Raw genomic sequence first — 144179 nt, 5'->3', positions numbered from 1 at the left:
TTGATTTATTTTCTGTTCAGCTCGCACTTTCTTTTTGGCCAACCATCACAGCCCAGGTAGTTAATTCGTATCATCTGATCAGAATATCATAATGCAGCCTTGATTAACGTTAACTGGACAGGGACTCTTGCTTTGATTAATGACTACACTATCCTGGTTCACTATTATAAACCAGGAGTCTTATCACCATGCAAGACCTCAGCTAACTAGTGAGGAGACATTAATCACATAGAACCAGAGTCATTCTGCAAAACACAAAGCGATACACCCGTGGATATTTTCCACATTTTGTTACGTTACAGCCTTATTCTAAAATGGATTAAATTGTTTTTCCCCCCCTCATCAATCTACACACAATAACCCGTAACGACAAAGCAAAAACAGGTTGATACATTTTTTTTGCAAATGAAACTGAAATATCACATTTACATAAGTATTCAGACCCTTTACTCTGTATTTTGTTGAAGCACCAGTGATTACAGCTTTGAGTCTTCTTGGGTATGATGCTACAAGCTTGGCGCACCTGTATTTGAGGAGTTTCACCCATTCTTCTCTGCAGATCGATTCGATTGGGTTCAAGTCCGGAATCTGGCTGTGCCACTCAAGGACATTCAGAGACTTGTCCCGAAGCCACTCCTGCGTTGTCTTGGCTGTGTGCTTAGGGTCATTGTCCTGTTGGAAGGTGAACCTTCCATTCAGGCCAAAGAGTTCCATATTGGTGTCATCAGACCAGAGAATCTTGTTTCTCATGGTCTGAGAGTCTTTAGGTGACTTTTGGCAAACTCCAAGCGGGCTGTCATGTGCCTTTTACTGAGGAGTGGCTTCTGTCTGGCCACTCTACCATAAAGGCCTGATTGGTGGAGTGCTACAGAGATGGTTGTCCTTCTGGAAGGTTCTCCCATCTCCATAGAGGAACTCTAGAGCTCTGTTAGAGTGACCATCGGGTTCTTGGAAATGTTTGGTACCCTTCCACAGATCTGTGCCTCGACACAATCCTGTCTCAGAGCTCTATTGACAATTCCTTCGACCTCATGGCTTGGTTTTCGCTCTAACATTCACTGTCAACTGTGGGATCCTATACTGAGAGGTGTGTGTCTTTCCAAATCATGTCCAATCAATTGAATTTACCACAGATGGACTCCAATCAAGTTGTAGAAACATCTCAAGGATGATCAATGGAAACAGGATGCATCTGAGCTAAATAAGGTATTTTGTTTTTGTATTTTTAATAACTGTGCAAAAAATTATAAAAACCTGTTTTCGCTTTGTCATTATGGGGTATTGTGATGTCATTATGGGGTATTGTGATGGCATTATGGGGTATTGTGATGTCATTATGGGGTATCGGGATGTCATTATGGGGTATTGTGATGTCATTATGGGGTATTGTGATGGCATTATGGGGTATTGTGATGTCATTATGGGGTATTGTGATGGCATTATGGGGTATTGTGATGTCATTATGGGGTATTGGGATGTCATTATGGGGTATTGTGATGGCATTATGGGGTATTGTGATGGCATTATGGGGTATTGGGATGTCATTATGGGGTATTGTGATGTCATTATGGGGTATTGGGATGTCATTATGGGGTATTGTGATGTCATTCTGGGGTATCGGGATGTCATTATGGGGTATTGTGATGTCATTATGGGGTATTGGGATGTCATTATGGGGTATTGGGATGTCATTATGGGGTATTGTGATGTCATTATGGGGTATTGGGATGTCATTATGGGTTATTGGGATGTCATTATGGGGTATTGTGATGTCATTATGGGGTATTGTGATGTCATTATGGGGTATTGGGATGTCATTATGGGGTATTGTGATGTCATTATGGGGTATTGTGATGTCATTATGGGGTATTGGGATGTCATTATGGGGTATTGTGATGTCATTCTGGGGTATCGGGATGTCATTATGGGGTATTGTGATGTCATTATGGGGTATCGGGATGTCATTATGGGGTATTGGGATGTCATTATGGGGTATTGGGATGTCATTATGGGTTATTGTGTGTAGATTGATGAAGGTATTCGTACCCATTGATTTATTCCATATTTTGTTGTGTTACAGCCTGAACTCAAATATGTTAAAACCAAAACACGTTTTACCATCTACTCACATTATCCCAAAGTGACAACACGTTTTACCATCTACACACATTATCCCAAAGTGACAACATGTTTTACCATCTATACACATTATCCCAAAGTGACAACATGTTTTACCATCTACACACATTATCCCAAAGTGACAACACATTTTACCATCTACACACATTATCCCAAAGTGACAACATGTTTTACCATCTATACACATTATCCCAAAGTGACAACATGTTTTACCATCTATACACATTATCCCAAAGTGACAACATGTTTTACCATCTACACACATTATCCCAAAGTGACAAAGTGAAAACATGTTTTTAGAAATGTTCGCAAGTATATTGAAAATTAAATACATTTTAATTGTCATTTGCAAATAAAGGCATATTCTATGTAAAACATAATTACAATCCTTAACCTTTGCGTCACTTGTAGCACTATGCCGTTAACAACACATTTGTATTATATGACTTGTATTAGTTTATTAAAGAAATATGATAATTTAAAGCAATTTGTAATATGTTGATTTCAGCTAAATGTTTGTTGTTGTGAACTAAAAATGTTTGTGACAGACTGAATATTGCCTGTAAAACATAGTTCAACCAAAATAAATTGCCACTCACGTTCCCTGGAAAAGCTAACCCATTGAGGTGAGCTGATAACCAACTCCTTAAAAAAGTTAAGGAGAGGAGAAGAAATCATCTGTTTGTGAATAGTTGAGTATTAAGACAGAAATCAAGCAAGATTCATATTTTAGATTTGTAGCTAAAAAAGGTAAAACACTTTTCCGGTGAGTTACCTTAAAAATGTTACAACGGTTTTGTAGATTGGTGTAGATTGGTGTAGATTGGTGTAGATTGGTGTAGATTGGTGTAGATTGGTGTAGATTGGTGTAGATTGGTGTAGATTGGTGTAGGGGGTGCGGCAGAGAAGTCAGGCGCAGGAGAGCAATAACTGATTTACAACGGCGCAGTTTAATAAACAAAACCACAGTAAACAGAACAATAAATCAATGGGTAAACAAAACCCGTTTACACACCAGCATAACGTGCACAGGCACGGGGAACAGAGGGTTAAATACACAACATGTAATGATGGAGTTGAAACCAGGTGCGTGGGAAGACAAGACAAAACAAATGGAAAATGAAAGGTCGATCGGCGATGGATGCACCTGTCAGTCTGTATTTATCTATTTTAATTATGTGTGTCTTAACTTTGACCTGTTTTTTAAATGTTATTTTTGTATTTAACCTTTATTAAACCAGGAAAAGCCCAGTGAAACCCAGAGTCTCTTTTTCAAGGGTGACCTGGCCAAGAAGGCAGCAACAATCAATACATTACAGAATGAAAACATACAATACAACACAATACAATACAACAACATGATCCAGCCTAAAAAAAAAGCTGTGTAAATGTAGACTATTCCATGCCTCTGGTGCACAAGAAGAGAAGGCAGTCTTGCCTAATACTGTGAATGTCCTGGGGACGTCCGTAGCAACCACCTAGCAGACTGGGTATGATAATTGCTGGTGGTGAAGAAGACCAGACTACAGAGGTAAAGAGGGAGTTTACCCAAAAGGGCTTTGTAAATGAACACATACAAATGTATCTTTCTGCGCATATAAAGTGAGGTCCAACCTACCATTTGGTACAATGTGCAATGGTGGGTGAGTGACTTGGCATTTGTAATAAAGCGCAAGGATGCATGATAAACAGAGTCCAGTCTCTGTAAGACAGAGGAGGCTGCATGATAAACAGTCAGAGTCCAGTCTTTGTCAGACAGAGGAGGCTGTATGATAAACAGAGGAGGATGCATGATAAACAGAGTCCAGTCTCTGTAAGACAGAGGAAGTTGCATGATAAACAGAGTCCAGTCTCTGTAAGACAGAGGAGGTTGCATGATAAACAGAGTCCAGTCTCTGTAAGACAGAGGAGGCTGCATGATAAACAGAGTCCAGTCTCTGTAAGACAGAGGAGGCTGCATGATAAACAGAGTCCAGGCTTTGTCAGACAGAGGAGGCTGTATGATAAACAGAGGAGGATGCATGATAAACAGAGTCCAGTCTCTGTAAGACAGAGGAGGTTGCATGATAAACAGAGTCCAGTCTCTGTAAGACAGAGGAGGCTGCATGATAAACAGTCAGAGTCCAGTCTTTGTCAGACAGAGGAGGCTGTATGATAAACAGAGTCCAGTCTCTGTAAGACAGAGGAGGTTGCATGATAAACAGAGTCCAGTCTCTGTAAGACAGAGGAAGTTGCATGATAAACAGAGTCCAGTCTCTGTAAGACAGAGGAGGTTGCATGATAAACAGAGTCCAGTCTATGTAAGACAGAGGAGGTTGCATGATAAACAGAGTCCAGTCTCTGTCAGACAGAGGAGGTTGCATGATAAACAGAGTCCAGTCTCTGTAAGACAGAGGAGCCTGCATGATAAACAGAGTCCAGTCTCTGTCAGACAGAGGAGGTTGCATGATAAACAGAGTCCAATCTCTGTAAGACAGAGGAGGTTGCATGATAAACAGAGTCCAGTCTCTGTAAGACAGAGGAGCCTGCATGATAAACAGAGTCCAGTCTCTGTCAGACAGAGGAGGTTGCATGATAAACAGAGTCCAATCTCTGTAAGACAGAGGAGGTTGCATGATAAACAGAGTCCAGTCTCTGTAAGACAGAGGGGCCTGCATGATAAACAGAGTCCAGTCTCTGTAAGACAGAGGAGGTTGCATGATAAACAGAGTCCAGTCTATGTAAGACAGAGGAGGTTGCATGATAAACAGAGTCCAGTCTATGTAAGACAGAGGAGGTTGCATGATAAACAGAGTCCAGACTCTGTTAGACAGAGGAGGTTGCATGATAAACAGAGTCCAGTCTCTGTTAGACAGAGGAGGTTGCATGATAAACAGAGTCCAGTCTATGTAAGACAGAGGAGGTTGCATGATAAACAGAGTCCAGACTCTGTTAGACAGAGGAGGTTGCATGAGAGTCCAGACTCTGTTAGACAGAGGAGGTTGCATGATAAACAGAGTCCAGACTCTGTAAGACAGAGGAGGTTGCATGATAAACAGAGTCCAGTCTATGTAAGACAGAGGAGCTTGCATGATAAACAGAGTCCAGACTCTGTTAGACAGAGGAGGTTGCATGATAAACAGAGTCCAGACTCTGTTAGACAGAGGAGGTTGCATGATAAACAGAGTCCAGTCTATGTAAGACAGAGGAGGTTGCATGATAAACAGAGTCCAGACTCTGTTAGACAGAGGAGGTTGCATGAGAGTCCAGACTCTGTTAGACAGAGGAGGTTGCATGATAAACAGAGTCCAGTCTCTGTAAGACAGAGGAGGCTGCATGATAAACAGAGTCCAGTCTATGTAAGACAGAGGAGGTTGCATGATAAACAGAGTCCAGTCTATGTAAGACAGAGGAGGTTGCATGATAAACAGAGTCCAGACTCTGTTAGACAGAGGAGGTTGCATGATAAACAGAGTCCAGTCTCTGTTAGACAGAGGAGGTTGCATGATAAACAGAGTCCAGTCTATGTAAGACAGAGGAGGTTGCATGATAAACAGAGTCCAGACTCTGTTAGACAGAGGAGGTTGCATGAGAGTCCAGACTCTGTTAGACAGAGGAGGTTGCATGATAAACAGAGTCCAGACTCTGTTAGACAGAGGAGGTTGCATGATAAACAGAGTCCAGTCTATGTAAGACAGAGGAGGTTGCATGATAAACAGAGTCCAGACTCTGTTAGACAGAGGAGGTTGCATGAAAGTCCAGACTCTGTTAGACAGAGGAGGTTGCATGATAAACAGAGTCCAGACTCTGTAAGACAGAGGAGGTTGCATGATAAACAGAGTCCAGTCTATGTAAGACAGAGGAGGTTGCATGATAAACAGAGTCCAGACTCTGTTAGACAGAGGAGGTTGCATGATAAACAGAGTCCAGACTCTGTTAGACAGAGGAGGTTGCATGATAAACAGAGTCCAGTCTCTGTCAGACAGAGGAGGTTGCATGCACATACAACAAGTCACCATAATCAATTACAGAAAGAAAAGTGGTCTGAACAAGCTTCATTCTAGCCATAAGCAGGAAACAAGCCCTATTACAAAAATAAAAACCCAATTTCAATTTAAGCCTCCTTTCAAGATTATCCATATGAACTTTAAAGGACAACTTGTCATCCAACCGTATACCTAGGTATTTGTAGGATGACACTTTTTCAATGGGTGAGCCGCCAGATGTGACAATGCTAACCTTCTCTGGCTGAGTGTGAGCTCTGGTAAAGGTCATGAATTTTGTTTTTTGTACATTCAAGACCAGTTTGAGACCATAAAGGGAGGCCTGCAGTGATTGAAAAGCAGTCTGGAGCTCTTCAACAGCCTGAACCAGAGAAGGAGCACATGAATATAGAACTGTATCATCTGCATATAGATGTAAGTTTGCTGTTTGCATCCCATTTCCCAAATCATTAATACAAATTGAGAACAACACAGGAGCTAAAATGGAACCCTGGGGCACACCTCCATTAATCTCAAGAAAGCTAGACTTGTGATTGACAGCATATTAAACACATTCTGTTCTGTCAGAAAGATAGTTCCTAAACCAGTTTACTGTCCCTTCACTGAGACCAATGTTTCTGAGTCTAGCTAGCAACAATTCATGGTCAACTGAATCAAAGGCCTTTGATAAATCCACAAACAGAGGAGCACAATGTTGCATTTTTTAAAGTGCATTAATGATGTCATGTGCCACTGCCATAGCTGCAGTTGTGGTGCTGTGCCCCGATCTAAAGCCAGACTGAACACAGCTCAGTATGTTCTCCTTAATTAAGACGTTTTTTAACTGTGAGTTCACTAAAGATTCATAGACTTTGGCTAGGATAGGGAGTTTAGAGATAGGAGGATAGTTATTAGCATCTGAGGGATCTCCACCCTTTAGCAGTGGGAGGACATGAGCTGATTTCCAAATGCTGGGTATGGAATTGGTCAAGAGACTCAAGTTGAAAATGTGAGCCACAGGTTCAGTGATAATACCAGCTGCTATCTTTAAGAGGTAGGGGGTCCGGGTTGTCTGGACCTGTAGACTTTTTTAGTGTCTATTGCCTTTAGTGCTTTATAGACCTCAGTATAAGATACAGGCTCAAAGTTCAAATGGTTGACATGAGGGCCTATATCATAGTTGACTGTAACAGAGCTGACATTAGAGGCCTGGGACCCACTATTATTAAAACTGAACCAGCAGATATGATGTGCTAAAAACCCCTACAATATGGTCTTTATCCTTCACATCAACATAATCCATTATTAAATGGTCAGGAAGGCCAGAGGAGACATTAGAACCTGATTCTGATTCGATTAGCGTCCAGAACTTGGTAGGGTTGTTTAGGTTCTCTGTGACTGCATTTAAAAAAGTCATCTGATTTGGACTTCCTGATCAATCCTGTACATTTGTTTCTTAGCTCTCTGAAGGAGGCCCAGTCAACAGGAGCATTTATATGTCTCGCTTGAGCCCGGGAGACGATTCTTGTTTCCAATATAATCCTGCCAAGTTATCTGAAAACCAGGGAATGTCCCTTCCACTGATTCTAACTGGCAGGTTCACATGTCTGCCAGTGTTGAATGTTCTGGTTAAAGTTTGACGTCAGACTGGATTCGGGGACACCCTGACAACGTATCTGTGACATGGTGTGATTCTGTAGCAGCTGATCTTTTGACTTCCCACAAGCCACTCTGGCTGTTGTTCCCAGAACATTTGGTGCTGTGTGATTATTATTGTGTATAGAAGGCATTTTACTCTGCTTCTGTTCTGGACGTGTCCTCTCCGAATTCTTGTAATGAACCAGATTGATCTTGATTGACTTTATCAACGACCACTCTCCTTTTTTTATTAAACCTGCATATTTCCGTTAGCATCTGTCACATTATTTCTCACTAATGGTCTTAAACTGTTTTACAGACTGCAGTAAACTGGAATAGAGAATACCACGATGATGGCATCACTTTCTGGCACTCACCTGGTCCACCTGTGCCTGCTGGCCTGGTCTTACCTGGGCCTGTCAGAGGTCTCTAACTGCCGCCAGGGGACCACACAGGGGACCATCCAGGGGACCACCCAGGGGACCACACAGGGGACCACCCAGGGGACCATCCAGGGGACCATCCTGGGGACCACACAGGGGACCATCCTGGGGACCACCCCGGGGGACCATCCTGGGGACCATCCTGGGGACCACCCCAGGGAACCATCCTGGGGACCATCCAGGGGACCACCCTGGGGACCATCCTGGGGACCACCCAGGGGACCATCCTTGGGACCACACCAGGGGACCATCCAGGGGACCATCCAGGGGACCATCCATTGGACCATCCAGGGGACCACCCAGGGGACCATCCAGGAGACCACCCCAGGGGACCACCCAGGGGACCACCCAGGGGACCATCCAGGGGACCGCCCAGGGGACCGTCCAGGGGACCACCCCAGGGGACCATCCAGGGGTGCAACAACGCTGCCTTTGTTCCTGGCCACATCCTAGTGGTCCAGGGCTTCGACTAAGTCACGCTGCGGCTCGAAGGGGCCTACGTGATCGACTCCCAGAGCTACTTGACCACCACATCCAACTACTGTACCCTGTGTGAGAACCCACTGCATCAGGTTTCAGAAGCTGCCCCTCTCTGTGTATGAGTGGTTGGTCGACAGTGGTTGGTCGACTGGAGCACTCCAGCTTTGCCTATACCTCTGTCAGCTCCTTGGTGGAGAGCGTCTCCTCTGTGATAAAGAATGACTGGGGGACGGACGGCAGTGGGGCTGGCAGCCTGCAGCCGTAGGGAAGTCTTCAGTGTCCGGACAGAGTCCCTCTTCTCGCTGCAACAGCTGCTTCTACTGCAGTAGGATCATGTGTAATAGTCTGTCACATGAGAGAATAGAGCTGGTTGGATGTGAGAGCAGAGATACGTGTTTGTTATAAGACTTTGTGACAGAAGTTGATTTAACAGTAGGATTTTTTTTAATGTGTTTAAAACATGTTCACAGCATGTATAAAGGATGTTTACAGCATGTATAAAGGATGTTTACAGCATGTTTACAGCCTGTATAAAGGATGTTTACAGCATGTATAAAGGATGTTTACAGCATGTTTACAGCCTGTATAAAGGATGTTTACAGCATGTATAAAGGATGTTTACAGCATGTATAAAGGATGTTTACAGCATGTTTACAGCCTGTATAAAGGATGTTTACAGCATATTTACAGCATGTATAAAGGATGTTTACAGCATGTTTACAGCCTGTATAAAGGATGTTTACAGCATGTTTACAGCCTGTATAAAGGATGTTTACAGCATGTATAAAGGATGTTTACAGCATGTTTACAGCCTGTATAAAGGATGTTTACAGCATATTTACAGCATGTATAAAGGATGTTTACAGCATGTTTACAGCATGTTTACAGCATGTATAAAGGATGTTTACAGCATATTTACAGCCTGTATAAAGGATGTTTACAGCATGTTTACAGCCTGTATAAAGGATGTTTACAGCATATTTACAGCATGTATAAAGGATGTTTACAGCATATTTACAGCATGTATAAAGCATGTTTACAGCCTGTATAAAGGATGTTTACAGCATATTTACAGCATGTATAAAGGATGTTTACAGCATATTTACAGCATGTATAAAGGATGTTTACAGCATGTTTACAGCATGTTTACAGCATGTATAAAGGATGTTTACAGCATGTTTACAGCATGTTTACAGCATGTTTACAGCATGTTTAAAGGATGTTCACAGCATGTTTACATCATGTTTACAGCCTGTATAAAGCATGTTTACAGCATGTTCACAGCATGTATAAAGCATGTTTACAGCATGTTTACAGCATGTTTACAGCATGTTCACAGCATGTATAAAGGATGTTTACAGCATGTTTACAGCATGTATAAAGCATGTTCACAGCATGTATAAAGGATGTTCACAGCATGTTCACAGCATGTTCACAGCATGTTTACAGCATGTTTACATCATGTATAAAGCATGTTCACAGCATGTGTAAAGGATGTTTACATCATGTTTACAGCATGTTCACAGCATGTTTACAGCATGTTTACAGCATGTATAAAGCATGTTCACAGCATGTATAAAGGATGTTTACAGCATGTTCACAGCATGTTCACAGCATGTGTAAAGGATGTTTACAGCATGTTTACAGCATGTTTACAGCATGTTTAAAGGATGTTCACAGCATGTTTACATCATGTTTACAGCCTGTATAAAGCATGTTTACAGCATGTTCACAGCATGTGTAAAGGATGTTCACAGCATGTTTACAGCATGTTTACAGCCTGTATAAAGCATGTTTACAGCATGTTCACAGCATGTATAAAGCATGTTTACAGCATGTTTACAGCATGTTTACAGCCTGTATAACGCATGTTTACAGCATGTTCACAGCATGTATAAAGCATGTTTACAGCATGTTTACAGCATGTATAAAGCATGTTCACAGCATGTTTAAAGTGTGTTTACAGCATGTTTACAGCCTGTATAAAGCATGTTTACAGCATGTTTACAGCCTGTATAAAGCATGTTTACAGCATGTTCACAGCATGTATAAAGCATGTTTACAGCATGTTTACAGCATGTTTAAAGGATGTATACAGCATATTTACAACATGTTTAAAGAATGTTTACAGCATGTTTAAAGCATGTTTACAGCATGTATAAAGCATGTTCACAGCATGTTTAAAGTGTGTTTACAGCATGTTTAAAGTCCTTGATTGTCACGCCTGCTCCCACCCTCTCTCCTTGGCACTAGAGGGCGCCAGGCTGCTCTGCATTACGCACTTCTGCCACCCTCATTACGCAATCCTGCCACCCTCATTACACACTCCTGCCACCCTCATTACGCACTCCTGCTTCCCTAACGCGCATCAGCGATTCATTGCACTCACCTGGACTCAATCACCATGTTATTACCTATTTTCTGGCTGTTCCCCAGCTCTGTTCCCCGCTTCTGCATTCATTTTTGATTGTCGTTTTGTTACCCGGTTCTGAAGCTGTTCCTGTACGGTTCCATGTCTGTGCAAAATTAAATGTTCCCTCTCCGTACCTGCTTCTCATTTCCAGCATCGGTTCTTACATTGATCTCGCTTTTTCAACCCCCAAAAATTCAGCGACACTCTTCAGCAACCATCTACACCCTGACTTCCACCAGGAGGCGCTGTCCCTCCCCAGAGGCTCAACAGAACCACTCTACACATGTACCAGCGTTTCATCACCACAAATTGGCACACACGACAGCCCTCAGGTGGTCACTCCAAGTGAAATACTGTACCATGTTTGACTATGACTGCTTTTATTGTCTCAAAACAATTTGAGTTTCCACAATGTGTTTTTTTTTTATCTGTTTTTTTTGGATTGTAAACTATTGTATTATTGTGGAGAGACAATTTATATATATAAATATATATATATATATATATATAGAGAGAGAGAGAGAGAGAGAGAGAGAGAGAGAGAGAGAGAAATGTACTCTTAACTTCTTTAGGCGACCCTGGGAGGAGGGCTGAAGATTGTGACCTCCGTCCACACCTGCTTGGCCACTCTCAACAAGGTGTCTGTTTGTGAGGTGAGGAACTGTGTGCGTCACAGGAGACTGCTGAGGGGAGGAAGGTTTGTAGCCTTGAGTAGCTGGTGCAGGATCATCCTCAGTAATAGGGGCAGTGTGTCAAGACACTCCTGGGGATTCTTTAATCACATGACCGAGGTGTCAGGGGGAAGCGGTTGGCAGGGTCAGGTTTAGAAATTATTCTGTGGGCTTCTACGACTGGTTGAATAGCCTAGCATCTGGGTCAACCTAGACAATGGCACTTACTCTCTCCTCCCTCTGCACACACTGGTGGCTGACGTCAAGTGTAACCAATGCAGACCCTCTGTTAACTAAGGTGCAAGTCTCATATAGTAGATGAAAGACATGTTTCTCTGTCTGCCTTAATTTACCCACTTTCAATGTTTCCTCTTTCAACTCACTCTGGTACTAAATGTGATCATAAAATGTTGTTCACTTTTACACCGAGTGTACAAAACATTAAGAAGACCTTCCTAATATTGAGTTGCCCCCATTTTGCCCTCAGAACAGCCTCATTTCGTCAGGGGCACGGACTCTACGAGGTGTTGAAAGCGTTCCACAGGGATGCTGGCCCATGTTGACTCCAATGCTTCCACAAGTTGTGTCAAGTTGGCTGGATGTACTTTTGGTGGTGGACCATTCTTATAAACACATGGGAAATGGTTGAGCATGAAAAACCCAGCAGCGTTGCAGTTCTTGACTCAAACCGATGCGCCTGGCACCTACTATCACACCCCGTTCAAAGGCACTTAAATATTTTGTCTTGCCCATTCACCCTCTGAATGACACACACACACAATACATGTCTCAATGGTGTCAAGGCTTAAAAATCCTTCTTTAACCCGTCTCCTCCTCTTCATCTACACTACTTGAAGTGGATTCAACTAATTATATCATGAATGAACCATAGCTTCCGCCTGGATTCACCTGGTCAGTCTATGTCATGAAAAGAGATGTTCATAATGTGTTGTACACTCAGTGTACTTTACAACCCTCTTTGAAATAAATACAAAAGCTAAAACAATCAGAAGAAGAAGAATTTATTATGTAGTAAGTAGGTCGTATTCCCCATCACATGAGAACTACACACTGCAACATCTGATACAACTAAAGGATAACTAAGGACTACATTTCCCTCTAGTGGTTAAAATGCTACATTACAGAAGTGCTTTCATTCATATTCATGAATAATTTTCATGAATAATTTTTCATGACTGTTCTCCTACATTGTTATCAGTGTTGTAAAGTAGTTTAAGTAAAAATAATTGTAAAGTACTACTCAAGTATGATAATTTAATACTTTTTACACCACTGATTGTTACATACATAAAATACGATGATCTAAAAGACTAAAGAAGAAAAATTGTAAAATGTTTCAAAGGTCAAATTGTATATATTGTTATCCTACTGTAATCTGTCACTATGACTCTCTCGTGGACAGAGTACGTAACAATTCACACAACATTATAGTTCTGGATGAACTGCGATTCTTCACTGATTTCCCCTCTAGTTTGGGGAGGGGTAATATTGGTCACATTTATCACCAGTCAGGTGTTTGTCACAAGTTAATGTGTAAGAGAATGTGAAACTCCCATTACTGAGTCCACAGCTATGCACGTGGCTCCCCTGCTCCAGGTTTACAGAACACCCACCCTGGAGGTCATCGTCACGTTCCCCTGGGGACTTATCCCACACCTGGAGCTCTAGAGAGGACTGGGTGTTTACATAGTTAAAGTTGAAATGTGTATGCCAAAGTGGATCATAGGTGGTGATCCAGCGGGTCAGCCTGTGCTGACCTGAACACCACAGTTTGACGTAAACCTCTGGTTCGGCCATCCCATCACCCCTTAGACTAAACCCACGGTCCACAAAGACTGTTAGTTTGCCTCTCCCTGCCAACAGGGGGCAGCAATCAGCAGAAAGGTCAGGTGAATGCCTGCATGCTTGATTCTCTGTCTTTATTCTCTTAATCCCGCTGTCGATCACATACTGACTAATAGCTGTTTGTAGATCAGCGCTCGTCTGTTTGTCATCAACCAGTTGATATAGAGGCTGCAGGGAGAAGGATACCATTTCCGGAAACTCATTTAGGCTTTTCATCCATTTTAAGAAACTATCTATATTAGCTTTTCTCATAGAAGCAACTCCATTTAAGGTTCTCCCACCGTTCACTTCCGTGTGGTGGCTTAAGAAGCCCATGCTGTACCCTGTTGCACTGTCAGAGTTGGTAGCGACCTTCGAACATTGTCCACCCAAAAGGTTTAGCCCTAAGTCAACGGGCAGTCCTACAGGTATGTCCAAGTCCAACCCCATACTCAGACATGTCTCCACGTCGGACACAAAGACCTTGTTTAGGGCTGCTAGACAGGTGCGAATGCTAGTCACCCTCTTCATCATCCCTCCGAGGTTTCCATCACTGATGTAGTGGGTTCCGTAGGTATCAATGATGTCCTTGTACGCCTCACTGTTGGATGTGTAGTGGTGTGGCAGAGAAGCTATGCGTCGCTGGAAATCCAGGCTAAGTGGGGGTTTGCTGGGTACACTGAAACTAAAAGAGGGTTAGAGTGGGGGTTTGCTGGGTACACTGAAACTAAAAGAGGGTTAGAGTGGGGGTTTACTGGGCACACTGAAACTAAAAGAGGGTTAGAGTGGGGGTTTACTGGGCACACTGAAACTAAAAGAGGGTTAGAGTGGGGGTTTACTGGGCACACTGAAACTAAAAGAGGGTTAGAGTGGGGGTTTACTGGGCACACTGAAACTAAAAGAGGGTTAGAGTGGGGGTTTGCTGGGTACACTGAAACTAAAAGAGGGTTAGAGTGGGGGTTTACTGGGCACACTGAAACTAAAAGAGGGTTAGAGTGGGGGTTTACTGGGCACACTGAAACTAAAAGAGGGTTAGAGTGGCTGTTAACTGGGCACACTGAAACTAAAAGAGGGTTAGAGTGGGGGTTTACTGGGCACACTGAAACTAAAAGAGGGTTAGAGTGGGGGTTTACTGGGCACACTGAAACTAAAAGAGGGTTAGAGTGGGGGTTTACTGGGCACACTGAAACTAAAAGAGGGTTAGAGTGGCTGTTAACTGGGCACACTGAAACTAAAAGAGGGTTAGAGTGGGGGTTTACTGGGCACACTGAAACTAAAAGAGGGTTAGAGTGGGGGTTTACTGGGCACACTGAAACTAAAAGAGGGTTAGAGTGGGGGTTTACTGGGCACACTGAAACTAAAAGAGGGTTAGAGTGGGGGTTTACTGGGCACACTGAAACTAAAAGAGGGTTAGAGTGGGGGTTTGCTGGGTACACTGAAACTAAAAGAGGGTTAGAGTGGGGGTTTACTGGGCACACTGAAACTAAAAGAGGGTTAGAGTGGCTGTTAACTGGGCACACTGAAACTAAAAGAGGGTTAGAGTGGGGGTTTACTGGGCACACTGAAACTAAAAGAGGGTTAGAGTGGGGGTTTACTGGGCACACTGAAACTAAAAGAGGGTTAGAGTAGGGGTTTACTGGGCACACTGAAACTAAAAGAGGGTTAGAGTGGGGGTTTACTGGGCACACTGAAACTAAAAGAGGGTTAGAGTGGGGGTTTACTGGGCACACTGAAACTAAAAGAGGGTTAGAGTGGGGGTTTACTGGGCACACTGAAACTAAAAGAGGGTTAGAGTGGGGGTTTACTGGGCACACTGAAACTAAAAGAGGGTTAGAGTGGGGGTTTACTGGGCACACTGAAACTAAAAGAGGGTTAGAGTGGGGGTTTACTGGGCACACTGAAACTAAAAGAGGGTTAGAGTGGCTGTTAACTGGGCACACTGAAACTAAAAGAGGGTTAGAGTGGCTGTTAACTGGGCACACTGAAACTAAAAGAGGGTTAGAGTGGCTGTTAACTGGGCAGCTATAAGAAATGTACAAATCTCCTATATATCAGGGGGCACAATTCAGGCCCTACAGTTTCACAGTCCTGCTGGTTTTCATTTCGCCCTGGTATGTAATTGATCAATTAATATTACTGATTGGCTGGAGAGCAAGTCTGGTCCCTCCCTGGAAATGATGTCTCTGCTTAATAAAAGGTCATGCTGAAAATCTGCATGACTGTGACCCTCAGAGCTGTGAACGCCTGCTTAGAATTTGCAAAGTGAATTCTAAAAAAGGACAACTTTCAAAAGTATATTGAACTTGTTGATGGGATAAATTAATCCAAGGAGGAACTATATATACATTATTGCTCTCTAGGAAAAAGCAAACTAGATGGTTACATTTTTTTTTTTTAAGTGTTTCAAAAGCCATTTTATGGCTAAAGTTTGCTGAAAGCGCTGAGAGAGCGCTGCACAATTGCTTCAAGCACTTAGAATTTAAATACACATGACCTCACAAACATCATGATACATGGCCTGACCTGTAGACGGAGCAGGTAAATTGTTGAAATGAGAAGGAAGACCTGTCTGCGTTTGAGTGTGCGGATGCAAAGCCGTACACCTTGGACTTGCTGCCTGCTAACTGCAGGTCTACATTCTCCAGCTTTAGCCCCGCCTTCCAGTCATTCGCTATAAAGAAGGCTATATCATCCACAAGAGAGCTGACAGAGTAGTAGTAGGAACTCAGAGTCTTCCTCTTGCAGTCACTTTCGGCGCGCCAGTCCTTCATGTGCAAGGGGAGTTTCTGAAGCTCACCTCCCATAAGTGGGTTCACACATACCATGCAGGAGTTAGCCAAGTAACTGTTGACATCAAACACAGAGGCCCGTTTTTGTCTCAGTGTTACGACATCATAGCCCATCCCAGCCAGTTTGTAGCCAGGCACAAAGGAACAATTGGCGCATTCTTCTGGGGTCCCTAGACGACAGGTGAACACTCCCTCCAAGCTCGACAGAGCCAGGAAACCCATGAACACCGGGTGAAACACCGGAGAGCGGACGAGTGATGCTGTCATCGTTGTCACTCCTGATTGGTCAGTCTAGAAGAGAGGATTTAAATAACGAAGGTTGTCACTCTCCTTTTTTAATTTTTTTTATTCTACAAGTGAGAAAAAGGTTCCGCTGAGGAAGGGGATCATTTTGATTCCACTGTCTTCTACTATACTTCCCACAACACAACGACTATTACTTCAGTCTTTTAAACCAAAACACTTTGTTTAAAAAAATAAAGTAGTTCATTTTAGACAGTGTATTGTTCATAAAATACTCAAACGTTTAGATCCATTATTAATATGATTTGATAAATGTTCCTTCTCTCCCCGGTTGGCTGTCAATACTTACAACGTAAAATCCACAGCAGATCTCTCTGTCCTCTCATGTCCACATGAAATGATCTCTGTACCCACCAGCTCTCAGAGTAAACAAAGACTGGCTCCTCATCATGTTACAAACTGCATGGTGGGAAACGGGGTTTATGCATTGATTCTACACATCTGGCAAACCAGCAGGAAAAATACAATTAATAATGATTAACCGTAGTGTAGAGTAATGATGTGCATGACAGACATCTTAAAGCAAAAACTGCTACGTTTTCACCAACAAAACTGTCAGCAGTCACATACAGAGCTGAATACTTTTTGTTGTTGTTGTGTGTAAATCTCCTGTTGAAAATGTATTTTATTTTATTTTACCTTTATTTAACTAGGCAAGTCAGTTAAGAACAAATTCTTATTTTCAATGACGGCCTTGGAACAGTGGGTTAACAGCCTGTTCAGGGGCAGAACGACAGCTCAGGGGTTTGAACTTGCAACCTTCCGGTTACTAGTCCAATGCTCTAACCCTGCCGCCCCATGCTTTCTGTACTTGGCCCAATCTCTATCCACTTGTATCCAGTTTGAATTATTCCCACAGTGGTAAGATCTCATCAAATCTCTTCTTATTGATTCAACAGAGGATGCGATATTATCTGTTTTCATATTGTTTGTAATCTAACTAGGGTCAATGATACACATCTGGGGCTTCTAAATAAATATCCAGACGCCTGCTGTAAACAGTGGAATGTTTGTTCAAAATAAATATCCAGACGCCTGCTGTAAACAGTGGAATGTTTGTTCAAAATAAATATCCAGACGCCTGCTGTAAACAGTGGAATGTTTGTTCAAAATAAATATCCAGACGCCTGCTGTAAACAGTGGAATGTTTGTTCAAAATAAATATCCAGACGCCTGCTGTAAACAGTGGAATGTTTGTTCAAAATAAATATCCAGACGCCTGCTGTAAACAGTGGAATGTTTGTTCAAAATAAATATCCAGACGCCTGCTGTAAACAGTGGAATGTTTGTTCAAAATAAATATCCAGACGCCTGCTGTAAACAGTGGAATGTTTGTTCAAAATAAATATCCAGACGCCTGCTGTAAACAGTGGAATGTTTGTTCAAAATAAATATCCAGACGCCTGCTGTAAACAGTGGAATGTTTGTTCAAAATAAATATCCAGACGCCTGCTGTAAACAGTGGAATGTTTGTTCAAAATAAATATCCAGACGCCTGCTGTAAACAGTGGAATGTTTGTTCAAAATAAATATCCAGACGCCTGCTGTAAACAGTGGAATGTTTGTTCAAAATAAATATCCAGACGCCTGCTGTAAACAGTGGAATGTTTGTTCAAAATAAATATCCAGACGCCTGCTGTAAACAGTGGAATGTTTGTTCAAAATAAATATCCAGACGCCTGCTGTAAACAGTGGAATGTTTGTTCAAAATAAATATCCAGACGCCTGCTGTAAACAGTGGAATGTTTGTTCAAAATAGATATCCAGACGCCTTCTGTAAACAGTGGAATGTTTGTTCAAAATAAATATCCAGACGCCTGCTGTAAACAGTGGAATGTTTGTTCAAAATAAATATCCAGACGCCTGCTGTAAACAGTGGAATGTTTGTTCAAAATAAATATCCAGACGCCTGCTGTAAACAGTGGAATGTTTGTTCAAAATAAATATCCAGACGCCTGCTGTAAACAGTGGAATGTTTGTTCAAAATAAATATCCAGACGCCTTCTGTAAACAGTGGAATGTTTGTTCAAAATAAATATATAATCACAAAAGTGGGACATAGACATTGATGTCTAATTTGCGAAATATATATTTTTTGCATTGATTCCCAAAGAGGTGGTTATAACTTACAGAGACTTTACTGATCATTTTCTGGACCATCCTCATGTACATTGTGTTTTTCATGGGCATGGCAAACGTGGTTTTTCAAGATAACATGTTTTTCATGGGCATGGCAAACGTGGTTTTTTCAAGATAACATGTTTTTCATGGGCATAGCAAACGTGGTTTTTCAAGATGGGCATGGCAAATCAAACTCTCTGAGGGCATTGGCCTGCAGGGCATCTCCATGTCAAAAGCAACCCTGAGTAGGTCAGTTGGAGAATTCATCCTACCTTATTCGCATATTACCCAGAGTGCCTTTCGAGTGAATTGTAGTTAACACTTGTGACTGTATTTGTTAGTGGCAGAGATATCATTGTTGTAGTCAATGATTTTCAGTACTGTAGCCTTCACCAAGTGAGTGTTGAAGTGAACACGTTATCTTTCAAATTAAACTCTTTATGAAAATACATTACATGTATCATAAGGCCATTATTTGAGGGGCTAGTTACACCCTAACGCAGTGGTCTGAAACTCCTGGTTTACAGGTCACATCAAACCTGCAAGTCACATTATGCTGGCTTGCAAGGTGATGTGTTGTTTCTATCGGAATCCAGCACAAAGTGAGGATTTTCAACAATTTGAACTTCTAATTCACCTGCAACCAGTATTCAGAATGACTGCCAGGGAAGATTGTTTACTGACCACAGGAGGCTACTGAGGGGAGGATGGCTCATAATAAATGGCTGGAATGGAGTGAATGGAATGTTATTGAAAACATGGAAACGTGTTCGATGCCATTCCATGTATGCCGCTCCAGCCATTACCATGAGCCCTTCCTCCCCAATTAAGGTGCCACCAGCCGCCTGTGTTATTGAGACTAGATAGTTGGTTTAGACTGGAACAGCCATCTCAGTAACAGGTGCAATATGTCCATCTACTAACAAAGGTATGCTATTTATTGTGTAGCATGATTAATCAACCAATCAAAGTAAATGCAAAAACACAGGTATTGAAACAAACAATTCTGAAAATCAACCTGCTGGTTAAGTAGGACAATGAAAATGCTGTTTTGAACAAACAGGAATATTTTACTGAACAAACTTGTCGAAATTCAACTGACTTTGAGCAGAGTTTGTTGAGTAAACACACATTAGCTCAGCGTCTGTCCTTTTGACGTCCACTCAACTCAGAATAACGCTGATTAAGCAATGTGTGGTGTGTGTGTGTGTGTGTGTGTGTGTGTGTGTGTGTGTGTGTGTGTGTGTGTGTGTGTGTGTGTGTGTGTGTGTGTGTGTGTGTGCCTCTGGCAAACAAGTTGGAAACTACAGACATGATGAGATATTCATCTTATATTATATCTGACACGAAGACGTTACAGGACAGGAGAAAGATGTATAGATTTTAACAAAAGGCAGGGAAATCCTGAACAGATCAATAGTTATTTTATATATAATGTAAGATTATAAAATAGTTAAAACAAAAAGTTAAAAGGCATGGACTAGATACTAGAGGTTAAAATTGACAATTGTGTCAAGTTCATTCATAAAAACATTAAACAGAATGCAGACTCCTGTACGTTGTAAAGAATCTAATGGAAGCATCAAGAAGGAAATGACTGAAAATATACTTTTGGAAATATGACTCATGACTGAGATTAGGTTCCTCCTCAAAGAATAAAATAACACTGGTTGTCAGTTCACCGTAATCCGCCTCTCGATTGGTTCCCCTCTAGTTTGGGATGGGGACATAGTGATCACACTTAGGAGCAGTCAGGTGTTTGTCACAAGTTAATGTGAGGGAGAAAGAGAAAGTACCATGGTTCAGTCCACAGTGATGATAATGGTTCCCATGCTGTGTGTTTATATATCACCGACCTGGGGGGTTGTGTTTATATAGGGGCTTATACCACACCTGGAGTGTTAGACGATGATGATAATGGTTCCCATGCTGTATGTATATCACTGACCTGGGGGGGTTGTGTTTATATAGGGGCTTATACCACACCTGGAGCGTTAGACGGTGATGATAATGGTTCCCATGATGTATGTTTATATATCACCGACCTGGGGGGTTGTGTTTATATAGGGGCTTATACCACACCTGGAGCGTTAGGTGGTGATGGGTATTTACATTGAGTAAACAATAAACAAGTCAATAACACAGTCAATTTTTTATTTTTATTTTTATATTTTTTTAAAGAGTCTATATACATTGTGTGCAAAAGGCATGAGGAGGTAGGCGAATAATTACAATTTAGCAGATTAACACTGGAGTGATAAATGATCAGATGGTCATGTGCAGGTAAAGAGCAGAAAAGTAAATAAATATAAACAGTATGGGGATGAGGTAGGTAAATTGGGTGGGCTATTTACAGATAGACTATGTACATCTGCAGCGATCGGTTAGCTGCTCAGATAGCAGATGTTTGAAGTTGGTGAGGGAGATAAAAGTCTCCAACTTCAACGATTTTTGCAATTCGTTCCAGTCACAGGCAGCAGAGAACTGGAAGGAAAGGCGGCCGAATGAGGTGTTGGCTTTAGGGAAGATCAGTGAGATACACCTGCTGGAGCGCGTGCTACGGGTGGGTGTTGCCATTGTGACCAGTGAACTGAGATAAGGCGGAGCTTTATATAGGGGCTTATACCACACCTGGAGCGCTGGAGTGGACTGGGTGTTTACATTGCCAAAGTCAAAATGTCAATGTCAAAATGGATCACAGGTGTTTTTAACAATGTGGGTTTCCCTGTACTGACCTGCACTCATCACCCCTCAGACCATACCCATGGTGCACTCATCACCCCTCAGACCATACCCATGGTGCACTCATCACCCTCAGATAATACCCATGGTGCACTCATCACCCTCAGACCATACCCATGGTCCACTCATCACCCCTCAGACCATCCCCATGGTCCACTCATCACCCATCAGACCATACCCATGGTGCACTCATCACCCTCAGACCATACCCATGGTGCACTCATCACCCATCAGACCATACCCATGGTGCACTCGTCACCCCTTATACTGAACCCACGGTCCACAAAGACAGTCAGTCTGCCTCTCCCTACCAACAGGGGGCAGCAATCAGGAGACAGGTTGGGAGAACTCACCCCACAAGGTGTCTGTTCTGTCTTGTTTTTCTCAATCCCATTGTCTGTCACATTCTGACCAATACCTGCTTGTAGATTATCCCTCACCTTGGTGTCATGAACCAAGTCACGCAGAGGGAGACCAGTGAAGGACAGAATGTCTGGGATCCTTTCTAGACTATTCAGACATTTTTTTGAAGCCTGGTTTGGTCAAATCAAATTAAAGTAAATCACTTGAATCAAACACATGTTTAGCAGATGTTATTGTGGGGGTAGCAAAACATTTTTTTTGTTCCTCGCTCCAACAGTGCAATAAAAATCTAACAATACACAATAATACACACAAATCTAAAAGTAAAAGAATGGCATTTTGAAATATATAAATATATGGACGAGCACGGAAAACTATAGTTTGTTATTAACAAGAAATGTGTGGAGTGGTTGAAAAACGAGTTTCAATGACTCCAACCTAAGTGTATGTAAACTTCCCAACTTCAACTGTATATTTTATGTCCCCCTCCCCCACTTCTAAAACCAAAGTGACGCCCCTGGCTGTAGATGTCCTAAAGTATGCCCAAGGTGTTGCGCTGGGCTGACCGCACCACCATCTGAAGAGCCCTGCGGTTACGGACGGCGACGCTGCCGTACCAGGCGGTGATACAGCCTTATGCTCTCAGTGGTGCATCTGTAAAAGTTAGTGTGGGTCTTAGGGGCCAAGCCGAATTTATTCCGCCTCCTGTGGTTAAAGAGGTGCTGTTGTGCACTCTTCACCATGCTGTCTGTGTGTTGGTGGATTTTCACCTTCTCCCGTTGATGTGGATAGGGGCGTGCTCCCTCTGATGTCTCCTGAAGTCGATGATCAGCTCCTTTGTTTTGTTGATGTTGATGGAGAGGTTATTGCCTGGCACTACTCCGCCAGGGCCCTCACCTCCTCCCTGTAGGCCGTCTCGTCGTTGTTGCTAATCAGGCCTACCACTGTTGTGTCGACTGCAAACTTCATGATTGAGTTGGAGGCGTGCGAGACCACACATTCACGGTTGAACAGGGAGTACAGGAGGGGGCTGAGCATGCACCCTTGTGAGGCCCCAGTGTTGAGGATCATTGTAGTGGAGGTGCCTACCTTCACCAGCTGGGGGCAGTCCGTCAGGAAGTCCAGGGTTCAGACCCAGGGCCCCGAGCTTAATGAAGAGCTTGGAGGGTACTATGGTGTTGAAAGCTGAACTGTAGTCAATGAACAGAGATCTTACATAGGTATTCCTCTTGTCCAGATGGGATAGGGCAGTGTGCAGTGTGATGGCTGATTGCGTCATCCATGGATCTATTGGCATAGTATGCAAATTGCAGTGGGTCAGTCATCCCCACCTGTCACCTCAGTGCTGTGACTCAGGAAACCCTTGTCATAACCTGTAATGCTGTCTTCATTATTAAAGACCTTTGAACCCTGCCCACTCAACACATTTAACAACCCCATGCCATCAGACAACCCCATACTAAGACATGTCTGCACCTGGGACACAGACACCTGGTTCAGGGTGGCCAAGCAGGTGCGGATTCCAGTCACCCTCTTCATCCTCCCCCCAAGGTCCACCAGGTGAATGTAGTGGGTTCCATAAGTGTCAATGAACTGCTGGTACGGGTCACTGATGTTGAACTGCTGGTACGGGTCACTGATGTTGAACTGCTGGTACGGGTCACTGATGTTGAACTGCTGGTACGGGTCACTGATGTTGGACGTGTACTCCTTTGGGAGAGAAGCTATGTCCCGCTGGGCCTCTACTGGAGGCCCTGAATCTAGGAGATGGAAAGAGCAAGTTTACTGTGAGGGTAGGTGGTGTTGACAGGGTACTGTGAGGGTAGGTGGTGTTGACAGGGTACTGTGAGGGTGGGTGGTGTTGACATGGTACTGTGAGGGTGGGTGTTGTTGACAGGGTACTGTGAGGGTGGGTGGTGTTGACATGGTACTGTGAGGGTAGGTGGTGTTGACATGGTACTGTGAGGGTGGGTGGTGTTGACATGGTATTGTGAGGGTGGGTGTTGTTGACAGGGTACTGTGAGGGTGGGTGTTGTTGACATGGTACTGTGAGGGTGGGTGTTGTTGACAGGGTACTGTGAGGGTGGGTGTTGTTGACATGGTACTGTGAGGGTGGGTGTTGTTGATAGGGTACTGTGAAGGTGGGTGGTGTTGGCAGTGTTTGTTGTTATTGTTTGCAATGAAGAAATGTCTCAATGTAATACCAAATTAGTCAGCATAGAATATCTCTGTTCTCTCTGCTATCCATACACAGAGATCTCTGTTCCCTCCTCAATGTAGTCACCATAGAATATCTCTGTTCTCTCTGCTATCCATACACAGAGATCTCTGTTCCCTCCTCAAAGTAGTCACCATATAATATCTCTGTTCTCTCTTCTATCCATACACAGAGATCTCTGTGTCCTCCTCAAAGTAGTCACCATATAATATCTCTGTTCTCTCTTCTATCCATACACAGAGATCTCTGTTCCCTCCTCAAAGTAGTCACCATATAATATCTCTGTTCTCTCTTCTATCCATACACAGAGATCTCTATGTCCTCCTCCCCTCTTTTTATATGAAAGGAACAAAAGCACTAAACTTAGTGTTATCCTCCTTCTCAAGATAGCAAATGTTTGACTTATAATTTGATCTCAATACAATGTGCAGATGAGAATGACAGCGTTGTTTTTATTCCTTTCAGATTATTAATAGGAGAGTGTGTAAAAGACCGACGCCGGATAGGAGAAGCAGGTACGGGGAGTCAAACATTTAATAGGGAACAGACATAGAACACGACAGGAACAGTGTCAGCACACGGGTGAACAAGGACATATGACAAACATCAGTCCCGAAGCAGGGAACAGAGCTTAGGGAACAGACAGATACAGGGAAGGCAATAACACAAGTAATAGAGTTCAGCTGAGTCCAATGAGCGCAGATGCGCGTGACGGGGAAAGGCAGGTGTGCGTACTGATGGTGGCTTGATTGCGTAATCCTGGAGAGCCCTCGAGAGCCAGTGGCAGGAAGAGCTGGAACAGGCGTGACAATACCCCCCCACCCCCACCCCCTCTAGGGGCGCCCCCCGGCGTCCACCTGGGCGAGCCGGCCGTGACATGGGCGCTGGGCGCTGGGCATGCAGGCTGGGAGAGGGGGAGGAAGAGCGGGAGGAAGAGCGGGAGGAAGAGCGGAAGCACACGAGACATAGTGTGTCAGTGTTTACAGAATGCCAGAGTGAGAAGGGATTATCAAATCGTAGAGCATGTTTTTTTTTGTCATTACGGAGTATTGTGATGTCATTACGGAGTATTGTGATGTCATTATGGGGTATTGTGATGTCATTATGGGGTATTGTTATGTCATTATGGGGTATTGTTATGTCATTATGGGGTATTGTGATGTCATTATGGGGTATTGTGTGTAGATTGATGAGCGGGGGGGACGGGACGATTTAATCAATTTTAGAATAAGGCTGTAACGTTTCAAAATGTGGAAAAAGTCCACCAGAGCTGTTTCCAGAGAATTGAATGTTCATTTGTCAACCATAAGCCAAGAATTTGTCAGTATGTCCAACCGGCCTCACAACCACAGACCACAGGTAACCACGCCAGCCCAGGACCTCCACATCCGGCTTCTTCACCTGAGGGATCATTTGAGACCAGCCACCCGGATAGCTGATGAAACTGTGGGTTTGCACAAATGAAGAATTTCTGCATAAATAGTCAGAAACCGTCTCAGGGAATCTCATCTGCGTGCTCGTCATCCTCACAAGGGTTTTAACCTGACTGCTGTTCCTCGTCGTAACCAACTGCGGAACCAACTTCAGTGGGCAAATGCTCACCTTTGATGGCCACTGGCAAGCTGGAGAAGTGTGCTCATCACAGCTGAATCCCGGTTTAACTGTACCGGGCAGATGGTAGACGGCGTGTATGATGTCGTGTGTGTGAGCGGTTTGCTGATGTCAACGTTGTGAACAGAGTGCCCCATGGTGACGGTGTGGTTATGGTATGGGGCAGGCATACGCTACGGACAACTAACACAACTGCATTTTATCAACGGCAATTTGAATGCACAGAGATACCGTGATGAGATCCTGAGGCACATTATCGTGCCAGTCATGTAACGGCTTTCTTCTGTGGACGAAGGAGAGGACCAAAGCGCAGCGTGGTTAGAGTTCAACATGTTTAATAAAGACGATAACCGTCAACACTACAAAATAACAAAACAACAAATGTGAAAAACCCAAAACAGTCCTATCTGGTGCATAGACACAAAGACAGAAGACAATCACCCACAAAATACCCAAAGAACATGGCTGCCTAAATATGGTTACCAATCAGAGACAACGATTAAGCACCTGCCTCCAATTGAGAACCAATCTAGGCAACCATAGACTTACCTAGCCCCATAAACATACAAAACCTCTAGACAAGACAAAACACATACATCACCCATGTCACACCCTGACCTAACCAAAATAACAAGTAAAACAAAGAACACTAAGGTCAGGGTGTGACAATTGATCCGTTGCCAACACCTCATGTTTCAGCATGATAATGCACAGTCCCATGTCGCACGGATCTGTACACAATTCCTGGAAGCTGAAAAAGTCCCAGTTCTTCCATGAACTTCATACTCACCAGACATGTCACCCATTGAGCATGTTTGGGATGCTCTGGATCAACATGTACAACAGTGTGTTCCAGTTCCCGCCAATATCCAGCAACTTCACACAGCCATTGAAGAGGATTGGGACAACATTCCACAGGCCACAATCAGCAGCCTAATCAACACTATGTGAAGATGATGTGTCGCGCTGAATGAGGCAAATAGTAGTCACACCAAATAATGACTGATTTTCTGATCCAGGTCCCTACTTGTTTTTTTAAACGTATCTGTGACCAACAGAAACATATCTGTATTCCCAGTCATGTGAAATCCATAGATTAGGGCCTAATGAATGTATTCCCAGTCATGTGAAATCCATAGATTAGGGCCTAATGAATGTATTCCCAGCCATGTGAAATCCATAGATTAGGGCCTAATGAATCTATTCCCAGTCATGTGAAATCCATAGATTAGGGCCTAATGAATACTTAAATTGACTGATTTCCTATGATCTGTAACTCAGTAAACTCACATGTTGCATTTATATTTTTGTTCAGTGTATGTTACAGAGTCATTTAACATTGTTGGAGAATTTTGGTTGTACTCAACTCATTACACAGTGAACTGTGGGTAACATTACACTGTGGGTAACATTACATTGTGGGTAACATTACACTGTGGGTAACATTACCCTGTGGGTAACATTACCCTGTGGGTAACATTACCCTGTGGGTAACATTACACTGTGGGTAACATTACCCTGTGGGTAACATTACCCTGTGGGTAACATTACCCTGTGGGTAACATTACATTGTGGGTAACATTACACTGTGGGTAACATTACACTGTGGGTAACATTACCCTGTGGGTAACATTACACTGTGGGTAACATTACCCTGTGGGTAACATTACGCTGTGGGTAACATTACATTGTGGGTAACATTACCCTGTGGGTAACATTACCATGTGGGTAACATTACACTGTGGGTAACATTACACTGTGGGTAACATTACACTGTGGGTAACATTACCCTGTGGGTAACATTACCCTGTGGGTAACATTACACTGTGGGTAACATTACACTGTGGGTAACATTACACTGTGGGTAACATTACACTGTGGGTAACATTACCCTGTGGGTAACATTACACTGTGGGTAACATTACACTGTGGGTAACATTACCCTGTGGGTAACATTACACTGTGGGTAACATTACACTGTGGGTAACATTACACTGTGGGTAACATTACCCTGTGGGTAACATTACACTGTGGGTAACATTACACTGTGGGTAACATTACCCTGTGGGTAACATTACCCTGTGGGTAACATTACACTGTGGGTAACATTACACTGTGGGTAACATTACCCTGTGGGTAACATTACCCTGTGGGTAACATTACCCTGTGGGTAACATTACACTGTGGGTAACATTACCCTGTGGGTAACATTACCCTGTGGGTAACATTACCCTGTGGGTAACATTACCCTGTGGGTAACATTACATGGGGGTAACATTACCCTGTGGGTAACATTACCCTGTGGGTAACATTACCCTGTGGGTAACATTACACTGTGGGTAACATTACCCTGTGGGTAACATTACACTGTGGGTAACATTACACTGTGGGTAACATTACACTGTGGGTAACATTACCCTGTGGGTAACATTACCCTGTGGGTAACATTACATTGTGGGTACATTACCCTGTGGGTAACATTACCCTGTGGGTAACATTACCCTGTGGGTAACATTACCCTGTGGGTAACATTACCCTGTGGGTAACATTACATTGTGGGTACATTACCCTGTGGGTAACATTACCCTGTGGGTAACATTACCCTGTGGGTAACATTACATTGTGGGTAACATTACCCTGTGGGTAACATTACCCTGTGGGTAACATTACCCTGTGGGTAACATTACACTGTGGGTAACATTACCCTGTGGGTAACATTACCCTGTGGGTAACATTACACTGTGGGTAACATTACCCTGTGGGTAACATTACCCTGTGGGTAACATTACCCTGTGGGTAACATTACACTGTGGGTAACATTACCCTGTGGGTAACATTACCCTGTGGGTAACATTACACTGTGGGTAACATTACACTGTGGGTAACATTACACTGTGGGTAACATTACCCTGTGGGTAACATTACATTGTGGGTACATTACCCTGTGGGTAACATTACCCTGTGGGTAACATTACCCTGTGGGTAACATTACCCTGTGGGTAACATTACATTGTGGGTACATTACCCTGTGGGTAACATTACCCTGTGGGTAACATTACCCTGTGGGTAACATTACCCTGTGGGTAACATTACCCTGTGGGTAACATTACACTGTGGGTAACATTACACTGTGGGTAACATTACCCTGTGGGTAACATTACCCTGTGGGTAACATTACATTGTGGGTACATTACCCTGTGGGTAACATTACCCTGTGGGTAACATTACCCTGTGGGTAACATTACCCTGTGGGTAACATTACATTGTGGGTACATTACCCTGTGGGTAACATTACCCTGTGGGTAACATTACCCTGTGGGTAACATTACCCTGTGGGTAACATTACATTGTGGGTAACATTACCCTGTGGGTAACATTACCCTGTGGGTAACATTACCCTGTGGGTAACATTACATTGTGGGTACATTACCCTGTGGGTAACATTACCCTGTGGGTAACATTACCCTGTGGGTAACATTACATTGTGGGTACATTACCCTGTGGGTAACATTACCCTGTGGGTAACATTACCCTGTGGGTAACATTACCCTGTGGGTAACATTACCCTGTGGGTAACATTACACTGTGGGTAACATTACCCTGTGGGTAACATTACACTGTGGGTAACATTACCCTGTGGGTAACATTACACTGTGGGTAACATTACCCTGTGGGTAACATTACCCTGTGGGTAACATTACCCTGTGGGTAACATTACCCTGTGGGTAACATTACATTGTGGGTACATTACCCTGTGGGTAACATTACCCTGTGGGTAACATTACCCTGTGGGTAACATTACATTGTGGGTACATTACCCTGTGGGTAACATTACCCTGTGGGTAACATTACCCTGTGGGTAACATTACCCTGTGGGTAACATTACATTGTGGGTACATTACCCTGTGGGTAACATTACCCTGTGGGTAACATTACCCTGTGGGTAACATTACCCTGTGGGTAACATTACACTGTGGGTAACATTACCCTGTGGGTAACATTACCCTGTGGGTAACATTACCCTGTGGGTAACATTACACTGTGGGTAACATTACACTGTGGGTAACATTACACTGTGGGTAACATTACCCTGTGGGTAACATTACACTGTGGGTAACATTACACTGTGGGTAACATTACACTGTGGGTAACATTACCCTGTGGGTAACATTACCCTGTGGGTAACATTAACCTGTGGGTAACATTACACTGTGGGTAACATTACCCTGTGGGTAACATTACCCTGTGGGTAACATTACACTGTGGGTAACATTACACTCGTTGTGGTTACAATGTATAATTACAAAAGTATATTCAGTCATTTTCATGAATCGTAGGATGTTCTTCAAGGTGAAGAGATTTTTGTTTTTAAATGGTTCAGTAATATTATATAACTTCCTAATTCCACTGCAATATGTCACAACTGATTTCCCCTCTAGTTTGGGGAGGGGTAATATTGGTCACATTTATCACCAGTCAGGTGTTTGTCACAAGTTAACGTGTAAGAGAATGTGAAACTCCCATTACTGAGTCCACAGCTATGCCCGTGGCTCCCCTGCTCCAGGTTTACAGAACACCCACCCTGGAGGTCATCGTCACGTTCCCCTGGGTCCTTATCCCACACATCCCATCACCCCTCAGACTAAATCCATGGTCCACATACTGTTAGTTGTTAGTTGCCTCTTCCTGCCTGCAAGGGGCAGCAATCAGCAGAGAGGTTGGGTGAACTCACCACACAGGTTGGGTGAACTCACTACACAGGTTGGGTGAACTCACGACACAGGTTGGGTGAACTCACGACACAGGTTGGGTGAACTCACGACACAGGTTGGGTGAACTCACGACACAGAGTGTCTGTTCTATTTTGTTTTTCTCAATCCCGCTGTCTATCACATATTGACTAAATAAATAGAAGTCTGCATGGTGAGAGGATAGAAGCTGGTATCAGTAATAGAAGTCTGCATACTAGTTTACATATTACGAGTTACACCCCCTAGCTAGGATAGTGGCTGGTTTCTAACATAAAATTCCATGTAGGTGTCTAGTCCTAAGTTATTAAAGGGGAATATCAGAACAATCTTTTGGTATTTCAGTGATGTGGCTGGAGACATGTTGCTTCTTGAAAGTCCAGAAGTCTTGACAGCTTGACTGCTGACATGCAAAACATTTCGAGACTGTGTTATTAACAGTGTCCAACCTGGCTACTGCAACTAGTTCACAGTAAATCAAATTGTCTTAAAGGCACATACACCAATTATGCAAAATCAGGGTAAAGTGATAGACCATTTTATTTGTCAAGTTCTCTGCACACAAGCTATAATAAATATGTGAAGGTGAGGAAGATGATAAACGTTATGAAAAGCCTCACCCTAATCTAAAATAGACATTGTTCGTTATAAAAACACAAGTCAACAAGTATGAAATAATTTGATATATGTACAAAAAATGCATATTTACAAGATAGTAAAGTGTTAAACCCAAAACACACACTGTTTATATCACAGGGTTGTGTTGATGTAAAATCTCATTAACTCAATGTGAAATCTGAATCCTAATCAAAACGTCTGCCCCCTAGTGTCATTCAGTAGTTCCCTCAATGCAGTTTTGAAAAGTTAAAGGTTTAAAAGTCAATGTACAGGTGGCATGTTAAATAAAATGTGAGACACGATGATGTGTGTTTAACGAAAGCATTTAGAGAAGCATGTCAAAACTCCCTTTGATTCTGATCAATCCCATGACCAATATCATAATTTCTGCCACTTTGTGTGTCAAAATTACTTGTAGGTTGTTTTACTTTGATGTGACTGGATCTATGATAAGCAGATCCATACCAGACTGTCAGGGGGTCTATGATAAGCAGATCAATACCAGAATACTGTCAGGGGGTCTATGATAAGCAGATCAATACCAGACTTTCATGGGGTCTATGATAAGCAGATCAATACCAGACTGTCAGGGGGTCTATGATAAGCAGATCAATACCAGACTGTCAGAGGGTCTATGATAAGCAGATCAATACCAGCAGATTGCCAGGGGGTCTATGATAAGCAGATCAATACCAGACTGTCAGGGGGTCATGATAAGCAGATCAATACCAGCAGACTGTCAGGGGGTCTATGATAAGCAGATCAATACCAGACTGTCAGGGGGTCTATGATAAGCAGATCAATACCAGACTGTCAGGGGGTCTATGATAAGCAGATCAATACCAGACTGTCAGAGGGTCTATGATAAGCAGATCAATACCAGCAGATTGCCAGGGGGTCTATGATAAGCAGATCAATACCAGACTGTCAGGGGGTCATGATAAGCAGATCAATACCAGACTTTCATGGGGTCTATGATAAGCAGATCAATACCAGACTGTCAGGGGGTCTATGATAAGCAGATCAATACCATCAGACTGCCAGGGGGTCATGATAAGCAGATCAATACCAGCAGACTGTCAGGGGATCTATGATAAGCAGATCAATACCAGACTGTCAGGGGGTCTATGATAAGTGTCACCTTTAGGTCAGATTCATAGGGCCCCAGAGAGAGGGAGACAGGTGTCACCTTTAGGTCAGACTCATAGGGCCCCAGAGAGAGGGAGACAGGTGTCACCTTTAGGTCAGACTCATAGGGCCCCAGAGAGACGGAGACAGGTGTGACCTTTAGGTCAGACTCATAGGGCCCCAGAGAGAGGGAGACAGGTGTCACCTTTAGGTCAGATTCATAGGGCCCCAGAGAGAGGGAGACAGTTGTCACCTTTAGGTCAGACTCATAGGGCCCCAGAGAGACGGAGACAGGTGTGACCTTTAGGTCAGACTCATAGGGCCCCAGAGAGAGGGAGACAGGTGTCACCTTTAGGTCAGACTCATAGGGCCCCAGAGAGAGGGAGACAGGTGTCACCTTTAGGTCAGACTCATAGGGCCCCAGAGAGACGGAGACAGGTGTCACCTTTAGGTCAGACTCATAGGGCCCCAGAGAGAGGGAGACAGGTGTCACCTTTAGGTCAGACTCATAGGGCCCCAGAGAGACGGAGACAGGTGTCACCTATAGGTCAGACTCATAGGGCCCCAGAGAGACGGAGACAGGTGTCACCTTTAGGTCAGACTCATAGGGCCCCAGAGAGAGGGAGACAGGTGTCACAATTAGGTCAGACTCATAGGGCCCCAGAGAGAGGGAGACAGGTGTCACCTTTAGGTCAGACTCATAGGGCCCCAGAGAGACGGAGACAGGTGTCACCTTTAGGTCAGACTCATAGGGCCCCAGAGAGACGGAGACAGGTGTCACCTTTAGGTCAGACTCATAGGGCCCCAGAGAGAGGGAGACAGGTGTCACCTTTAGGTCAGACTCATAGGGCCCCAGAGAGAGGGAGACAGGTGTCACCTTTAGGTCAGACTCATAGGGCCCCAGAGAGACGGAGACAGGTGTGACCTTTAGGTCAGACTCATAGGGCCCCAGAGAGACGGAGACAGGTGTCACCTTTAGGTCAGACTCATAGGGCCCCAGAGAGAGGGAGACAGGTGTCACCTTTAGGTCAGACTCATAGGGCCCCAGAGAGAGGGAGACAGGTGTCACCTTTAGGTCAGACTCATAGGGCCCCAGAGAGACGGAGACAGGTGTGACCTTTAGGTCAGACTCATAGGGCCCCAGAGAGAGGGAGACAGGTGTCACCTTTAGGTCAGACTCATAGGGCCCCAGAGAGAGGGAAACAGGTGTCACCTTTAGGTCAGACTCATAGGACCCCAGAGAGACGGAGACAGTTGTCACCTTTAGGTCAGACTCATAGGGCCCCAGAGAGACGGAGACAGGTGTCACCTTTAGGTCAGACTCATAGGGCCCCAGAGAGAGGGAGACAGGTGTCACCTTTAGGTCAGACTCATAGGGCCCCAGAGAGAGGGAGACAGGTGTCACCTTTAGGTCAGACTCATAGGGCCCCAGAGAGACGGAGACAGGTGTGACCTTTAGGTCAGACTCATAGGGCCCCAGAGAGAGGGAGACAGGTGTCACCTTTAGGTCAGACTCATAGGACCCCAGAGAGACGGAGACAGGTGTCACCTTTAGGTCAGACTCATAGGGCCCCAGAGAGAGGGAGACAGGTGTCACCTTTAGGTCAGACTCATAGGGCCCCAGAGAGAGGGAGACAGGTGTCACCTTTAGGTCAGACTCATAGGGCCCCAGAGAGAGGGAGACAGGTGTCACCTTTAGGTCAGACTCATAGGGCCCCAGAGAGACGGAGACAGGTGTCACCTTTAGGTCAGACTCATAGGGCCCCAGAGAGAGGGAGACAGGTGTCACCTTTAGGTCAGACTCATAGGGCCCCAGAGAGAGGGAGACAGGTGTCACCTTTAGGTCAGACTCATAGGGCCCCAGAGAGAGGGAGACAGGTGTCACCTTTAGGTCAGACTCATAGGGCCCCAGAGAGACGGAGACAGGTGTGACCTTTAGGTCAGACTCATAGGGCCCCAGAGAGAGGGAGACAGGTGTCACCTTTAGGTCAGACTCATAGGACCCCAGAGAGACGGAGACAGGTGTCACCTTTAGGTCAGACTCATAGGGCCCCAGAGAGAGGGAGACAGGTGTCACCTTTAGGTCAGACTCATAGGGCCCCAGAGAGAGGGAGACAGGTGTCACCTTTAGGTCAGACTCATAGGGCCCCAGAGAGAGGGAGACAGGTGTCACCTTTAGGTCAGACTCATAGGGCCCCAGAGAGACGGAGACAGGTGTCACCTTTAGGTCAGACTCATAGGGCCCCAGAGAGAGGGAGACAGGTGTCACCTTTAGGTCAGACTCATAGGGCCCCAGAGAGAGGGAGACAGGTGTCACCTTTAGGTCAGACTCATAGGGCCCCAGAGAGACGGAGACAGGTGTGACCTTTAGGTCAGACTCATAGGGCCCCAGAGAGAGGGAGACAGGTGTCACCTTTAGGTCAGACTCATAGGGCCCCAGAGAGAGGGAGACAGGTGTCACCTTTAGGTCAGACTCATAGGGCCCCAGAGAGACGGAGACAGGTGTCACCTTTAGGTCAGACTCATAGGGCCCTAGAGAGACGGAGACAGGTGTCACCTTTAGGTCAGACTCATAGGGCCCTAGAGAGAGGGAGACAGGTGTCACCTTTAGGTCAGACTCATAGGGCCCCAGAGAGACGGAGACAGGTGTCACCTTTAGGTCAGACTCATAGGGCCCCAGAGAGAGGGAGACAGGTGTCACCTTTAGGTCAGACTCATAGGACCCCAGAGAGACGGAGACAGGTGTCACCTTTAGGTCAGACTCATAGGGCCCCAGAGAGAGGGAGACAGGTGTCACCTTTAGGTCAGACTCATAGGGCCCCAGAGAGAGGGAGACAGGTGTCACCTTTAGGTCAGACTCATAGGGCCCCAGAGAGAGGGAGACAGGTGTCACCTTTAGGTCAGACTCATAGGGCCCCAGAGAGACGGAGACAGGTGTCACCTTTAGGTCAGACTCATAGGGCCCCAGAGAGAGGGAGACAGGTGTCACCTTTAGGTCAGACTCATAGGGCCCCAGAGAGAGGGAGACAGGTGTCACCTTTAGGTCAGACTCATAGGGCCCCAGAGAGACGGAGACAGGTGTGACCTTTAGGTCAGACTCATAGGGCCCCAGAGAGAGGGAGACAGGTGTCACCTTTAGGTCAGACTCATAGGGCCCCAGAGAGAGGGAGACAGGTGTCACCTTTAGGTCAGACTCATAGGGCCCCAGAGAGACGGAGACAGGTGTCACCTTTAGGTCAGACTCATAGGGCCCCAGAGAGACGGAGACAGGTGTCACCTTTAGGTCAGACTCATAGGGCCCCAGAGAGAGGGAGACAGGTGTCACCTTTAGGTCAGACTCATAGGGCCCCAGAGAGACGGAGACAGGTGTCACCTTTAGGTCAGACTCATAGGGCCCCAGAGAGAGGGAGACAGGTGTCACCTTTAGGTCAGACTCATAGGGCCCCAGAGAGACGGAGACAGGTGTCACCTTTAGGTCAGACTCATAGGGCCCCAGAGAGAGGGAGACAGGTGTCACCTTTAGGTCAGACTCATAGGGCCCCAGAGAGACGGAGACAGGTGTCACCTTTAGGTCAGACTCATAGGGCCCCAGAGAGAGGGAGACAGGTGTCACCTTTAGGTCAGACTCATAGGGCCCCAGAGAGAGGGAGACAGGTGTCACCTTTAGGTCAGACTCATAGGGCCCCAGAGAGAGGGAGACAGGTGTCACCTTTAGGTCAGACTCATAGGGCCCCAGAGAGACGGAGACAGGTGTCACCTTTAGGTCAGACTCATAGGGCCCCAGAGAGAGGGAGACAGGTGTCACCTTTAGGTCAGGCTCATAGGGCCCCAGAGAGACGGAGACAGGTGTCACCTTTAGGTCAGACTCATAGGGCCCCAGAGAGAGGGAGACAGGTGTCACCTTTAGGTCAGACTCATAGGGCCCCAGAGAGACGGAGACAGGTGTCACCTTTAGGTCATCCACCCTGGACTTGTATGGACGCTCCTTGGTGGCTCCTTGCGTCTCAGTCGTGTCCTCCCCATGAAGTTCTGGTGGTGGCATGTCCCTGTTCTTTAGTGCCTCCACCTCAGACAAGCCCCGTTCATTCCACCACTGCAGGAAACCCTCACTGTCCGGGATGTTCTGAGCAGATTTCATCATCACCTCCTTCACTTTCCTCTCTGACAGTATCAACTCCATACTCTCTAAATTCCCTCTCATCTTCGTCAAGGTCTTCTCTTCTTTCTCCTGCAACTCATTCTTTATCTGATCTTCCCTCTTCTTCAGAAACTTGTGCATCTCTTCAAACTGGCTGCTGATTTGAGTCCTCAGCTGACAGGACTTAGTCTTGGTTTTTGTCATCTCTTTTTCCTGTTGTTTGGCCAGGTGCTCCACGGAGCTGTTGTCACTAGTGAGGAACTGAAGGGCCTCATCTAGTTCCCTCCTCCTAGCTGAGGCTGCCTCTTTGATAGGTTTAAACTTATGCCCGTCATGCTTCTCTCCGTCCCGGCATATGACGCAAACCAACTGTTGGTCTGTCTCACAGAATAGTTTCAGTTTCTCGTCATGGTCTGGACACAACCACTCTGTCCCCTTAGAAAAAAATAAGTGGAATGAATTATTATTATTATTTTCTCCATAACATCCCAGATAAAGCATACAAAACACAGGTAGTTAATGAAATGTGCAAAAATGCTGACTTGTAATATATTTTCCGTAAAGGTGGCTGGTTCAAATCCTCGGGCCGACTAGGTGAAAAGTATGTCCATGTGCCCTTAAGCAAGGCATTTAACCCTAATTGCTCCTGTAAGTTTCTATGGATAAAAGCATCTACTAAAATGTGAAATGTAAAAAACTCACCCTTGTCTTCTCGTCGCGTACTGGTTCCTCTTTAGCTTTGTCGGCCAAGCTCTTCAGAATGTGATTGGTTGAGAGATTTCCCTCAGCTGTTGAGATTCTAGCCCGGCAATGAGGACACAGATTCTGTGTTCTCCGAAAGTTTGTAAAACATTGTCGACAAAATGAGTGACCACAGGAGAGGCTGACTGGATCAGTGAAGAGAGGGAGACACACAGAACAGGTTAGTTCCTCTACGTACGCTGTAGACGCCATCTCTCACACCTTATCCTTACCTAATCCTGTGTAAAAATGAGGAAACAGCTTTTAGTTTCACATCTATTCATCGTGGTTGTGAAACACTTTAACCACACCCTCTCTACGTGTACATTCAGCTCTACAGACACAGAGACTGACTAATCTACAAATCACCTTGCATCATAAATAACTACTCAATATTATTTGTAGATCAGTCAGTCGGTCACAATTTACCCATGGTACATCACGGCTTTGATGCACAGCCAGAAATTCTTCAGGTACCTGAAAGTAGCAACGAAGTAAAGAAGTCCAACATCACACCCTACTGGTTAATCAGTGAAGAGATATGAGATTCTCTTCAGACCTAGGTGGCACATGAGGAGATTGGCTGAGTCAGGTAGGTGACCTGAGCCAACTCCTTGTGCTTACTGTGGGGAGCATGTTACTGGTCAGGCACCATGTTATGCGGTAGAGCGCACGGTGTCTCCTGTGCGCTATTTTAGCCTGGTGCACTCTATGCTCCTCGCATTTGTCGGGCTAGAATGGGCATCCAGCCAGGACGTATTTTATTTGTAATTGTTTTATTTCACATTTATTTAACCAGGTAGGCTAGTTGAGAACAAGTTCTCATTTACAACTGCGACCTGGCCAAGATAAAGCATAGCAGTGTGAACAGACAACACAGAGTTCCACATGGAGTAAGCAATTAACAAGTCAATAACACAGTAGAAAAAAAAGTCTATATACATTGTGTGCAAAAGGCATGAGGAGGTAGGTGAATAATTACAATTTTGCAGATTAATTAACACTGGAGTGATAAATGATCAGATGGTCATGTACAAGTAGCGATACTGGTGTGTAAAAGAGCAGAAAAGTAAATAAATATAAACCGTATGGGGATGAGGTAGGTAAAATTGGGTGGGCTATTTACGATAGGTTAGCTGCTCAGATAGCAGATGTTTGAAGTTGGTGAGGTAGATAAAAGTCTCCAACTTCAGCGATTTTTGCAATTCGTTCCAGTCACAGGCAGCAGAGGTGTTGGCTTTAGGGATGATCAGTGAGATACACCTGCTGGAGCGCGTGCTACGGGTGGGTGTTGCCATCGTGACCAGTGAACTGAGATAAGGTGGAGCTTTACCTAGCATGGACTTGTAGATGACCTGGACCTGATGACCTGGGTCTGGTGACGAATATGTAGCGAGGGCCAGCCGACTAGAGCATACAGGTAGGTCACAGTGGTGGGTGGTATAAGGTGCTTTAGTAACAAAACGGATGGCACTGTGATAATTGAGCCAGCTCTATGTTCTGGATCTCCAATGCGTCTCCACGGTCCAGTGTATCCTGTGCCTCCTCCCCGCACTCGCCCTGAGGTGCGTGTCCCCAGCCCGGTACCACCAGTTCCGGCACCACGCACCAGGCCTACAGTGCGCCTCGGCAGTCCAGAGCGTCCGGCGACGGTACCCAGTCCAGAGCGTCCGGCGACGGGCCACAGTCCAGAGCGTCCGGCGACGGGCCACAGTCAGGGGGCCTCCGGCGACGGGCCACAGTCCGGGGCCTCCGGCGACGGGCCACAGTCCGGGGCCTCCGGCGACGGGCCACAGTCCGGGGCCTCCGGCGACGGGCCACAGTCCGGGGCCTCCGGCGATGGGCCACAGTCCGGGGCCTCCGGCGACGGGCCACAGTCCGGGGCCTCCGGAGAGGGTACACAGTCCGGGGCCTCCGGAGAGGGTACACAGTCCGGGGTCTCCGGAGAGGGTACACAGTCCGGGGTCTCCGGAGAGGGTACACAGTCCTGAACCTCCGACGACGGGCCACAGACCGGGGCCTCCAGCGACGGGCCCCAGTCCAGAACATCCGGCTACGATCCACACAGCGAGGGTCCCCAGGGGATACTGTCACGCCCTGACCTTAGTTATCTTTGTTTTCTTTATTATTTGGTTAGGTCAGGGTGTGACGAGGGTGGTTTGTGTAGTTTTTGTATTGTTTAGGGGGTTTTCTATGTCTAGGTGTTTATATCTCCATGGTTGCCTAGATTGGTTCTCAATCAGAGGCAGCTGTTTATCGTTGTCTCTGATTGGGGACCATATTTCGGTAGCCATATTCCTTGGGTATTTTGTGGGTTATTGTCTGTGTAGTTGCCTGTCAGTACTCGTGTCTCATAGCTTCACGTTCGTTTTGTTTTGTATAGTTTGTTCAGTGTTAATTCTTCATTAAAATAAGTATGTATTCTTATCACACTGCGCCTTGGTCTCCTCGTTATGACGAGCGTGACTGTGATAAGGGAAGAGATCATTTACATGACAGTGATAAAAGTAGAGAAGTGTCACGCCCTGGCCATAGGGGTTTTTATTCTCTATTTTGGTTAGGCCAGGGTGTGACTTGGGTGGGCATTCTAGTTTCTTTATTTCTATGTTTTGTATTTCTTTGTTTTGGCCGGGTGTGGTTCTCAATCAGGGACAGGTGTCTATCGTTGTCTCTGATTGGGAGCCATACTTCGGTTTGCCTTTTCCCACCTGTGTTTTGTGGGACGTTTTTTGTTTAGTTTGTTTACCTTACAGAACTGTTGGTTTGTCTCTTTGTTATTTTTTGTTCAAAGTGTTCTGAGTTAATAAAAAATCATGAACGCATACCACGGTGCGCTTTGGTCCACTCCTCACTCTTCATCAGACGAGCGTTACAATAAGTAACATGACTGACAAGGGAGAGATAATTAACATGACAGTGAGAGAGAGAGACTCTGCACACTAACTGCACACATATTTTAATTGCATCAACAACAGAAACTTTAAATGCACTGCTTGTGAACTCAACTATAGCAGAAAACAAAACTTCTCATCTGACCACAAAAACAGACAAACCTCTGACACGGAACCCAAACCGGCTGCGCGGGTGCGACATCGTGCATAAATGTATTTTGTCCCCCCACACCAAACACGATCACGACACGCAGGTTAAAATATCAAAACAAACTCTGAACCAATGACATTAATTTGGGGACAATTTAGCTAGTTAGCTTACACTTGCTAGCTAATTTGTCCTATTTAGCTAGCTTGCTGTTGCTAGCTAATTTGTCCTGGGATATAAACATTAGGTTGTTATTTTACCTGAAATGCACAAGGTCCTCTACTCTGACAAATCCACACATAAAAACGGTCAACCGAATCGTTTGTAGTCATCTCTCCTTCCAGGCCTTTTCATCTTTTAGCTTATATGGTGATTGGCATCTAAACTTTCAATCAATGTGGGTATAACCAATGAGGAGATGGCACGTGGGTACCTGCTTCTATAAACCAATGAGGAGATGGGAGAGGCAGGACTTGCAGCGCAATCTGTCAGAAATAGGAATTACTTCTATTTTTTAGCCCTTGGCAACGCAGACGCTCGTTGGCGTGCACGAGCAGTGTGGGTGCAATAATTTAATAACATGGATTTCTAAATTTATTTTGCAATGCTCGCGCACGCAACGCGAGCGGTATGAGACTGGGATGCACTTGCTCTGCCTCTGACACGCACCCTACAGCCACTAAGGAGAGCCTAACATCCGGGGGAACATCACTTCCTGAAGAAGAAGGTGCTACTGCAAACTGCAATCCTCAGATGGCCTCAACATGACAACCCAAACGTGACATGGATTTAATTACACCCAGACAGGGTTGCAGACTAGCCTACTTCTTAGCCTACAACACAACAGCAGTGAAAGAAAAATGTCAACTTGTAAATATGGAAAACCATAAACATATTGGTAGGCTACAGTAGAAGCTTCTCCAAAATCATTCTCATTCTTCTAGTCTACACGTTCTCCCATTTAACATTGCATCATGTACACTGTTGAAATGAACGACATCTCCATGTAGCCTAGACTCATAATTCCACATAATATTGTTTAAATTTTTTTTTTTAAAGTCACCGTGAAGCCACAACTCACTCATATCGACACCTCTCATACGCGAGATCCTGCATCACGCCAATTGGTCCAGACGCGATAGCGCCATAGGGGGGCGGATATCATTGGGCGACATCAGCCTCTTTGAATGTGCGGATCAAGCAGCGTTTAGCGGCCACACGACGCTGCCGCCATAGACCTAGAATAACTGCGAGGACCAACAAATTACGAACGACGTTCCATGTCATTGTACATTTCCGTAGAAATTTGAATCATGACTTCATCCACTCGAAGGCATCAGGGTCGAGAGACAACGGTTGGGTACCTAAAAGAACATTAGCATGTAAGTATCTTACATTTTGTATCTGACACATCAGTGTTTCCAGTTCCGTACATGGATGCTCTGTATTTATGGTTTATGGATGCTCTCAGGGAGTTCTGTATCCCGATGGCCAGCATCATCAGCATGCTCTCGGTCTATGGCTGTCACTACTGTAGCCTAATGGCAACGTGGATGCCGTGGCGTTACCCGGTCGAGCACATGTTTTACGCCTACACATGAATGAAATATTCACTCTCAGGTCCACACAGCTTACATCTTTATCACGAATGATAAACTCCTTAAATCACTGTTGTTAATCAGTCACATCTGGCTCAAAAGACGGTTGATAAATAGACAAAAGGGTCGTTGTGCTGCATCAACATCTGTCTGTAGTCTATTTAATCCCTTACAAGCCTGCTCCCTTTAATCCATCGGCTGCAATACAAAGGAATTATGTGTATAGTTAGTTATTACAGCAGGGTTCCCCAATTACATTACAACATTTGGACTATGTTTCCTTGAAAGGATGGTCGGGGGACTAGGAACATAGTTAAACCAGAGAATCATTTCGAACCTTGATTACATGCGGATAAAATCACATACTATACGTCTCTCTATGCGTGGGAATACTTGGGAACAGATTTCCTAAATTAAAATCACTTTGAGTTGCTTTCCTGGTGTTTTTATGTCAATAATCCTAATAAAAAAACATTTAAAAAACGGTTTGATCATTATCATTATTATTATTATTATTATTATTATTAATGTTATTGACCGTTATACCATTAGATGGGTCTGGCCAGCTGGGTGTTCAACCAGTCTTTGCTGGGAACACTGACATGTAACACTGTTACTATGTATGAGAGGATTTACTCTCATGATGTCTTGGTTCTCAGCGCATGGATTTGCCCATCGTGAGGGTGTGTTGAGGCGTCACACAGGAATACAATGGAGGAAAACGAAACGGAAATGTATATAGGACAACACTAAACAACCTGATGGCTTAATTTATCTACCTCGTTTTACAAACGAACGTGTAGGTTATTATTAGTCCGTTATAATAGTGCCACTGCCGCGGGGATTATTTGGTCTCACTGTCAGTTTATAGTAGGCTACATATCTGCTATTTGAGCGCGCAATATGTAGGCTATTTATATATATATATATATATGGCTAGACGTTTTTGATACATAGGCTACTGGATTTTCGGTTCTGTTCGCCTCATTTGTCTACGCATTCGCGCAAAGAACTTATTTCCCGCGCGCAACATAGTTTCATGTTATTGCATTAACTCCGGTTAAACACGGTGAAATAGTGACTGACACCTGCGTCTCTTGTGTGGCTTCATTTGATGTAGATCAACATGAAAGTATTACAACAATACATGCATGCAGTCGCTAAACGTTACTGTGTGTGGAGGCACTGTGCACCCGTTCTAAACTATTCCAAAAACATGTGATATAGGCCTAGATAGACTATGAGTCATAATAACCTATAAGTACTCATAAGGAACTGGTTTTCCAATCGTTTTTCCACCATTCATTTTTTCCCATAGGGGATTTTAGAAACACTTAAAATAAGGGCTGTGTTTCATGTAGGTTTACCCTGGTGTGACGTTTTGATAATCATGTAAATCTCTCTCGGGCAAGGTGACTTTTATCAACATATTCCCCCGTATTTACATAGTGGGAAAATGATTGCAACCATTTCCCAGTTTGACCACTAGGTTTTATGGGTGTTATGGCACCTTCACTATGGGGCTCTATAAGGCGGGCTCAATGAATAATAGCCTAAATATCAACCCTCTTAAAATATCAACCTCATACTTACTCGTGGAAGGTGAGTCATACACCATGCACCACAATCTAACTCAACACATATCTGTGATACAAAGTTGTAGCCTAGGTTCTGTAGCCTAGGGTCTGTAGCCTAGGTTCTGTAGCCTAGGGTCTGTAGCCTAGGGTCTGTAGCCTAGGGTCTGTAGCCTAGGGTCTGTATCCTATGGTCTGTAGCCTAGGTTCTGTAGCCTACTACAGGGTCTATATTAGAGGTCAAACGAGTATGATTTTTCAATACCGTTACCGATTATTGGAGGAACAAAAAAGCCGATACCGATTAATCGGCCGATTTTTATTAAATTTTTCTTTGTAATGATGACAATTACAACAATACTGAATTAACAGTTATTTTAACTTAATATAAAACATCAATAAAATCAATTTAGCCTCAAATAAATAATGAAACATGTTCAATTTGGTTTAAATAATGCAAAAACAAAGTGTTGGAGAAGAAAGTAATGTGCCATGTAAAAAAGCTAACGTTTCAGTTCCTTGCTCAGAACATGAGAACATATGAAAGTTGGTAGTCCTTTTAACATGAGACTTCAATATTCCAAGGTAAGAGGTTTTAGGTTGTAGTTAATATAGTATTTATAGGACTATTTCTCTCTATACCATTTCTATTTCATATACCTTTGACTATTGGATGTTCTTATAGGCACTATAGTATTGCCAGTGAAACAGTATAGCTTCCGTCCCCCTCCTTGCCCCTACCTGGGCTCGAACCAGGAACACATCGACAACAGCCACACTCAAAGCATCGTTACCCATCACTCCACTTGCAGAGCAAGGGGAATAACTACTCCAAATCTAAAAGCGAGTGATGTTTGAAACAGTATTAGCGCTCACCCAGCTAACTAGCTAGCCATTTCACATTGGTTACACCAGCCATTAGGCTGATAGGCTTGAAGTCATGAACAGCGCTGTGCTTGCTGCTGCTGCTCAGTCAGACTGCTCTATCAAATCAGACTTGATTATAACATAATAACACACAGAAATACGAGCCTTAGGTCATTAATATGATCGAATCCGGAAACTATCATTTCGAAAACAAAACGTTTATTATTTCAGTGAAATACTGAACCGTTATGTATTGTATCTAACGGGTGGCATCCCTAAGTCTAAATATTCTTGTTACATTGCACAACCTTCAATGTTATGTCATAATTACATAAAATTCTGGCAAATTAGTTCGCAATGAGCCAGGCAGCCCAAACTGTTGCATATACCCTGACTCTGCGTGCAATGAACACAAGAGAAGTGACACAATTTCACCTGGTTAATATTGCCTGCTAAACTGGATCAGTAGTTATAAGATAAGTTTAATGCTAGCTAGCAATTTACCTTGGCTTCTACTACATTCGCGTAACAGGCAGGCTACTCGTGGAGTGCAATGGTTAGAGCGTTGGACTAGTTAACTGTGAGGTTGCAAGTTTGGAACCCCTGAGCTGACAAGGTGAAAATCTGTCGTTCTGCCCCTGAACAAGGCAGTTAATCCACAGTTCCTAGACAGTCATTGAAAATAATAATGTGTTCTTAACTGACTTGCCTGGTTAAATAAAAGGTATTAAAAAAAACAAATTGTTTGTGTAAATAAAAATTTTATTGGAAATCGGCACCCAAAAACACCGATTTCCGATTGTTATGGAAACTTGAAATCGGTCCTAATTAATCGGCCATTCCGATTAATCGGTCGACCTCTAGTCTGTATCCTATGGTCTGTAGCCTATGGTTCCCATCATTTGTATATTTAAGCAATAAGGCACCTTGGGGGTTTGTGGTATATTGGCAATATATCATGGCTAATGGCTGGTCTTAGCCACGACTCAACGCAGAGTGTCTGGACACAGCCCTTAGCCGTGGTATATTACCCATAGCCCTCAGCCGTGGCAGTATACCACAAACCCCCAAGGGGCCTTATTGCTATTCTTTTTTATTTAATTTTTTATTTAACCTTTATTTAACTAGGCAAGTCAGTTATGAACAAATTCTTACTTTCAATGACGGCCTAGGAGCAGTGGGTTAACTGCCTGTTCAGGATATGAACTGGTTACCAATGTAATTACAACAGTAAAAATACATGTTTTGCCATACCCGTGGTACACGGTCTGATATACCAGCTGCCAGCCAATCAGCATTCAGGCCTCGAACCACCCAGTGTATAATAGCCTATATAGCATACTGAAATAAACTAAAATGTCCCTATACCTTGAAAGTATACCTGGGGATATATTGTCACATATTACACTATACCTGCCAGACCTGGTTTGACACACAGCTGTTTTAAGAGTGATTCCTAGCAACACTTGGTCCCTTGTCCCTTATACATAGGCCTAATTGACAGGGGTCTGCCATGTGAGCTTGTCCACTGTTAAGTTCCCATTGACCGTGGTTTAAACCCCCCCATCCCACAGGAGACCACTACTCACTGTAAAAACCACATGAATCATTAATCCTGTTGACCGAATGACTGCATGGGTCATAAGCATAGTGTGTTGAAGCAGTCAAACCAATCACATCCCCAGACCCTCCCCCAGGACCTCCCATGTCACTCATACTAGGTTTGGTTTTCTCCCAGCAGAACTCCGGTTGGCCGAAGTGAGTGTCTGTGCCTGGCATACTAATTTGAGAATTTTGTTATCAATGTTCATAAACTTTCAATTAATTTACTCAGTCTGCAACCCAGCGTTTGTAAGATTCTGGTTTAAATGAAACAGACAGATTTCTCAGCTTTACAGTAGTCAAAATGTTTATTCACGAGGACGTCCTAGTCCGTTGTACAAAAATATACATTTTATACTGGCTCCTTACGCACATACCTTCACACACAAACAGTAGATATCCTACGCACATACATACAAGTTCAAGTCTTAAGCTACGCCCTGCTCAGACAGTCTGTGTTTTTCCACTACACAGATACATTGTTTAATCTGCAACATGTTTCATCATTTTCTGCAAGCCTAACAGTTTCTCCCCTCCACGGGGGGAGACAGAATGTCCTGTAAGGAACACAGTAGGACAGCTTGTCTGTCGATAGCTCCTCTTATCGTTTGTTTCCCACATGCACCCTGCCTACATACTAAAAAGGATCAAAAGGTCCTTGTTCTAATTCTGACTAAAACTACACACATCATCAGATTATAGTTTTAGGATTCTAATACATTTCATACAATAATATGGTTTCAGAGTGGAATTATTTAATAATTATCTTTAGAGATATACATTATTTTATCACATACTCACTTAATAGACATTTGCTTGAAAAACAAACCAAAAAAAGCGTCAAATTTGACTGTTTGTCCCTCTCGAGACGCCGTGGGAAAAAATACACTTCCTCAAAATAGTCTGAATTAATCTTAGATAAATCAAAGAATCTATAATTAATTTAGACATTTTTGCAGAGGAGGGCCTTTGTCCCACAATTGAACACCTAACTAAGATATCTGGTGTAGTATTTCTCAAGTGAAAAAATGTCCACGCAAACTCGTCGTCTGTCATCTAATTAAAGAAGCCCTACTGTTGACCAATCACCGACGAAGGGGCGTAGACTTCGGCTACCAAACATCGACAAGCCTCAAGAAAGAAAAAAAAACACTGCTGAACACCAAAACAAACTAAAATGTCACAAAATGTTGGCATAATGTACTGGGAAGCATACGGTAAGGTTTACTGTGTGGATGGAGAGGTTATCCTCTGTGTGTCAGGGTGTTATGGAGAGGTTATCCTCTGTGTGTCAGGGTGTAATAGAGAGGGTATCCTCTGTGTCAGGGTGTAATGGAGAGGGTATCCTCTGTGTCAGGGTGTTATGGAGAGGGTATCCTCTGTGTGTCAGGGTGTAATGGAGAGGTTATCCTCTGTGTGTCAGGGTGTAATGGAGAGGGTATCCTCTGTGTCAGGGTGTAATGGAGAGGTTATCCTCTGTGTGTCAGGGTGTAATGGAGAGGGTATCCTCTGTGTGTCTGGGTGTAATGGAGAGGGTATCCTCCGTGTGTCAGGGTGTAATGGAGAGGGTATCCTCTGTGTGTCAGGGTGTAATGGAGAGGGTATCCTCTGTGTGTCAGGGTGTAATGGAGAGGGTATCCTCTGTGTGTCAGGGTGTAATGGAGAGGGTATCCTCTGTGTGTCAGGGTGTAATGGAGAGGGTATCCTCTGTGTGTCAGGGTGTAATGGCGAGGGTATCCTCTGTGTGTCAGGGTGTAATGGAGAGGGTATCCTTTGTGTGTCAGGGTGTAATGGCGAGGGTATCCTCTGTGTGTCAGGGTGTAATGGAGAGGTTATCCTCTGTGTGTCAGGGTGTAATGGAGAGGGTATCCTCTGTGTCAGGGTGTAATGGAGAGGTTATCCTCTGTGTGTCAGGGTGTTATGGAGAGGGTATCCTCTGTGTGTCAGGGTGTAATAGAGAGGGTATCCTCTGTGTCAGGGTGTTATGGAGAGGGTATCCTCTGTGTGTCAGGGTGTAATGGAGAGGTTATCCTCTGTGTGTCAGGGTGTAATGGAGAGGGTATCCTCTGTGTGTCAGGGTGTAATGGAGAGGGTATCCTCTGTGTGTCAGGGTGTAATGGAGAGGGTATCCTCTGTGTGTCAGGGTGTTATGGAGAGGGTATCCTCTGTGTGTCAGGGTGTAATGGAGAGGGTATCCTCTGTGTGTCAGGGTGTAATGGAGAGGGTATCCTCTGTGTGTCAGGGTGTTATGGAGAGGGTATCCTCTGTGTGTCAGGGTGTAATGGAGAGGTTATCCTCTGTGTGTCAGGGTGTAATGGAGAGGGTATCCTCTGTGTGTCAGGGTGTTATGGAGAGGGTATCCTCTGTGTGTCAGGTTTTAATGGAGAGGGTATCCTCTGTGTGTCAGGGTGTAATGGAGAGGGTATCCTCTGTGTGTCAGGGTGTAATGGAGAGGGTATCCTCTGTGTGTCATGGTGTTATGGAGAGGGTATCCTCTGTGTGTCAGGTTTTAATGGAGAGGCTATCCTCTGTGTGTCAGGGTGTAATGGAGAGGCTATCCTCTGTGTGTCAGGGTGTAATGGAGAGGGTATCCTCTGTGTCAGGGTGTAATGGAGAGGTTATCCTCTGTGTGTCAGGGTGTAATGGAGAGGGTATCCTCTGTGTGTCAGGGTGTAATGGAGAGGGTATCCTCTGTGTGTCAGGGTGTAATGGAGAGGGTATCCTCTGTGTGTCAGGGTGTAATGGAGAGGGTATCCTCTGTGTGTCAGGGTGTAATGGCGAGGGTATCCTCTGTGTGTCAGGGTGTAATGGAGAGGGTATCCTTTGTGTGTCAGGGTGTAATGGCGAGGGTATCCTCTGTGTGTCAGGGTGTAATGGAGAGGTTATCCTCTGTGTGTCAGGGTGTAATGGAGAGGGTATCCTCTGTGTCAGGGTGTAATGGAGAGGTTATCCTCTGTGTGTCAGGGTGTTATGGAGAGGGTATCCTCTGTGTGTCAGGGTGTAATAGAGAGGGTATCCTCTGTGTCAGGGTGTTATGGAGAGGGTATCCTCTGTGTGTCAGGGTGTAATGGAGAGGTTATCCTCTGTGTGTCAGGGTGTAATGGAGAGGGTATCCTCTGTGTGTCAGGGTGTAATGGAGAGGGTATCCTCTGTGTGTCAGGGTGTAATGGAGAGGGTATCCTCTGTGTGTCAGGGTGTAATGGAGAGGTTATCCTCTGTGTGTCAGGGTGTAATGGAGAGGGTATCCTCTGTGTGTCAGGGTGTAATGGAGAGGGTATCCTCTGTGTGTCAGGGTGTAATGGAGAGGGTATCCTCTGTGTGTCAGGGTGTAATGGAGAGGGTATCCTCTGTGTGTCAGGGTGTAATGGCGAGGGTATCCTCTGTGTGTCAGGGTGTAATGGAGAGGGTATCCTTTGTGTGTCAGGGTGTAATGGAGAGGGTATCCTCTGTGTGTCAGGGTGTAATGGAGAGGGTATCCTCTGTGTGTCAGGGTGTTATGGAGAGGGTATCCTCTGTGTGTCAGGGTGTAATGGAGAGGGTATCCTCTGTGTGTCAGGGTGTAATGGAGAGGGTATCCTCTGTGTGTCAGGGTGTTATGGAGAGGGTATCCTCTGTGTGTCAGGGTGTAATGGAGAGGTTATCCTCTGTGTGTCAGGGTGTAATGGAGAGGGTATCCTCTGTGTGTCAGGGTGTTATGGAGAGGGTATCCTCTGTGTGTCAGGTTTTAATGGAGAGGGTATCCTCTGTGTGTCAGGGTGTAATGGAGAGGGTATCCTCTGTGTGTCAGGGTGTAATGGAGAGGGTATCCTCTGTGTGTCATGGTGTTATGGAGAGGGTATCCTCTGTGTGTCAGGTTTTAATGGAGAGGCTATCCTCTGTGTGTCAGGGTGTAATGGAGAGGCTATCCTCTGTGTGTCAGGGTGTAATGGAGAGGGTATCCTCTGTGTCAGGGTGTAATGGAGAGGTTATCCTCTGTGTGTCAGGATGTAATGGAGAGGGTATCCTCTGTGTGTCAGGGTGTAATGGAGAGGGTATCCTCTGTGTGTCAGGGTGTTATGGAGAGGGCATCCTCTGTGTCAGGGTGTAATGGAGAGGTTATCCTCTGTGTGTCAGGGTGTAATGGAGAGGTTATCCTCTGTGTGTCAGGGTGTAATGGAGAGGGCATCCTCTGTGTGTCAGGGTGTAATGGAGAGGTTATCCTCTGTGTCAGGGTGTAATGGCCAGGTTATCCTCTGTGTGTCAGGGTGTAATGGCCAGGTTATCCTCTGTGTGTCAGGGTGTAATGGAGAGGCTATCCTCTGTGTGTCAGGGTGTAATGGAGAGGGTATCCTCTGTGTGTCAGGGTGTAATGGAGAGGTTATCCTCTGTGTCAGTGTGTAATGGCCAGGTTATCCTCTGTGTGTCAGGGTGTAATGGAGAGGGTATCCTCTGTGTGTCAGGGTGTAATGGGGTGTAATGGAGAGGGTATCCTCTGTGTTTCAGGGTGTTATGGGTCAGGGTGTTATGGAGAGGGTATCCTCTCTGTGTCAGGGTGTAATGGAGAGGGTATCATCTGTGTGTCAGGGTGTAATGGGGTGTAATGGAGAGGGTATCCTCTGTGTTTCAGGGTGTTATGGGTCAGGGTGTTATGGAGAGGGTATCCTCTGTGTCAGGGTGTATTGTCAGGGTGTTATGGAGAGGGGATCCTCTGTGTGTCAGGGGTTATGTCAGGGTGTAATTGGTATTATGGACACACATCCTCTGTGTGTCAGGGTGTTATGTCAGGTGGTTAAGTCAGGGTGTTATGTCAGGGGGTTATGCCAGGGGGTTATGTCAGGGTGTAATGTCAGGGTGTAATGTCAGGGTGTAATGTCAGGGTGTAATGTCAGGGTGTTATGTCAGGGTGTTATGTCAGGGTGTTATGTCAGGGTGTTATGTCAGGGTGTAATGTCAGGGGGTAATGTCAGGGTGTTATGTCAGGGTGTTATGTCAGGGTGTTATGTCAGGGTGTAATGTCAGGGTGTTATGTCAGGGTGTTATGTCAGGGTGTAATGTCAGGGTGTAATGTCAGGGTGTAATGTCTGGGTGTAATGTCTGGGTGTTATGTCAGGGTTTAATGTCAGGGTGTAATGTCAGGGTGTAATGTCAGGGTGTTATGTCAGGGTGTAATGTCAGGGGGTTATGTCAGGGGGTTATGTCAGGGGGTTATGTCAGGGGGTTATGTCAGGGGGTAATGTCAGGGGATTATGTCAGGATGTGGTTGCAATAAATGAGATAGATGTGAATCATATTACGCTATGATCCAAAGATCATCTATTTTAGAGAAATTGTGGGTATCAACAGTCATACAGCGTGATGTTTTATTTAATATGTGTGTGTTTTTGTGTGTGTGCATATGCTACGATTGCATGATTGTGTGTGTGTGTGTGCATATGCTACGATTGCATGATTGTGTGTGTGTGTGTGTGTGTGTGCTTTATCCCTTCTGCGCAAGGTCTCCAGAAGGCCTGGTTGAGGAATTGACAGGACAGGATAATGCCTACGGTCTGCAGGTCCCTGCTATAAGCCCATGCAATAGAAACCGCAGCCATCGACACTCTGTTTCTGGTTAGGGACGTTCAGCCTCCTTCCTCTTCCTGCCACATGCTCCCTATTTGGGCCTGGCAAGCGGATATTGCCCGAGTGAGCAGAATTCTTTCACAATAAGGAGAAGTAGCCACCAAAACTGACCACTTATCAGTCATATGCCGTGTGTTTGTGGATCGCAGGTCAGCTGTTTGTTCACCCGCTGGCAATTGTTAATTACCCATCAGCACCTGCCTGACTACATGTGATAAAGTGAAAACCTCAATTGTGCTGCTTTCGTGTGTCCCGTTAACAGTTTGCAGCAGATAGAAAGTGTACAGACACAGGTGCCAAAGGTCCTAGTTATTCTACTAAAATGTTGCAGTCTGGCTTTATTTTTTTAAAAGGTTGACATTTAAATACCAAAAAAAATAAATAAAACCTGTAACAAAATAGAAACATGTGGACCAATTACAGCACCATTGGAGCTGTAGCCTAAGATGGCGACTCAACTACAATAGAGTGGACCCTACAGCAAAGCACCATTCAACCTTGAAAACATGGTTTAAGTTGACATGCTAATGAAAAGGGGAACCATCGCGTTCTCCCAGAAGCATGGTTTAAGTTGACATGCTACTGAAAAGGGGAACCATCGCGTTCTCCCAGAAGCATGGTTTAAGTTGACATGCTAATGAAAAGGGGAACCATCGCGTTCTCCCAGAAGCACGGTTTAAGTTGACATGCTAATGAAAAGGGGAACCATCGCGTTCTCCCAGAGGCATGGTTTAAGTTGACATGCTAATAAAAAGGGGAACCATTGCGTTCTCCCAGAAGCTTGGCTGGTGTGTAAAACCCGCCAATTCAGACAAACTATAAAGTTTCAACGTTACAACAACCTATAGCTCTGTTTTTTTGTTGTTGTTATTCGTAGTTGTTAAATACTCTTTGATTAGGGTGGTCGCAACATATTATGCACATCTGCAAGCATAGCAGCAAATGACAAGTATTATATATCTATTTGGTCTTAATATGTTAAAAAGCTAATATGTTAAAACGCAAATTTGTTGTTTTTTCCCGATATGGTTTGTGCGCTGATTGAGTTTGACACCCCTGGCCTAGCGTATCTATTTATGTAGCTAGCTAATTATTATAAGGTGAAAACATGGAGCCTAACATTAGCGAGGCTAGCTGCTGGGAGAATGTCATGTCATTGGAGGAGTAGGTGAATGAATGATCAACTTTTTCCCCTCATTTCGTTTTTCAGTTTTGTGGCTTTTGGTGAATGTGCTCAAATTATCTAAAGTCACGCTGTTGCTACTGCATGTAAACACACAGTCCAGTTCAAAGTCAATGACAACAGGCCCGTGTGGCAAATGTCTTTTTTACATATAGGCCTACTGTAACTCTGATTGGCTATGGCGCACCGTTTTGTGTAGACTCCGGTTCTGGACAGGACAGAGTTTTTTCAGTTTTACTTCCTGCAGTATTAATTGTCCCACTCTATATTGCTATAGAATTTTCACAAATGCCTTGCTATATGTCATTCTCAAACATTCTATGCATTTATGAAAACGTTAAAAAACGCTAAGTAAAAAAAATCCACATCCATATTATCGGTGTCCGGGGAACAGTGGGTTAACTGCCTTTTTCAGGGGAACAGTGGGTTAAACTGCCTTGTTCAGGGGAACAGTGGGTTAACTGCCTTGCTCAGGGGAACAGTGGGTTAACTGCCTTGCTCAGGGGAACAGTGGGTTAACTGCCTTGTTCAGGGGAACAGTGGGTTAACTGCCTTGTTCAGGGGAACAGTGGGTTAACTGCCTTGTTCAGGGGAACAGTGGGTTAACTGCCTTGTTCAAGGGAACAGCGGGTTAACTGCCTTGCTCAGGGGAACAGTGGGTTAAACTGCCTTGTTCAGGGGAACAGTGGGTTAAACTGCCTTGTTCAGGGGAACAGTGGGTTAACTGCCTTGTTCAGGGGAACAGTGGGTTAACTGCCTTGTTCAGGGGAACAGTGGGTTAACTGCCTTGCTCAGGGGAACAGTGGGTTAAACTGCCTTGTTCAGGGGAACAGTGGGTTAAACTGCCTTGTTCAGGGGAACAGTGGGTTAACTGCCTTGCTCAGGGGAACAGTGGGTTAAACTGCCTTGTTCAGGGGAACAGTGGGTTAAACTGCCTTGTTCAGGGGAACAGTGGGTTAAACTGCCTTGCTCAGGGGAACAGTGGGTTAACTGCCTTGCTCGGGGGAACAGTGGATTAACTGCCTTGCTCAGGGGAACAGTGGGTTAACTGCCTTGTTCAGGGGAACAGTGGGCTAACTGCCTTGCTCAGGGGAACTGTGGGTTAACTGCCTTGCTCAGGGGAACAGTGGGTTAACTGCCTTGCTCAGGGGAACAGTGGGTTAACTGCCTTGTTCAGGGGAACAGTGGATTAACTGCCTTGCTCGGGGGAACAGTGGGTTAACTGCCTTGCTCGGGGGAACAGTGGGTTAACTGCCTTGCTCGGGGAAACAGTGGGTTAACTGCCTTGCTCGGGGGAACAGTGGGTTAAACTGCCTTGTTCAGGGGAACAGTGGGTTAACTGCCTTGCTCAGGGGAACAGTGGGTTAACTGCCTTGCTCAGGGGAACAGTGGGTTAACTGCCTTGTTCAAGGGAACAGCGGGTTAACTGCCTTGCTCAGGGGAACAGTGGGTTAAACTGCCTTGTTCAGGGGAACAGTGGGTTAAACTGCCTTGTTCAGGGGAACAGTGGGTTAACTGCCTTGTTCAGGGGAACAGTGGGTTAACTGCCTTGTTCAGGGGAACAGTGGGTTAACTGCCTTGCTCAGGGGAACAGTGGGTTAAACTGCCTTGTTCAGGGGAACAGTGGGTTAAACTGCCTTGTTCAGGGGAACAGTGGGTTAACTGCCTTGCTCAGGGGAACAGTGGGTTAAACTGCCTTGTTCAGGGGAACAGTGGGTTAAACTGCCTTGTTCAGGGGAACAGTGGGTTAAACTGCCTTGCTCAGGGGAACAGTGGGTTAATTGCCTTGCTCGGGGGAACAGTGGATTAACTGCCTTGCTCAGGGGAACAGTGGGTTAACTGCCTTGTTCAGGGGAACAGTGGGCTAACTGCCTTGCTCAGGGGAACTGTGGGTTAACTGCCTTGCTCAGGGGAACAGTGGGTTAACTGCCTTGCTCAGGGGAACAGTGGGTTAACTGCCTTGTTCAGGGGAACAGTGGATTAACTGCCTTGCTCAGGGGAACAGTGGGTTAACTGCCTTGCTCGGGGGAACAGTGGGTTAACTGCCTTGCTCAGGGGAACAGTGGGTTAACTGCCTTGTTCAGGGGAACAGTGGATTAACTGCCTTGCTCGGGGGAACAGTGGGTTAACTGCCTTGCTCGGGGGAACAGTGGGTTAACTGCCTTGCTCGGGGAAACAGTGGGTTAACTGCCTTGCTCGGGGGAACAGTCAGTTAACTGCCTTGTTCAGGAGAACAACATAACACTGCTATCATCCTCTTTAAACCACTTCACCACATCTTTCCCAAACATGACCTTTCTGTCCCTCCCTTCTCTTTATTTTCAACTCTCCATTTCACAGCTTTCCTCTTGTTCAATTCAACTCATTTTTTTTTGCCTCTGTGGTTCAACCGCAACTTTCTCTGCCCGTTTCCCCAAAAGCATTTGGCGATTGGTGTGTTTGCTGTTTGGCGTGCCTACAGTTAGGCCCCGAAGCTTAGGCTTACTGACTAATACCAGAGAGCCTCAAATAATGAAAGAAAACCTCAGTGTAGCTCATAGATAGAAATTGCACTAGAACGATACATTGCTAGACTGTTTAAGGCATTGTTTTCTCTTTATTCAATCCACCTGCCAAGAACCCGCCCTTCATACACACAATATTTCATTACCCTAAACACGCCAGCCCCGCGGGCAGTAACCACGAGGACTGTAGTTATGAGTCGACCCGGACATCATAAATGTGTGCGCGTGTGTGAGAGAGAAAGAGAGAGTTATGTGTGTAATATGTACATCAAATCTAAATTAAAATATAAGTACATGACTGGGTGAACTACATGACTGGGTGAATTATATGACTGGGTGAACTACATTACTGGGTGAACTCTACATGACTGGGTGAACTACATGACTGGGTGAATTATATGACTGGGTGAACTACATTACTGGGTGAACTTTACATGACTGGGTGAACTACATGACTGGGTGAACTCTACATTACTGGGTGAATTATATGACTGGATGAACTACATTACTGGGTGAACTACATGACTGGGTGAACTACATGACTGGGTGAACTACATGACTGGGTGAACTACATGACTGGGTGAACTACATGACTGGGTGAACTTTACATGACTGGGTGAACTACATGACTGGGTGAACTCTACATGACTGGGTGAACTACATGACTGGGTGAACTTTACATGACTGGGTGAACTACATGACTGGGTGAACTGGGTGAACTACATGACTGGGTGAACTACATTACTGGGTGAACTCTACATGACTGGGTGAACTACATGACTGGGTGAACTCTACATGACTGGGTGAACTCTACATGACTGGGTGAACTACATTACTGGGTGAACTACATTACTGGGTGAACTCTACATGACTGGGTGAACTACATTACTGGGTGAACTACATGACTGGGTGAATTATATGACTGGGTGAACTACATTACTGGGTGAACTCTACATGACTGGGTGAATTATATGACTGGGTGAACTACATTACTGGGTGAACTCTACATGACTGGGTGAACTCTACATGACTGGGTGAATTATATGACTGGGTGAACTACATTACTGGGTGAACTACATGACAGGGTGAAATTTACATGACTGGGTGAACTACATGACTGGGTGAACTCTACATGACTGGGTGAACTCTACATGACTGGGTGAAATTTACATGACTGGGTGAAATTTACATGACTGGGTGAACTCTACATGACTGGGTGAACTCTACATGACTGGTTGAACTCTACATGACTGGGTGAACTCTACATGACTGGGTGAACTCTACATGACTGGGTGAACTCTACATGACTGGGTGAACTCTACATGACTGGGTGAACTCTACATGACTGGGTGAACTCTACATGACTGGATGAACTCTACATGACTGGGTGAACTCTACATGACTGGGTGAACTCTACATGACTGGGTGAACTCTACATGACTGGGTGAACTCTACATGACTGGGTGAACTCTACATGACTGGGTGAACTCTACATGACTGGATGAACTCTACATGACTGGGTGAACTCTACATGACTGGGTGAACTCTACATGACTGGATGAACTCTACATGACTGGGTGAACTCTACATGACTGGGTGAACTCTACATGACTGGGTGAACTACATGACTGGGTGAACTACATTACTGGGTGAACTACATGACTGGGTGAACTACATGACTGGGTGAATTATATGACTGGGTGAACTCTACATGACTGGGTGAACTCTACATGACTGGGTGAACTCTACATGACTGGGTGAACTCTACATGACTGGGTGAACTCTACATGACTGTGTGAACTACATGACTGGGTGAACTCTACATGACTGGGTGAACTCTACATGACTGGATGAACTCTACATGACTGGGTGAACTCTACATGACTGGGTGAACTCTACATGACTGGATGAACTCTACATGACTGGGTGAACTCTACATGACTGGGTGAACTCTACATGACTGGGTGAACTACATGACTGGGTGAACTACATTACTGGGTGAACTACATGACTGGGTGAACTACATGACTGGGTGAATTATATGACTGGGTGAACTCTACATGACTGGGTGAACTCTACATGACTGGGTGAACTCTACATGACTGGGTGAACTCTACATGACTGGGTGAACTCTACATGACTGGGTGAACTCTACATGACTGTGTGAACTCTACAAGAATAGAGGTAGTGTCTAGTTTGGTTATCAGACAAGAAGTTGTGCATACATTCTTTATTGACATGTCACCTTTTATAACTTTACAGGTACCTGCTACACTTTGTCAAACACTCTACTGTCGACACCACCCCAGTTCCATATCTTCATCTGCATGAAATAAAATGGAAATAACTGACTTTAAATAGCTTGACAACAAAAAAAACGGCAGCTGTCAATGTGCAAAACAGTATGACATATTTTTACATTTGATCAGGGTTCACCTGTCGGTAATGTGGTGACAGCTAGTCTTACTGGGGTCCCGACACACCACGAACAACACATTACAGACGCAATACGTAGATACATTTAGAAACATGAACATGCAGTATGTGTGTCTGTGTATCTATCAGTAACACTTACATGTCAGTAGATGCTCACATGTGGTATGTTAGATACTGTACTAGTTTCTGTGTGTTTGCACGTTCACTTGTTTTGTCTGTGTTTATTCCCTTGAAGGTCGTACCATACAACCATACAACCTCTCTCACTGTGTGATGTATGGTAATGGCAACTGTTTGTGTGTGTGTGTGTGTGTGTGTGTGTGTGTGTGTGTGTGTGTATGAGTGTGTGTGGGAGTGTGCTGTAGTGACCCAGCATCTCTTCTGTCTGTTTTTAATCATTGACATTAACAACCTTCATTTCAAATCAACTTCCTGTCGACCTCGTTCATTTCCTCATGTAGGCTACTGTAGCTATTTTAATGACATCTGCAATAGTACCGTGATATTCACTGAGGCCTATTTTCATGTTGTTGTCTAAAGTACACTGCACTAGAGGTCGACCGATTATGATTTTTCAACACCGATACCGATTAAAAAGCCGATAACGATTAATCTGCCGATTTTTATGTGTATATTTGTAAAATTGACAATTTCTACAATATTGAATAAAAAATGAACACTTTTATTTTAACTTAATATAATACATCAATAAAATCAATTTAGCCTCAAATAAATAATGAAAAATGTTCAGTTTGGTTTAAATAAGGCAAAAACAAAGTGTTGGAGAAGAAAGTAAAAGTGCAATATGTGCCATGTAAGAAAGCTAACGTTTCAGTTCCTTGCTCAGAACATGAGAACATATGAAAGCTGGTGGTTCCTTTTAACATGAGTCTTCAAAATTCCCAGGTAGGAAGTTTTAAGTTGTAGTTATTATAGGACTATTTCTCTCTATACCATTTGTATTTCATATACCTTTGACTATTGGATGTTCTAATAGGTAGTTTAGTATTGCCAGCCTGATCTCGGGAGTTGATAGGCTTGAAGTCATAAACAGCGCAATGCTTGAAGCATTGCGAAGAGCTGCTGGCAAACGCAGTAAAGTGCTGTTTGAATGAATGCTTACGAGCCTGCTGCTGCTGCTTACCACCGCTCAGTCAGACTGCTCTATCAAATCATACACTTAATTATAATATAATAACACACAGAAATACGAGCCTTAGGTCATTAATATGGTCAAATCCAGAAACTATCATTTCAAAAACAAAACGATTATTCGGAACCGTTCCGTATTTTATCTAACGGGTGGCATCCCTAAGTCTAAATATTCTTGTTACATTGCACAACCTTCAATGTTATGTCATAATTACGTAAAATTCTGGCAAATTAGTTCGCAATGAGCCAGGCGGCCCAAACTGTTGCATATACCCTGACTCTGCGTGCAATGAACGCAAGAGAAGTGACACAATTTCCCTAGTTTAATATTGCCTGCTAGCATGAATTTCTTTTAGCTAAATATGCAGGTTTACATTTTTTTACTTCTGTGTATTGATTTTAAGAAAGGCATTGATGTTTATGGTTAGGCACATTCGTGCAACGATTGTGCTTTTTTCGCAAATGCGCTTTTGTTAAATCATCCCCCGTTTGGCGAAGTTGGCCGTCTTTGTTAGGAAGAAATAGTCTTCACACAGTTCGCAACGAGCCAAGCAGCCCAAACTGCTGCATATACACTGACTCTGTTGCACAGAACGCAAGAGAACTGACACAATTTCTACACTGCACAATTCATTCAGAAGAATTTTCTGAAGAAAGGCCTGTCCCACATAACTTGACCAAGTGGGTGTATGTGAGGCCTAGTGGAATATCTTGGCAATGGCCTTCGTTTGAGAACTCACAATGTCCCACTGTCTGCTATTTGACTTTTTTCAAAGCCATTTTCACTGGACCGTTCTTGTCCTTTCACATAACTACAGCAGGAAAATCAAAGTCTGGTTATTGAGTGGCCCATACAAGTGCAACTAAAAGGTTTTTTCATTATGTTAGATTCATTTTACAGTACTTAGCTGAGGTGAGACTTGTTAGTGCGTTAAGATGTGTATTTGTTTGATAGGAACAACAAGATGAACACATTAGGACACGTAACAAGATGAACACATTAGGACACGTAACAAGATGAACACATTAGGACACGTGATAACAAGATGAACACATTAGGACACGTAACAAGATGAACACATTAGGACACGTAACAAGATGAACACATTAGGACACGTGACAACAAGATGAACACATTAGGACACGTGACAACAAGATGAACACATTAGGACACGTGATAACAAGATGAACACATTAGGACACGTGACAACAAGATGAACACATTAGGACACGTGATAACAAGATGAACACATTAGGACACGTGATAACAAGATGAACACATTAGGACACGTAACAAGGTGAACACATTAGGACATGTTACAACAAGGTGAACACATTAGGACACGTGATAACAAGATGAACACATTAGGACACGTAACAAGATGAACACATTAGGACACGTAACAAGATGAACACATTAGGACACGTAACAAGATGAACACATTAGGACACGTAACAAGATGAACACATTAGGACACGTGACAAGATGAACACATTAGGACACGTGATAACAAGATGAACACATTAGGACACGTAACAAGATGAACACATTAGGACACGTAACAAGATGAACACATTAGGACATGTGTTAACAAGATGAACACATTAGGACATGTTACAACAAGATGAACACATTAGGACACGTTACAACAAGATGAACACATTAGGACACGTAACAAGATGAACACATTAGGACATGTTACAACAAGATGAACACATTAGGACACGTAACAAGATGAACACATTAGGACATGTGTTAACAAGATGAACACATTAGGACATGTTACAACAAGATGAACACATTAGGACACGTAACAAGATGAACACATTAGGACATGTTACAACAAGATGAACACATTAGGACATGTTACAACAAGATGAACACATTAGGACATGTTACCACAAGGTGAACACATTAGGACATGTGACAACAAGATGAACACATTAGGACATGTGCTAACAAGGTGAACACATTAGGACACATGACAACAAGGTGAACACATTAGGACACGTCACAATAAGGTGAACACATTAGGACATGTGCCAACAAGATGAACACATTAGGACATGTGCTAACAAGGTGAACACATTAGGACACATGACAACAAGGTGAACACATTAGGACACGTCACAATAAGGTGAACACATTAGGACATGTGACAACAAGATGAACACATTAGGACATGTGCTAACAAGGTGAACACATTAGGACACATGACAACAAGGTGAACACATTAGGACACGTCACAATAAGGTGAACACATTAGGACATGTTACAACAAGGTGAACACATTAGGACATGTTACCACAAGGTGAACACATTAGGACATGTTACAACAAGATGAACACATTAGGACATGTTACAACAAGATGAACACATTAGGACATGTTACAACAAGGTGAACACATTAGGACATGTTACCACAAGGTGAACACATTAGGACATGTTACAACAATATGAACACATTAGGACATGTTACAACAAGGTGAACACATTAGGACATGTTACCACAAGGTGAACACATTAGGACATGTTACAACAAGATGAACACATTAGGACATGTTACAACAAGATGAACACATTAGGACATGTTACAACAAGGTGAACACATTAGGACATGTTACCACAAGGTGAACACATTAGGACATGTTACAACAAGATGAACACATTAGGACATGTTACAACAAGATGAACACATTAGGACATGTTACCACAAGGTGAACACATTAGGACATGTTACAACAAGATGAACACATTAGGACATGTTACCACAAGGTGAACACATTAGGACATGTGCTAACAAGGTGAACACATTAGGACACATGACAACAAGGTGAACACATTAGGACACGTCACAATAAGGTGAACACATTAGGACATGTGACAACAAGATGAACACATTAGGACATGTGCTAACAAGGTGAACACATTAGGACAGGTAAAAACAAGATGAACACATTAGGACATGTTACAACAAGATGAACACATTAGGACATGTTACCACAAGATGAACACATTAGGACATGTTACCACAAGGTGAACACATTAGGACATGTTACAACAAGATGAACACATTAGGACATGTTACAACAAGATGAACACATTAGGACATGTTACCACAAGATGAACACATTAGGACATGTTACAACAAGATGAACACATTAGGACATGTTACCACAAGGTGAACACATTAGGACATGTTACAACAAGATGAACACATTAGGACATGTTACAACAAGATGAACACATTAGGACATGTGCTAACAAGGTGAACACATTAGGACACATGACAACAAGGTGAACACATTAGGACACGTCACAATAAGGTGAACACATTAGGACATGTGACAACAAGATGAACACATTAGGACATGTGCTAACAAGGTGAACACATTAGGACACATGACAACAAGGTGAACACATTAGGACATGTTACAACAAGGTGAACACATTAGGACATGTGATAACAAGATGAACACATTAGGACAGGTAAAAACAAGATGAACACATTAGGACACGTTACAATAAGGTGAACACATTAGGGCATGTGATAACAAGATGAACACATTAGGACAGGTAAAAACAAGATGAACACATTAGGACATGTCACAACAAGGTGAACACATTAGGGCATGTTACAACAAGATGAACACATTAGGACATGTTCCAACAAGATGAACACATTAGGACATGTCACAACAAGGTGAACACATTAGGGCATGTTACCACAAGGTGAACACATTAGGACATGTTACAACAAGATGAACACATTAGGACAGGTAAAAACAAGATGAACACATTAGGACATGTCACAACAAGGTGAACACATTAGGACACGTCACAACAAGATGAACACATTAGGACATGTTACAACAAGATGAACACATTAGGACATGTTACCACAGGGTGAACACATTAGGACAGGCGACAACAAGGTGAATGACATAAAGATAATGGTTCAGATGTCGTCATATGCTTCCCGTTCTTACAGATTTTCCCAGAAGTGTTGTCCGAGAGATGACAAATTCACAGAACCGTTTAGAAAAAGCGAAGTGCCGTTTCAGATGATGGAACAAATGTCTTCTTCTGATATGTAGTTCTTGGAAAGGCCCTCGAGTGACAGGTTCATTGTCTCCGCCTCCCTCCATGATCGTTGAGATGGTTGACCTACATCCTGCTGTCTCTGACGGTACTTCACTGAGCGGTCTTGTTTGTTTTCTCTTACTTTCTTTTCATGCTGTCTGTGGTTGAGGCACGCTCGTCGAGGTCAGCAGGCAAGGGCTCTTAATTAGCATCATCGTCATGGTGACCTCTCCTACCTCCTCACAAAGCTCATATAAGGGCAAGTCTGGCTTGGAGACGTCTGATTGGCTGACTCTCTAGGTCTTCTTCCAGTCGGTTTCACCTGCGATCCGACAGACCAACAGGAGGCAGCGAGCTCTGGCAAGCCTGTCTGTCTGGAGAAGTAGGGCAGGAGAGTTTAATTTGTGTGTGTGTGTGTGTGTGTGTGTGTGTGTATGTGTGTGCGTGCGTGCATCATATTAATAGCCTTTGTCTTCATGGGGACATGGAAAAGAAACGAAAAAAGAAGTGTCCTTGTTTTACTGTCCTTGTGGGGACTTTTTGGATTTTTAAGTCCCTACAATGATAGAAGAACCAACTAATACACACACACACGCACATATGCACACATACACACGCACACACACACACATATACGCACATACACACACACACACACACACGCACATACGCACATACACACACACACACACACACACACACATACGCACACACACACACACACACACACACATACGCACACACACACACACACACATACGCATACACACACACACATACGCACACACACACACACACACACAGTAGAGGAGTCGCACGTGTACACAATGAACTCTATAACAGTCTCTATATCTGAGGAAGGATTAATTGGTGTGTCCCCATTTCTGACTCTCAGACCCCAAAAGACAAATAGCACAGGGGAGCAGACAGGGGAGGTGAGGGTTGACAGAGTGTGCCTGCAGGGTGATGTTTGCCCTGTGAAGCAGAAGCAGAAAGCCAGTATTGGGTTAGTTCCTGCCTTACCGAGTTCCATTAGCACCCATAGAGTGAGATGACCCCTGTGGGGTGTGCTGTTACTGCGCTGAGCTGGAAGGCTGCAAGGCTGGGATGCTGGGACAGGGCGTATCCCACTGACACCTGTTTGTACAGGACGACATCCTACACTGGCTGGCATATATGGGTGTCAATAGGATTCAATGAAATCCGTCTATTAAGGATAGTATAGAATAACTTTAACCCCACTGTGACTATATGTACCTGGAGCCTCCTGACACAGCCCAGCCACACCTGTCTGACTCATCTGCATTTCTGAGGAAGTACCAGGAAGTTCAAAGGTCAACTTTTTTTCAAAAGGATAGAAAGGTGTCATCGAAAAATACTGAACGTTTCAATCCTACGGCTTCTGAAACTACAGATGCTGTTTGGGGAGCATTTTGGTCGCGCTACTTTGAGGATTTCCCCACTAAGGGAATGTATTTTACCTGAATGTGGATGCACCCAACGACTCACCTGAAACCTAATCTCGTCTGCTGTGTGGAGAACATAAAAACACAAAGAGGAAAGGAAAGGAAAAGGAGGAAAATAATCTAGAGAAGAAGGAAAGTACAACTGGAGGTCACTTACTCTGACATGGTGTGTCGTTTTTACTCACATACTACATCTCTGAATACAGTGTCACTTGACTGAATCAACTGTGGTAGATTTACCCGAGCACAAATATGTAGGGCATCTGGTTTTATGGCACACAGTTGTATTGTGTGTATATTTCAGAATGAAGCAGTGAAGTGTTTTAACATCAAGTTACTGGAAGTAGGATTCCAAAGGGCTCTCTGAACACAGTGTCACTAGTGCTACTGTCACTGTTAAGCCACACGGCTTTCGCGTGTTTACAATGTAACGTGTATAACAAGAGGACATTTGTGTAAATTGTAGCTAAGGAGATGCACGACACATTTGGAAATGTGGGGCTGGGGACTATTTCCTAACTCGTGAAAAACTCCATCTGAATTTTTCTGGCCATGTTGATATTTCATTAAATCCAACCTGCAATCAGGGGTAGACGTAACATAGTAATCCTATATATATTGGGCACCCCAATTAGTATCAGATGTTACGTTTTTTATGGTATGTATTAATCTGTGGATGTCCATTATCCATTTTATGTTGATATGTTATGAATTACAATTGTTGTGGCTAACGTTAGCTAGGTTGCTAGGTGGCTAACAGTAACATTAGCTAGGATAGGGGCTAAGGTTTGGGTTGGGGTTAAGGGAAGGGTTAGCTAACATGCTAAGTAGTTGCAAAATAGCCTAAATGCTAAAGTTGTCCGTGAAGAGATTCGAACATGCAATCTTTGGGTTGCTAGACGTTCCCGTTATGCCTTCACCCATCCATCCCGACCCAACCACTCTACTTTAGATTTTGTCTTAAGTAACCTCCTGTCTTATGTAACCATACCAAACGTAACATATCATACCTAATTTGGGTTGTCCGGATTTCCGTTTACTATGTTACGTCCGGTCTATGAGACCGGGCTGTTAAATCTTGCATAACCTGCAGAAACATTATGTAGCAGAGTACTGTAGATGTCTGTTGAACTGATATAGGTATCTGGCTAGTGATAACAGAAGACTGCTGCCCTAACCAGTATAATAAAGGAATGAGTCCGGTATAACCCATGTGTTTTAGTTTGGCCCTGCCTTATACCCCAGGCACCCAGACGCTCTAAGACACACAGAGGACTGATGAATAGGCACAGGTACAGCACAGTGGGTGTGAGAGAGAGAGTCAGTTAAAGATGGGGTACTGAGACATGCAGTGTGACGTATTGTTTAGACAGAGAGAGTGTAGCTGTATGAGATTTGTCACGGCCCGGGTGTTGGAGTGGGACAGACAGACAGCCACTGTGTCCCCAGGGCCCTGGGGTTCTGTCACTGTGTCTCCAGGGCCCTGGGGTTCTGTCACTGTGTCTCCAGGGCCCTGGGGTTCTGTCACTGTGTCTCCAGGGCCCTGGGGTTCTGTCACTGTGTCTCCAGGGCCCTGGGGTTCTGTCACTGTGTCTCCAGGGCCTGGGGTTCTGTCACTGTGTCTCCTGGGCCCTGGGGTTCTGTCACTGTGTCTCCCGGGCCCTGGGGTTCTGTCACTGTGTCTCCAGGGCCCTGGGGTTCTGTCACTGTGTCTCCAGGGCCCTGGGGTTCTGTCACTGTGTCTCCAGGTTCCTGGGGTTCTTCCACTGTGACTCCAGGGCCTGGAGGGCCTCTGCCAACATATGTCCACCTGTATTTCTGGTAGTTGTATACCTGTTGTGCCATGTCTGTCTGTCTGTCTGTCTGTCTGTCTACTGTACGTAACTTATTTTGTTGTGTCTTATTTTGTAGTGTTTACCCATCTGTCCCTCCAGTGTGTGTGACTGTGTGACTGTGTGACTGTGTTGTGTATGACTGTGTTGTGTGTGGTGTGTGACTGTGTGGTGTGTGACTGTGTGGTGTGTGACTGTGTGGTGTGTGACTGTGTGGTGTGTGACTGTGTGGTGTGTGACGGTGTGGTGTGTGATTTGATGTGTGACTGTGTTACTGTGTGGTGTGTGACTGTGTGTGACTGTGTGGTGTGTGACTGTGTGTGACTGTGTGGTGTGTGACTGTAACTGTGTGGTGTGTGACTGTGTAACTGTGTGGTGTGTGTGACTGTGTGACTGTGTGTGTTGTGTGACTGTGTGTTGTGTGACTGTGTGTTGTGTGACTGTGTGGTGTGTGTTGTGTGACTGTGCTGTGTTGTGTGTGTGCGTCAGATTACTCTGTCAAATTCTGAATCGTTATCATGCTCTAGTCAGGATGCTGCTCCTCCTCCTCTATGAGATACATACTGGTACTGCTCCTCTATGAGATACATACTGGTACTGCTCCTCTATGAGATACATACTGGTACTGCTCCTCTATGAGTTACATACTGGTACTGCTCCTCTATGAGTTACATACTGGTACTGCTCCTCTATGAGTTACATACTGGTACTGCTCCTCTATGAGCTACATACTGGTACTGCTCCTCTATGAGATACATACTGGTACTGCTCCTCTATGAGATACATACTGGTACTGCTCCTCTATGAGATACATACTGGTACTGCTCCTCTATGAGATACATACTGGTACTGCTCCTCTATGAGTTACATACTGGTACTGCTCCTCTATGAGTTACATACTGGTACTGCTCCTCTATGAGATACATACTGGTACTGCTCCTCTATGAGTTACATACTGGTACTGCTCCTCTATGAGATACATACTGGTACTGCTCCTCTATGAGATACATACTGGTACTGCTCCTCTATGAGTTACATACTGGTACTGCTCCTCTATGAGATACATACTGGTACTGCTCCTCTATGAGTTACATACTGGTACTGCTCCTCTATGAGTTACATACTGGTACTGCTCCTCTACGAGTTACATACTGGTACTGCTCCTCTATGAGTTACATACTGGTACTGCTCCTCTATGAGATACACACTGGTACTGCTCCTCTGAGATACATACTGCTCCTCTATGAGTTACATACTGGTACTGCTCCTCTATGAGATACATACTGGTACTGCTCCTCTATGAGATACATACTGGTACTGCTCCTCTATGAGATACATACTGGTACTGCTCCTCTATGAGATACATACTGCTCCTCTATGAGATACATACTGGTACTGCTCCTCTATGAGATACATACTGGTACTGCTCCTCTATGAGTTACATACTGGTGCTGCTCCTCTATGAGATACATACTGGTACTGCTCCTCTATGAGATACATACTGCTCCTCTATGAGATACATACTGGTACTGCTCCTCTATGAGTTACATACTGGTACTGCTCCTCTATGAGATACATACTGGTACTGCTCCTCTATGAGTTACATACTGGTACTGCTCCTCTATGAGTTACATACTGGTACTGCTCCTCTATGAGTTACATACTGGTGCTGCTCCTCTATGAGTTACATACTGGTACTGCTCCTCTATGAGATACATACTGGTACTGCTCCTCTATGAGATACATACTGGTACTGCTCCTCTATGAGTTACATACTGGTACTGCTCCTCTATGAGATACATACTGGTACTGCTCCTCTATGAGATACATACTGGTACTGCTCCTCTATGAGATACATACTGGTACTGCTCCTCTATGAGATACATACTGGTACTGCTCCTCTATGAGATACATACTGGTACTGCTCCTCTATGAGATACATACTGCTCCTCTATGAGTTACATACTGGTACTGCTCCTCTATGAGATACATACTGGTACTGCTCCTCTATGAGATACATACTGGTACTGCTCCTCTATGAGATACATACTGGTACTGCTCCTCTATGAGTTACATACTGCTCCTCTATGAGATACATACTGGTGCTGCTCCTCTATGAGATACATACTGGTACTGCTTCTCTATGAGTTACATACTGGTACTGCTCCTCTATGAGATACATACTGGTACTGCTCCTCTATGAGTTACATACTGCTCCTCTATGAGATACATACTAGTACTGCTCCTCTATGAGTTACATACTGGTGCTGCTCCTCTATGAGTTACATACTGGTACTGCTCCTCTATGAGTTACATACTGGTACTGCTCCTCTATGAGTTACATACTGGTACTGCTCCTCTATGAGATACATACTGGTACTGCTCCTCTATGAGTTACATACTGGTACTGCTCCTCTATGAGATACATACTGGTACTGCTCCTCTATGAGATACATACTGCTCCTCTATGAGTTACATACTGGTACTGCTCCTCTGAGATACATACTGGTACTGCTCCTCTATGAGATACATACTGGTGCTGCTCCTCTATGAGTTACATACTGGTGCTGCTCCTCTATGAGTTACATACTGGTACTGCTCCTCTATGAGTTACATACTGGTACTGCTCCTCTATGAGTTACATACTGGTACTGCTCCTCTATGAGTTACATACTGGTGCTGCTCCTCTATGAGATACATACTGGTACTGCTCCTCTATGAGTTACATACTGGTACTGCTCCTCTATGAGTTACATACTGGTACTGCTCCTCTATGAGATACATACTGGTACTGCTCCTCTATGAGTTACATACAATTGTTTACAGACAGATTATTTCACTTATCATTCACTGTATCACAATTCCAGTGGGTCAGAAGTTTACATACACTAAATTGACTGTGCCTTTTAAACATCTTGGAAAATTCCAGAAAATGAAGTCATGGCTTTAGAAGCTTCTGAAAGGCTAATTGACATAATTTGAGTCAATTGGAGGTGTACCTGTGGATGATTTCAAGGCCTACCTTCAAACACAGTGCTCTTTGTTGGCAGAACTGAAAAAGTGTGTGCGAGCAAGGAGGCCTACAAACCTGACTCAGTTACACCAGCTCTGTCAGGAGGAATGGGCCAAAACACACCCAATTTATTGTGGGAAGCTTGTGGAAGGCCACCCAAAACGTTTGACACAAGTTAAACAATTTAAAGGCAATGCTACCAAATACTAGTTGAGTGAATGTAAAACGTGTGAAGAAATAAATAAAAGCTGAAATAAATAATTATCTCTACTATTATTCTGACATTTCACATTCTTAAGATAAAGTGGTCATTCTAACTGACCTAAAACAGGGATTTCTTACTGGGATTATATGTCAGGAAATGTGGAAAAACTGAGTTTAAATGTACTTAGCTAAGGTGTATGTAATCTTCCGACTTCAACTATATGTAAACACAGTGAGGATTGTCAGTCAGAACTTACTGTTTGTGATGAGGTTAGTCAGAATTGACTCTTAAGTGCTCAATCTGGGTGGCAGTGTACACAATGGATGTCATCCTCGTAAACCATCCTTGTACTAGTGTTTCTTGTGCGTACAGTAAGGATGTAACTGTATATAGATAAACAGTGAGAAGAAGAACACTTCCTCTGGGGCCACACAGAGATGAAGGAATCCCGGGGCATGAATAGCGTACTTTGTAGACAACACACAATGGGGAGATCACTATCAAGGCTTGATCTCGTGGAAATAGTAGGTTTGCTGTTCGCTGCCTTAATCTCCCAGGAAGCATTGAGTCAACTGGGGCTGAAAGACAACAGTCTTAGAGGGCTGTACCCTGGTTAGTTTTGATTGGTTGATTTTTCTTTTTTTCCTCCTATGACGTTACCATTGGACCATACTCTTCTCCCAGAATCAAACATAGCACATGCTCTGGCCATTCTTTCACAATACACTGTTTTTTTTTATCATACAGTACTTTCCCAAATTATTGATTTTAAAATATGTTTAGTTTGATATTTTCCTCTCAAAGTCCGTCCAGGGTCAGCGTCAAGTTCCTGTACCATGTTACCAAACTTAAACCTAAAAATGACGATGTCACCGACAGTGCAGGAAAGTCATTTTTAGCCATGTAGCGGTGTAGCTAACTAATGGTCTAGTTAACTAATGGTCTAGTTAACTAATAGTGTAGCTAACTACTGGTGTAGCTAACGAATGGTGTAGTTAATGAATGGTGTAGCTAACTACTAGTGTAGCTAACTAAAGGTGTAGCTAACTACTGTTGTAGCTAACTACTGGTGTACTGGTGTAGGTAACTACTGGTGTAGGTAACTACTGGTGTAGCTAACTACTGGTGTACTGGTGTAGGTAACTACTGGTGTAGCTAACTACTGGTGTAGCTAACTACTGGTGTAGCTAACTTCTGGTGTAGGTAACTACTGGTGTACTTGTGTAGCTAACTACTGGTGTAGGTAACTACTGGTGTAGATAACTACTGGTGTAGCTAACTACTGGTGTAGCTAACTTCTGGTGTAGCTAGCTACTGGTGTACTTGTGTAGCTAACTACTGGTGTAGGTAACTACTGGTGTAGATAACTACTGGTGTAGCTAACTACTGGTGTAGCTAACTTCTGGTGTAGCTAGCTACTGGTGTACTTGTGTAGCTAACTACTGGTGTAGCTAACTTCTGGTGTAGCTAACTTCTGGTGTAGCTAGCTACTGGTGTACTTGTGTAGCTAACTAATGGCGTAGCTAACTGCTGGTGTAGCTAACTACTGGTGTAGCTAACTGCTGGTGTAGCTAACTACTGGTGTAACTAACTAATGGCGTAGCTAACTGCTGGTGTAGCTAACTGCTGGTGTAGCTAACTACTGGTGTAGGTAACTACTGGTGTAGCTAACTGCTGGTGTACTGGTGTAGCTAACTACTGGTGTAGCTAACTTCTGGTGTAGGTAACTACTGGTGTACTTGTGTAGCTAACTACTGGTGTAGGTAACTACTGGTGTAGCTAGCTACTGGTGTAGCTAGCTACTGGTGTACTGGTGTAGGTAAAGACTTGTGTAGCTAACTACTGGTGTAGGTATCTACTGGTGTAGGTAACTACTGGTATACTGGTGTAGCTAACTACTGGTGTAGGTAACTACTGGTGTATTTTACTACTGGTGTAGTCTAACTACTGGGGTAGGTAACTACTGGTGTAGTCTAAATACTGGTGTATTTTTCTGCTGGTGTAGCTAACTATTGGTGTAGTCTAACTACTGGTGTAGGTAACTGCTGGTGTATTTTACTACTGGTGTAGCTAACTACTGGTGTAGTCTAACTACTGGTGTATTTTACTACTGGTGCAGTCTAACTACTGGTGTATTTTACTACTGGTGTAGTCTAACTACTGGTGTAGGTAACTGCTGGTGTATTTTACTACTGGTGTAGCTAACTACTGGTGTATTTTACTACTGGTGCAGTCTAACTACTGGTGTATTTTACTACTGGTGTAGTCTAACTACTGGTGTAGGTAACTGCTGTTGTATTTTACTACTGGTGTAGTCTAACTACTGGTGTAGCTAACTACTGGTGTAGTCTAACTACTGGTGTAGCTAACTACTGGTGTAGTCTAGCTACTGGTGTCGGTAACTGCTGTTGTATTTTACTACTGGTGTAGTCTAACTACTGGTGTATTTTACTACTGGTGTAGTCTAACTACTGGTGTAGTCTAACTAATGGTGTATTTTACTACTGGTGTAGGTAACTACTGGTGTAGTCTAACTACTGGTGTAGTCTAACTACTGGTGTATTTTACTACTGGTGTATTTTACTACTGGTGTAGGTAACTACTGGTGTATTTTACTACTGGTGTAGGTAACTACTGGTGTATTTTACTACTGGTGTAGGTAACTACTGGTGTATTTTACTACTACGGTTCCCCCCTGTATATAACCTCCACACTGTCTCTGTACCGGTACCCCCTGTATATAACCTCCACATTGACTCTGTACCGGTACCCCCTGTATATAGCCTCCACATTGACTCTGTACCAGTACCCCCTGTATATAGCCTCCACATTGACTCTGTACCGGTACCCCCTGTATATAACCTCCACATTGACTCTGTACTGGTACCCCCTGTATATAACCTCCACATTGACTCTGTACCAGTACCCCCTGTATATAACCTCCACATATACTCAGTACAAGTACCCCCTGTATATAGTCTCCACATTGACTCTGTACCGGTGCCCCCTGTATATAACCTCCACATTGACTCTGTACCGGTACCCCCTGTATATAACCTCCACATTGACTCTGTACCAGTACCCCCTGTATATAGCCTCCACATTGACTCTGTACCGTAATACCCTGTATATAGCCTCCACACTGACTCTGTACCGGTACCCCCTGTATATAGCCTGCACATTGACTCTGTACCGGTACCCCCTGTATATAGCCTCCACATTGACTCTGTACCGGTACCCCCTGTATATAGCCTCCACATTGACTCTGTACCGGTACCCCCTGTGTATATAGCCTCCACATTGACTCTGTACCAGTACCCCCTGTATATAGCCTCCACATTGACTCTGTACCGGTACCCCCTGTATATAGCCTCCACATTGACTCTGTACCGGTACACCCTGTATATAGCCTCCACATTGACTCTGTACCGGTACCCCCTGTATATAGCCTCCACATTGACTCTGTACCGGTACACCCTGTATATAGCCTCCACATTGACTCTGTACCGGTACCCCCTGTATATAGCCTCCACATTGACTCTGTACCGGTACACCCTGTATATAGCCTCCACATTGACTCTGTACCGGTACCCCCTGTATATAGCCTCCACATTGACTCGGTACCGGTACCCCCTGTATATAGTCTCCACATTGACTCTGTACCGGTACCCCCTGTATATAGTCTCCACATTGACTCTGTACTGGTACCCCCTGTATATAGCCTCCACATTGACTCTGTACCGGTACCCCCTGTATATAGTCTCCACATTGACTCTGTACCGGTACCCCCTGTATATAACCTCCACATTGACTCTGTACCGGTACCCCCTGTATATAGTCTCCACATTGACTCTGTACCGGTACCCCCTGTATATAGTCTCCACATTGACTCTGTACTGGTACCCCCTGTATATAGCCTCCACATTGACTCGGTACCGGTACCCCCTGTATATAGTCTCATTATTGTTGTTCTTATTGTGTTACTTTTTATTATAACTTTGTATTTTAGTCTCCTTGGTAAATATTTTCTTCTTCTTGAACTGCACTGTTGGTTAAGGGCCTGTAAGTCAGCATTTCAAGGTAAAGTCTACACTGTTGGTTAAGGGCTGGTAAGTCAGCATTTCACTGTAAAGTCTACACTGTTGGTTAATGGCTTGTAAGTCAGCATTTCACTGTAAAGTCTACACTGTTGGTTAATGGCTTGTAAGAAAGCATTTCACTGTAAAGTCTACACTGTTGGTTAATGGCTTGTAAGTCAGCATTTCACAGTAAAGTCTACACTGTTGGTTAAGGGCTTGTAAGAAAGCATTTCACAGTAAAGTCTACACTGTTGGTTAAGGGCTTGTAAGAAAGCATTTCACAGTAAAGTCTACACTGTTGGTTAATGGCTTGTAAGAAAGCATTTCACAGTAAAGTCTACACTGTTGGTTAATGGCTTGTAAGTCAGCATTTCAAGGTAAAGTCTACACTGTTGGTTAAGGGCTTGTAAGAAAGCATTTCACAGTAAAGTCTACACTGTTGGTTAATGGCTTGTAAGAAAGCATTTCACAGTAAAGTGTACACTGTTGGTTAATGGCTTGTAAGTCAGCATTTCAAGGTAAAGTCTACACTGTTGGTTAAGGGCTTGTAAGTCAGCATTTCAAGGTAAAGTCTACACTTGTTGGTTAAGGGCTTGTAAGTCAGCATTTCACAGTAAAGTCTACACTTGTTGGTTAAGGGCTTGTAAGTCAGCATTTCACAGTAAAGTCTACACTGTTGGTTAAGGGCTTGTAAGTCAGCACTTCACAGTAAAGTCTACACTGTTGGTTAAGGGCTGGTAAGTCAGCATTTCAAGGTAAAGTCTACACTTGTTGGTTAAGGGCTTGTAAGTCAGCATTTCAAGGTAAAGTCTACACTTGTTGGTTAAGGGCTTGTAAGAAAGCACTTCACAGTAAAGTCTACACTGTTGGTTAAGGGCTTGTAAGAAAGCACTTCACAGTAAAGTCTACACTTGTTGGTTAAGGGCTTGTAAGAAAGCACTTCACAGTAAAGTCTACACTTGTTGGTTAAGGGCTTGTAAGAAAGCACTTCACAGTAAAGTCTACACTTGTTGTATTCGGTGCATGTGGCAAATAAAGTTTGATTTGATTTGAACAGTACCACACCTTAACAGTGCCATCACTTCATACAGTAGTGCTAGGACATTAGGTGTGGTTTTAAGTTTAGAGTTACCAGAATGCCAAGAGTGTGCAAAGCTGTCATCAAGGCAAATGGTGGCTATTTGAAGAATCTCAAATATAAAATATATTTTGATTTGTTTATCACTTTTTTGGTTACTACATGATTCCATGTGTGTTATTTCATAGTTTTGATGTCTTCACTATTATTCTACAATGTAGAAAATAGTAAAAATAAAGAAAAACCCTTGAATGAGTAGGTGTTCTAAAACGTTTGACCTGTAGTGAACTCTGATGTCATCACGGCTGTGGATATCAGCTTTGTGGTATTATCTATGTGGACTCTGGGCAGAGGCTCCTGATCCTGAAAGCAGCAGCTTTGATTTAACCTGTAAAGTGACACACAGGGAACGCCTGTATGTTTCAGCTGGTTAGGGAGAGGGAAGTCGAGGCACTTATTGGACTGAAAAACTACTGGTGTACATAACCTCTGATAGTGTGTGTTTTAGAGATGTAGAGAGACCATCCTTTGGGATCCCTCATAGTCCAGTATCGTTTCCCTCCAGTTATCATGGTTCAGCGTTGTTGTTTGGGTCTGGCTGGACATGGTTCTGGAGGTGGCTGGCTGGACATGGTTCTGGAGGTGGCTGGCTGGACATTGTTCTGGAGGTGGCTGGCTGGACATGGTTCTGGAGGTGGCTGGCTGGACATTGTTCTGGAGGTGGCTGGCTGGACATTGTTCTGGAGGTGGCTGGCTGGACATGGTTATGGAGGTGGCTGGCTGGACATTGTTCTGGAGGTGGCTGGCTGGACATGGTTCTGGAGGTGGCTGGCTGGACATTGTTCTGGAGGTGGCTGGCTGGACATTGTTCTGGAGGTGGCTGGCTGGACATGGTTCTGGAGGTGGCTGGCTGGACATGGTTCTGGAGATGGCTGGCTGGACATGGTTCTGGAGATGGCTGGCTGGACATGGTTCTGGAGATGGCTGGCTGGACATGGTTCTGGAGGAGTTGATGTCTCATTACGATGGCTTCTATACTGGAGGAGTTGATGCCTCATTACGATGGCTTCTATACTTGAGGAGTTGATGCCTCATTGCGATGGCTTCTATACCGGAGGAGTTGATGCCTCAATACGATGGCTTCTATACCGGAGGAGTTGATGCCTCATTACGATGGCTTCTATACCGGAGGAGTTGATACCTCATAACGATGGCTTCTATTCCGGAGGAGTTGATGCCTCATTACGATGGCTTCTATACCGGAGGAGTTGATGCCTCCTTACGATGGCTTCTATACCGGAGGAGTTGATGCCTCATTACGATGGCTTCTATACCGGAGGAGTTGATGCCTCATAACGATGGCTTCTATATCGGAGGAGTTGATGCCTCATAACGATGGCTTCTATACCGGAGGAGTTGATGCCTCATTACGATGGCTTCTATACCGGAGGAGTTGATGCCTCATTACGATGGCTTCTATACCGGAGGAGTTGATGCCTCATAACGATGGCTTCTATATCGGAGGAGTTGATGCCTCATAACGATGGCTTCTATACCGGAGGAGTTGATGCCTCATTACGATGGCTTCTATACCGGAGGAGTTGATGCCTCATTGCGATGGCTTCTATACCGGAGGAGTTGATGCCTCATTACGATGGCTTCTATACCGGAGGAGTTGATGCCTCATTACGATGGCTTCTATACCGGAGGAGTTGATGCCTCATTACGATGGCCAGCTTCTGAGCAGGCACTCACAGAAGTGCTTGTGGTTGTGGTTCTAGACTTGGCTCTAAAACGGATAATATTGAATATGTTCCCATCTGTCCTGTAGGTGATGTTTATGCCTATGGACAGTCTGCTCTCTGTAAGGTGACCCATTCCAGCCAGAAGAGGGTTGTTGCGATGACCCAGCCTTCCTTTACTTTGGTCCTTATCTCGATTGGCTCTGTGGTTTCACTACCAGAGAGAATGACACACCGGCATGCAGGAAGTGGAGGATGTTAACACATTGTGTAGGGCAGCCACATCAGGAGGATTCTCCACAGGGCCTCATGGTTAACAGAGGTCAAAGGTCATGTATAGCGGTAGCCTATCATGTCTGAAGACACACACACACACACACACTATCCCTAAGCAGGTTACAACGGTGATAAATCACTTCAGAACAGCTGCAGTGCTATTCAGTTCTCTATTCACACACAACATTCACATTACAACATAACTCTTCTGCTCTAGTGAATATCTGTTCAGTTAATGAGGTTGCATTTACACTAGTTACCATTGTTTGCAATTCACCTTTTGACCTCTGATCCCTGAGATGTGTTAGCCGAAAATAGTATATTACTGTATAATACAGTGGTTATTATATATGATATTATGTTATGTTATACTGTATAATACAGTGGGGGGGTTCTGGGTCCAGTAAGGTGGTCAATGGGAGGTAAGCTCTAGCCAGTTACACAGGATTAGCTACTGTAGTGGTGGGCCGTTCCACTTGTGCCGTCATCAGCAGGATCCAACCGTTAGGGTTGGGCGTTGGGCCGTCTATTTTATTTAAGAGGCTTGGAGAGACGGGCTTAGAACCTGGGATACCTCAGTCTTTATCTCTCTCCCTGACTCTGTTTCTATCATCAGCCTGGCTCTCTGGCTCTCTCTTCTCTAGGATATATTTGGGATTACCATGAGGAGGTAGGATGTTAATCGTGCTTAATATTGACTTAGTGTTTGCTGTCATGCTTCATGATTGGTATTGAAGAGGAATTGAGAAAACATTGAAAAAAAAAACAGTATGGTGAATCTAAGGAATTATTTTCCTCAATCTGATTATATTGTGAACTAAATGAAGTAAATGATGTTGAACCGAGGAGAAGATTATTAGGCTAATAGGTTATGTGAAAGAAGAGGGGAGGGGGGTGGGGGGGGGGGGGGAATTCTGCGTAGCTCCCAAAACTAAGCAAGAAAAGAGGAGTTTCTTAAAACGAGTCCCTCAGAATAAAAGATAACAGCACTGTGCTCACTTTAAATATATGTTTAAAACGGTTGTTAGCTTTTCTTTCGTAATACTTGCTCAACCAAACATTTAAGAAAAGGAACCAATAAAATGATATGGGTTTAGCGACCATTGAACAAGACATCACATGTTTGTAGTTCTGGAGAAGGTTGGCAGGCCAAACTGTTTCTGCAGGTGTCCTGCAAGTTCTTTAAGCACTTACATTATATTCAATAGAATGGTTTCAAAAATAAAAAAAAACAGAAAATGGTCTCTACAAACCAAGCAACAAGGAGTGTGTTTGATAAGGTAAGACTGGTGTCCTTCTTAGAAATATTCAAGTGTTATCTGACTAAATGCTTTCACTTCTTTTTGATTGCTGTTTTCGTGTTGGGATAGGTTTGATGAGATGGAGTCTGAACGGTAGAATTTGATTAGCTGGTGAACTCTTCAAGGGAGAATGAAAGCAAAGGCAATGTACTTTGCCAGCGATTGACATAAAGTCTGAAAGCAAGTATTTCAGGGATTGACATAAAGTCTGAAAGGCACTTGCCCATTGGGAAAATCGGGAGTATTAGTTGGTTGCCCGAAGATTATGATCACTTGACCGAAAACATGTAAATGAGCTATTTACACGTAGAAGTGCCTTACTGTGTATTGTCTGCCTTTCACCTACACACAGGGGAGGAATCAGAAACATCAATACTGGAATTATTTTTCATTTGGTTATCAGCAAAACAATTCTCAGAGCAGATTCAACTTGCCCAACTGCCATGTACAGTACATTCAGAAAGTATTCAGACCCCTTTATCCACATGTTGTTACATTACAGCCTTATTTTAAAATGGATTTAATACATGTTTTTCCTCATCAATCTACACACAATAGCCCATAATGACAAAGTGAATACAGGCTTTTAGAAATGTTTGCAAAAAAACAAACAAAAAATATATAACTTATATAACTTACATAAGTAATCAGACCCTTCTCTATGAGACTCGAAATTGAGCTCCGGTGCATCCTGTTTCCATTGATCATCCTTGAGATGTTCCTACAACTTGATTGGAGTCCAACCTGTGGTAAATTCAATTGATTAAACATGATTTGGAAAGGCACACAGCTGTCTGTCTATATAAGGTCCCACAGTTGACAGTGCATGGACTTGTCCGTAGGGCTCCGAGACAGGATTGTGTCGAGGCACAGATCTGGGGAAGGGTACCAAAAACTCCCCAAATACAGGTGTTCCAAGCTTGCTTTTTTAAATCAACTGCCCAATGGGGCAACCTCCCAGCACACTCAACTAGCATGACTACTCAGTTCACTTGCCCCAGGTAACCGGGCAACCCTTCATGTCAATCCCTGCTATGCCTATTGTATAAGGCCCCTGTGTTTCTATTTCAACTGTGGCCAGCTGTCTGTCTGAACCACACACACACACACACACACACACACACACACACAAGCAAAGCCATTTACAGAGTTAGCCAATCACCTCAGTACCCCTGCCTTACCATCCGTTTTCATTTATTTCTTCATTTTGGGGAATATGAAGTGGAGGTAAGGTGGTGTGGGGTGAAGAGGGGTGAGTTGGTGTGGGGTGAAGAGAGGTGAGGTGGTGTGAGGTGAAGAGGGGTGAGGTGGTGTGAGAGATCCAGGGATCAGCTGATCACCATATGAATGACCTTTGGTTCACCTGTTAGCCTGTGTTCTACCTTCTGCTCCACAGCACCATGTGCGGTCACTGGATTCATTTGCATACATATATCAGAGATGTTATTCAAAGTATTTCAACTGTCATTCATGGAGGACGATGCTCTTGAGAGCCAGTAAAGTATATAGGGAACATTCACTGAGTAGATACAGTATGTCTTTATGTAAAATGGTGAGATGACTGCTGTGTTTGTCTGGGGGGGGGGGGGGGGGGGGACCTGTGGGTCTGGACAGTGTAGTTGTGTTAGTGTCTTGGCCTGTCCTTGGACCAGCTCCCCCCCATGCAGAGCTAATCCCTTTAGTGTTTTGTTCTGGTCCTCTGGACCACTCCATCGCCCTGGCATCATCACAGGAGGGTAATAGGCAGTACAGTACCATGAGACCGGGTTAAACCAGACCAGACCAGAGACACATGCTCTCTGTCTGTCAGCAGGCACTAGACCGAAAGGAATTGGCTCAGATTTAAAGTTCACGTGTTTTATTAGAATCATAATTTTTTTAATCTCCACGTTTTCATACTTTCTAAAGAACACCTTGTGATAATGTCTGACAATCTTCTCCTCTCTCCTTTTTTAGGAGGACGTTTCCCAGAGGTCGCAGTAAAGCACATCCTGTCCATTTCCCTGTGTAGTGGTCCCCTCTGGCAGAGGATTGCTTTCTACTTCCAGACACTTTCACTGCTCAGTGGCATATCCATACCTTGGGTGAGATAGAGTACAGACACTAGCCCACAGGAGAAAGTCAACCCTTTCTTACAACGCACTCGCTCTCCCAGGCCTTTTATCCCTCTCAGAGAGCCCCTCCCTGGGGTCATGCCTATCCTACTCACTGCCGACGTCTCCTTCAGCTCCAAGCAGGAGCTGCTGGACCTCCAGGACGGCCCTATGTGCCCCTCCCTAGAGACACCCAGCCCTGTAGACTCTCAGGAGGACAGCCCAGTGGGTTCAGGCCCTGGCAGCGCCACTGGAAATAGCCCCGCTCGCCACATCATCCTCACCCGGGCTGCTACCCCACTGCCTGGACAGCTTTACACGGGCCAAGCACCCGCGGAGACCCCACTGGGCCTCACATTCATCCCCACACACTCAGAAGGCCTGTGTGGCTGGGGGGCTCTGACGCCCCGAGTCATCCAGACCTTCAACACCCCTCGCTGGGTACTGTTCTTCCTGTGTGTGGCCTCCTTCCTCCAGGGCATGATCATCAACGGCTTCATCAACACCGTAGTGACCTCCATAGAGAGACGTTTTGACCTGCGCAGCTACCAGACCGGTCTCATCGCCAGCTCCTACGACATCGCTGCCTGTGTGTGCCTGGCCTTTGTCAGTTACTTTGGTGGGACGGGGCACAAGCCTCGCTGGCTGGGCTGGGGGGTGCTGGTCATGGCGCTAGGATCTCTGGTGTTCGCCCTGCCTCACTTCACCACTTCCCCGTACCAGGTAAGCATGCCCGAGCAGACAGGGGTGTGTACGGGGAACCGTACCAGACGTTGCCATGATAACGAAGGTGGGGGCCTGTCCAGCTACCGCTTTGTCTTCATGCTGGGCCAGTTCCTGCATGGGGTGGGAGCCACGCCCCTCTACACTCTGGGCGTCACCTACCTGGACGAGAACGTCAAGTCCAGCTACGCCCCGGTGTACATCGGTGAGTCACTGAGCACAACACCGTGAGCGTCGTTCTGATCTCTTTATGAGATCTTTTGTATTTCCTGTTCATATTCATTCATCTGGTGCATGTCTTTATCATCCACTAGAGAAAAGTTTCCATTGTTTTTAATAATGATACAATGTTTCAATTAAATGTAAAAACAAAAATACAAGTGTACTGTGTCAAAGGACCTGTAAACTGCAGAGCACAGCTTGATTCTCATATGGTGTAGACTATGGTCTTACTACTCTTCTTCTCTCTGTGCTGCCGGCTGACTGATACCGTGTTGTGGTGGCTGACTGATACCGTGTTGTGGCGGCTGACTGATACCGTGTTGTGGTGGCTGACTGATACCGTGTTGTGGTGGCTGACTGATACCGTGTTGTGGTGGCTGACTGATACCGTGTTGTGGTGGCTGACTGATACCGTGTTGTGGTGGCTGACTGATACCGTGTTGTGGTGGCTGACTGATACCGTGTTGTGGTGGCTGACTGATACCGTGTTGTGGTGGCTGACTGATACCGTGTTGTGGTGGCTGACTGATACCGTATTGTGGTGGCTGACTGATACCGTGTTGTGGTGGCTGACTGATACCGTGTTGTGGTGGCTGACTGATACCGTGTTGTGGTGGCTGACTGATACCGTGTTGTGGTGGCTGACTGATACCGTGTTGTGGTGGCTGACTGATACCGTGTTGTGGTGGCTGACTGATACCGTGTTGTGGCGGCTGACTGATACCGTGTTGTGGCGGCTGACTGATACCGTGTTGTGGTGGCTGACTGATACCGTGTTGTGGTGGCTGACTGATACCGTGTTGTGGTGGCTGACTGATACCGTGTTGTGGTGGCTGACTGATACCGTGTTGTGGTGGCTGACTGATACCGTGTTGTGGTGGCTGACTGATACCGTGTTGTGGCGGCTGACTGATACCGTGTTGTGGTGGCTGACTGATACCGTGTTGTGGTGGCTGACTGATACCGTATTGTGGTGGCTGACTGATACCATGTTGTGGTGGCTGACTGATACCGTATTGTGGTGGCTGACTGATACCGTGTTGTGGTGGCTGACTGATACCGTGTTGTGGTGGCTGACTGATACCGTGTTGTGGTGGCTGACTGATACCGTATTGTGGTGGCTGACTGATACCGTGTTGTGGTGGCTGACTGATACCGTGTTGTGGTGGCTGACTGATACCGTATTGTGGTGGCTGACTGATACCGTGTTGTGGTGGCTGACTGATACCGTATTGTGGTGGCTGACTGATACCGTGTTGTGGTGGCTGACTGATACCGTGTCCTGGCAGTGTTTGTGGTGGCTGACTGATACCGTGTTGTGGTGGCTGACTGATACCGTGTTGTGGTGGCTGACTGATACCGTGTTGTGGCGGCTGACTGATACCGTGTTGTGGCGGCTGACTGATACCGTGTTGTGGTGGCTGACTGATACCGTGTTGTGGTGGCTGACTGATACCGTGTTGTGGCGGCTGACTGATACCGTGTTGTGGTGGCTGACTGATACCGTGTTGTGGTGGCTGACTGATACCATGTTGTGGTGGCTGACTGATACCGTATTGTGGTGGCTGACTGATACCGTGTTGTGGTGGCTGACTGATACCGTGTTGTGGTGGCTGACTGATACCGTGTTGTGGTGGCTGACTGATACCGTATTGTGGTGGCTGACTGATACCGTGTTGTGGTGGCTGACTGATACCGTGTTGTGGTGGCTGACTGATACCGTGTTGTGGTGGCTGACTGATACCGTATTGTGGTGGCTGACTGATACCGTGTTGTGGTGGCTGACTGATACCGTATTGTGGTGGCTGACTGATACCGTGTTGTGGTGGCTGACTGATACCGTGTTGTGGTGGCTGACTGATACCGTGTTGTGGTGGCTGACTGATACCGTGTTGTGGTGGCTGACTGATACCGTGTTGTGGCGGCTGACTGATACCGTGTTGTGGTGGCTGACTGATACCGTGTTGTGGTGGCTGACTGATACCGTGTTGTGGTGGCTGACTGATACCGTGTTGTGGTGGCTGACTGATACCGTGTTGTGGTGGCTGACTGATACCGTGCTGTGGTGGCTGACTGATACCATGTTGTGGCGGCTGACTGATACCATGTTGTGGTGGCTGACTGATACCGTGTTGTGGTGGCTGACTGATACCGTGTTGTGGTGACTGACTGATACCGTGTCCTGGCAGTGTTTGTGGTGGCTGACTGATACCGTGTTGTGGTGGCTGACTGATACCGTGTCCTGGCGGTGTTTGTGGTGGCTGACTGATACCGTGTACTGGCAGTGTTTGTGGCGGCTGACTGATACCGTGTGTGAATTATATCCTTGTGGTTTCATCTGCATTAGGTGTGTGTGGGTGGTCAAAGACCACAGACTGACACAGCAGCCACCAGAATGCTGTGAGACTGTCAGACAAGGGTAGAATGACAGGAAACAGGATGTGCAGATGAGAGCAGAGGCTGATTCATTGGTATGAGGGTCATTAGGCTGACTCACTAAACACACGCTTTAGATCTGAAATCATGCGTGTGGAGAGGATTGTAATCTAATGGATCGGAATGGCAATGTTTAACTCTAGAACAGTGACAGACTGTTTACACCCCTGTTGATTGGTTGTTGAATACAGTTGTTCAAATTGGATTGTGGGTAACATTATGTCATTATGTCTCCAACTGAACTCCAACAGACAAGTCCCAGAAACCCCTGCTACATCTGTTCTCTATTGAATCAGGCAATTTGACCATCCCTTAGACCTTCCCTGTCTTCCAATCAGCAGTTTCCCCACAGACGTCAATAATATGCCTTTGAATTGTGCCTCGCACCCCGCTATTTTCCTTTCAGAGGCAACAGAGGCAATAGAACACAATCACCATTTCAATGACCTCAGTGAGAACTCAGTGAATGGACTCGGTCTGTCTCTCTGTCTGTCTCTGTGAGCTTATTGATCAAAAATAAACAACTCATATACCGTGTTGTGGTGGCTGACTGATACCGTGTTGTGGTGGCTGACTGATACCGTATTGTGGTGGCTGACTGATACCGTGTTGTGGTGGCTGACTGATACCGTGTTGTGGTGGCTGACTGATACCGTGTTGTGGTGGCTGACTGATACCGTGTTGTGGTGGCTGACTGATACCGTGTTGTGGTGGCTGACTGATACCGTGTTGTGGTGGCTGACTGATACCGTGTTGTGGTGGCTGACTGATACCGTGTTGTGGCGGCTGACTGATACCGTGTTGTGGCGGCTGACTGATACCGTGTTGTGGTGGCTGACTGATACCGTGTTGTGGTGGCTGACTGATACCGTGTTGTGGTGGCTGACTGATACCGTGTTGTGGTGGCTGACTGATACCGTGTTGTGGTGGCTGACTGATACCGTGTTGTGGTGGCTGACTGATACCGTGTTGTGGCGGCTGACTGATACCGTGTTGTGGTGGCTGACTGATACCGTGTTGTGGTGGCTGACTGATACCATGTTGTGGTGGCTGACTGATACCGTATTGTGGTGGCTGACTGATACCGTGTTGTGGTGGCTGACTGATACCGTGTTGTGGTGGCTGACTGATACCGTGTTGTGGTGGCTGACTGATACCGTATTGTGGTGGCTGACTGATACCGTGTTGTGGTGGCTGACTGATACCGTGTTGTGGTGGCTGACTGATACCGTGTTGTGGTGGCTGACTGATACCGTATTGTGGTGGCTGACTGATACCGTGTTGTGGTGGCTGACTGATACCGTATTGTGGTGGCTGACTGATACCGTGTTGTGGTGGCTGACTGATACCGTGTCCTGGCAATGATACAATGTTTCAATTAAATGTAAAAACAAAAATACAAGTGTACTGTGTCAAATGACCTGTAAACTGCAGAGCACAGCTTGATTCTCATATGGTGTAGACTATGGTCTTACTACTCTTCTTCTCTCTGTGCTGCCGGCTGACTGATACCGTGTTGTGGTGGCTGACTGATACCGTGTTGTGGTGGCTGACTGATACCGTGTTGTGGTGGCTGACTGATACCGTGTTGTGGTGGCTGACTGATACCGTGTTGTGGCGGCTGACTGATACCGTGTTGTGGCGGCTGACTGATACCGTGTTGTGGTGGCTGACTGATACCGTGTTGTGGTGGCTGACTGATACCGTGTTGTGGCGGCTGACTGATACCGTGTTGTGGTGGCTGACTGATACCGTGTTGTGGTGGCTGACTGATACCGTATTGTGGTGGCTGACTGATACCATGTTGTGGTGGCTGACTGATACCGTATTGTGGTGGCTGACTGATACCGTGTTGTGGTGGCTGACTGATACCGTGTTGTGGTGGCTGACTGATACCGTGTTGTGGTGTCTGACTGATACCGTATTGTGGTGGCTGACTGATACCGTGTTGTGGTGGCTGACTGATACCGTATTGTGGTGGCTGACTGATACCGTGTTGTGGTGGCTGACTGATACCGTGTCCTGGCAGTGTTTGTGGTGGCTGACTGATACCGTGTTGTGGTGGCTGACTGATACCGTGTTGTGGTGGCTGACTGATACCGTGTTGTGGCGGCTGACTGATACCGTGTTGTGGCGGCTGACTGATACCGTGTTGTGGTGGCTGACTGATACCGTGTTGTGGTGGCTGACTGATACCGTGTTGTGGTGGCTGACTGATACCGTGTTGTGGTGGCTGACTGATACCGTGTTGTGGTGGCTGACTGATACCGTGTTGTGGCGGCTGACTGATACCGTGTTGTGGTGGCTGACTGATACCGTGTTGTGGTGGCTGACTGATACCGTATTGTGGTGGCTGACTGATACCATGTTGTGGTGGCTGACTGATACCGTATTGTGGTGGCTGACTGATACCGTGTTGTGGTGGCTGACTGATACCGTGTTGTGGTGGCTGACTGATACCGTATTGTGGTGGCTGACTGATACCGTGTTGTGGTGGCTGACTGATACCGTGTTGTGGTGGCTGACTGATACCGTATTGTGGTGGCTGACTGATACCGTGTTGTGGTGGCTGACTGATACCGTATTGTGGTGGCTGACTGATACCGTATTGTGGTGGCTGACTGATACCGTGTTGTGGTGGCTGACTGATACCGTGTTGTGGTGGCTGACTGATACCGTATTGTGGTGGCTGACTGATACCGTGCTGTGGTGGCTGACTGATACCATGTTGTGGCGGCTGACTGATACCATGTTGTGGTGGCTGACTGATACCGTGTTGTGGTGGCTGACTGATACCGTGTTGTGGTGACTGACTGATACCGTGTCCTGGCAGTGTTTGTGGTGGCTGACTGATACCGTGTTGTGGTGGCTGACTGATACCGTGTCCTGGCGGTGTTTGTGGTGGCTGACTGATACCGTGTACTGGCAGTGTTTGTGGCGGCTGACTGATACCGTGTGTGAATTATATCCTTGTGGTTTCATCTGCATTAGGTGTGTGTGGGTGGTCAAAGACCACAGACTGACACAGCAGCCACCAGAATGCTGTGAGACTGTCAGACAAGGGTAGAATGACAGGAAACAGGATGTGCAGATGAGAGCAGAGGCTGATTCATTGGTATGAGGGTCATTAGGCTGACTCACTAAACACACGCTTTAGATCTGAAATCATGCGTGTGGAGAGGATTGTAATCTAATGGATCGGAATGGCAATGTTTAACTCTAGAACAGTGACAGACTGTTTACACCCCTGTTGATTGGTTGTTGAATACAGTTGTTCAAATTGGATTGTGGGTAACATTATGTCATTATGTCTCCAACTGAACTCCAACAGACAAGTCCCAGAAACCCCTGCTACATCTGTTCTCTATTGAATCAGGCAATTTGACCATCCCTTAGACCTTCCCTGTCTTCCAATCAGCAGTTTCCCCACAGACGTCAATAATATGCCTTTGAATTGTGCCTCGCACCCCGCTATTTTCCTTTCAGAGGCAACAGAGGCAATAGAACACAATCACCATTTCAATGACCTCAGTGAGAACTCAGTGAATGGACTCGGTCTGTCTCTCTGTCTGTCTCTGTGAGCTTATTGATCAAAAATAAACAACTCATATACCGTGTTGTGGTGGCTGACTGATACCGTGTTGTGGTGGCTGACTGATACCGTATTGTGGTGGCTGACTGATACCGTGTTGTGGTGGCTGACTGATACCGTGTTGTGGTGGCTGACTGATACCGTGTTGTGGTGGCTGACTGATACCGTGTTGTGGTGGCTGACTGATACCGTGTTGTGGTGGCTGACTGATACCGTGTTGTGGTGGCTGACTGATACCGTGTTGTGGTGGCTGACTGATACCGTGTTGTGGCGGCTGACTGATACCGTGTTGTGGCGGCTGACTGATACCGTGTTGTGGTGGCTGACTGATACCGTGTTGTGGTGGCTGACTGATACCGTGTTGTGGCGGCTGACTGATACCGTGTTGTGGTGGCTGACTGATACCGTGTTGTGGTGGCTGACTGATACCGTGTTGTGGTGGCTGACTGATACCGTGTTGTGGCGGCTGACTGATACCGTGTTGTGGTGGCTGACTGATACCGTGTTGTGGTGGCTGACTGATACCATGTTGTGGTGGCTGACTGATACCGTATTGTGGTGGCTGACTGATACCGTGTTGTGGTGGCTGACTGATACCGTGTTGTGGTGGCTGACTGATACCGTGTTGTGGTGGCTGACTGATACCGTATTGTGGTGGCTGACTGATACCGTGTTGTGGTGGCTGACTGATACCGTGTTGTGGTGGCTGACTGATACCGTGTTGTGGTGGCTGACTGATACCGTGTTGTGGTGGCTGACTGATACCGTGTTGTGGTGGCTGACTGATACCGTGTTGTGGTGGCTGACTGATACCGTGTTGTGGTGGCTGACTGATACCGTGTCCTGGCAATGATACAATGTTTCAATTAAATGTAAAAACAAAAATACAAGTGTACTGTGTCAAATGACCTGTAAACTGCAGAGCACAGCTTGATTCTCATATGGTGTAGACTATGGTCTTACTACTCTTCTTCTCTCTGTGCTGCCGGCTGACTGATACCGTGTTGTGGTGGCTGACTGATACCGTGTTGTGGTGGCTGACTGATACCGTGTTGTGGTGGCTGACTGATACCGTGTTGTGGTGGCTGACTGATACCGTGTTGTGGCGGCTGACTGATACCGTGTTGTGGCGGCTGACTGATACCGTGTTGTGGTGGCTGACTGATACCGTGTTGTGGTGGCTGACTGATACCGTGTTGTGGCGGCTGACTGATACCGTGTTGTGGTGGCTGACTGATACCGTGTTGTGGTGGCTGACTGATACCGTATTGTGGTGGCTGACTGATACCATGTTGTGGTGGCTGACTGATACCGTATTGTGGTGGCTGACTGATACCGTGTTGTGGTGGCTGACTGATACCGTGTTGTGGTGGCTGACTGATACCGTGTTGTGGTGTCTGACTGATACCGTATTGTGGTGGCTGACTGATACCGTGTTGTGGTGGCTGACTGATACCGTATTGTGGTGGCTGACTGATACCGTGTTGTGGTGGCTGACTGATACCGTGTCCTGGCAGTGTTTGTGGTGGCTGACTGATACCGTGTTGTGGTGGCTGACTGATACCGTGTTGTGGTGGCTGACTGATACCGTGTTGTGGCGGCTGACTGATACCGTGTTGTGGCGGCTGACTGATACCGTGTTGTGGTGGCTGACTGATACCGTGTTGTGGTGGCTGACTGATACCGTGTTGTGGTGGCTGACTGATACCGTGTTGTGGTGGCTGACTGATACCGTGTTGTGGTGGCTGACTGATACCGTGTTGTGGCGGCTGACTGATACCGTGTTGTGGTGGCTGACTGATACCGTGTTGTGGTGGCTGACTGATACCGTATTGTGGTGGCTGACTGATACCATGTTGTGGTGGCTGACTGATACCGTATTGTGGTGGCTGACTGATACCGTGTTGTGGTGGCTGACTGATACCGTGTTGTGGTGGCTGACTGATACCGTGTTGTGGTGGCTGACTGATACCGTATTGTGGTGGCTGACTGATACCGTGTTGTGGTGGCTGACTGATACCGTGTTGTGGTGGCTGACTGATACCGTATTGTGGTGGCTGACTGATACCGTGTTGTGGTGGCTGACTGATACCGTATTGTGGTGGCTGACTGATACCGTATTGTGGTGGCTGACTGATACCGTGTTGTGGTGGCTGACTGATACCGTGTTGTGGTGGCTGACTGATACCGTATTGTGGTGGCTGACTGATACCGTGTTGTGGTGGCTGACTGATACCGTGTTGTGGTGGCTGACTGATACCGTGTTGTGGCGGCTGACTGATACCGTGTTGTGGCGGCTGACTGATACCGTGTTGTGGTGGCTGACTGATACCGTGTTGTGGTGGCTGACTGATACCGTGTTGTGGCGGCTGACTGATACCGTGTTGTGGTGGCTGACTGATACCGTGTTGTGGTGGCTGACTGATACCGTATTGTGGTGGCTGACTGATACCATGTTGTGGTGGCTGACTGATACCGTATTGTGGTGGCTGACTGATACCGTGTTGTGGTGGCTGACTGATACCGTGTTGTGGTGGCTGACTGATACCGTGTTGTGGTGGCTGACTGATACCGTATTGTGGTGGCTGACTGATACCGTGTTGTGGTGGCTGACTGATACCGTATTGTGGTGGCTGACTGATACCGTGTTGTGGTGGCTGACTGATACCGTGTCCTGGCAGTGTTTGTGGTGGCTGACTGATACCGTGTTGTGGTGGCTGACTTATACCGTGTTGTGGTGGCTGACTGATACCGTGTTGTGGCGGCTGACTGATACCGTGTTGTGGCGGCTGACTGATACCGTGTTGTGGTGGCTGACTGATACCGTGTTGTGGTGGCTGACTGATACCGTGTTGTGGTGGCTGACTGATACCGTGTTGTGGTGGCTGACTGATACCGTGTTGTGGCGGCTGACTGATACCGTGTTGTGGTGGCTGACTGATACCGTGTTGTGGTGGCTGACTGATACCGTATTGTGGTGGCTGACTGATACCATGTTGTGGTGGCTGACTGATACCGTATTGTGGTGGCTGACTGATACCGTGTTGTGGTGGCTGACTGATACCGTGTTGTGGTGGCTGACTGATACCGTGTTGTGGTGGCTGACTGATACCGTATTGTGGTGGCTGACTGATACCGTGTTGTGGTGGCTGACTGATACCGTGTTGTGGTGGCTGACTGATACCGTATTGTGGTGGCTGACTGATACCGTGTTGTGGTGGCTGACTGATACCGTATTGTGGTGGCTGACTGATACCGTGTTGTGGTGGCTGACTGATACCGTGTCCTGGCAGTGTTTGTGGTGGCTGACTGATACCGTGTTGTGGTGGCTGACTGATACCGTGTTGTGGTGGCTGACTGATACCGTGTTGTGGTGGCTGACTGATACCGTGTTGTGGTGGCTGACTGATACCGTGTTGTGGTGGCTGACTGATACCGTGCTGTGGTGGCTGACTGATACCATGTTGTGGCGGCTGACTGATACCATGTTGTGGTGGCTGACTGATACCGTGTTGTGGTGGCTGACTGATACCGTGTTGTGGTGACTGACTGATACCGTGTCCTGGCAGTGTTTGTGGTGGCTGACTGATACCGTGTTGTGGTGGCTGACTGATACCGTGTCCTGGCGGTGTTTGTGGTGGCTGACTGATACCGTGTACTGGCAGTGTTTGTGGCGGCTGACTGATACCGTGTGTGAATTATATCCTTGTGGTTTCATCTGCATTAGGTGTGTGTGGGTGGTCAAAGACCACAGACTGACACAGCAGCCACCAGAATGCTGTGAGACTGTCAGACAAGGGTAGAATGACAGGAAACAGGATGTGCAGATGAGAGCAGAGGCTGATTCATTGGTATGAGGGTCATTAGGCTGACTCACTAAACACACGCTTTAGATCTGAAATCATGCGTGTGGAGAGGATTGTAATCTAATGGATCGGAATGGCAATGTTTAACTCTAGAACAGTGACAGACTGTTTACACCCCTGTTGATTGGTTGTTGAATACAGTTGTTCAAATTGGATTGTGGGTAACATTATGTCATTATGTCTCCAACTGAACTCCAACAGACAAGTCCCAGAAACCCCTGCTACATCTGTTCTCTATTGAATCAGGCAATTTGACCATCCCTTAGACCTTCCCTGTCTTCCAATCAGCAGTTTCCCCACAGACGTCAATAATATGCCTTTGAATTGTGCCTCGCACCCCGCTATTTTCCTTTCAGAGGCAACAGAGGCAATAGAACACAATCACCATTTCAATGACCTCAGTGAGAACTCAGTGAATGGACTCGGTCTGTCTCTCTGTCTGTCTCTGTGAGCTTATTGATCAAAAATAAACAACTCATATACCGTGTTGTGGTGGCTGACTGATACCGTGTTGTGGTGGCTGACTGATACCGTATTGTGGTGGCTGACTGATACCGTGTTGTGGTGGCTGACTGATACCGTGTTGTGGTGGCTGACTGATACCGTGTTGTGGTGGCTGACTGATACCGTGTTGTGGTGGCTGACTGATACCGTGTTGTGGTGGCTGACTGATACCGTGTTGTGGTGGCTGACTGATACCGTGTTGTGGTGGCTGACTGATACCGTGTTGTGGCGGCTGACTGATACCGTGTTGTGGCGGCTGACTGATACCGTGTTGTGGTGGCTGACTGATACCGTGTTGTGGTGGCTGACTGATACCGTGTTGTGGTGGCTGACTGATACCGTGTTGTGGTGGCTGACTGATACCGTGTTGTGGTGGCTGACTGATACCGTGTTGTGGTGGCTGACTGATACCGTGTTGTGGCGGCTGACTGATACCGTGTTGTGGTGGCTGACTGATACCGTGTTGTGGTGGCTGACTGATACCGTGTTGTGGTGGCTGACTGATACCGTATTGTGGTGGCTGACTGATACCGTGTTGTGGTGGCTGACTGATACCGTATTGTGGTGGCTGACTGATACCGTGTTGTGGTGGCTGACTGATACCGTGTCCTGGCAGTGTTTGTGGTGGCTGACTGATACCGTGTTGTGGTGGCTGACTGATACCGTGTTGTGGTGGCTGACTGATACCGTGTTGTGGCGGCTGACTGATACCGTGTTGTGGCGGCTGACTGATACCGTGTTGTGGCGGCTGACTGATACCGTGTTGTGGTGGCTGACTGATACCGTGTTGTGGTGGCTGACTGATACCGTGTTGTGGTGGCTGACTGATACCGTGTTGTGGTGGCTGACTGATACCGTGTTGTGGCGGCTGACTGATACCGTGTTGTGGTGGCTGACTGATACCGTGTCCTGGCAGTGTTTGTGGTGGCTGACTGATACCGTGTTGTGGTGGCTGACTGATACCGTGTCCTGGCGGTGTTTGTGGTGGCTGACTGATACCGTGTACTGGCAGTGTTTGTGGCGGCTGACTGATACCGTGTGTGAATTATATCCTTGTGGTTTCATCTGCATTAGGTGTGTGTGGGTGGTCAAAGACCACAGACTGACACAGCAGCCACCAGAATGCTGTGAGACTGTCAGACAAGGGTAGAATGACAGGAAACAGGATGTGCAGATGAGAGCAGAGGCTGATTCATTGGTATGAGGGTCATTAGGCTGACTCACTAAACACACGCTTTAGATGTGAAATCATGCGTGTGGAGAGGATTGTAATCTAATGGATCGGAATGGCAATGTTTAACTCTAGAACAGTGACAGACTGTTTACACCCCTGTTGATTGGTTGTTGAATACAGTTGTTCAAATTGGATTGTGGGTAACATTATGTCATTATGTCTCCAACTGAACTCCAACAGACAAGTCCCAGAAACCCCTGCTACATCTGTTCTCTATTGAATCAGGCAATTTGACCATCCCTTAGACCTTCCCTGTCTTCCAATCAGCAGTTTCCCCACAGACGTCAATAATATGCCTTTGAATTGTGCCTCGCACCCCGCTATTTTCCTTTCAGAGGCAACAGAGGCAATAGAACACAATCACCATTTCAATGACCTCAGTGAGAACTCAGTGAATGGACTCGGTCTGTCTCTCTGTCTGTCTCTGTGAGCTTATTGATCAAAAATAAACAACTCATATACCGTGTTGTGGTGGCTGACTGATACCGTGTTGTGGTGGCTGACTGATACCGTATTGTGGTGGCTGACTGATACCGTGTTGTGGTGGCTGACTGATACCGTGTTGTGGTGGCTGACTGATACCGTGTTGTGGTGGCTGACTGATACCGTGTTGTGGTGGCTGACTGATACCGTGTTGTGGTGGCTGACTGATACCGTGTTGTGGTGGCTGACTGATACCGTGTTGTGGTGGCTGACTGATACCGTGTTGTGGCGGCTGACTGATACCGTGTTGTGGCGGCTGACTGATACCGTGTTGTGGTGGCTGACTGATACCGTGTTGTGGTGGCTGACTGATACCGTGTTGTGGTGGCTGACTGATACCGTGTTGTGGTGGCTGACTGATACCGTGTTGTGGCGGCTGACTGATACCGTGTTGTGGTGGCTGACTGATACCGTGTTGTGGTGGCTGACTGATACCGTATTGTGGTGGCTGACTGATACCATGTTGTGGTGGCTGACTGATACCGTATTGTGGTGGCTGACTGATACCGTGTTGTGGTGGCTGACTGATACCGTGTTGTGGTGGCTGACTGATACCGTGTTGTGGTGGCTGACTGATACCGTATTGTGGTGGCTGACTGATACCGTGTTGTGGTGGCTGACTGATACCGTGTTGTGGTGGCTGACTGATACCGTATTGTGGTGGCTGACTGATACCGTGTTGTGGTGGCTGACTGATACCGTATTGTGGTGGCTGACTGATACCGTGTTGTGGTGGCTGACTGATACCGTGTCCTGGCAATGATACAATGTTTCAATTAAATGTAAAAACAAAAATACAAGTGTACTGTGTCAAAGGACCTGTAAACTGCAGAGCACAGCTTGATTCTCATATGGTGTAGACTATGGTCTTACTACTCTTCTTCTCTCTGTGCTGCCGGCTGACTGATACCGTGTTGTGGTGGCTGACTGATACCGTGTTGTGGCGGCTGACTGATACCGTGTTGTGGTGGCTGACTGATACCGTGTTGTGGTGGCTGACTGATACCGTGTTGTGGTGGCTGACTGATACCGTGTTGTGGTGGCTGACTGATACCGTGTTGTGGTGGCTGACTGATACCGTGTTGTGGTGGCTGACTGATACCGTGTTGTGGTGGCTGACTGATACCGTGTTGTGGTGGCTGACTGATACCGTGTTGTGGTGGCTGACTGATACCGTGTTGTGGTGGCTGACTGATACCGTGTTGTGGTGGCTGACTGATACCGTGTTGTGGTGGCTGACTGATACCGTGTTGTGGTGGCTGACTGATACCGTGTTGTGGTGGCTGACTGATACCGTGTTGTGGTGGCTGACTGATACCGTGTTGTGGTGGCTGACTGATACCGTGTTGTGGCGGCTGACTGATACCGTGTTGTGGCGGCTGACTGATACCGTGTTGTGGTGGCTGACTGATACCGTGTTGTGGTGGCTGACTGATACCGTGTTGTGGTGGCTGACTGATACCGTGTTGTGGTGGCTGACTGATACCGTGTTGTGGCGGCTGACTGATACCGTGTTGTGGTGGCTGACTGATACCGTGTTGTGGTGGCTGACTGATACCGTATTGTGGTGGCTGACTGATACCATGTTGTGGTGGCTGACTGATACCGTATTGTGGTGGCTGACTGATACCGTGTTGTGGTGGCTGACTGATACCGTGTTGTGGTGGCTGACTGATACCGTGTTGTGGTGGCTGACTGATACCGTATTGTGGTGGCTGACTGATACCGTGTTGTGGTGGCTGACTGATACCGTGTTGTGGTGGCTGACTGATACCGTATTGTGGTGGCTGACTGATACCGTGTTGTGGTGGCTGACTGATACCGTATTGTGGTGGCTGACTGATACCGTGTTGTGGTGGCTGACTGATACCGTGTCCTGGCAATGATACAATGTTTCAATTAAATGTAAAAACAAAAATACAAGTGTACTGTGTCAAAGGACCTGTAAACTGCAGAGCACAGCTTGATTCTCATATGGTGTAGACTATGGTCTTACTACTCTTCTTCTCTCTGTGCTGCCGGCTGACTGATACCGTGTTGTGGTGGCTGACTGATACCGTGTTGTGGCGGCTGACTGATACCGTGTTGTGGTGGCTGACTGATACCGTGTTGTGGTGGCTGACTGATACCGTGTTGTGGTGGCTGACTGATACCGTGTTGTGGTGGCTGACTGATACCGTGTTGTGGTGGCTGACTGATACCGTGTTGTGGTGGCTGACTGATACCGTGTTGTGGTGGCTGACTGATACCGTGTTGTGGTGGCTGACTGATACCGTATTGTGGTGGCTGACTGATACCGTGTTGTGGTGGCTGACTGATACCGTGTTGTGGTGGCTGACTGATACCGTGTTGTGGTGGCTGACTGATACCGTGTTGTGGTGGCTGACTGATACCGTGTTGTGGTGGCTGACTGATACCGTGTTGTGGCGGCTGACTGATACCGTGTTGTGGTGGCTGACTGATACCGTGTTGTGGCGGCTGACTGATACCGTGTTGTGGCGGCTGACTGATACCGTGTTGTGGTGGCTGACTGATACCGTGTTGTGGTGGCTGACTGATACCGTGTTGTGGTGGCTGACTGATACCGTGTTGTGGTGGCTGACTGATACCGTGTTGTGGTGGCTGACTGATACCGTGTTGTGGTGGCTGACTGATACCGTGTTGTGGTGGCTGACTGATACCGTGTTGTGGTGGCTGACTGATACCGTATTGTGGTGGCTGACTGATACCATGTTGTGGTGGCTGACTGATACCGTATTGTGGTGGCTGACTGATACCGTGTTGTGGTGGCTGACTGATACCGTGTTGTGGTGGCTGACTGATACCGTGTTGTGGTGGCTGACTGATACCGTATTGTGGTGGCTGACTGATACCGTGTTGTGGTGGCTGACTGATGCCGTGTTGTGGTGGCTGACTTATACCGTATTGTGGTGGCTGACTGATACCGTGTTGTGGTGGCTGACTGATACCGTATTGTGGTGGCTGACTGATACCGTGTTGTGGTGGCTGACTGATACCGTGTCCTGGCAGTGTTTGTGGTGGCTGACTGATACCGTGTTGTGGTGGCTGACTGATACCGTGTTGTGGTGGCTGACTGATACCGTGTTGTGGCGGCTGACTGATACCGTGTTGTGGCGGCTGACTGATACCGTGTTGTGGCGGCTGACTGATACCGTGTTGTGGCGGCTGACTGATACCGTGTTGTGGTGGCTGACTGATACCGTGTTGTGGTGGCTGACTGATACCGTGTTGTGGTGGCTGACTGATACCGTGTTGTGGTGGCTGACTGATACCGTGTTGTGGCGGCTGACTGATACCATGTTGTGGTGGCTGACTGATACCGTGTTGTGGTGGCTGACTGATACCGTATTGTGGTGGCTGACTGATACCATGTTGTGGTGGCTGACTGATACCGTATTGTGGTGGCTGACTGATACCGTGTTGTGGTGGCTGACTGATACCGTGTTGTGGTGGCTGACTGATACCGTGTTGTGGTGGCTGACTGATACCGTATTGTGGTGGCTGACTGATACCGTGTTGTGGTGGCTGACTGATACCGTGTTGTGGTGGCTGACTGATACCGTATTGTGGTGGCTGACTGATACCGTGTTGTGGTGGCTGACTGATACCGTATTGTGGTGGCTGACTGATACCGTGTTGTGGTGGCTGACTGATACCGTATTGTGGTGGCTGACTGATACCGTGTTGTGGTGGCTGACTGATACCGTGTCCTGGCAGTGTTTGTGGTGGCTGACTGATACCGTGTTGTGGTGGCTGACTGATACCGTGTTGTGGTGGCTGACTGATACCGTGTTGTGGTGGCTGACTGATACCGTGTTGTGGTGGCTGACTGATACCGTGTTGTGGTGGCTGACTGATACCGTGCTGTGGTGGCTGACTGATACCATGTTGTGGCGGCTGACTGATACCATGTTGTGGTGGCTGACTGATACCGTGTTGTGGTGGCTGACTGATACCGTGTTGTGGTGACTGACTGATACCGTGTCCTGGCAGTGTTTGTGGTGGCTGACTGATACCGTGTTGTGGTGGCTGACTGATACCTTGTCCTGGCGGTGTTTGTGGTGGCTGACTGATACCGTGTACTGGCAGTGTTTGTGGCGGCTGACTGATACCGTGTGTGAATTATATCCTTGTGGTTTCATCTGCATTAGGTGTGTGTGGGTGGTCAAAGACCACAGACTGACACAGCAGCCACCAGAATGCTGTGAGACTGTCAGACAAGGGTAGAATGACAGGAAACAGGATGTGCAGATGAGAGCAGAGGCTGATTCATTGGTATGAGGGTCATTAGGCTGACTCACTAAACACACGCTTTAGATGTGAAATCATGCGTGTGGAGAGGATTGTAATCTAATGGATCGGAATGGCAATGTTTAACTCTAGAACAGTGACAGACTGTTTACACCCCTGTTGATTGGTTGTTGAATACAGTTGTTCAAATTGGATTGTGGGTAACATTATGTCATTATGTCTCCAACTGAACTCCAACAGACAAGTCCCAGAAACCCCTGCTACATCTGTTCTCTATTGAATCAGGCAATTTGACCATCCCTTAGACCTTCCCTGTCTTCCAATCAGCAGTTTCCCCACAGACGTCAATAATATGCCTTTGAATTGTGCCTCGCACCCCGCTATTTTCCTTTCAGAGGCAACAGAGGCAATAGAACACAATCACCATTTCAATGACCTCAGTGAGAACTCAGTGAATGGACTCGGTCTGTCTCTCTGTCTGTCTCTGTGAGCTTATTGATCAAAAATAAACAACTCATATGAAAACCAAACTTATCAAAGTAGGAACAATGAGTTCTTTTAACCCGGGTTGAGGCAGGAACAATTGTATTTTATGTATTAAGGATCTCTATTACCTGTTGCCAAGGCAGCAGCTACTCTTCCTGGGGCCCAGCAACATTCAGGCAGTTATAGACCGTTTAACATGTTTCATACCACATATCTACATCACATTAAGTGTGTTCCCTCAGACCACTACTCTACTACCACATATCTACAACACATTAAGTGTGTTCCCTCAGACCACTACTCTACTACCACATATCTACAACACATTAAGTGTGTTCCCTCAGACCACTACTCTACTACCACATATCTACAACACATTAAGTGTGTTCCCTCAGACCACTACTACCACATATCTACAACACATTAAGTGTGTTCCCTCAGACCACTACTCTACTACCACATATCTACAACACATTAAGTGTGTTCCCTCAGACCACTACTCTACTACCACATATCTACAACACATTAAGTGTGTTCCCTCAGACCACTACTCTACTACCACATATCTACATCACATTAAGTGTGTTCCCACAGTCCACTACTCTACAACACATTAAGTGTGTTCCCTCAGACCACTACTCTACTACCACATATCTACATCACATTAAGTGTGTTCCCTCAGACCACTACTACCACATATCTACATCACATTAAGTGTGTTCCCTCAGACCACTACTCTACTACCACATATCTACATCACATTAAGTGTGTTCCCTCAGACCACTACTACCACATATCTACAACACATTAAGTGTGTTCCCTCAGACCACTACTCTACTACCACATATCTACATCACATTAAGTGTGTTCCCTCAGACCACTACTACCACATATCTACATCACATTAAGTGTGTTCCCTCAGACCACTACTACCACATATCTACATCACATTAAGTGTGTTCCCTCAGACCACTACTCTACTACCACATATCTACAACACAGTGTGTTCCCTCAGACCACTACTCTACTACCACAGTGTGTTCCCTCAGACCACTACTCTACTACCACAGTGTGTTCCCTCAGACCACTACTCTACTACCACAGTGTTTTCCCTCAGACCACTACTCTACTACCACAGTGTGTTCCCTCAGACCACTACTCTACTACCACATATCTACAACACAGTGTGTTCCCTCAGACCACTACTCTACTACCACAGTGTGTTCCCTCAGACCACTACTCTACTACCACATATCTACAACACATTAAGTGTGTTCCCTCAGGCCACTACTACCACATATCTACAACACATTAAGTGTGTTCCCTCAGACCACTACTCTACTACCACATATCTACAACACAGTGTGTTCCCTCAGACCACTACTCTACTACCACAGTGTGTTCCCTCAGACCACTACTCTACTACCACAGTGTGTTCCCTCAGACCACTACTCTACTACCACAGTGTTTTCCCTCAGACCACTACTCTACTACCACAGTGTGTTCCCTCAGACCACTACTACCACAGTGTGTTCCCTCAGACCACTACTCTACTACCACAGTGTTTTCCCTCAGACCACTACTCTACTACACAGTGTGTTCCCTCAGACCACTACTCTACTACCACAGTGTGTTCCCTCAGACCACTACTCTACTACCACAGTGTGTTCCCTCAGACCACTACTCTACTACCACAGTGTGTTCCCTCAGACCACTACTCTACTACCACAGTGTGTTCCCTCAGACCACTACTCTACTACCACAGTGTGTTCCCTCAGACCACTACTCTACTACCACAGTGTGTTCCCTCAGACCACTACTCTAGTACCATAGTGTGTTCCCTCAGACCACTACTCTACTACCACAGTATGTTCCCTCAGACCACTACTCTACTACACAGTGTGTTCCCTCAGACCACTACTACCACAGTGTGTTCCCTCAGACAACTACTCTACTACCACAGTGTGTTCCCTCAGACCACTACTCTACTACCACATATCTACAACACAGTGTGTTCCCTCAGACCACTACTACCACATATCTACAATACATTAAGTGTGTTCCCTCAGACCACTACTCTACTACCACATATCTACAACACAGTGTGTTCCCTCAGACCACTACTACCACATATCTACAACACATTAAGTGTGTTCCCTCAGGCCACTACTACCACATATCTACAACACATTAAGTGTGTTCCCTCAGACCACTACTCTACTACTACATATCTACAACACATTAAGTGTGTTCCCTCAGACCACTACTACCACAGTGTGTTCCCTCAGACCACTACTCTACTACCACAGTGTGTTCCCTCAGACCACTACTACCACAGTGTGTTCCCTCAGACCACTACTCTACTACCACAGTGTGTTCCCTCAGACCACTACTCTACTACCACAGTGTGTTCCCTCAGACCACTACTCTACTACCACAGTGTGTTCCCTCAGACCACTACTCTACTACCACAGTGTTTTCCCTCAGACCACTACTCTACTACCACAGTGTGTTCCCTCAGACCACTACTACCACAGTGTGTTCCCTCAGACCACTACTCTACTACCACAGTGTTTTCCCTCAGACCACTACTCTACTACACAGTGTGTTCCCTCAGACCACTACTCTACTACCACAGTGTGTTCCCTCAGACCACTACTCTACTACCACAGTGTGTTCCCTCAGACCACTACTCTACTACCACAGTGTGTTCCCTCAGACCACTACTCTACTACCACAGTGTGTTCCCTCAGACCACTACTCTACTACCACAGTGTGTTCCCTCAGACCACTACTCTACTACCACAGTGTGTTCCCTCAGACCACTACTCTAGTACCATAGTGTGTTCCCTCAGACCACTACTCTACTACCACAGTATGTTCCCTCAGACCACTACTCTACTACACAGTGTGTTCCCTCAGACCACTACTACCACAGTGTGTTCCCTCAGACAACTACTCTACTACCACAGTGTGTTCCCTCAGACCACTACTCTACTACCACATATCTACAACACAGTGTGTTCCCTCAGACCACTACTACCACATATCTACAATACATTAAGTGTGTTCCCTCAGACCACTACTCTACTACCACATATCTACAACACAGTGTGTTCCCTCAGACCACTACTACCACATATCTACAACACATTAAGTGTGTTCCCTCAGGCCACTACTACCACATATCTACAACACATTAAGTGTGTTCCCTCAGACCACTACTCTACTACTACATATCTACAACACATTAAGTGTGTTCCCTCAGACCACTACTACCACAGTGTGTTCCCTCAGACCACTACTCTACTACCACAGTGTGTTCCCTCAGACCACTACTACCACAGTGTGTTCCCTCAGACCACTACTCTACTACCACAGTGTGTTCCCTCAGACCACTACTCTACTACCACAGTGTTTTCCCTCAGACCACTACTCTACTACACAGTGTGTTCCCTCAGACCACTACTCTACTACCACAGTGTGTTCCCTCAGACCACTACTACCACAGTGTGTTCCCTCAGACCACTACTCTACTACCACAGTGTTTTACCTCAGACCACTACTCTACTACACAGTGTGTTCCCTCAGACCACTACTCTACTACCACAGTGTGTTCCCTCAGACCACTACTACCACAGTGTGTTCCCTCAGACCACTACTCTACTACCACAGTGTGTTCCCTCAGACCACTACTCTACTACCACAGTGTGTTCCCTCAGACCACTACTCTACTACCACAGTGTGTTCCCTCAGACCACTACTCTACTACCACAGTGTGTTCCCTCAGACCACTACTCTACTACCACAGTGTGTTCCCTCAGACCACTACTCTAGTACCATAGTGTGTTCCCTCAGACCACTACTCTACTACCACAGTATGTTCCCTCAGACCACTACTCTACTACACAGTGTGTTCCCTCAGACCACTACTACCACAGTGTGTTCCCTCAGACAACTACTCTACTACCACAGTGTGTTCCCTCAGACCACTACTCTACTACCACATATCTACAACACAGTGTGTTCCCTCAGACCACTACTACCACATATCTACAATACATTAAGTGTGTTCCCTCAGACCACTACTCTACTACCACATATCTACAACACAGTGTGTTCCCTCAGACCACTACTACCACATATCTACAACACATTAAGTGTGTTCCCTCAGGCCACTACTACCACATATCTACAACACATTAAGTGTGTTCCCTCAGACCACTACTCTACTACTACATATCTACAACACATTAAGTGTGTTCCCTCAGACCACTACTACCACAGTGTGTTCCCTCAGACCACTACTCTACTACCACAGTGTGTTCCCTCAGACCACTACTACCACAGTGTGTTCCCTCAGACCACTACTCTACTACCACAGTGTGTTCCCTCAGACCACTACTCTACTACCACAGTGTTTTCCCTCAGACCACTACTCTACTACACAGTGTGTTCCCTCAGACCACTACTCTACTACACAGTGTGTTCCCTCAGACCACTACTCTACTACCACAGTGTGTTCCCTCAGACCACTACTCTACTACCACAGTGTGTTCCCTCAGACCACTACTCTACTACCACAGTGTGTTCCCTCAGACCACTACTCTACTACCACAGTGTGTTCCCTCAGACCACTACTCTACTACCACAGTGTTTTCCCTCAGACCACTACTCTACTACCACAGTGTGTTCCCTCAGACCACTACTCTAGTACCATAGTGTGTTCCCTCAGACCACTACTCTACTACCACAGTATGTTCCCTCAGACCACTACTCTACTACACAGTGTGTTCCCCCAGACCACTACTACCACAGTGTGTTCCCTCAGACAACTACTCTACTACCACAGTGTGTTCCCTCAGACCACTACTCTACTACCACAGTGTGTTCCCTCAGACCACTACTCTACTACCACAGTGTGTTCCCTCAGACCACTACTCTACTACCACAGTGTGTTCCCTCAGACCACTACTCTACTACCACAGTGTGTTCCCTCAGACCACTACTCTACTACCACAGTGTGTTCCCTCAGACCACTACTCTACTACCACAGTGTGTTCCCTCAGACCACTACTCTACTACCACAGTGTGTTCCCTCAGACCACTACTCTACTACCACAGTGTGTTCCCTCAGACCACTACTCTACTACCACAGTGTGTTCCCTCAGACCACTACTCTACAACACAGTGTGTTCCCTCAGACCACTACTCTACTACCACAGTGTGTTCCCTCAGACCACTACTCTACTACCACAGTGTGTTCCCTCAGACCACTACTCTACTACCACAGTGTGTTCCCTCAGACCACTACTCTACTACACAGTGTGTTCCCTCAGACCACTACTACCACAGTGTGTTCCCTCAGACCACTACTCTACTACCACAGTGTGTTCCCTCAGACCACTACTCTACTACCACAGTGTGTTCCCTCAGACCACTACTACCACAGTGTGTTCCCTCAGACCACTACTCTACTACCACAGTGTTTTCCCTCAGACCACTACTCTACTACACAGTGTGTTCCCTCAGACCACTACTCTACTACCACAGTGTGTTCCCTCAGACCACTACTACCACAGTGTGTTCCCTCAGACCACTACTCTACTACCACAGTGTGTTCCCTCAGACCACTACTCTACTACCACAGTGTGTTCCCTCAGACCACTACTCTACTACCATAGTGTGTTCCCTCAGACCACTACTCTACTACCACAGTGTGTTCCCTCAGACCACTACTCTACTACCACAGTGTGTTCCCTCAGACCACTACTCTACTACCACAGTGTGTTCCCTCAGACCACTACTCTACTACCACAGTGTGTTCCCTCAGACCACTACTCTACTACCACAGTGTGTTCCCTCAGACCACTACTCTACTACACAGTGTGTTCCCTCAGACCACTACTACCACAGTGTGTTCCCTCAGACCACTACTCTACTACCACAGTGTGTTCCCTCAGACCACTACTACCACAGTGTGTTCCCTCAGACCACTACTCTACTACCACAGTGTTTTCCCTCAGACCACTACTCTACTACACAGTGTGTTCCCTCAGACCACTACTCTACTACCACAGTGTGTTCCCTCAGACCACTACTCTACTACCACAGTGTGTTCCCTCAGACCACTACTCTACTACCACAGTGTGTTCCCTCAGACCACTACTCTACTACCACAGTGTGTTCCCTCAGACCACTACTCTACTACCACAGTGTGTTCCCTCAGACCACTACTCTACTACCACAGTGTGTTCCCTCAGACCACTACTCTACTACCACAGTGTGTTCCCTCAGACCACTACTCTACTACCATAGTGTGTTCCCTCAGACCACTACTCTACTACCACAGTATGTTCCCTCAGACCACTACTCTACTACACAGTGTGTTCCCTCAGACCACTACTACCACAGTGTGTTCCCTCAGACAACTACTCTACTACCACAGTGTGTTCCCTCAGACCACTACTCTACTACCACAGTGTGTTCCCTCAGACCACTACTCTACTACCACAGTGTGTTCCCTCAGACCACTACTCTACTACCACAGTGTGTTCCCTCAGACCACTACTCTACTACCACAGTGTGTTCCCTCAGACCACTACTCTACTACACAGTGTGTTCCCTCAGACCACTACTCTACTACACAGTGTGTTCCCTCAGACCACTACTCTACTACCACAGTGTGTTCCCTCAGACCACTACTCTACTACACAGTGTGTTCCCTCAGACCACTACTCTACTACACAGTGTGTTCCCTCAGGCCACTACTCTACTACCACAGTGTGTTCCCTCAGACCACTACTCTACTACCACAGTGTGTTCCCTCAGACCACTACTACCACAGTGTGTTCCCTCAGACCACTACTCTACTACCACAGTGTTTTCCCTCAGACCACTACTCTACTACACAGTGTGTTCCCTCAGACCACTACTCTACTACCACAGTGTGTTCCCTCAGACCACTACTACCACAGTGTGTTCCCTCAGACCACTACTCTACTACCACAGTGTGTTCCCTCAGACCACTACTCTACTACCACAGTGTGTTCCCTCAGACCACTACTCTACTACCACAGTGTGTTCCCTCAGACCACTACTCTACTACCACAGTGTGTTCCCTCAGACCACTACTCTACTACCACAGTGTGTTCCCTCAGACCACTACTCTACTACCACAGTGTGTTCCCTCAGACCACTACTCTACAACACAGTGTGTTCCCTCAGACCACTACTCTACTACCACAGTGTGTTCCCTCAGACCACTACTCTACTACACAGTGTGTTCCCTCAGACCACTACTCTACTACACAGTGTGTTCCCTCAGGCCACTACTCTACTACCACAGTGTGTTCCCTCAGACCACTACTCTACTACCACAGTGTGTTCCCTCAGACCACTACTACCACAGTGTGTTCCCTCAGACCACTACTCTACTACCACAGTGTTTTCCCTCAGACCACTACTCTACTACACAGTGTGTTCCCTCAGACCACTACTCTACTACCACAGTGTGTTCCCTCAGACCACTACTACCACAGTGTGTTCCCTCAGACCACTACTCTACTACCACAGTGTGTTCCCTCAGACCACTACTCTACTACCACAGTGTGTTCCCTCAGACCACTACTCTACTACCACAGTGTGTTCCCTCAGACCACTACTCTACTACCACTGTGTGTTCCCTCAGACCACTACTCTATTACCACAGTGTGTTCCCTCAGACCACTACTCTACTACCACAGTGTGTTCCCTCAGACCACTACTCTACTACCACAGTGTGTTCCCTCAGACCACTACTCTACAACACAGTGTGTTCCCTCAGACCACTACTCTACTACCACAGTGTGTTCCCTCAGACCACTACTCTACTACCACAGTGTGTTCCCTCAGACCACTACTCTACTACCACAGTGTGTTCCCTCAGACCACTACTCTACTACACAGTGTGTTCCCTCAGACCACTACTACCACAGTGTGTTCCCTCAGACCACTACTCTACTACCACAGTGTGTTCCCTCAGACCACTACTCTACTACCACAGTGTGTTCCCTCAGACCACTACTACCACAGTGTGTTCCCTCAGACCACTACTCTACTACCACAGTGTTTTCCCTCAGACCACTACTCTACTACACAGTGTGTTCCCTCAGACCACTACTCTACTACCACAGTGTGTTCCCTCAGACCACTACTACCACAGTGTGTTCCCTCAGACCACTACTCTACTACCACAGTGTGTTCCCTCAGACCACTACTCTACTACCACAGTGTGTTCCCTCAGACCACTACTCTACTACCACAGTGTGTTCCCTCAGACCACTACTCTACTACCACAGTGTGTTCCCTCAGACCACTACTCTATTACCACAGTGTGTTCCCTCAGACCACTACTCTACTACCACAGTGTGTTCCCTCAGACCACTACTCTACTACCACAGTGTGTTCCCTCAGACCACTACTCTACAACACAGTGTGTTCCCTCAGACCACTACTCTACTACCACAGTGTGTTCCCTCAGACCACTACTCTACTACCACAGTGTGTTCCCTCAGACCACTACTCTACTACCACAGTGTGTTCCCTCAGACCACTACTCTACTACACAGTGTGTTCCCTCAGACCACTACTACCACAGTGTGTTCCCTCAGACCACTACTCTACTACCACAGTGTGTTCCCTCAGACCACTACTCTACTACCACAGTGTGTTCCCTCAGACCACTACTACCACAGTGTGTTCCCTCAGACCACTACTCTACTACCACAGTGTTTTCCCTCAGACCACTACTCTACTACACAGTGTGTTCCCTCAGACCACTACTCTACTACCACAGTGTGTTCCCTCAGACCACTACTACCACAGTGTGTTCCCTCAGACCACTACTCTACTACCACAGTGTGTTCCCTCAGACCACTACTCTACTACCACAGTGTGTTCCCTCAGACCACTACTCTACTACCATAGTGTGTTCCCTCAGACCACTACTCTACTACCACAGTATGTTCCCTCAGACCACTACTCTACTACACAGTGTGTTCCCTCAGACCACTACTACCACAGTGTGTTCCCTCAGACAACTACTCTACTACCACAGTGTGTTCCCTCAGACCACTACTCTACTACCACAGTGTGTTCCCTCAGACCACTACTCTACTACCACAGTGTGTTCCCTCAGACCACTACTCTACTACCACAGTGTGTTCCCTCAGACCACTACTCTACTACCACAGTGTGTTCCCTCAGACCACTACTCTACTACACAGTGTGTTCCCTCAGACCACTACTCTACTACACAGTGTGTTCCCTCAGACCACTACTCTACTACCACAGTGTGTTCCCTCAGACCACTACTACCACAGTGTGTTCCCTCAGACCACTACTCTACTACCACAGTGTGTTCCCTCAGACCACTACTCTACTACCACAGTGTGTTCCCTCAGACCACTACTCTACTACCATAGTGTGTTCCCTCAGACCACTACTCTACTACCACAGTGTGTTCCCTCAGACCACTACTCTACTACCACAGTGTGTTCCCTCAGACCACTACTCTACTACCACAGTGTGTTCCCTCAGACCACTACTCTACTACCACAGTGTGTTCCCTCAGACCACTACTCTACTACCACAGTGTTTTCCCTCAGACCACTACTCTACTACCACAGTGTGTTCCCTCAGACCACTACTCTACTACCACAGTGTGTTCCCTCAGACCACTACTCTACTACCACAGTGTGTTCCCTCAGACCACTACTCTACTACACAGTGTGTTCCCTCAGACCACTACTCTACTACCACAGTGTGTTCCCTCAGACCACTACTCTACTACCACAGTGTGTTCCCTCAGACCACTACTACCACAGTGTGTTCCCTCAGACCACTACTCTACTACCACAGTGTGTTCCCTCAGACCACTACTCTACTACACAGTGTGTTCCCTCAGACCACTACTCTACTACCACAGTGTGTTCCCTCAGACCACTACTACCACAGTGTGTTCCCTCAGACCACTACTCTACTACCACAGTGTGTTCCCTCAGACCACTACTCTACTACCACAGTGTGTTCCCTCAGACCACTACTCTACTACCATAGTGTGTTCCCTCAGACCACTACTCTACTACCACAGTATGTTCCCTCAGACCACTACTCTACTACACAGTGTGTTCCCTCAGACCACTACTACCACAGTGTGTTCCCTCAGACAACTACTCTACTACCACAGTGTGTTCCCTCAGACCACTACTCTACTACCACAGTGTGTTCCCTCAGACCACTACTCTACTACCACAGTGTGTTCCCTCAGACCACTACTCTACTGCCACAGTGTGTTCCCTCAGACCACTACTCTACTACCACAGTGTGTTCCCTCAGACCACTACTCTACTACACAGTGTGTTCCCTCAGACCACTACTCTACTACACAGTGTGTTCCCTCAGACCACTACTCTACTACCACAGTGTGTTCCCTCAGACCACTACTCTACTACACAGTGTGTTCCCTCAGACCACTACTCTACTACACAGTGTGTTCCCTCAGGCCACTACTCTACTACCACAGTGTGTTCCCTCAGACCACTACTCTACTACCACAGTGTGTTCCCTCAGACCACTACTCTACTACCACAGTGTGTTCCCTCAGACCACTACTCTACTACCACAGTGTGTTCCCTCAGACCACTACTCTACTACCACAGTGTGTTCCCTCAGACCACTACTCTACTACCACAGTGTGTTCCCTCAGACCACTACTCTACTACCACAGTGTGTTCCCTCAGACCACTACTCTACTACCACAGTGTGTTCCCTCAGACCACTACTCTACTACCACAGTGTGTTCCCTCAGACCACTACTCTACAACACAGTGTGTTCCCTCAGACCACTACTCTACTACCACAGTGTGTTCCCTCAGACCACTACTCTACTACCACAGTGTGTTCCCTCAGACCACTACTCTACTACCACAGTGTGTTCCCTCAGACCACTACTCTACTACCACAGTGTGTTCCCTCAGACCACTACTCTACTACACAGTGTGTTCCCTCAGACCACTACACTACTACCACAGTGTGTTCCCTCAGACCACTACTCTACTACACAGTGTGTTCCCTCAGACCACTACTCTACTACCACAGTGTGTTCCCTCAGACCACTACTCTACTACCACAGTGTGTTCCCTCAGACCACTACTCTACTACCACAGTGTGTTCCCTCAGACCACTACTCTACTACCACAGTGTGTTCCCTCAGACCACTACTCTACTACCACAGTGTGTTCCCTCAGACCACTACTCTACTACCACAGTGTGTTCCCTCAGACCACTACTCTACTACCACAGTGTGTTCCCTCAGACCACTACTACCACAGTGTGTTCCCTCAGACCACTACTCTACTACCACAGTGTGTTCCCTCAGACCACTACTCTACTACCACAGTGTGTTCCCTCAGACCACTACTCTACTACCACAGTGTGTTCCCTCAGACCACTACTCTACTACCACAGTGTGTTCCCTCAGACTACATCTCTACAATACATGTACACATGGATTTTGTTTTCTAGATATTAGCTGTTTTTTTATCTGATTCTAGTGCTGGCATCAGTTACCTGATGTGGCATGTAGTCATGGCTCTATGTGGTACTGTGGAACAGAGTTCCATGTAGTCATGGCTCTATGTGGTACTGTGGTTCCATGTAGTCATGGCTCTATGTGGTACTGTGGAACATAGTTCCATGTAGTCATTGCTCTGTGTAGTACTGTACGCCTCCCATTGTCTATTCTGGACTTGGGGACTGAACCTCTGGTGGCATGTCTTGTGGGGTATGCATGGGTGTCCGAGCTGTGTGCCAGTCATTTAAACAGACAGCTCAGTGCTTTCAACATTTCAACAATACCTCTCATAAATACAAGTAGTGATGAAGTCAGTCTCTCCTCCACTTAGAGTCAGGAGAGATTGACATGCATATTAGTAATGTTAGCTCTCTGTGTACATCCAAGGGCCAGTCCTGCTGCCCTGTTCTGAGCCGGTTGTAATTTTCTGAGGTCCCTCTTAGTGGCACCAGACCACATGACTGAACAGTAGTCCAGGTGTGACAAAACTAGGGCCTGCAGGACCTGCCTTGTTGCTGTTAAGAATGTAGAGTAGCACTTTATTATGGACAGACTTCTCCCCATCTTAGCTACTGGTGTATCAATATGTTTTGACCATGACAGTTTTACAATCCAGAGTTACTCCAAGCAGTTTAGTCACCAGATTATTTATTACAAGATTTAGTTGAGGTTAAGGGTTTAGTGAATGATTTGTCCCAATTACAATGCTTTTAGTAACAATGAGGGGATGTAGGAAGACCCTAACTGAAGCTCTTTTCTGGTCTCTGTCTGTCTGGCTCCTCAGGGATCTTCTATACAGCAGCCATCGTGGGCCCAGCTGCAGGGTATCTTCTAGGAGGATACTTCCTCAACATCTACACAGAGATCCACATGACGTGAGTACCTCTGTCTGTCTGCCTCCACGTACCATACCTCTTGACTCAGCTCAGAGGAACAGCTTCTTAATGCGTCTGTATTTACCGGATCTGATTCAGCTGGACCCATAGACTATAAAAATTATTTCACCTTAAAAGGGGAAATGTGTTCCTACAGCTATACAATAGCCTCCAGCCACCCTAGTCACAGACTGTTGTTTTGGGCGCATGTGACAAACAACATTTGATTTGATTTGAGTGGCAATTCTACAGATATACAATACTACCCTCTAGTGGCCATTCTACAAATATACAATACCTCCCTCTAGTGGCCATTCTACAGATATACAATTACTACCCTCTAGTGGCCATTCTACAAATATACAATACCTCCCTCTAGTGGCCATTCTACAGATATACAATTACTACCCTCTAGTGGCCATTCTACAGATATACAATTACTACCCTCTATTGGCCATTCTGCAGATATTCAATACTACCCTCTAGTGGCCATTCTACAAATATACAATACTACCCTCTAGTGGCCATTCTACAGATATACAATACTACTCTCTAGTGGCCATTCTACAAATATACAATACTACCCTCTAGTGGCCATTCTACAGATATACAATACCTCCCTCTAGTGGCCATTCTACAGATATACAATACCTCCCTCTAGTGGCCATTCTACAGATATACAATACCTCCCTCTAGTGGCCATTCTACAGATATACAATACTACCCTCTAGTGGTCCTTTTCAGTGTAACATTTACTAATAATTCTCAATAAATAAGCCAAAGCTCTCGACTTCATTATTGTCCATCTCGCAACTTTTTGTCCTCTTCGTCATATCTTCTTCTGTGCCCCTTCCCTGTGTGTAGGACGGAGCTGACTCCAGAGAACCCTCTGTGGGTGGGGGCCTGGTGGATTGGCTTCCTGGCAGGAGGCGCAGCAGGGCTGGTCGTCGCCCTGCCCATCCTGGGTTACCCACGCCAACTACCAGGTTACTGACCAACTTAATGTCACTTCACCAACACCACAGAACCCAACACATCCCAATGAGATCAGTCTTTGACATCAACATATATATCTGTATTTTTGTCCCCCCTTTCTCTGTCCAGGCTCTCAGAAGTATGTGGCCATGCGTGTGTCTGAGACCCACCAGCTGAAAGATGGCAGTCAGGCCAGTGCATCAGACCCTCAGTTTGGGAAGTCAGTGAAAGACATGCCCAGGTACAGTAGGTGACCCTACCCTCTACGATACAGAAGGAGCCAGGCCTTCCACTCTCCTTCTCTATTTATTAACTCACACCATAACACTGACAGATGGATTCAATCAGCTAACGTTAACTAACTCACGTTTGTACATCGCGCTGGATTCGTACAATTGACCTTATTTTAGATCAACTGTAATATCAATACCGTTGTAAAGCACAATTTCTCCCCATTTCCAACAAAACTTGGGCTCAGAAAGCAGACTGATTCTCCATGGCAACAGGGGATTAGTGAGAGGAAACAGGACAAAGACTACATTGTTGTTACATAACATGGTAGTCAAGTGTCTCGGAGTAGGAGGGCTGATCTAGGATCTGTCTGAATCAGCTTACAGTACTACAAAAATTGTTCCAAAAGGTTTCTGTGGCTGTCCCCATAGGAGAACCCTTTTTGTTGCCAGGTATAACTCTGTTGGGTTCTACCTGGAACCAAAAGGGTTTCTTCAAAGGGTTCTCCTATGGGGATAGCCAAATAACCCTTTTTGGTTCTAGAAAGCAAATAGTTTTCTAAGAGTGTATTCGTGTACAGTATATTTTAAAGGCGAAAGTTATTGTGGATCAGCTCTCTGAGATGTTGTGGATACGGGCCCAGGTCTCAGCGTTAGAGATTATGGATGAGCTTTACTTTAATTAAGAACTGAAGATCTTACTAAGGAAATAACCCCACTCTCTCTCTCTCTCTCTCTCTCTCTTTCGCTCTCTCTCTCTCTCTCTCTCTTTCACTCTCCCTTCTCTCTCTCTCTCTCTCTCTCTCTCTCTCTCTCTCTCTCTCTCTCACTCTCTCCCTTCTCTCTCTTTCACTCTCCCTTCTCTCTCTCTCTCTCTCTTTCACTCTCCCTTCTCGCTCGCTCTCTCTCTTTCACTCTCCCTTCTCGCTCTCTCTTTCACTCTCCCTTCTCGCTCTCTCTCTCTCTCTTTCACTCTCCCTTCTCACTCTCTTTCTCTCGCTCTCTTTCTCTCTCTCTCTTTCACTCTCGCTTCTCGCTCTCGTTCTCTCTCTCTTTCACTCTCCCTTCTCGCTCTCTTTCTCTCTTTCACTCTCCCTTCTCTCTCTCTCTCTCTTTCACTCTCCCTTCTCTCGCTCTCTTTCACTCTCCCTTCTCTCGCTCTCTTTCATTCTCGCTCTCTCTCTTTCACTCTCCCTTCTCGCTCTCTTTCTCTCTCTCTTTCACTCTCCCTTCTCGCTCTCTTTCTCTCTCTCTCTTTCACTCTGTCTTCTCTCTTTCACTCTGTCTTCTCTCGCTCTCTCTCTCTCTCTCTCTCTCTCGCTCTCGCTATCTCTTTCTAGGTCAGTGTTGCTCCTGCTGAAGAACCCTCCCTTCCTCTTCCTGTGTCTGGCGGGGGCCACAGAGGCCACCCTCATCGCTGGCATGTCCACCTTCGGCCCCAAGTTCCTAGAGTCTCAGTTCAGTCTGAGTGCATCTGAGGCAGCCACCTGGTTTGGTGAGAGAGCGTTAGAACACTAACTCCACCCCACACAAACTGTGATGTGAGACACACGTTCTACATGAAGTTAGCAAGCTTGTTTACAATGGGACTCGCGCTGCCACGTCACGGTACGTGGTGCTCTGCCACGTCACGGTACGTGGTGCTCTGCCACGTCACGGTACGTGGTGCTCTGCCACGTCACGATACGTCGTGCTCTGCCACGTCACGATACGTCGTGCTCTGCCACGTCACGATACGTGGTGCTCTGCCACGTCACGATACGTGGTGCTCTGCCACGTCACGGTATGTGGTGCTCTGTCACGATACGTGGTGCTTTGTCACGATACGTGGTGCTCTGTCACGATACGTGGTGCTCTGCCACGTCACGATATGTGCTGCTCTGTCACGATACGTGGTGCTCTGCCACGTCACAATACGTGCTGCTATGCCACGTCACGGTACGTGCTGCTCTGTCACGATATGTGGTGCTCTGTCAAGATACGTGGTGCTCTGCCACGATACGTGGTGCTCTGTCACGATGCGTGGTGCTCTGCCACGTCTCTCTCTCGCTCTCTCGCTCTAGGTCAGTGTCAAGATACGTGGTGCTCTGCCACGATACGTGGTGCTCTGTCACGATGCGTGGTGCTCTGCCACGTCACGATACGTGGTGGTCTGTCACGATACGTGGTGCTCTGCCACGTCACAATACTGGGTGCTCTGCCACGTCACAATACGTGGTGCTCTGCCACGTCACAATACTTGGTGCTCTGCCACGTCACAATACTTGGTGCTCTGCCACGTCACAATACTTGGCGCTCTGCCACGTCACAATACTTGGTGCTCTGCCACGTCACAATACTTGGCGCTCTGCCACGTCACAATACTTGATGCTCTGCCACGTCACAATACGTGGTGCTCTGCCACGTCACAATACTGGGTGCTCTGCCACGTCACAATACTGGGTGCTCTGCCACGTCACTATACTTGGTGCTCTGCCACGTCACTATACTGGGTGCTCTGCCACGTCACAATACTTGGTGCTCTGCCACGTCACGATACTGGGTGCTCTGCCACGTCACAATACTTGGTGCTCTGCCACGTCACTATACTTGGTGCTCTGCCACGTCACGATACTGGGTGCTCTGCCACGTCACAATACTTGGTGCTCTGCCACGTCACAATACTGGGTGCTCTGCCACGTCACAATACTGGGTGCTCTGCCACGTCACAATACTGGGTGCTCTGCCACGTCACAATACTGGGTGCTCTGCCACGTCACAATACTGGGTGCTCTGCCACGTCACAATACTGGGTGCTCTGCCACGTCACAATACTAGGTGCTCTGCCACGTCACAATACTGGGTGCTCTGCCACGTCACAATACTGGGTGCTCTGCCACGTCACAATACTGGGTGCTCTGCCACGTCACAATACTTGGTGCTCTGCCACGTCACAATACTGGGTGCTCTGCCACGTCACAATACTTGGCGCTCTACCACGTCACAATACTTGGCGCTCTGCCACGTCACAATACTTGGCGCTCTGCCACGTCACAATACTGGGTGCTCTGCCACGTCACAATACTTGGTGCTCTGCCACGTCACAATACTGGGTGCTCTGCCACGTCACAATACTGGGTGCTCTGCCACGTCACAATACTGGGTGCTCTGCCACGTCACAATACTGGGTGCTCTGCCACGTCACAATACTGGGTGCTCTGCCACGTCACAATACTGGGTGCTCTGCCACGTCACAATACTAGGTGCTCTGCCACGTCACAATACTGGGTGCTCTGCCACGTCACAATACTGGGTGCTCTGCCACGTCACAATACTGGGTGCTCTGCCACGTCACAATACTTGGTGCTCTGCCACGTCACAATACTGGGTGCTCTGCCACGTCACAATACTTGGCGCTCTACCACGTCACAATACTTGGCGCTCTGCCACGTCACAATACTTGGCGCTCTGCCACGTCACAATACTTGGTGCTCTGCCACGTCACAATACTTGGTGCTCTGCCACGTGACAATGCTCTGCCACATGGATATTGGGCCCCTTATTCACAGTACTACCATTTAACTAGTTATACCTCCCTCCTCATCCCTCACACACACATGGTACTAACCTTCCCTCCTCATCCCTCACATACACATGGTACTAACCTTCCCTCCTCATCCCTCACATACACATGGTACTAACCTTCCCTCCTCATCCCTCACATACACATGGTACTAACCTTCCCTCCTCATCCCTCACATACACATGGTACTAACCTTCCCTCCTCATCCCTCACATACACATGGTACTAACCTTCCCTCCTCATCCCTCACATACACATGGTACTAACCTTCCCTCCTCATCCCTCACATACACATGGTACTAACCTTCCCTTGGTATTAACCTTCCCTCTCCTCCCACCAGGCTACATGGTATTAACCTTCCCTCTCCTCCCACCAGGCTACATGGTATTAACCTTCCCTCTCCTCCCACCAGGCTACATGGTACTAACTTTACCTCTCCTCCCACCAGGCTACATGGTGGTACCCGCGGGTGGAGGGGGCACTTTCCTGGGTGGCTACATCGTGAAGAAGCTGAACCTCCGTTGCCGTGACATCATTAGGTTCTGCATAGTGTGTGCCGTCATCAGTCTTCTTGCCATCTTCATCTTCCTCATCCACTGTCCCAACGTCCCCATGGCCGGGGTGACTTCCCCCTACCGCAGCAACCTGCCACCGGGTCATCAGTACAATGAACAGTACTATGAGCCAGCCCACAACCTCCACAACAGGTAAGCCCAGACCAGGCCCAGTGGAATATTTGACATTATTTTGTCTTACCCATTATACAGTATAATAATTATTTTGTCTTACCCATTATACAGTATAATAATTATTTTGTCTTACCCATTATACAGTATAATAATTATTTTGTCTTACCCATTATACAGTATAATAATTATTTTGTCTTACCCATTATACAGTATAATAATTATTTTGTCTTACCCATTATACAGTATAATCATTATTTTGTCTTACCCATTACACAGTATAATCATTATTTTGTCTTACCCATTATACAGTATAATAATTATTTTGTCTTACCCATTATACAGTATAATCATTATTTTGAGTACAAAGAAGTGGAATGTTAGCTAAACAGACTGGTAGGGTTGAGACCGTCATGGAATTGTGCATGAGGGGTAATTGGCAATACAATTGGCCAAGGTCTCCGTGAGAACCTTTGGGACGGCAGATAGCCTAGTGTTTAGAAGGTTGGGCTAGTAACCAAATGATTGCAAGATGGAATCCCTGAGCTGACAAGGTGAAAATGTGTTTTTCTACCCCTGAACAAGGCAGTTAACCCACTGTTCACTCATTGTAAATAAACATTTGTTCTGAACTTACTTGCCTAGTTAAATAAAAGTTACATTTAAAAAAATTGCACAAAAAAAATATAATTACATATATACTGTACCAGTCAAACGTTTGGACGCACCTACTCATTCAAGGATTTTTCTTTATTTTGACTATTTTATACATTGTAGAATAATAGTGAAGACATCAAAACTATGAAATGACACATATGGAACCATGTAGTAACCAAAAAAGTGTAAAAATATATGTTATATTTGAGATTCTTCAAAGTAGCCACCCTTTGCCTTGATGACAGCTTTGCAAACTTGGCATGCTCTCAACCAGCTTCACCTGGAATTCTTTTCCAACAGTCTTGAAGGAGTGCCCACATGCTGAGCACTTGCTGGCTGCTTTTCCTTGGACTCTGCGGTCTAACTCATCCCAAACCATCTCAATTAAGATGAGGGATGGTGATTGTGAAGGTCAGGTCATCTGATGCAGCACTCCATCACTCTCCTTCTTGGTCAAATAGCCTATTCACAGGTCGGAGGTGTGCTGGTTCATTGTCCTGTTGAAAAACAAATGATAGTCCCACTAAGCGCAAACCAGATGGGATGGCTTATCGTTGCAGAATGCTGTGGTAGCCATGCTGGTTAAGTGTGCCTTGACTTCTATATTAATCACAGATAGTGTGACCAGCAAAGCACCATCACACCTCCTCCTCCATGCTTCACGGTGGGAACCACACATGCGGAGATCATCCGTTCACCTACTCCGCATCTCACAAAGACGCTGCGGTTAGAACCAAAAATTGCAAATTTGGACTCATCAGGCCAAAGGACAGATTTCCACCAGTCAAATATCCATTGCTCGTGTTTCTTGAACCAAGCAAGTCTCTTCTTATTATCGGTGTCCTTTAGTAGTGGTTTCTTTGCAGCAATTCGACCATGAAAGCCTGATTCACGCAGTCTCCTCTGAACAATGGATGTTGAGATGTGTCTCTTACTTGAACTCTGTGAAGCATTTATTTGGGCTGCAATCTGAGGTGCAGTTAACTCTAATGAACTTATCCTCTGCAGCAGAGGTAACTCTGGGTCTTCCTTTCCTGTGGCGGTCCTCATGAGAGCCAGTTTCATCATAGTACTTGATGGTTTTTGCAACTGCACTTGAAGAAACTTTCAAATTTCATTACATTTACCGGAATGACTGACCTTCATGTCTCCAAAGTAATGATGGACTGTCATTTCTCTTTGCTTATTTGAGCTGTTCTTGCCATAATATGGACTTGGTCTTTTACCAAATAGGGATATCTTCTGTATACAACCCCTACCTTGTCACAACACAAATGGCTCAAACACATTAAGAAGGAAAGAAATTCCACAAATGTACTTTTAACAAGGCATACCAGTTAATTGAAATGCATTCCAGGTGACTACTTCATGAAGCTGGTTGAGAGAATGCCAAGAGTGTGCAAAGCTGCCATCAAGGGTGGCTATTAAAGATTCTCAAATAATATAAAGTATATTTTGATTTGTTCCAAAAAAAATTGGTTACTAAATGAATCCATATGTATTATTTCATAGTTTTGATGTCTTCACTATTATTCTACAATGTAGAAAATAGTACAAATAAAGAAAAACCCTTGAATGAGTCGGTGTGTTCTAACTTTTGACCAGTACTGTAGATATAGTTATTTTTGTACGCTTCTAATTTCCTCAGTTCCTGACTGCATGTGCTGCCATATAAATAGAATGAATAGATCGGGTGTCCCCATTCAAGTCAATGATGTGGCTAGAGGGTGTACAGCTGTGATTTTTCGTAGCAGTTTAGGAGAGCATTTTAGCTAACCCTAATCCTTTTCCTAACCTTAACCTAGTCTTCTCACCTGCCATGTTAATTATCCTAACCTGCTGCTGTCACGCTTGCTCCCGCTCTCCCTCTCTGGCACTCTCAGGCGCCAGGCTGCCCTTCATTACACACACCTGTTACCATCATTACGCGCAGCTGCGCTCATTGGACTCACCTGGACTCCTTCCCTTTGTTGATTGCCCCGTCTATAACTGTCTGCTCCCCCGTTTGTTGCCTGTGTCAGCATTGATGTTGTTATTTTCCCCCTGTCCAGACGCTTGTCCTGTCACGTTCCATGTCCGTTGCTCATCTACCTGCTTCTCGTCTACCAGCGTCGAGCCTCACAGCTCACTAAGTCTGTACATAGTCAAAGCTTTCCTTCATTTTGGGTCAGTCACAGTGGTCAGGTATTCTGCCGCTGTGTACTCTCTGTGCAGGGCCAAATAGCATTCTAGTTTGCTCTGTTTTTTTGTTAATTCTTTCTAATGTGTCAAGTAATTATCTTTTTGTTTTCTCATGATTTGGTTGGGTCTAATTGTGCTGCTGTCCTGGGGCTCTGTAGGGTGTGTTTGTGTTTGTGAACAGAGCCCCAGGACCAGCTTGCTTAGGGGACTCTTCTCCAGGTTTATCTCTCTGTAGGTGATGGCTTTGTTATGGAAGGTTTGGGGATCACTTCCTTTTAGGTGGTTATAGAATTTAACGTCTCTTTTCTGGATTTTGATAATTAGTGGGTATCGGCCTAATTCTGCTCTGCATGCATTATTTGGTGTTCTACGTTGTACACGGAGGATATTTTTGCAGAATTCTGCGTGCAGAGTCTCAATTTGGTGTTTGTCCCATTTTTGTGAAGTCTTGGTTGGTGAGCGGACCCCAGACCTCACAACCATAAAGGGCAATGGGCTCTATGACTGATTCAAGTATTTTTTGCCAGATCCTAATTGGTAAGTTGAATTTTATGTTCCTTTTGATGGCATAGAATGCCCTTCTTGCCTTGTCTCTCAGATCGTTCATAGCTTTGTGAAAGTTACCTGTGGCGCTGATGTTTAGGCCAAGGTATGTATAGTTTTTTGTGTGCTCTAGGGTAATGGTGTCTAGATGGGATTTGTATTTGTGGTCCTGGCGACTGGACCTTTTTTGGAACACCATTATTTTGGTCTTACTGAGATTTACTGTCACAGGCCAGGTCTGGCAGAATCTGTGCAGAATATCTAGGTGCTGCTGTAGGCCCTCCTTGGTTGGTGACAGGATCATCAGCAAACAGTAGACATTTCACTTCAGAGTCTAGTAGGGTGAGGCCGGGTGCTGCAGACCTTTCTAGTCCCCCTGCCAATTTGTTGATATATATGTTGAAGAGGGTGGGGCTTAAGCTGCATCCCTGTCTCACCCCACGGGCCTGTGGGAAGAAATGTGTGTTTTTTGCCAATTTTAACTGTACACTTGTCGTTTGTGTACATGGATTGTATAATGTCGTACGTTTTACCCCCAACACCATTTTCCATCAATTTGTATAGCAGACCCTCATGCCAAATTGAGTCAAAGGCTTTTTTGAAATCAACAAAGCATGAGAAGACTTTGCCTTTGTTTTGGTTTGTTTGGTTGTCAATTAGGGTGTGCAGGGTGAATACATGGTCTGTTGTACGGTAATTTTTCTCATTCTCTCTCGGTCTCCTCTCTCTCTGTCTCCTTGCTCTCTCTCTCTCTCTCTCTCTCTCTCTCTGTCTCCTCTCTCTCTCTCTCTCTCTGTCTCCTCTCTCTCTCTCTCTCTCTGTCTCTCTCTCTCTCTCTCTCTCTCTCTCTCTCTCTCTCTGTCTCTGTCTCCTCTCTCTGTCTCCTCTCTCTCTCTCTGTCTCCAATCTCTCTCTCTCTCTGTCTCCTCTCTCTCTCTCTGTCTCCAATCTCTCTCTCTCTCTCTCCTCTCTCTCTCTCTCTCTCTGTCTCTGTCTCCTCTCTCTGTCTCCTCTCTCTCTCTCTGTCTCCAATCTCTCTCTCTCTCTGTCTCCTCTCTCTCTCTCTCTCTCTCTCTATCTTTCTCAGTTCTTGGTTGGGGGACAACCTGATGGTGGGCTGTAATGCAGACTGTCACTGTTTACGAGAGCTCTATAACCCAGTCTGTGGATCCGATGGTGTGATGTATTACTCCCCTTGCCATGCAGGCTGCAGCACAGTCAACCACACGGAGGTGTCCACAGGTAGACAGGTAACCAACCAACTGTTCAGCAAAGATCTCACTTAAATTAGTTAATGAATATGTACAGTAGTCTGTCAGTATACATGTTCACTCTGTGTGACTGTCCCTTCTGTGTGACTGTCCCTTCTGTCAAATCAAATCAAATTTTATTGGTCACATACACATGGTTAGCAGTTTGTTAATGAAGAAAAATATATTGTGAGTGTAGCGAAATGCTTGTGCTTCTAGTTCTGACAGTGCAGTAATATCTAACAAGTAATCGAACAATTCCACAACAACTACCTAATACACACAAATCTAAGTAAAGGAATGAAAGAATAATATATACAGTGGAGAGAACAAGTTTTTGAACCACTGCCGATTTTGCAGGTTTTCCTACTTACAAAGCATGTAGAGGTCTGTAATTTTTATCATAGGTACACTTCAACTGTACATATGAGATGAGTAATGTAAGATATGTAGACATTATTAAAGTGGCATTGTTTAAAGTGATTAGTGATCCATTTATTAAAACCTGTTATGGCAAGGCGTTCCCCGAGGGGAACCACCCCCCCCCCCCCCATTCAGCTGAAAAGGTTGCGCGGGGAATTCAAAAATATTCTTTCGAAATATTTAACTTTCACACATTAACAAGTCCAATACAGCAAATGAAAGATAAACATCTTGTTCATCTACCCATCATGTCCTATTTTAAAATGTTTTACAGCGAAAACACAACATATATTTATGTTAGACCACCACCAAATCAAAAGAAAAACACAGCCATTTTTTACAGTCAAAGAAAGAGTCACAAAAGCAGAATTAGAGATAAAATGAATCACTAACCTTGTGATAATCTTCATCAGATGACACTCATATGACATGTTACACAATACAATTATGTTTTGTTCGATAATATGCATATTTATATCCACAAATCTCGGTTTACATTGACGCCATGTTCAGAAATGCCTCCAAAATATCAGGAGGAATTATAGATAGCTTCGCCAGATAACAGAAATACTCATCATAAACTTTGACTAAAGATACATGTTCTACATATAATTAAAGATACACTGGTTCTTAATGCAACCGCTGAAAATCAAAAGAAATCAGCCAAGAAAAAATAATTGTAGACCTCCACAAGTCTGGTAATCCTTGGGAGCAATTTCCAAATGCCTGAAGGTGCCACGTTCATCTGTACAAACAATAGTACGCAAATGTAAACACCAAGGGACCACGCAGCCGTCATACCACTCAGGAAGGAGACGCGTTCTGTCTCCTAGAACGTACTTTGGTCGAAAAGTGAAAATCAATCTCAGAACAACAGCAAAGGACCTTGGGAAGATGCTGGAGAAAACAGGTACAAAAGTATCTATATCCACAGTAAAACGAGTCCTATATCGACATAACCTGAAAGGCCTCTTAGCAAGGAACTGCTTCAATTCCGCCATAAGAAAAGCCAGAATACAGTTTGCAACTGCACATGGGGACAAAGATCGTACTTTTTGGAGAAATGTCCTCTGATCTGATGAATCAAAAATATGACTATTTGGCCATAATGACCATCGTTATGTTTGGAGGAAAAAGGGACAGGCTTGCAAGCCGAAGGACACCATCCCAACCGTGAAGCACGGGGGTGGCAGCATCATGTTGTGGGGGTGCTTTGCTGCAGGAGGGATTGGTGCACTTCACAAAATAGAAGGCATCATGAGGGAGGAAAATTATGTGGATATGTTGAAGCATCTCAAGACATCAGTCAGGAAGTGAAAGCTTGGTCGCAAATGGGTCTTCCAAATGGACAATGACCCCAAGCATACTTCCAAAGTTGTGGCAAAATGGCTTAAGGACAACAAAGTCAAGGTATTGGATTGGCCATCACAAAGCCCTGACCTCAATCCCATAGAAAATGTGTGGGCAGAACTGAAAAAGTGTATGCGAGCAAGGAGGCCTACAACCTGACTCAGTTACACCAGCTCTATCAGGAGGAATGGGCCAAAATTCACCCAACTTATTGTGGGAAGCTTGTGGAAGGCTACCCGAAACGTTTGAAACAAGTTAAACAATTTCAAGGCAATGCTACCAAATGCTAATTGAGTGTATGGAAACTTCTGACCCACTGGGAATGTGATGAAAGAAATAAAAGCTGAAATAAATAATTCTCTCTACTATAATTCTAACATTTCACATTCTTAAAATAAAGTGGTTATCCTAACTGACCTAAAACAGGGAATTTGTACTAGGATTAAATGTCAGGAATTGTGACAAACTGAGTTTAAAAGTATTTGGCTAAGGTGTATGTAAACTTCCAACTTCAACTGTAGGTATTCCTCTTGTCCAGATGGGATAGTGCAGTGTGATGGTGATTGCATCATATGTGGATCTGTTGGTAAGCAAATTGGAGTGGGTCTAGGGTGTCAGGTAAGGTAGAAGTGATATGATCCTTGACTAGCCTCTCAAAGCACTTCATGATGACAGAAGTAAGTGCTATGGGGCGATAGTCATTTAGTTCAGTTACCGTTGCCTTCTTGGGTTCAGAAACAATGGTGGCCATCTTGAAGCGTGGGGGGACAGCAGACTGGGATAGGGAGAGATTGACAACACACAAGCCAGCTGGTCTGCGCACGCTCTGAGGACGTGGCTAGGGATGCCGTCTGGGCTGGCAGCATATGCGATGGTTAACACGTTTAAATGTCTTACTCACACCGCCACCAGAGAAAGAGAGCACACAGTCCTTGGTAGTGGGCCGTGTCGGTGGCACTGTGTTATCCTCAAAGCAGACAAAGAAGGTGTTTAGTTTGTCTGGAAGCAAGACGTCGGTGTCCGTCGAAGTGGCTGGTTTTCTTTCTGTAATCCATGATTGTCTGTAGACCCTGCCACATACGTCTTGTGTCTGAGCCGTTGAATTGCGACTCCACTTTGTCTCTATACTAACATTTCACTTGTTTGATTGCCTTGTGGAGGGAGGGAATAACTACACTGTTTGTATTCGGCCATAATCCCCAAAAAACGAAATCCTGCAAAGGACTAGATGCGAGGCAGCCCTCTCTGTCTGACTGTTCCTTCTGTCTGACTGTTCCTTCTGTCTGACTGTTTCTTCTGTCTGACTGTCCCTTCTGTCTGACTGACCCTTCTCTCTCCCCTACTGTCCCTTCTGTCTGACTGTCCCTTCTGTCTGACTGTTCCTTCTGTCTGACTGTCCCTTCTGTCTGACTGACCCTTCTCTCCCCCTACTGTCCCTTCTGTCTGACTGACCCTTCTGTCTGACTGTCCCTTCTGTCTCCCCTACTGTCCCTTCTGTCTAACTGTCCCTTCTGTCTGACTGACCCTTCTCTCCCCCTACTGTCCCTTCTGTCTGACTGACCCTTCTGTCTGACTGACCCTTCTGTCTCCCCTACTGTCCCTTCTGTCTAACTGTCCCTTCTGTCTGACTGTCCCTTCTCTATCCCCTACTGTCCCTTCTGTCTGACTGTCCCTTCTGTCTGACTGTCCCTTCTGTCTGACTGTCCCTTCTCTCTCCCCTATTGTCCCTTCTCTATCCCCTACTGTCCCTTCTGTCTGACTGTCCCTTCTGTCTGACTGTCCCTTCTGTCTGACTGTCCCTTCTGTCTGACTGTCCCTTCTGTCTGACTGTCCCTTCTCTATCCCCTACTGTCCCTTCTGTCTGACTGTCCCTTCTGTCTGCCTGTCCCTTCTCTATCCCCTACTGTCCCTTCTGTCTGACTGTCCATTCTGTCTAACTGTCCCTTCTGTCTGACTGACCCTTCTCTCTCCCCTACTGTCCCTTCTGTCTGACTGTCCCTTCTGTCTGACTGTCCCTTCTCTCTCCCCTACTGTCCATCTGTCTGACTGTCCATTCCGTCTGACTGTCCCTTCTGTCTGATTGTCCCTTCTGTCTGGTGCCCCTGGTCAGGTGTACTCAGGCTACAGCTGTGTATGTTGACTCTGTCTGACTGTCTCCTCTGTCTGGTGCCCCTGGTCAGGTGTACTCAGGCTATAGCTGTGTATGTTGACTCTGTCTGACTGTCTCCTCTGTCTGGTGCCCCTGGTCAGGTGTACTTGGGCTGCAGCTGTGTGGTGGGGGGGAACGTCACGTCGGGGCAGGAGGGTCTGGCTCTGGATGGGAAGTGCACCAGCTCCTGTAGTCACATGCCAGCCTTCCTCACCTTCCTCTTCATCATCATCTTCTTCACCTTCCTGTGTAGTATCCCCGCCCTCACTGCTACCCTCAGGTGGGTACAGACCCTAACTCTAAATCTCACTGCTACCCACAGGTGGGTACATACCCTAACCCTCACTGCTACCCTCAGGTGGGTACAGACCCTAACCCTCACTGCTACCATCAGGTGGGTACAGACCCTAACTCTAAATCTCACTGCTACCCTCAGGTGGGTACATACCCTAACCCTCACTGCTACCCTCAGGTGGGTACATACCCTAACCCTCACTGCTACCCTCAGGTGGGTACAGACCCTAACCCTCACTGCTACCCTCAGGTGGGTATGGAGCAGACAGACAAAAGAGTGTGTGAACTGTGGTATATTTCTGTTATAACAGTCTGATAGTATCCTCAGTGTGTGAACTGTGAATCTGAAGTGCTCTCTGTCGACCCCTACAGGTGTGTCCCAGACAGCCAGAGGTCCTTTGGACTGGGAATCCAGTGGATCGTGGTGAGAAGTCTAGGTATTTCATTTCTCTTGTTGAATTTGCTTTGATTTGATAAATGTGTCCTTTTAGCTTGAGATTCCCGACAACAAGCTCCCAAGAGGCGTCATTACAAACCCTGGTTTGAATCCAGGCTGTATCACAACCAGCTGTGATTGGGAGTCCCATAGGACGGCGCAGAATTGGCTCAGCGTTGGCCGGTTTAGGCCAAGAATTAAGAATTTGTTCTTAACTGACTTGCCTAGTTAAATACAGTTTCAATTTAAAATAAATAAAAAAGTAAGTAATGTGATGTTGTTCCTGAAGGTGGGATCCCAGGCCCGATAGCATTTGGCTCTGTGATCGACATCTCATGCATGCTGTGGCAGGACCAGTGTGGAGAGCAGGGCTCCTGCTACCTCTACCAGAACTCTGCCATGAGCCGCTATACACTCATCGCTGGCATCATCTACAAGGTAACTCAAGGCCTACATGTCTGTTATTTCATTCTGTTATAGGATTGTGTTCAATGACTTTCTTCATTCTCACGACCATATCAAATGTTGGTTTAACTGAGAGAGAATTATATTCTCCCTCTAACCATAGTGCATGTCTTATTCTCTCTCTCTCTTCATCCGTCCCTCCCTCCGTCAGGTTCTCGGCATGATGTTCTTCCTGCTGGCCAGTGTTCTGTACAAGCCCCCTCCAGAGTCGCCCCAGAGCAGCTGTGAGAGCACCGACCACGGGGCAGGGGATAGCGGGGGAGAGACGGGGGACCTCTCCATCAAGGACCTTCCACCAAAAATCATCACCAATGTACACGCCAGGTTATGATGACTTCAGACCCCACCCACATCTCACCGCGTGTGTGTGTGTGTGTGTGTCGTGCCACTGCATCCTCAATCACTGCCAGCCCGCACCCGTCTCATGGTCACTCCCATCGCACAGACACATCACCCCAGGGCAAGTCATATCTGATCCACCCACTGAGCCCAACTTCATCCCATGGGCTTGCCCTCCATCACCTCCCTGCCAGCCCACTGAACTTGGGGTTTGTGTGATGTGATGAAAGACTAGGGTCACAGATAGGGTCAGAGGTTATTCTGAGAAGTAGGAAAGTCTCCTGGTGGCTTTTGGGATATAAACCACTGAAAAGACTTTAAGGGATCTAGTAAATGTGGATCATGGAAAGGTTACAGACGATAGAAATGTGAAGGTAATTTCCCATTGAGACGACATATTACAGAGTTTACCGTGAACGCAGTCTCCGCTAACACGGGAACATTGCCTTTAAATTTCATTCACGCTGTAACAATAAACTTCTACAAAACGGATTGAAAAGAAGCTTTAAATGAGTATGATATGGGAAATGTTTTATTATAATTTTTTTCCACCTTTATTTAACCAGGTAGGCTAGTTGAGATCAAGTTCTCATTTACAACTGCGACCTGGCCAAGATAAAGCATAGCAGTGTGAACAGACAACAACACAGAGTTACACATGGAGTAAACAATTAACAAGTCAATAACACAGTAGAAAAAAAGAGTCTATATACATTGTGTGCAAAAGGCATGAGGAGGTAGGTGAATAATTACAATTTTGCAGATTAATTAACACTGGAGTGATAAATGATCAGATGGTCATGTACAGGTGTGCAAAAGAGCAGAAAAGTAAATAAATATAAACAGTATGGGGATGAGATAGGTAAATTGGGTGGGCTATTTACCGATGGACTATGTACAGCTGCAGTGATCGGTTAGCTACTCAGAGAGCAGATGTTTAAAGTTGGTGAGGGAGATAAAAGTCTCCAACTTCAGCGATTTTTGCAATTCGTTCCAGTCACAGGCAGCAGAGAACTGGAAGGAAAGGCGGCCAAATGAGGTGTTGACTTTAGGGATGATCAGTGAGATACACCTGCTGGAGCGCGTGCTACGGGTGGGTGTTGCCATCGTGACCAGTGAACTGAGATAAGGCGGAGCTTTACCTAGCATGGACTTGTAGATGACCTGGAGCCAGTGGGTCTGGCGACGAATATGTAGCGAGGGCCAGCCAACTAGAGTATACAGGTCGCAGTGGTGGGTGGTATAAGGTGCTTTAGTAACAAAACGGATGGCACTGTGATAAACTGCATCCAGTTTGCTGAGTAGAGTATTGGAAGCTATTTTGTAGATGACATCGCCAAAGTCTAGGATCGGTAGGATAGTCAGTTTTACTAGGGTAAGTTTGGCGGCGTGAGTGAAGGAGGCTTTGTTGCGGAATAGAAAGCCGACTCTAGATTTGATTTTAGATTGGAGATGTTTGATATGAGTCTGGAAGGAGAGTTTACAGTCTAGCCAGACACCTAGGTACTTATAGATGTCCACATATTCTAGGTCGGAACCATCCAGGGTGGTGATGCTAGTCGGGCGTGCGGGTGCAGGCAGCGAACGGTTGAAAAGCATGCATTTGGTTTTACTAGCGTTTAAGAGCAGTTGGAGGCCACGGAAGGAGTGTTGTATGGCATTGAAGCTCGTTTGGAGGTTAGATAGCACAGTGTCCAAGGAAGGGCCAGAAGTATACAGAATGGTGTCGTCTGCGTAGAGGTGGATCAGGGAATCGCCCGCAGCAAGTGCAACATCATTGATATATACAGAGGAAAGATTCGGCCCGAGAATTGAACCCTGTGGCACCCCCCATAGAGACTGCCAGAGGACTGGACAACATGCCCTCCGATTTGACACACTGAACTCTGTCAAAGTAGTTGGTGAACCAGGCAAGGCAGTCATTAGAAAAACCGAGGCTACTGAGTCTGCCGATAAGAATATGGTGATTGACAGAGTCGAAAGCCTTGGCCAGGTCGATGAAGACGGCTGCACAGTACTGTCTTTTATCGATGGCGGTTATGATATCGTTTAGTACCTTGAGCGTTGCTGAGGTGCACCCGTGACCGGCTCGGAAACCAGATTGCACAGCGGAGAAGGTACGGTGGGATTCGGGATGGATATAGGTCTGTAACAATTTGGGTCCAGGGTGTCTCCCCCTTTGAAGAGGGGGATGACTGCGGCAGCTTTCCAATCCTTTGGGATCTCAGACAATATGAAAGAGAGGTTGAACAGGCTGGTAATAGGGGTTGCCACAATGGCGGCGGATAGTTTCAGAAATAGAGGGTCCAGATTGTCAAGCCCAGCTGATTTGTACGGGTCCAGGTTTTGCAGCTCTTTCAGAACATCTTCTATCTTCTATCTGGATTTGGGTAAAGGAGAAGCTGGAGAGGCTTGGGCGAGTAGCTGCGGGGGGGGGGCGGAGCTGTTGGCCGAGGTTGGAGTAGCCAGGAGGAAGGCATGGCCAGCCGTTGAGAAATGCTTGTTGAAGTTTTCGATAATCATGGATTTATCGGTGGTGACCGTGTTACCTAGCCTCAGTGCAGTGGGCAGCTGGGAGGAGGTGCTCTTGTTCTCCATGGACTTTACAGTGTCCCAGAACCTTTTGGAGTTAGAGCTACAGGATGCAAATTTCTGCCTGAAGAAGCTGGCCTTTGCTGCGTGTATTGCTTCCTGACTTCCCTGAACAGTTGCATATCGCGGGGACTATTTGATGCTATTGCAGTCCGCCACAGGATGTTTTTGTGCTGGTCGAGGGCAGTCAGGTCTGGGGTGAACCAAGGGCTGTATCTGTTCTTAGTTCTGCATTTTTTGAACGGAGCATGCTTATCTAAAATGGTGAGGAAGTTACTTTTAAAGAATGACCAGGCATCCTCAACTGACGGGATGAGGTCAATATCCTTCCAGGATACCCGGGCCAGGTCGATTAGAAAGGCCTGCTCGCATGAGACAGTATCTATAGTATGGGACATGGGACAGTATCTATAGTATGGGACAGTATTTATAGTATGGGACATGGGACAGTATCTATAGTATGGGACAGTATCTATAGTATGGGACAGTATCTATAGTATGGGACAATATCTATAGTATGGGACATGGGACAGTATCTATAGTATGGGACATGTATCTATAGTATGGGACATGTATTTATAGTATGGGACATGGGACAGTATCTATAGTATGGGGCAGTATCTATAGTATGGGACATATATTTATAGTATGGGACATGGGACAGTATCTATAGTATGGGACATATATTTATAGTATGGGACATGGGACATGTATCTATAGTATGGGACATGTATTTATAGTATGGGACATGGGACAGTATCTATAGTATGGGACAGTATAGTATGGGACATGTATCTATAGAATGGGACAGTATAGTATGGGACATGGAGCAGTATCTATAGTGAATGTCATACCCTCAGTTTGAAGCATTCCTTATATTGAGGGATGAAAGAAAGAGGCGTTTAACACTCGTAAAACAACCCTGTTGTCTTGCACTAACACAGTTACAGCACATCATTTTCATATCATAATATAAACTATAGACCACAAATATTGAAAGGTACTTACTGTTATTATACCTATTATACCTATATACAGTGCCTTGCGAAAGTATTCGGCCCCCTTGAACTTTGCGACCTTTTGCCACATTTCAGGCTTCAAACATAAAGATATAAAACTGTATTTTTTTGTGAAGAATCAACAACAAGTGGGACACAATCATGAAGTGGAACGACATTTATTGGATATTTCAAACTTTTTTAACAAATCAAAAACTGAAAAATTGGGCGTGCAAAATTATTCAGCCCCTTTACTTTCAGTGCAGCAAACTCTCTCCAGAAGTTCAGTGAGGATCTCTGAATGATCCAATGTTGACCTAAATGACTAATGATGATAAATACAATCCACCTGTGTGTAATCAAGTCTCCGTATAAATGCACCTGCACTGTGATAGTCTCAGAGGTCCGTTAAAAGCGCAGAGAGCATCATGAAGAACAAGGAACACACCAGGCAGGTCATAGATACTGTTGTGAAGAAGTTTAAAGCCGGATTTGGATACAAAAAGATTTCCCAAGCTTTAAACATCCCAAGGAGCACTGTGCAAGCGATAATATTGAAATGGAAGGAGTATCAGACCACTGCAAATCTACCAAGACCTGGCCGTCCCTCTAAACTTTCAGCTCATACAAGGAGAAGACTGATCAGAGATGCAGCCAAGAGGCCCATGATCACTCTGGATGAACTGCAGAGATCTACAGCTGAGGTGGGAGACTCTGTCCATAGGACAACAATCAGTCGTATATTGCACAAATCTGGCCTTTATGGAAGAGTGGCAAGAAGAAAGCCATTTCTTAAAGATATCCATAAAAAGTGTTGTTTAAAGTTTGCCACAAGCCACCTGGGAGACACACCAAACATGTGGAAGAAGGTGCTCTGGTCAGATGAAACCAAAACTTTTTGGCAACAATGCAAAACGTTATGTTTGGCGTAAAAGCAACACAGCTGAACACACCATCCCCACTGTCAAACATGGTGGTGGCAGCATCATGGTTTGGGCCTGCTTTTCTTCAGCAGGGACAGGGAAGATGTTTAAAATTGATGGGAAGATGGATGGAGCCAAATACAGGACCATTTTGGAAGAAAACCTGATGGAGTCTGCAAAAGACCTGAGACTGGGACGGAGATTTGTCTTCCAACAAGACAATGATCCAAAACATAAAGCAAAATCTACAATGGAATGGTTCAAAAATAAACATATCCAGGTGTTAGAATGGCCAAGTCAAAGTCCAGATCTGAATCCAATCGAGAATCTGTGGAAAGAACTGAAAACTGCTGTTCACAAATGCTCTCCATCCAACCTCACTGAGCTCGAGCTGTTTTGCAAGGAGGAATGGGAAAAAAAATCAGTCTCTCGATGTGCAAAAATGATAGAGACATACCCCAAGCGACTTACATCTGTAATCGCAGCAAAAGGTGGCACTACAAAGTATTAACTTAAGGGGGCTGAATAATTTTGCACGCCCAATTTTTCAGTTTTTGATTTGTTTAAAAAGTTTGAAATATCCAATAAATGTCGTTCCACTTCATGATTGTGTCCCACTTGTTGTTGATTCTTCACAAAAAAATACAGTTTTATATCTTTATGTTTGAAGCCTGAAATGTGGCAAAAGGTCGCAAAGTTCAAGGGGGCCGAATACTTTCGCAAGGCACTGTATGTCCAGGGGTGGACAACTCCTCGAGGGCCTGATTGGTATAACACTTCTTCTCCATCCCTAACAAACACAGCTGATTAATCACATTGCAATCTAAACTGAAGATCATGATTAGGTGATTATTGGAGTCAGGTGTTTTAGCTTGGGGCTGGGGCATAATTGTGACGCCAATCAGGCCCTCGGACTGGAGTTGTCCACTCCTGGACTAGACAGATCCATGGTGTGGTATCATCCTGTCCACGTGTCCTTCAACTAGTCAGATATCATAAAGCAATATCAAGACACATAACTGCACTTTAAGACCTAATCAGCACTGATGAACTTAGACAATGGTATTATACAAGAGTTATGCTGGCAGTGTATACTGGTTGTAATTAACAGCTAGGGACAATGCACAAAATAAATGAGTTGTAGTATAAAGATAAGACAACAGGCCTATTCTCCAAACCTCCAAGTGTGCCAAGTATCATTGCCCCAATCCGTTTTCTGTTTTGGGATCTTATTTTTCCAGATAATTTATGATAGAAATTAACAGCACTCTTGTTCATGTATTCATTTAATTTGATTGTTTTCACATGATTTGGTATTGTCCCAGACATCTTTGTATATGCAGTAGAGCAGGGCTGCCCAACCCTCTTCCTGGAGATCTACCGTCCTGTGGGTTTTCAGTCCAACCCTCTTCCTGGAGATCTACCGTCCTGTGGGTTTTCAGTCCAATCCTCTTCCTGGAGATCTACAGTCCTGTGGGTTTTCAGTCCAACCCTAATTTAACACACCTGATTCTACATATTAGCTGCTCAACAAGATCTTAACTAGCTGAATCAGATATGCTAAATTAGGGTAGGACTGAAAACCTACAGGACAGTAGATCTCCAGGAAGAGGGTTAGACTGAAAACCTACAGGACAGTAGATCTCCAAGAAGAGTGTAAGACTGAAAACCTACAGGACAGTAGATCTCCAGGAAGAGGGTAGGACTGAAAACCTACAGGACAGTAGATCTCCAGGAAGAGGGTAGGACTGAAAACCTACAGGACAGTAGATCTCCAGGAAAGATTAGTTTAGTTCCTGAAAGCAGCTGCTGCCTATGTGAATACGTGGACTCACCTTCAATACTACCCTGATCAGCTTATTCTGGGCTATCTGGAGCTTCCCCTTCATAAGTTTAGATAAGCCCCCAAACCAGGAAGTACTAGCATAATCAAAATGGCATTGAATGAGGGCAGTAGCTAGCACTTTCATGGAGTCCTTATCAAGCAGCTTGGACATTCTAGCCAAAGACATAGTCCTGGCATTAACCTTCCCTATAGCAACTTATTGGCCATGCTCACACCTCCCAAGCTTCCATCAAGGATACATCCCAAGTAGCTAACAGAGATTTTAGTAGTCAACACCGGACCCCTTAATTCCACACTGATTTCAGAGAACCTACTCAATTTAGGTCTGGATCCAAAAATAATTACTTCAGTTTTCCCTAAGTGCAGAGATAGCTTATTATCTCCAAGCCATTTGCTAATGCTAGTAAGCTCTGTGCTAAGTATGCTCTCCAACATAGTTTTACTTTTGTGAGACACCAGAAGTGTAGAGTCATCCACATGAAGAAAAAGACGGCAAGAACAAGCATATTTCATATCGTTAATATACAATAAAAACAGCAGAGGCCCAAGCACGCTCCCCTGTGGAATGCCACAACTCATTGGTTTTGCCTGAGACAGTGAACTATTAACCTCCACCACTTGGTTGGACTGAAAACCTACTGGACAGTAGATCTCCAGGAAGAGGGTTGGACTGAACCTACTGGACAGTAGATCTCCAGGAAGAGGGTTGGACAGCACCGAGGTAGAGGATGTAGCTGATGATTCTGAATTAGTTTTCCCTGACCAAACAATCCCCCCTCAAATTGCCCTGTTCTAGAACACTTTACAGTATATTTTTTTGTCTTTATTGTTTACGTTACGATCACATGACTCTTTAGAACTTGTGTTGGCAATTTTACATTCCTCATGTTTTTTATGTTTTGAATGTATTCATTTTTGATGGACCCAAATGCCTCCATCTTCTCTCCTTCGTTCCCCCACCTGATCCCACCATGGACTTTACCGCCACGTGATAGTGTGTGTAACCTTAAACCTTCCTAGTCTTACTGTTGTGTCTCTTCACTCACTAGCCCTTCTGTAAATCTAGTCTTATGGGTTTTGTTTTGGTACTTTTGTAAATGGAATAGAAATGCATATACCGTTAATGAAATGTTTCTTAAGATGTTTTTTTTTTTTAAACAACAGGTGAACAACGCTATCATTTGATTTCAAAATCACTTGCATGTATCACATGTACACACACATAACCAAGCAAATGACATGTCTTCTCTCACTCCCTGTATCTCTCTCTTCCTCAAACACACAGACAGACAGACACACACACACACACAGACACACACACACACACACACACTCTCATCCTCTTACTCTCCCAGCAGAAACAACGAATATACTATAACTATCTCCATTAACCTTCTGACACTTCACTCAGACCCTCAAATATTGAAGCTTTTTCAATTCCAGGGGATTGAATTCATGTGACTGAAACAAGGATTTTTCCCTCACTCACTCAAATCACAGAAACATTGACACAGAGACCATTGGACCAAACACATTGATGCATTTTAATAGCCACCGCGTTCTTCATCAAGCGGTACTAAAGAACTAAGCAAGGTCACGCAAGAAGAGACGGAAGTAAAAGACAAACTATGTGGGAGATAGGATTGTGGGACAAAGGATCAGTTTCCATGGATACTGTTGAGTCATGGCTCTCTTGTCGGGTCTGTTTGCAGACATTACATTTATGACTCTTGGCAAATACCCACAGGGACACGTTACTGAACATTACACCTGGATGATCAAATACACACAGGGACACATTAATGAACATTACACCTGGATGATCAAATACACACAGGGACACGTTACTGAACATTACACCTGGATGATCAAATACACACAGGGACACATTAATGAACATTACACCTGGATGATCAAATACACACAGGGACACATTACTGAACATTACACCTGGATGATCAAATACACACAGGGACACATTAATGAACATTACACCTGGATGATCAAATACACACAGGGACACATTAATGAACATTACACCTGGATGATCAAATACACACAGGGACACATTAATGAACATTACACCTGGATGATCAAATACACACAGGGACACATTAATGAACATTACACCTGGATGATCAAATACACACAGGGACACATTACTGAACATTAAATACACCGACATGATCAAATACACACACGTTCTGAGAATCAAACACAGTATTTCAAACATTACCATACTTATTGGAACAATAGATATTTCACACGTACTGTATGGAAACCCATCATACTGTACAGACAGCAGAGGCAAGGACCTTGCAAATGAAATACACACATTCATATATATATATATATATATACACACTGCTCAAAAAAATAAAGGGAACACTAAAATAACACATTCTAGATCTGAATGAATGAAATATTCTTATTAAATACTTTTTTCTTTACATAGTTGAATGTGCTGACAACAAAATCACACAAAAATGATCAATGGAAATCAAATGTATCAACCCATGGAGGTCTGGATTTGGAGTCACACTCAAAATTAAAGTGGAAAACCACACTACAGGCTGATCCAACTTGGATGTAATGTCCTTAAAACAAGTCAAAATGAGGCTCAGTAGTGTGTGTGGCCTCCACGTGCCTGTATGACCTCCCTACAACGCCTGGGCATGCTCCTGATGAGGTGGTGGATGGTCTCCTGAGGGATCTCCTCCCAGACCTGGACTAAAGCATCCGCCAACTCCTGGACAGTCTGTGGTGCAAAGTGGCGTTGGTGGATGGAGCGAGACATGATGTCCCAGATGTGCTCAATTGGATTCAGGTCTGGGGAACGGGCGGGCCAGTCCAAAGCATCAATGCCTTCCTCTTGCAGGAACTGCTGACACACTCCAGCCACATGAGGTCTAGCTAGCATTGTCTTGCATTAGGAGGAACCGAGGGCCAACCGCACCAGCATATGGTCTCACAACGGGTCTGAGGATCTCATCTCGGTACCTAATGGCAGTCAGGCTACCTCTGGCGAGCACATGGAGGGCTGTGCGGCCCCACAAAGAAATTTCACCCCACACCATGGCTGACCCACCGTCAAACCGGTCATGCTGGAGGATTTTGCAGGCAGCAGAACGTTCTTCACGGCGTGTCACATGTGCTCAGTGTGAACCTGCTTTCATCTGTGAAGAGCACAGGGCGCCAGTGGCGAATTTGCCAATCTTGGTGTTCACTGGCAAATGCCAAACGTCCTGCACGGTGTTGGGCTGTAAGCACAACCCCCACCTGTGGACGTCGGGACCTCATACCACCCTCATGGAGTCTGTTTCTGACCGTTTGAGCAGACACATGCACATTTGTGGCCTGCTGGAGGTCATTTGGCATGGGCTCTGGTAGTGCTCCTCCTTGCACAAAGGCGGAGGTAGCGGTCCTGCTGCTGGGTTGTTGCCCTCCTACGGCCTCCTCCACGTCTCCTGATGTACAGGCCTGTCTCCTGGTAGCGCCTCCACACTACGCTGACAGACACAGCAAACCTTCTCGCCACAGCTCGCATTGACATGCCATCCTGGATGAGCCTTTATTTTTTTGAGCAGTGTATATATAGACAGAGTGGAGATTGCATACATAAATATCATTGACCAGACAGAAACAACAATGGATGGTGTGACCGTAATGCTACATTAAGAAAATCCCTTTACCCAGTACATTCAAACTATACATTTGATACTTGTATTCCTCTCTCTTTTTTTCCTCTCTTTCTTGGACTCAGGAATTAACAACTTGTCATCTTAAATTGTCACACAGAGTCTGCTGTTCGGTTAGAATGATACTTTATTTTTTTGTTGTTTTAATAGTTCCAGGTCTAGGAGATGGAAGGAGGGTTCAAACCGTAGCCCTCTTCTCCTGCAGCCTGTGAGGCCTACTGTCCAACGTCAGTCTGACAATGTCATTACCGTGGAGCGGTCTCCTAATGGCGAAGGAAGGTCGTTGGGCTGAAGTGTGCTGAGGCGCCAGTGAGAGTCGTTGGCCAATGCCTCTCATTGGTTTCAAAGGAGACTTTGATCTGAACACCGTGGACTATATGCTGCTCTGCTGCTATGGAGACGGACCACAACACAGTGCCTTCAAGAGCTGAGGGGGAGTCAAGACCGATAGGTTTACTGTGTGTGTGTATTGTAAGTGTGGATGTGTTTAGATGAAAGGAATGCATGAGGAGGCTCGGTATGTGACTGTGTTTTAACGCGCCTCCGTTATATTACGCTCCACTGTTGCTGTTGGATGAAGAAGAGGCATACAAGCTGAAACAGCAGAGTGGTGCTTTGTTGCAATTGACATGGATTGTGTTTTCACTGCAAGATTACCGTGTACATTTCTGTGAATACGTATTATGTACCAACCATCACCTTCTTTGTGATTCACCAATCCATTTACCTTATCCAATTTTGTTGGACGTTAACTTCAATCGGCTTCGTGCTTACTGTGTGTGTCCTCGTGTACTGTGTACTGATGTACTGTGTACTGATGTACTGTGTACTGTGTACTGATGTACTGTGTACTGTGATATGTATTACTTTCCGACCACACGTGTATTACAGTTTTTCCCGATTGTTATTGAGACACGTTCTCTGAAACTACATCTCAGGTACTCAAAATTCTAAACACAAAAACAGCCAATTTCCCCCAAACCCCACAGATGTCTTGCAAAATGAAACACAAGCGATCAAGATCATGTACTCCCTGCTCAAAGGGAAACTCTGAATACAAAAGGAGACACACATACATCAAATGAATCAAACTTAGTGACAACTGAGATCACACCGGTGTGACATGTTCAAAACACTATCTATCTATCGGGATGAAGGTAAGACCCAGGCGCAGACCGTGTCGAAGTAACAATGTTTATTACAGCAACAGAGGCAAAGGTACAGGACGGCAGGCAGGCTCAGGCAGAGTGATCAGGTGGGTTCAGGATCAGGCAGAGTGATCAGGTGGGTTCAGGATCAGGCAGAGTGATCAGGTGGGTTCAGGATCAGGCAGAGTGATCAGGTGGGTTCAGGGTCAAGCAGAGTGATCAGGTGGGTTCAGGGTCAGGCAGAGTGATCAGGTGGGTTCGGGGTCAGGCAGAGTGATCAGGTGGGTTCGGGGTCAGGCAGAGTGATCAGGTGGGTTCGGGGTCAGGCAGAGTGATCAGGTGGGTTCAGGGTCAGGCAGAGTGATCAGGTGGGTTCAGGGTCAGGCAGAGTGATCAGGTGGGTTCAGGGTCAGGCAGGGTGATCAGGTGGGTTCAGGGTCAGGCAGAGTGTTCAGGTGGGTTCAGGGTCAGGCAGAGTGATCAGGTGGGTTCAGGGTCAGGCAGAGTGATCAGGTGGGTTCAGGGTCAGGCAGAGTGATCAGGTGGGTTCAGGGTCAGGCAGAGTGATCAGGTGGGTTCAGGGTCAGGCAGAGTGATCAAGTGGGTTCAGGGTCAGGCAGAGTGATCAGGTGGGTTCAGGGTCAGGCAGAGTGATCAGGTGGGTTCAGGGTCAGGCAGAGTGTTCAGGTGGGTTCAGGGTCAGGCAGAGTGATCAGGTGGGTTCAGGGTCAGGCAGAGTGATCAGGTGGGTTCAGGGTCAGGCAGAGTGATCAGGTGGGTTCAGGGTCAGGCAGAGTGTTCAGGTGGGTTCAGGGTCAGGCAGAGTGTTCAGGTGGGTTCAGGGTCAGGCAGAGTGATCAGGTGGGTTCAGGGTCAGGCAGAGTGATCAGGTGGGTTCAGGGTCAGGCAGAGTGATCAGGTGGGTTCAGGGTCAGGCAGAGTGATCAGGTGGGTTCAGGGTCAGGCAGAGTGATCAGGTGGGTTCAGGGTCAGGCAGAGTGATCAGGTGGGTTCAGGGTCAGGCAGAGTGATCAGGTGGGTTCAGGGTCAGGCAGAGTGTTCAGGTGGGTTCAGGGTCAGGCAGAGTGATCAGGTGGGTTCAGGGTCAGGCAGAGTGATCAGGTGGGTTCAGGGTCAGGACAGTAAGCTTGACCAAGCTTGACCAGTTCTAAGTACACAGGGGATGATGGGGAAGATGGGCGACACCTGGAGGGGGGTGGAGACAAGCACAGAGACAGGTGAAACAGATCAGGGGGTTGACAGTATCAGAACCTATTTCAGTTTAAAGACTAAGATGTTGTTGTTATATTGTAGATTGTCTGTGTGTGACTCAATACATGTCAAACATTATACTGTAAGCACACAGTAAAAATGCTAAAATACAGTAAATATATTTTGCATATGCAAAGGAAGAAAAATAAGCCTATACTCTACTATATATTATATAAACTGTATAAAATCATAAGTCAAGAAACAAATACCACATTGCAAAAGACAATGTTTGTTGTTTTGGTCCAGCAACAGATTTTCATCAACATCACAGGTGATATTCTCCTTGGCCAGACAGCGGAGGAAATATCTTCTGGCATGACGCATCCACCCCTGACAGGACTCTGATGGAACGTCACCACAGACCTCCATTGCCTGGAGAAGGGCCGTACGTTCATGGGGTTTGTGAACATACACCTTCCACCGCCATGCTGAAAGCAACTCATCAATGGGGTTGAGAAATGGGGAATATGGTGGGAGAATTGTAAACCTGGGATGGTTATGGAAGTAGTTGTGGACCTAAGCAGCCCGATGGAAACTCATGTTGTCCCAAATCAGAACATACATTTGCTGCTCAGGATCACCTGGCGTCTCTCTGCTCAGGATCACCTGGTGTCTCTCTGCTCAGGATCACCTGGTGTCTCTCTGTTCAGATCACCTGGCCCTCTCTGCTCAGGATCACCTGGCCCTCTCTGCTCAGGATCACCTGGCGTCTCTCTGCTCAGGATCACCTGGCCCTCTCTGCTCAGGATCACCTGGCCCTCTCTGCTCAGGATCACCTGGCGTCTCTCTGCTCAGGATCACCTGGCCCTCTCTGCTCTGGCTGAAAAACATTGTCACGTAAAGGTGTTCAGGAAATGAAGGAGATGGGCAGTGTTGTATGGTTCAAGGGTGGCATGGCGGTGGAGGACCCCATTATGGCTCATGGCTGGGCATGTGGGGACATTTCCCCCGTGCTGGCCAGGCACCTTAATGATGGCGCGTTGACCAATGATGTCCCTTCCTCTCCTCCTCGACTTCACTAAATGGAATCCAGCCTCATCTATGAATGAGTTCCTGGGGGATGGGACTTGCGTCCATCTCCATGATTCTCTAAAATGACAGAAAATACTACAATTGCTGTATGGTAAAGTTCACTGGCAACATCAACGAGTCTAATGTTTCTAGAGTGTAATACCAGAACATTACTCACTTGCACACATTCCTACTATTTATCCTTCACTCTTTGGTGATTCCTTTCCAATATGACTCTGTAGATGTGCTTCATCTGGAGATGGTGTTTGTTAAGGATGGGGTCTGTGGTTGATAAACTCACTCTGATGTTATGGAAGATGGCAGGGTTACAGCCTCCTGTTTGTCTGTAAATAGACATGTACGTACGTGGTGGTCGTCTTTCAGTTCTATAACAACTAAATAGCATACAGTACAGTAAACACTACAGTAATACAGTATACAAGATAAACATGTTACAAAGTAGTATAGCTCCCAATTTCATACATACAGTAAGTAATACATGAACCATTTACTTTGTTTCCCTTTACAGTATGTATTGGAATCTACAGTCTTTACTGTGCTTTATGTTGTACTACTGTCAAGTAGTAAAAGTAGAAGAGAGGTCCAATGTCTGCAGTACAAACCTCTTCTCATTGTGGAACGTCCGGATGATGGATGCTACGGGGAAGTGGCTCAGATTGGGCTGCACTCTCTGCACAGCCTCTCTCAAGGTCAAACCATGGTTGACCACATGGTCTGCCCAGCATCTCTCAAGGTCAAGCCATGGTTGACCACATGGTCTGCTCAGCCTCTCTCAAGGTCAAACCATGGTTGACCACATGGTCTGCTCAGCCTCTCTCAAGGTCAAACCATGGTTGACCACATGGTCTGCCCAGCATCTCTCAAGGTCAAGCCATGGTTGACCACATGGTCTGCCCAGCCTCTCTCAAGGTCAAACCACGGTTGACTACATGGTCTGCCCAGCCTCTCAAGGTCAAACCATGGTTGACCACATGGTCCACCACAGTCGCCGAGACTCTTGTTCTCCTTGTTCTTGGTCTTCCTTATTCCTCACCTCTATCTCCAACTCTCCCTGCTAAGTTTGCTTCCATTGTTCTCCAAACACAGGAGTACTCACCTGTGGTCTTGTTGTCCATACCAAAAGGTTTGAGTGCAAAGTTGAACATTTATGCAAATCGTGTTTGAACATGTGGAGAGTGAAAATGATCAATTGGTAATTGAGCTTAGCTTGTTGAACAGTGTTGCTTTTCATTTGAACACAAGAGATTTTAGTTGTCAAGGTTTTGCCAAAATGTTTTGCCAAATGTTGGTTATAGAATTTCAATCTGTGCCAGTAGTATTGCAGATTTGGTTTTCTGCTTCTGCTAAATGGGTTACATATTTGGGTCATTGTGCCTCATGGGCCAGTTTTAGTGTGTTAACAATTGGGAAAAACTGTCAGTATTATTTTGCAAACCCTGTGACAATGTGAAAGAAAACTATTCAAACTCAGGCTCAATGGTTGTTTCCCATAGTGACATTAAAGTAAAACTCCACACACAAACCATATTTTGGTATTTATTTAGTTAGTCCATTGTTGATATAATCCTAAAATGTTTTGCACGTCAGCAATCAAGTTTTAAAGAAACATAACTTTCAAAATACAGAAATACAGCCGGTATGATGCCATTTTAATTATATATTGCAAAACGCTGCATCGTGTCATTCAAAATGCATCACAACGGCTGTATCTCCAAAAAGCGTTTCGGTGTCATTTTCCTTTAAGTGCTGAGAGGGAATGTATTTCATACTCATTCAGCTGTACTTATTGACCGTAGCCAGACACACAGATGTCCTGTATAACAAAATATTCATTAGGTCAACAGTTGACCCCAAAGCAAAGGCAACAATTTCCTAAATGATAGATAATTGTGGCACTATTGTAAGACCAGACACTGATAGAGACCATCATCTGGAATAGAAACAGAGTTTTAAAGGGTTTCCACAGACAAATATACCCTTCCCCATTACAGACAGTAGTCATCTACCCTTCCACTTTACAGACAGTAGTCATCTCTACCCTTCCCCTTTAAAGACAGTAGTCATCTACCCTTCCCCTTTAAAGACAGTAGTCATCTACCCTTCCCCTTTAAAGACAGTAGTCATCTACCCTTCCCCTTTAAAGACAGTAGTCATCTACCCTTCCCCTTTAAAGACAGTAGTCATCTACCCTTCCACTTTACAGACAGTAGTCATCTACCCTTCCCCTTTAAAGACAGTAGTCATCTACCCTTCCCCTTTAAAGACAGTAGTCATCTACCCTTCCCCTTTAAAGACAGTAGTCATCTACCCTTCCCCTTTAAAGACAGTAGTCATCTACCCTTCCCCTTTAAAGACAGTAGTCATCTACCCTTCCACTTTACAGACAGTAGTCATCTACCCTTCCCCTTTAAAGACAGTAGTCATCTACCCTTCCCCTTTAAAGACAGTAGTCATCTACCCTTCCCCTTTAAAGACAGTAGTCATCTACCCTTCCCCTTTACAGACAGTAGTCATCTACCCTTCCCCTTTAAAGACAGTAGTCATCTACCCTTCCCCTTTATAGACAGTAGTCATCTACCCTTCCCCTTTAAAGACAGTAGTCATCTACCCTTCCCCTTTAAAGACAGTAGTCATCTACCCTTCCCCTTTAAAGACAGTAGTCATCTACCCTTCCCCTTAATAGACAGTAGTCATCTACCCTTCCCCTTTATAGACAGTATTCATTGACCCTTCCCCTTTAAAGACAGTAGTCATCTACCCTTCCCCTTTAAAGACAGTAGTCATCTACCCTTCCCCTTTAAAGACAGTAGTCATCTACCCTTCCCCTTTAAAGACAGTAGTCATCTACCCTTCCCCTTTATAGACAGTAGTCATCTACCCTTCCCCTTTATAGACAGTAGTCATCTACCCTTCCCCTTTAAAGACAGTAGTCATCTACCCTTCCCCTTTATAGACAGTATTCATTGACCCTTCCCCTTTAAAGACAGTAGTAATCTACCCTTCCCCTTTATAGACAGTATTCATTGACCCTTCCCCTTTATAGACAGTAGTCATCTACCCTTCCCCTTTAAAGACAGTAGTCATCTACCCTTCCCCTTTAAATACAGTAGTCATCTACCCTTCCCCTTTATAGACAGTATTCATTGACCCTTCCCCTTTATAGACAGTAGTCATCTACCCTTCCCCTTTACAGACAGTAGTCATCTACCCTTCCCCTTTAAAGACAGTAGTCATCTACCCTTCCCCTTTAAAGACAGTAGTAATCTACCCTTCAGCATCAATATACCATTTAACAAAACAGTAGCCGTATATGAAGGACCCCCCCCCCCCCCCTCCTCCTGATTACCAGGTTTGAGGTCAATTCCATTTAATTTCCAGTTAATTCAGAAAGTAGACCAAATTCCAAATGGTCCTCATTGAAATACATTGAAGATAACTGGGATTTCAGTGCACATCCTTATATGACTGAAATTTAAATGGAATTGACCTCCGGCCCCCCTGTTTACCACTAGCAAGATCAAAACGGTCAGCCACACAAACATCAGAGCACACAACCCCTTCATACAAAACTGTGCGTTTTAATAGGATTTGAGACTGTCAAATGTGACCCGTTACTGTGTGGGGGGTATTCTGTTTCTTCTAATAGTTGGTGTTGTGAAGGATTTTCTGTGTATGTGAATCTGTTGTCATAAGCACCTTGCCTTGGTCCTCCTGATAGTGGTTCTGGATGGGGACAACAAGCACATTGTGAAGAAATGGCTTAGCAATGCAATCTTACTATAAGACTGAAAATAGTTTTTATGGGCAGAATTTGAATGTTTTTTAAACAAATAAAAGTTGTAAAGGGACATGCGATTGAGTTTACTACTTTTCATATGATAATTCAGTGGAAAATTACAGTTTGTTTTATGACCTCACATGTTTCTGACTGTTTTAACCACTAGGTGGCAACAGGTATCCATGACGACCCCAGCCTTCTGTAGCACCCAGTTCCCATCATCCTGCCATTGAAAGCCTAAGGCCATAGCCACAGGAAGTAGTTTGGGGGTGGGGGTTACTGCGATGTCTTTCTTAGACTGGAGGAGAATGGAAAAAAAATAATTCCCAGCACTGTAGACGGCTATATCATAGTCACTTTAACTCTACCTACTGTACATGTACATATTACCTCGACTAACCAGCACCCCCTGTATATAGCCTCATTACTAACCAGTACCCCCACACATTGACTCTGTACCGGTACCCCCACACATTGACTCTGTACCGGTACCCCCACACATTGACTCTGTACCGGCACCCCCTGTATATAGCCTCATTACTAACCGGCACCACCTGTGTATAGCCTCCACATTGACTCTGTACCGGTACCCCCACACATTGACTCTGTACCGGCACCCCCTGTATATAGCCTCATTACTAACCGGTACCCCCTGTATATAGCCTCATTACTAACCGGCACCACCTGTATATTGCCTCATTACTAACCGGCACCACCTGTATATAGCCTCATTACTAACCGGTACCCCCACACATGGACTCTGTACCGGTACCACCTGTATATAGCCTCCACATTGACTCTGTACCGGTACCCCCTGTATATAGCCTCCACATTGACTCTGTACCGGTACCACCTGTATATAGCCTCCACATTGACTCTGTACCGGTACCCCCTGTATATAGCCTCCACATTGACTCTGTACCGGTACCCCCTGTATATAGCCTCCACATTGACTCTGTACCGGCACCCCCTGTATATAGTCTCCACATTGACTCTGTACCAGTACCCCCTGTATATAGCCTCCACATTGACTCTGTACCGGTACCCCCTGTATATAGCCTCCACATTGACTCTGTACCAGTACCCCCTGTATATAGCCTCCACATTGACTCTGTACCAGTACCCCCTGTATATAACCTCCATATTGACTCTGTACCAGTACCACCTGTATATAGTCTCCACATTGACTCTGTACCAGTACCCCCTGTATA

The 144179-nt window shown here is 45.7% G+C and overlaps 4 protein-coding genes across 8 annotated transcripts; 1 reads left to right on the top strand and 3 right to left on the bottom strand.

The window, feature by feature from the left end:
• Positions 1-12752: 12752 nt before the first annotated feature.
• Positions 12753-17079, bottom strand: LOC110492656 (perforin-1). Of its 3 annotated transcripts, none has more exons than XM_036947673.2 (3): positions 16973-17079; positions 16115-16671; positions 12753-14276 (listed from the first exon to the last, which is right to left on the bottom strand). In XM_036947673.2, exons 2-3 carry the CDS (start codon positions 16645-16647, stop codon positions 13235-13237), a joined length of 1575 nt encoding a protein of 524 aa, XP_036803568.2. In that variant the 5' UTR covers positions 16648-16671; positions 16973-17079; the 3' UTR covers positions 12753-13234. The 3 variants fall into 3 exon arrangements, with proteins under 3 accessions (XP_036803568.2, XP_036803569.2, XP_090060026.1); XM_036947674.2 differs by having other exon boundaries at positions 12753-14270; positions 16973-17049; XM_090203900.1 differs by lacking the exon at positions 12753-14276 and adding an exon at positions 14987-15032 and having other exon boundaries at positions 16973-17049.
• A 6007-nt stretch (positions 17080-23086) lies between these two features.
• Positions 23087-25094, bottom strand: LOC149976981 (uncharacterized). Its single transcript, XM_090201625.1, has 2 exons — positions 24863-25094; positions 23087-23693 (listed from the first exon to the last, which is right to left on the bottom strand). The coding sequence occupies exons 1-2, from the start codon at positions 25092-25094 to the stop codon at positions 23227-23229; spliced, it is 699 nt and encodes a 232-aa protein (XP_090057751.1). The 3' UTR covers positions 23087-23226.
• Positions 25095-31008: 5914 nt separating this feature from the next.
• LOC149976980 (uncharacterized) lies at positions 31009-38166 on the bottom strand. The gene is made up of 2 exons (XM_090203899.1): positions 37073-38166; positions 31009-36805 (listed from the first exon to the last, which is right to left on the bottom strand). The coding sequence occupies exons 1-2, from the start codon at positions 37322-37324 to the stop codon at positions 32774-32776; spliced, it is 4284 nt and encodes a 1427-aa protein (XP_090060025.1). The 5' UTR covers positions 37325-38166; the 3' UTR covers positions 31009-32773.
• A 3132-nt stretch (positions 38167-41298) lies between these two features.
• On the top strand, positions 41299-136645 carry LOC110491172 (solute carrier organic anion transporter family member 4A1). Of its 3 annotated transcripts, none has more exons than XM_090203898.1 (13): positions 41299-41532; positions 79697-80761; positions 110050-110140; positions 111005-111126; positions 111245-111356; positions 112686-112840; positions 115357-115615; positions 120063-120225; positions 124249-124427; positions 124814-124878; positions 125167-125315; positions 125494-125655; positions 135889-136645. In XM_090203898.1, exons 2-13 carry the CDS (start codon positions 79933-79935, stop codon positions 135898-135900), a joined length of 2298 nt encoding a protein of 765 aa, XP_090060024.1. In that variant the 5' UTR covers positions 41299-41532; positions 79697-79932; the 3' UTR covers positions 135901-136645. The 3 variants fall into 3 exon arrangements, with proteins under 3 accessions (XP_090060024.1, XP_090060021.1, XP_090060023.1); XM_090203895.1 differs by having other exon boundaries at positions 125494-125666; XM_090203897.1 differs by lacking the exon at positions 135889-136645 and having other exon boundaries at positions 125494-126173.
• Positions 136646-144179: the final 7534 nt, after the last annotated feature.

Source organism: Oncorhynchus mykiss, chromosome 16, assembly GCF_057628025.1.
Source record: "Oncorhynchus mykiss isolate SJ-2025 chromosome 16, ASM5762802v1, whole genome shotgun sequence".
Classification (NCBI taxonomy): Eukaryota; Metazoa; Chordata; class Actinopteri; order Salmoniformes; family Salmonidae; genus Oncorhynchus; species Oncorhynchus mykiss.
This window is presented reverse-complemented; position numbering and strand designations above follow the sequence as displayed.

Bases quoted from the DNA above. Each gene is read 5' to 3' on its own strand.
- LOC110492656 (XM_036947673.2), bottom strand. From the start codon at position 16,647: ATGACAGCATCACTCGTCCGCTCTCCGGTGTTTCACCCGGTGTTCATG. The intron at 14,277-16,114 runs GTCAGGCCATGT...ACCCTCTTTTAG, and splicing joins TTTACCTGCTCCGTCTACAG to TTTCAGTGTACCCAGCAAAC.
- LOC149976981 (XM_090201625.1), bottom strand. From the start codon at position 25,094: ATGTCTCGTGTGCTTCCGCTCTTCCTCCCGCTCTTCCTCCCGCTCTTC. The intron at 23,694-24,862 runs GTACGCACACCT...TACCCTCACAGT, and splicing joins ACGCAATCAAGCCACCATCA to AAACTTGCTCTTTCCATCTC.
- LOC149976980 (XM_090203899.1), bottom strand. From the start codon at position 37,324: ATGGCGTCTACAGCGTACGTAGAGGAACTAACCTGTTCTGTGTGTCTC. The intron at 36,806-37,072 runs GTGAGTTTTTTA...TTTTTTTCTAAG, and splicing joins TACGCGACGAGAAGACAAGG to GGGACAGAGTGGTTGTGTCC.
- LOC110491172 (XM_090203895.1), top strand. From the start codon at position 79,933: ATGCCTATCCTACTCACTGCCGACGTCTCCTTCAGCTCCAAGCAGGAG. The intron at 111,357-112,685 runs GTACAGTAGGTG...ATCTCTTTCTAG, and splicing joins TCAGTGAAAGACATGCCCAG to GTCAGTGTTGCTCCTGCTGA. The intron at 124,428-124,813 runs GTGGGTACAGAC...CGACCCCTACAG, and splicing joins GCCCTCACTGCTACCCTCAG to GTGTGTCCCAGACAGCCAGA.